Genomic DNA, 141905 nt, shown 5'->3' with positions numbered 1-141905 from the left:
CTTTAATTTTAGTTGTAAATTTATTTGGTTTTTTATTTATTACTAAAATGTAAAATTATTTTTAGTTTTTTTATTACTAAATGAATAAATGACTTGAATAACTAACAGTTTTTTACTTTTACTTTTTTCTTTCTAATTCTATATGATTATTATATTTTCTATGTCAAACTTTTAACTTTGCTGGCTACAAATTTATAAGACTTACTCTAATTTTTAATTTAACAATACATGTTTATTTCTTTTAAAATATTTCTCTAGAAGAATATGTTGTAAAAGAAACCTTAAACGTTAGTTGGGTTCTATCCTCTCTTCTAAATACCAATGAAATCAATATTCAAAGAGGTTAGAAAAACTTTTTGAAGAATAATTATTGGTGATCTTGTTTTGCGTAAACCGATTAATGATTAATAATTTTAGATATACACCCCAAAAAATTTTATATCCAAAACCCGTTTAAACTATACAGGTCTTTTTTTCCAGCTCGGCCGAGGTATATAAATCCTCGGGGACGGCCCTGATTACGATAGTCTCTTTTAATCATTCTTCTAATAAATCAATCACTAATGGCGTATTGTGCTCAACATTAATTGTTTTCGTAGTGTCCTATTTGATTTGATAACTACTGTTAATTATGTTGCCTATCAATTTTCTCCTTATGTCAAAGCATCCTTATGTCGAATCAACCTAATCAAGGCAACATGATCCCTACAAGCGAAGTTTTGATCATAGTTTCTATGACAACATTACTTACTTTCTTTAAAAACCAATTTACACACCTATAGTTTATCTTAATTCGTCACTAACAAGTGAGAAATACCCCTCTTGTTATTAAAACTAAAAAAATCTTGATATCTAGCAAATATAAAAATGAAAAAGAGAAAAAAAAATGTACATTACAATTATTTGAGTTAATTTAGGAATCCAAATATAGAGGGTGACTTAATTTTGTGTCGGGTGTACTTTTAACCAAAACTGGAAAGAGATCATTTGGTAAACAGGTTGTACAAACAGTGGCGGATCCAGGAATTTTTTTCAGGTGGTGCACAACTTTTAGATGATTCAATTTCATAGAATCGGGTATAAAAAATTCCTGGTCGGTTTGAGGTTCGGGTCGGTTAGATGGTTCGGGCAAAGTTCATTACATAATAAAAATACAATAATAAATTCCGGGTCCGTTTGAGGTTCGGGCCGGTTAGAAACCATATTCACACAATTAACCTTACCTCAACAAAAAACATCCACCAACACCACCACTCTTATCTTTCCAACTATTTTAACACCCAACACCAACAACCATGATTTGAAATATATTATTCGTGACCACAAGCCATTAAAACTAAATTTAACAAATAACCTAACAATTAAGTAGTTAGCAATCAAGAACAATTAACAAGTCAAGAACAATTAACATTTAACATTTAACAAATGAATGCAAACTTACATTCAAAGTGGGAGGATTCGAGCAATCGAGCTTCGAGGAAGAGTAGAAGACAGGAGGAGAGGAAGGCAGGAGGTTGGAGAACGGCCGGAAAAGCTGCGGTGGTGGTCGGGGAACGGCCGACGGGGACGAGGGGACAGGGGAGATAGCAGGCACCATTGTGTTTAGTGTCGGTGTGTTTTATTTTTTGACTAATAAAACCCTAAATGGGTTGTGCAGTAGTTAGTAAAAAGGAAGAGTTCAAGAAAAAAAGTTCAAAAATTATGTGGAAATCCGGAATTGAACTTGTGACCTTCAAGTTACAAAACCAACACCTTACCAGCTGGCCAAGCGTTTCAAATGTTTTTAAGGTGGTTCCTTCCTAATTTATAAGGTGGTTCCTCTAATGTTTTATATATACAAATACACTATTATTTCGAAACTCGGGTGGTTCCGGGGAACCACCCATTTCTACTATAGATCCGCCCCTGTATACAAATGAATGCTTGACATACTGCTGATGTATTAACTTCTAGAAATAATACACAAAAGCTTTAAATTATACCAAAAACCAGTTAATAATTTTAATTAGATTGGTAGTGACTTGTGTAATTAATTAATTAATTCTTAATATATACAATTGTGAAAACGTGCAATGTAAAAGGCATAAGTCTCATCCAAATATTTCTTTCCAAATTCGAGTATTTTTTGTACATGAGCTATGTATTAGATAATTCTAATATTTTGTGAAGTTAAAAGCATTTTTTAATGTGAAAATTGTGAGGGATGTCACAGTGGACCGTTGAACGACCATCATATATAATCAAAATAAACAAACAAAGCGGTCGATGTCACAATCGTTTCATGCTTCGAGTGTGTAAAGACGTTTAAAGATCAAGAATCATTAATAGATCATCATTACCATTCACGGTGGTCACTTCCTTAATAGTGAAAAGTTACCATGTTCTATGTGTCGATTTTTAACTTAGTTAATACTTTATACTTGAATTTCAACTATCACAAAGGTTTAACAAGAAACATTTATGAAGAAACACTAAGTGACCCCGGCAGATTAAGGATAATCTTAGGGTTAAGTAGATGTTTCCCACGAAGGTTAGGTCCGGCAAAGATGGTTATTCTTCTGATAACCTGCAAAACAGACACCGTGAGCTCGTCACTGAGAAGGGGGGGTTCCTCCTTGTGACCACCCTCCGGCGTGAGAATCAGACTAGATTGCTCTGAATATAAGTGTATATTAAGAGAAATAGCTAGAGAAGATAAGATGATCATACCGTTCCAAGGTGTTGGAGTATTTATAGCCGAAGGTAGGTTTCCAAGCAGGAACAGCCAGCTGTATAATATTCCTTTTCCACCAACTGTGGGCTACGTGCGTGCCATGCTGGTAGTTGGTGGGTAGGCAGCGGCTGATAGTGACATGGCCGGCTGTGTACTATTCCTTTTCCACCAACTACAGGCTATGTACGTGCCACGATGAGGGTTGGTGGGTAGGCAGCGGCTGATAGTGACATTTCGTACTGGAGCATGCTCCTCCTCGTACTATTGTCAGTGAGCTGTCACCCTGTGATTGGTTCATGGGCTGCTTTGGTCAGATCTTGTCTATTTTGTCCATACCTTGGCAGGTATAGTACAAAAGATCTTCCAGAAGCATACGGACTGGCTCATTTGGGCGGGAGTATTCCCGCCTTGCTCATTCCTTCTTCAGGTGACATTACTGAATTATTAAGAGTTAGTGCCTTGTGCGTGTAGCCTTACTATTCGTGCGGGTAGCCTTCCCTCATGGCTTGTATCCGCAGCTGCGGGAACAGGCGGGTACTTTACCACTGGGAGGCTTTTCCTGCGGGAACAGCTGGCGTACTGCGCGTAAGGTCTTCATCTCTCTGAGCATGGTGGGTCCTGCGGATCCAGTTGGTCTTTGCGTAGACGTCCCTCTTCAAGGTGAGTCTTGCGGGTCCAACTGGGCTCTGCTGGGACCTACCTCTTCAAGTCCCCCCAGTCCATTGTTCTTCTCATGAATTGTTAATAAGTGAGGTGAACTTTTGGACTTAAGCAAGGGGTTTTGAAAAGGGTTTTTAGTTTTAAGGTTTTCCGTGAGGATTCTTCCCGCGGTTTTCCTAATGTCACTCGCAGAAATTCCCGACTTTTCTGCTTGATCTTTGGTTATGATGCGGGTAGGTGTTTAACCCTTTCGCACGTCGGGAGCGTTGATTTTCACTTGCATAGATCCTTCACGAAGTTTTGGTAGTTTTGGACATAGTGATCAGTTATGTTAAACCACCAATTCCGCCTTGAAGTTTCAAACAAGCTAGTTCTCAACGTTCCCGCTATGCGGAGGTGTTATTTCCCTTTCCGCAAGCACGGCCCATAAGATCCTTCTTGGCTTCAATTCCCTGCAAGTGCTAAGTATGTGAAGGGTTTCGCCTTGACACTGTACCCGCACTTGTCTTACGGTTTCATGTTTCCCAAGGTATCTTGTTAGCTTTGATTCCCTGCAAGTGCTAAGTATGTGAAGGGTTTCGCCTTGACACTGTACCCGCACTCTTCTTATGGTTTCTCGCTTTCCAAAGTAAGGGGGTATATTCCCTCTTATTTTTGAATCTTTGAATCTTTTTGAATCTTTTTGAAATTCGAAGAGTTGGTGAAAGGATAAGAACAGTCCAAACTGTTGAAGGGACGTTAGCGTCGTGTCCGACGGTTTCTTCTGACAGTTTCAGGACGTGCAGGAAGTTATGGCGACGTGACAGTATATGGTCATTCCAGACTTTTTTCCAGGCGCGTGGGCGCGAGTTTTCGGGCGCGTGGGCGCGAATTTTACGGCACGCGTCCTTTCAACAGCTGTTGCCAGCTTGCTCTTTCCACGTGTCATAGTTTCATTTCACCTGCGCTCTCTCTCCTCCGCATTAAATTCATCGCATATTTTAGTTTAACTTAGCAATTTCTTGAGTACTTTGGATAAGTTAACCTTTCAACGTGGCAGATAATAGGTTAAAGTTTTGCTTCCTCTTTCGTGATTGTGCGGGTAAGACCGTCACTTTCACTTAGTATGATGGCTAAACTTTACCTATATCTGACCTGCGTGAAGGTTTTCCTCATCTTTTTAGAAATTTCCTAAGTGTTTTGAATAAGTTAACCTTTCGACGCGTGGTTGTCAATAGGTTAATGTTCAGTTTCCTCTATCATGATTGTGCGGGTAGGACCGTCACTTTAATTTAGTGGGATGACCAAACTTCACCTATAACTGACCTGCGTGAAGGTTTTCCTCATCCTTTTCCTTAGAAATTTTTACCGTTTTTTGTGTTTATGCGGGTTTTGCCGCCTTCCACACGCAACGACTTACTTTCCCACTTATTTATGCGGTGAATACCGGCATATCAGTGTGGTCAGATCATAAGTAGATGTAAGACTATCAGCGTCAATGTGATAAAGAGAATCATTTCCATTAGAAGTGGCTCTAGGCCTTTTCTTTACAAGTTTGGAATTGATCTACATGTAACATTTGCGTAATTGAGCTCCATTCCATGTTCTTGGGATGGGGGTGCCATCGAGCCTTTCGAGCCGGTATGCGCCCTTTCCCAAAACTTCTTTGATAATGTATGGTCCTTCCCAGACCGGGGCCAGCTTTCCTAGGCGCTCTTGGTTCGAAGCCTCGTTGTTACGCAATATGTAGTCTCATACATTGAAGTTGCAGAGTTTTACCCGCGTGTTGTAGTATTTTTGCATGTCGCTTGTAATTCTTTTCACGCGCTGCGGCTAAGTCTCTGCGTTCTTCGGTTAGCATAAGGTCTAACCGTCTTTCTGCATCATTGTCTTCTGGCTGAGTCAAGACCCTTGGTGAGGGTAGACCAATTTCGACCGGGACCATGGCTTCAGTGCCATAAGTGAGGCTGAACGGGGTTTCTCCCGTACTTGCCTTTTTCATCGTTCTGTTTGCCCAAAGGACGTGTGGAACTTCGTCCACCCAGCCGGATCTGTGTTCCAAGAGTCTTTTCTTGATGCCGTCGACGATGCTCTTATTTGCTCTTTCCACCTCACCATTACCCTGCGGGTGAGCCACTGAGGTAAAGGTGTGGGTGATTTGAAGTTCTTCCAGCCACTTTTGTAGCTTCTTGTCAGCAAAGTTGGTGCCGTTATCGCTCACCAAATTCTGTGGAAGTCCAAAACGACAAATAATAAATTCCCAAATAAATTTTTTGATATGTTTTGCGGTTGTTTGGGCTAAGGGTTTTGCTTCTATCCACTTGGTGAAGTAGTCGATGGCTACCACTAGAAACTGAACGTTCCCTGCTGCTGTGGGAAATGGGCCTGTCACATCGATGGCCCACTTCTGAAATGGCCATGAAGAGGTGACTGGAACAAGTTCATTCTTCGGGCGATGCGTGTTGGGTGCGTAGAGTTGGCAAGACCTACACTTTCTGATGTATGCCAGCGCATCCGTATGCATCCCCGGTCAAAAGTATCCCGCGTTGTTTAGCTTAGCTACAACAGCGCGTGGACCTGCGTGTACTCCACAGATGCCCTCGTGCACTTCCCTTAGGAGGTAGCCAGCATCTTGGTTGTCCACGCATCTTAGGAGTGGGCCAAGAAAATTACGTCTGTAAAGGATGTCATCGATGAGTTGATAGTTCAGTGCTTTACAGCGTATTTTTCTTGCCTGTGTTTTTGACTCTGGTAGTATACCCGCCGCAATGTAATTTATTATTGGTGTCATCCACGTTTCTGTGCCGGTTTGGATGACACAGATTTCCTTGTGCGGGACTGATGGTGCTCTAAGGAGTTCAATGCGGATGTCTTTTCCCAAGTGGGTGAAGGCTAATGATGCAAGCTTGCTTAACGCATCCGCAGATTTGTTTTCGCTACGCTTGACGTGTATGACTTTACAATAGTTAAAATCGCGCATAAGGGTTTTTTGCTTGTGCGAGGTACAGGGCCATTGTGTCGTTCATGGCCGTGTACGTCCCGTTTATTTGGTTGGCTACTAACATGGAATCCACGTGGGCTTCCAAGTTTTTCACTCCCATCTTACGCGCAATTCTCAGCCCGGCCAAGAATGCTTCATACTCCGCTTCGTTATTCGTACTTGGAAAATCCAGTCGAATAGCGTAAGTGTATTCTTGGACTGCTGGGTTGGTTAGTTTCAACCCTGCGCCTGAACCCTTGTTGTTGGCTGCTCCATCAGTGTAGAGTCGCCAGACATCATCGATGTCCCGTGCTGGAGAGGGTTGAGCCTCCTCCTGGCACTCTTTCTCCCGCGAAGCGGGGACTTCTGCAATAAAGTCGGCCAAGACCTGGCCTTTTATGGCTGGTCTTGGCTTGTACTTTATCGCGTATTCTCCCAATTCTATTGCCCATTTGGCTAGGCGTCCTGACAATTCGAGTTTGCCTAGAACGTTTGCAAGTTTGAAGTTGGTGAGAATGGTGATTGGGTGACCTTGGAAATATCGTCTTAGCCTGCGTGAAGCCTGTACAAGTGCTAAGACTAATTTTTCCAGGGTAGAGTACTGGGTTTCTACGTCTGTTAGGACACGGCTAACATAGTAGATTGGCATCTGGATGCCTTTTCGCTCTACTAGCAGGACTGCCCCGGTTGCTCTATCTGTGGCGGAAAGGTATAGGATTAATTCCTCCCCCGCTTCTGGTGCTATGAGCGTTGGGAGTTCGATCAAGCGTGACCGAATTTCCTGAAAAGCTGCTTCCGCTTCTGGTGTCCAGCGGAAGTGCGTTTTCTTTAAACAGTTTCTCAATGTTGACACGAATGGGAACGACCTATCCGCATGGTTTGCCAAAAAGTGGTTAAGTGCGACTAGTCGTCCATTCAGTGTCTGAGCTTGCTTGATGGTAGTAGGTGGTTCCATTTTGATAATGGCTTCGACCTTTTCAAGGTTCGCTCTAAAGCCATCTTTAGTAACAATGACTCCTAAGAACTTCCCTTCTTCCATCCCAAAGGAACACTTGCTCGGATTGAGCTTCATGTTTATCTTTCTGAGCGTGTTGCAAGTTTCTTCGATGTCTTTCAACATTGCTTCTGGTTTAGGGCTTTTGATGACCAAGTCATCCATGTAGACTTCCAAGTTCCTCCCAATTTGGGCATGAAACTCTTTGTCCATCAGGCGTTGGTATGTGGACCCGGCATTCTTAAGTCCGAATGGCATCATTTGATAACAAAATGTGCCATCGGGCGTTCGAAATGCGGTTTTGTCCTGATCGTCAACGGCCATGTGGATTTGATGGTACCCCTTATACGCATCAAGGAAGCATTTAAGGCGAAACGGTGCTAACGAATCTACCTTAAGGTCAATTTCGGGTAACGGGTAACAATCTTTGGGGCATGCTTTGTTTAAATCTTTGAAATCTATGCACATGCGCCATTGTTTGTTAGATTTCGGTACCATGACGGGATTTGCAACCCATGTTTGATATCTGCTAATGCGTACGATGCCCGCGTCCAGGAGTTCCTTGACTTGGGTTCTACACGCGTTAGCTTGTTCCGCCCGCATTACTCTGCGCTTTTGTATGACTGGCGTAAAAGCCGGGTCACACTTGAGCTTATGCTCTGCCTTACTTCGAGGTACACCAGTCATGTCAGCTGGTGTCCACGCGAAGATGTCAGCGTTTTTCTGTAGTAAGCGTTTGAGTAAGGTGCGCGTAGGATCAGTGAGTGTTGGGCCAATGGTAACAGCCTGGTCAGGGTATTTGCCATTGAAGGCCCATTCTTCTGGTTCGGTGATGGTTGGTTTAGCCATCTTTGGTTTGGGTTCAGATGAGACAGATGCGATGCATACCTGGGGAATACCGGTGATCATCGCTACACCCTCAGCTGTTGGCCATTCCATCATGCCGTGGACTGAAGATGCCACGGCATTGAATCTTGCCATCCCGTCTCTCCCGAAGAGAATGTCGTATGTGTGGTGTGGCTTCCTCATTACGACAAAGTCCACGTCTTCTGTGCGGGAGTGTTTCCAGTCCGTGAGAATGACGGGGAAAGATAGGATACCCAGGGGGTGTTTGTGCTGCCATCGAACCTTTCCATCGAGGCGTAGACCGTTTCCAGGCGTTCCTTGTCTTCGTCGTCTAGCTTGTCGAAGAACTGCCTGTACATAACCGTTGACGAGGCGCCGTTGTCAGCAAGAGTGCGGGAAGTGATGTAGTGCCCCAGCTGGCTTTTGATGAGGATAGGGCCTTCTTTGCTGGGTCCTCCTGGCACTCGCGGGAAGCGCACCTCAGCTTCCTTCCACGCGCATGGTTCTGTCGTTCGTCTTTTTCTTCCTCTGACGTTACTATGAACCATGTAGATGCTGATGTCAATGGGCTTTCGTCCGTTGCCTTTGTATCGGTTATCATTCCTCCCTCCATTCTTGATTGATGCCACAAGGTGTGTAAGTTTTCCATCCTTGACGAATGTTTCAACAATATCCTTCAAGGATGTACACTCCTCAATGGTGTGACCCTTTGTCCCGTGGAAGTCACAGGATTTGCTCTGATCCGCGTTATGTCGCTGTCGGATCATTGGAGCTTTTGGCCATGGGAGTTTCTCGGTGGCAAATATCTCCGTGACGCTTTTGGTGAGTGGCGTCCACCGGGGGTTTCGGCTTGATGGGTGCGTGTTTTCCCTTCCGCCTACTAGAGGGCGGGAGTTGGATGAGGTGTCAAAGTTTACCCTTGACTGCCAAATACCTAGCTTCCTCTTTTTGTTTTGCCGAGCGGTCCGGACGTTGTTTTCTCTAGTCCTCTGCGTGTAGAGGTTTGTACTTTGGGGAAGATTCCTACCCAGTTGCTTCTCCGTTTCGGCAAAGCGCTTGGCCGCCGTCATGATGGCATCCCATGTGGATGGCATGCCGTCTTTACCCGTCAACGTGCGGATAAGCTCTGGGTATTCGGCGCCCTGGATGAAAGCGGCGCGAACAAGATCTTCGCTTATGGTGCCCAGACTCAGCTTCTTCGAGTTGAAGCGAGTGATGAAGTCTAGTAAAGATTCATCCTCCTCTCTAACGCAGTTGAGGATCGTCCACTGCTCTTCAGTATATTTCCTCTGTTGACTGAAGTGCTGGCTGAACTTGTGTTGGAAGTCCGCCCAATCATAGATGTGGTGGACCGGTAAACGATCAAACCACGCCCTGGCCGCTCCAACCAGCGTCATCTGGAACATATAACACCACGTGGGTTCCGTCCAGTTGCTGACGGTTGCCCCCGCTATGAATCTGTTCAAGTGATCGTCTGGGTCGGATATACCATCATAAGTGCCGATGTTGGACATCTGTTTGGCACTCTTCGGAGCGATAGCTTCCGCAATGTCCCTTGCGAACTTGGACGTTCCCGCATTTGCAACAGTTGGTCTAAAGGTTTTGGAGAAGTCACGTGGGTTTCCCCCCGCGTTCCTTGGTTTGAAGGTTTCTCCAAAATTCCTTCTCGGTTGGAAGTCTGTTTCCTTGCGCTTCCCTTTCGCCCTATGACGAGGGTTTGCGTCACTGTCGGACTCCTCCCAATCATCGTCCAAGTACTCGCACTCATTGCTCATGTTGAGCTGTTGTCGAGTGCTTCCGAATTCGTCAGCCTGTTGGAGTGAACGTAAGCGTTCATCCAACTCAGCTTGGAATTCCTTCTGACGTGCTTCCGCCCACGCTTTAACTTGATCAAGTGTTTGGCGGGGGAGCCTCGTCTGTTGTCTCTCCAACTGGGTATCTGTGAATCCCGGTGAAGGATTGTTTACTGCACTTGCCCCGGCTTGGGTAACCGGGGTAGTGTTCGTAAAAATTGTATACTCGCCGGTGTTCCCCCCAGTAGCTGGGGTTGTGGTTACCGGATTTTCTTGGTCACTCGTTGGCCTTGGCATCGGAGTAACCTTAACCATCTTTCCAGAGGTTTTGAAAAAACTGAAAAAGAATTAGTTCTAGCTTTGTCCCACGGATGGCGCCAATGAAGAAACACTATGTGACCCCGTCGGATTATGGATAATCTTAGGGTTAAGTAGATGTTTCCCACGAGGGTTAGGTCATGCAAAGATGGTTATTCTTCTGATGACCTGCAAAACAGACACCGTGAGCTCGTCACTGAGAAGGGGGGGGGGTTCCTCCTTGTGACCACCCTCCGGCGTGAGAATCAGACTAGATTGCTCTGAATATAAGTGTATATTGAGAGAAATAGCTAGGGAAGATAAGATAATATCAGATGATATCCCTTGATACCGTTCCAAGGTGTTGGAGTATTTATAGCCGAAGGTAGGTTTCCAAGCAGGTACAGCCAGCTGTATAATATTCCTTTTCCACCAACTGTGGGCTACGTACGTGCCATGCTGGTGGTTGGTGGGTAGGCAGCGGCTGATAGTGACATGGCCGGCTGTGTACTATTCCTTTTCCACCAACTACAGGCTATGTACGTGCCACGATGAGGGTTGGTGGGTAGGCAGCGGCTGATAGTGACATTTTGTACTGGAGCATGCTCCTCCTCGTACTATTGTCGGTGAGCTGTCACCCTGTGATTGGTTCATGGGCTGCTTTGGTCAGATCTTGTCTATTTTGTCCATACCTTGGCAGGTATAGTACAAAAGATCTTCCAGAAGCATACGGACTGGCTCTTTTGGGCGGGAATATTCCCGCCTTGCTCATTCCTTTTTCAGGTGACATTGCTGAAGTATTAAAAGTTAGTGCCTTATGCGTGTAGCTTTACTGTTAGTGCGGGTAGCCTTCCTTCTCAGCTTGTACCCATAGCTGCGGGAACAGGCAGGGTACTGTACCAAGGGAGGCTTTCCTGCGGGAACAGCTGGCTTACTGCGTGTAAGGTCTTCATCTCTGAGCATGGTGGGTCTTGCGGAACCAGTTGGTCTTTGCGCAGACGTACCCCATCAAGGTGTGTCTTGCGGGTCCAACTGGGCTTTGCGGGGACCTACCTCTTCACTCCTCGATTGTGTTCCTGTGTGAGTCTGGCTTGGAACGTCAAAAACAATATAGACGAATGACATCTTCGATTCTTCTCATAAAGGCTCACTTTGGTATTGGGGTATCTCCAAACGCTATTAAAAAATTACATTATTTTCCCAACATAAGACAATAAAAGCCATATATCACAATTGAAGACAGTAAAATTTTATTGAAGAGTTAAATGTAGATAAAAGAAAATGCTTGAATAACATCTACTTGAATGTAATTTAATTGATATTAACCCTTATTAAAGTTCTTAATATCACCTTAACTTCTTCTCCCAACTTAAAAACTTTATTTTATTACGAATAATTTTATATGGTCATCTCCCCCGTCTAACCCGTTTAAGTCATGTTTCACAATGTAATTAACATGTTTACAACGTGATTACTACCATCCACTGACCCATTTAAGTCATGTTTCACAATGTAATTAACATGTTTACAACGTGATTACTACCATCCAACCAGTCAACCCATTTGACAAGTTGATTAGATAATTGAGTTATTTGAGTCGTGTTCGCATTTAGGGCTGTTCAAAAAGCTCACGAATCGAAGCTCGCTCGAAACTCGCTCAAAAAAAGCTTGGAGAAAGCTCGCTCGAAATCGGCTCGATTGTAAACGAGCTGAGCCTAGCTCGACTCGATTTCTAAACGAGCCGAGCCTGAGCTAGCCCCGGCTCGACTCGAGCTCGCTCGATTGGCTCGAACTGTTTTATTTTAATTTATTATATATATATATACATACATGCATGCATATAATTATCGAGCCCAATTATTTTAACACATGGGCATTCCTTTAATCTAGCCCAATTTCCTTTCTCACTCCATAGTTCATATTCATAATTTCATATACTAAGTAACTGAGAGATGAGACTTCATAGTTCACACACTCAATAATCAGTATACGTTCCATTTTCCACCCTAACCTTAGCCGCTCATATTCACCTCCGCCATCGGCCGTCGCTCATAGATAATACTTCTCTGCTTAATTTTGTATTTGGTTTGGTTTAGACTTGTTGAACATATTTTGTTTTCGATGGTGTTATTAGACGTATTTATTTAGTTTGTATTTGGTTGGTGTTAATCTTAACGTCATATTTATTTAGTTTAGCTTGATGGTTGCATATAATTTTTATTATTACAGGTAAACTCAAGCCAAATCGAGCCGGCTCGATTTAAAACCAAGCTGAGCTTGAGCTCAAATTTTTAGCTCGATTAAGAGCTCGGGCTCGATTAAAACCGAGCCGAGCTTGAGCTCAAATTTTTAGCTCGATTAAGAGCTCGAGCTCGAGCCGAGCCAGCTCGATTGATTATCGAGCCAAGCTTGAGCTTGCCTTGGCTCGGGCTCGGCTCATGAACAGGCCTATTCGCGTTACACAATTAAAGTGTGTTGTCTTGGGATGTTTCGGCTCGTATAAAAATATTTGTCGTGCTCGGGTTAAGCAATTCAACCCGCCAACTCGTCAACCAAACAAGATTGACACCCATAACATAAACTACAACTCTTTCTCAACATGTAATAATATTCGGTATAATTCTTAAAATGGTGTTTATAAGAAAGTTATTACAAAACATATCTCCTTAATATAATATACTCACCTGAAATACACCCTCTAAATCAAGACCAGTCTCCATTCCAGTAGCCTGTTCCGTGCGGGTCCGAACCAGCTCCAAACAGATGTTTGAAACCTATGAAATAATTATCCTTGTAGTTGACGAACTGCCAGTATAAACAGTCGAACAGATCTCGGTTTCTTCAGCCCGTGGGCCTGTTTTCGCGTATATTATCTGACGTAAGGAGGATCGATGAAAGCCCATTCAAAAACTTGTTCATATTGGACTGCAGCATTATCCCATGAGTAATCTCTTTCCATTCCCCTCTTCATTAACCCTTCCCAAGAAGGTTTATGTTTCCTGTAAGTCTCTATAGCTACCCATAATGCCTACAATGTCCAACATTTTAAAGTTTTTTAAATTATTGATCATTTGGTAAAATAAAATACCAAATTGGTCGTCTTGACCAATGAGTTTGACAAAATAGCCTCGACTTTCTAAATTTTCCAATCAATCAGTGTATGACAAATGTCCCTTGACGCAAAAGATTTTCATCCGTCGCATGCGTTAGATGGAAATCTATTGTGCCATGTCAAAATATTGTGGAAGCTTGTGGAAGCTTCTAGTTGGTTGAAACAATTTCTTAACTAAAAACAAGAAAGTCATGATATTTTTGTAAAAGAAAACAGTCAAGGTTATTTTATCAAACTCATTGGTTAAAATGATCATTTTGGTAATTTTCCCTGTTTTTTGTTTCACTCAAAACGGGCTGCGTTAGGTTGACCCGAAAGGCCGAAAACACTTTTCGTCTAATAGTTTTATTTTTTCGAATAATAAACTCTTGCGTCGAAAACAATTAAAAAATTGACATTATTTAAATAACAAAATTGTTTTTTCATATAGCATGATTTAGGAGATTTTATGCTTTTAAAGTATACTTTATGCGACTTTCAAGCCATTTGACATGTTTTATTTTAGCGACTTTCTTTTATTTGTTACCCCGTTAGAGATAGAATTGACCCGTTTGTAACTAAATTGCTCAAAACTGGAGTTGGGATTAACTTACATCCAGCATGCTTTCTCTTGTCAAAGGTTTAAACGCCCACCTGTAAAAAGCAATTAAATTTTTTCAAAATATATGTAAATGAACTTTTACAGTTTCTTGAAACACATTTTGACCAAATACATACCCGGTACCTTCACCTTTTCCTTTATCAGCGAATGGATTAAAAGTCTTCACAGTGTCCTAAATAAAATTAAGCCTATACTTAGTCATGATCTTTTTCAAAACAATATTAAACAACAAAAATTAAACTTTTGATTTTAGGTTTTTAACTCACTCCAAGTCCTCCAGTTGCATGGACTACTGGTACAGTTCCATATCTCATTGCATACAACTGATTTAAACCACATGGCTCGAATCTTGATGGCATTAGTAGAATATCACATCTGCATATTAAGTAATAATGGTGTGTGAGCTTAACTTAATCTCATTTTTTATTATTTATTTATAAAAAAAGAGCATAAATGAGTACAGTTTACCCTGCGGTTATCCGGTGAGATATGGGAACATTGAACCCGACCCATCCACAAAACTTATCTTTAAACGCTGCTTCAGTGGCTCTCATCCAGTCTTCATATTGTTTTTCTCCAGATCCAAGCATTATCTGAAATATATTTAATCTTTATTCATATGAAGGTCACGTGTTTGATTAAATTCCTAAACAAGTGTTACAATTTGAGTTAATTTACTTACAAATTGAACATCATCTTGCAGCAAATCAGGAGCACCCGAGAGAATTATGTCAATACCTTTCTGGTAATCCAACCTCCCAATAAATCCTATCTGTTAAGAGTAATGAGTCATGACTTGGTCAATTGTATTGCATTTTACCATAAAAGAAGAAAAATGACATTGAGTTTTGCAGCATGTTACTAATGGGCAATCGGGCCGAACTGGTAGGCCAAATTCTCTTTGAAGAGCAATCTTGCATTCAATCTGTATAACACAATATGTTTATGAATGGGTTGATTTCGGTTAAGTTAGTTCTCTAATGGGTCAAACAGATATGGTCAAACATGCCACATCATCTATTTCCATGTGGTTAATCAAATTTCAAAGTAGAAAAGATAACAACCTTCCCTGAAAGGTCATCGAAAGAGTAATGAGAAGGGATATGTTCATCCAGAGACGGATTCCATTCTGTTACATCAATGCCATTTGTGATCCCTGCATTGCCATATAACGAGACTACTTGTAAAATGATAAATAAAAAGAGTGATGACACCAATCTAAAGCATCATGATAACTACCAGTGAACTATAATATATTAATATGTTAATATAAACAAGTTAATATAATATATGGACTGAAAAATACATACCGTTAACAACAGTCTTTCGACTACTGAGAAGCTCGTCTAGACCGTTTCCACCTTCTGGGGTTGTAATTTCCCGAGAATAGCCCTGATCACGACAATTAAACACATAAGCAATCCTAAACGTTTATATCTTAGAGGGAAGTTTTGTCTTTTTTATTACCTCGCTAACTGTCAGTATCCGGTCAGCAGTGACAATTGCACCTTTCAGAATATTAACAGCTTCACCAGTGTCAAGGGCATGTGTTCTTGCCCATGTAGGAAATATCCACCCCAACGCTCCATACCACTCGGGTGGCAATCCAAAATTCCTATAAGTTGATGCTGGCTCAACTCCCTACAAAGTAATAATATTAATGCATCACGCTAAATGTACATTTTATAAAATTTGTATACCTGGTGTGCAAGATTATGTATCACAACAATACTCCTAGCATCTTTGTAAACTCCATACGGGCGATACTTTGCTGCTAATAGTCTAGATCATAATACATATGTTAGACTCGGATATTACAAAATGAGCAAAAAACACACATTTTTGGAAGAATTAAGGACATACACTGGGACAAGACCAGCATGCCAATCATTGGCAAGAAATAAACATTTTTCACCATATATATACCCTCCTAAAGGAAGAACTAGAGGAGCTTCACATGCTGCGTGACAAAGTAAGGTGAACCGAAACTGCTCCAAAAACGTAATAATGTTAATTTTTTTTATTGAAAAACATATGGTTAGTAAAGTACATTTTTCTTAATTAGTACCTGGTTATCTCCAAATGCACCATAAGCATCACCGTATGGGTTTCCAGGACGGTGGAAAGAAGGGTGGTCCACAAATACCTGAAAACATCATAATAAGATTAACAGAAACCGAAACTGACCAAGTTTTGACCTTTTAAGACATTATTGCCTCTTCAAACAGAAACTTGATGAATAAGTAACAAGGAATCTAGGATATCATTCTTACCCAATCAACACCTGCTTTGTACTCATGATAGAACACAACCTCCTGGACACCACCAGAACAAGAAACCTTAATCCGACAACCAAGATCAACCGCACTATCAAACTTCCTATCTGCAGGCCCGCCACACAAATATCTAGGTGTAACAACCATCACACGATGCCCACGTGCTGCAAGTGCAATTGGCAAAGAGCCACACACGTCTCCTAAACCTCCAGTTTTTGAGTATGGTGATGCCTCTGAAGTAACAAAAACAATGTTGTGTGCCACTTTTGTAGATATTGTTTCTGCCGACTCATCGTCTACAATCAGTTCTGTTGTATCATCTGAAATGTTATCATCAGTGTTGCTAACTTGTGTGTCACCTGGAAGTTCAAGCATAAGCTAATTGTTATCATGAAGATTTTTACAATGGTCAAATTGGGTACTTTAATCATAACTTATCTCCAGTAAAAGACGTTCCATACTTGCATACAGCCAATGAATATGTAAATACATAAGCTAGTTTACACTACACACAACCATACTTACTCAAAAGGGCCAGTCAGGATATCTACTCACTTTATGCTAGCTATCTTTTTAATTTAGAAAACAATGATGATTAACAGGATTATTTGTTAAGTTCTCGATCATAACACAATCAGACTTAATTACAAAATTTTAGCGAAATTGAATAACTCACCTACCATTTACATATCAGATTTCAAGCACATTTTCTATTAAACAACAAAACTTCTGCGTACCGAAATAAGTCACCAACTGAATACAATTGAATAACCAAAATTACCAAAAACTGGATCTCATAACATACTCAAATCGAAATCGAATGAAATCAAACTGCTAAAAGGAAGGGGTGCTAACAAGACGAGCCGAGCCGAGCCGCTAGCTAGCTACCCGATATCGGATCTATATATATAGTATAAAATGATCCGAGCCTTATTGAGCCTAAATAAAGCTCGTTAATCGAGCCCCTGCTCAACCCTTGTGTGGTAAGATCATTTAGGCCCTTTTAGCCTTGTGTAATTTCTAGTTTTTTATTCTTTTGGACTTTTATAAACTAATTTCACACTGAACTCTTTTAGACTTTTATAAACTAATTTCACGCTGGTCAGTCAAGCTCAAGCCAGGCTTTGGCTCGTTTAAGGTACTACACACAAGCTCACTTAGGCTATTTCTCAACATATAAAATAAATTTAAAATGAATATAAATAATCAATAGATAAGAAACGAGCCACGCTCGAGCTTGAAAAAACGACTCACGGGTTGAGCTCGAGATTTTGAGAAATTAGCTCGAAACGAGCCAATCTTAGACTCTTTCTCAACATATAAAATAATTTTAAAATTTTATATAAATAATCAATAAAAAGTAACGAGCCAAGCTCAAGCTTGAAAAAACGAGTCACAAGTCACGAGCTCGAGATTTTTAGGACGATCTAAGACCCTTTCTCAACATATACATGTAATTTAAAAAAACGTATATAAATAATCAATAAAAAGTAATGAGCCAAGCTCAAGCTTGGAAAAACGAGTCACGAGCTCGAGATTTTAAGAAAATAGCTCGAAACGAGCCGATCTTATACTCTTTCTCAACATATTAAACAATTTTAAAAATGCATATAAATAATCAGTAAATAATAAAACGACTCATGAGTCGAGCTCGAGATTTGAAAAATATAGCTCCAAAAGAGCGAATCTTACACTTTTTCTCAACATATAAAAATAATTTTAAAAATGTATAGAAATAACCAATAAATAACAAAAAGCTCGAGTTTGAAAAAAAGTGTCACGAGTCGAGCTCGAGTTTTTAAAAAAATAACTTGAAACGAGCCGATCTTAGACTCTATCTCAACATATAAAAATAATTTTAAAAAAATGTATATAACAATCAATATAATTAATAAAAGAGCCAAGCTCGAGCTTTAGTAAGCTCAAGATTTTAGTAAAATAACTCAAAACGAGGCGATCATAGGCTCTTTCTCAATATATAAAAACTAATTTAAAAATGTATATAAATAATCAACAAATTAGTAAAATAACTCAAAACGAGGCAATCATACGCTCTTTCTCAATATATAAAAACTAATTTAAAAATGTATATAAATAATCAACAAATTATATACAAGCCAAGCACGAGCTTTAAAAAATATTCAAAAGTCACTACCAGAGCTCAAGCTTAATAAAAGAAATTTTAGCTCGAAACCAGACAAGCTCGAGCTCTAACAAAACGCACCAGATTGAGAAACGAAACGGAATCCAACAACCGCGCCAGACTCATCCACGTCAGCACCTAACAACACCTCACTCTTCTTGTTTACATCTTCAACGTAATACGATCCGTCTTCTGATCTCTTACATACCGCTTGTAATTTCACATTATTATTATTATTATTATTACATCTCTGTTTACTAATCGCAACCGTCCGATCACCAAAACGCGTATTATTAACGCCTAATTTCACCGGCGAATTCGTAACGAAACCTAACTGAGTGTTGATACGTATAATCTCCATTGGTGATTGAATAAACCTAACTGAAGACGTAAAGTATCGTGAATTGAAATTGAATATTTAAACTTGTGGTGTTACTGTGTGACTGAGAAGAGAAGAGAAGAGAAGGTTTTATTAGTTAATTAAAGCGCGAAATACGAAAATACTTTACGGTGTAATTAATCAAAGTGGATTAATACGACGTCGTTTTGTTGCCGACTTGAATAGTTGAATGAAGCTAAGCAAGCTGGCAATGTCACGTGAAAGGTTTTGGTTTCACGTGTGTGAACAAGTCCTCTGACTTTGACGTTATTACAGTTTTTGCTCCTTGTTTCTTTTTCACATGTTCTTGTTGAGTAAACTACAAACTTCGCTTTGTAAGGTTCCGTTTGTTTTGGCTAAAAAGGTCTGTCATGGATTTATGTCTATGGGTGCGTAGACATAAGCCTCTACAGATAGATTTTTTTTTTAATATCTGAAAAGTGTTTTTATAGTCTTGAAAAATAAATTAATATCCAACTTCTTCAATCTCTTTCACACCCTACAAACACACATTGTCCACCATCACCCGACGTCCGTCACCACCATCGTCCACCACCCACCGTCGGCCACCACAACCGTTCACTAGCACCACCACCGCCCATCACCACCTACCACCACCGTCCATTACACACCACCCACTACCAGTGGCGAAGCTTGGACACGAATGTCGGGGGCGGACTCAAACTGTATTTAAAAAGTCATAAACAAGAGGCCAGACTCAAAATTTTTGTCAAAAACGGGTAATATTACACTACATGTAAAAATTTTCGGACGAAAAAACGGCTGCATTTACACTAATGCGCGGAAAATAGGGGTCAGGGCCACCCCTAACCCTCAATATTCTTTGTCACTACCCACTACCACAGTTCGTAGACTGCCACCAATTATTTTAGCAATCTATAGACATTAAAAATTAAACAATCTTCTTTTTGCATACTACAGAGGTTTGGTCCACATCATGGTTTGGTCCACATCATTTTCTGCAGATGTCTACAGACGTGGTCCGCAAACTAAAAACATTTTACCTCTAAAAAACAAACAACATATAAGTTAAGTTGTAAGTTGTCACCCCGCATCCCGCTAGGCGTTTACATGTGGTTAGTAAAGCTTTGGCAACACATCTTGCTTTGTTAGTGTCTAGTGGTAAAACACGGTGCTATAGTAGATGATGTTTTAGCGATTCTTGATGTAAGTGGGCTTATCACAAAAGATAAAATATTTAAACTCATTAAGTTACAACTCTTATAGCTCCTAAACTTAATTGGTCAAATACTCAAAAACATGTATTTGATTAGACGTTAACAGGTGCACCCATAAGGTCTATGCACATCATATATAAAAACCGATGACGATTATAGCACGTGGTTGAATGAAGCAAAAGGAAGTTTATCACTGTATAAGTTACCCCCCCCCCCCCCCCTTCTCTCTCTTCCTACTCTGATTACCCTTCCTTAACAACTAAAGAGCTGTTTATTTACATCTTAATGGAACTATTCAGATGTAAACATCTGATTCATTCAGATTTCAGACTGTTTGGTTCCAAACAGAAAAACATCTGAATGGTTAAAATTATGTCTGAATCATTCAGACTTATTGTTGTTTCTGAATGGGACAAAGGCTCATTCAGATCTGACTCAACCAAACAGCCCCTAACTTATTATCACGCCGGAGGTTGATTGAAGTTTTTTTCATTTGTGCATATACATTCAAGACCTTAAGCTTTAGAGTAGTATGTACCATCTAAGCCATTATTTGTTATAGCAACAAGTATACTTACCACCATTATATATACATGATAATCACATGGATACACATCTTAGAACCTCTCAACCTTATAAGAAAAATAAATTTGTAACTCTGTAAGACTTGACATAAAACATCTTAGAACCTCTCAACCTTATAAGAAAAATGAATTTGTAACTCTGTAAGACTTGACATAAAATAGTTGAAAACTCATATGAAGAAGACAATCATATAAAATGAGTTTTTGGTGGAGTGGTAAAAAAGGGTATTTCATCTTATTCAGGTTCGATTCATACCCCCATCATTTAGTTTAGACGTCACCAATGATGAAAGAAAATTAGGCGAGTATGAGACGTTCACTAGTTGGATCATTGAATTGAACGGGCTTTATCTCACTGCATTGCCGTCCCTACAAACGAGTGTTCACGGGCGTTGGCCTTAGGTGAGGTTTTTCCCCAATCGGAAGACAAGTGTATCCCGATGTGATGAATTTAGCCAGTAACTCATTTGGAGGATTCGTTTACCGTTAAAAAAAACAAACAAAGTTAAATCTAGCTAACTTCTAAGTTAAAGGATGGTAACTTTAGTTCAAATTAAATGGTTTAAAATTTAGAAGAAAAAAATGTTGGTTAAAAAGGATTTCACTTGACAGATGTTATCAGACTTGGTGTCTCAAAGCAATAAATTAAAAGTTATTCGTAAAACTTCATATAACTAGCTAAGACGGCTAGTTGAGTTTATTTGATATACAAATTAAAATACCTAAGAAAAATACGCTCGACACAAGTGATTATAGAGGTGGTCAAAGCTATTGTACTTTTATGGAAGATGAACCATGTAAGATGCGAAACATTAAATGGAATAGATGGTCATTTCAATACCTTTCGATCTATTTAAAAAATTGTAGGTTCGGTGCATTGTATTGTTCGTGCTATAGCTTCTTGCTAGAGTTTGCTTTCACTTTATTTATAAGTTTTTCGCCGTTTAAAAATATATAGTATTAATACTGGTAACGGAATATACCTGAATGTTGGCTTAATTGTTTTGGGTTTCTTACTTAGGTTTCTAAACTTATTTTACATATATTCAAAAAATTTCAGAAAATAGTAAAAAAGATTATAATAGATTGGCTAGGATTGAAGTATAATGAAATGATTAAAGAAAAAAAATAAAGTATTATGGGTTGGTTGAATGAAAAATGTGTTAAAAACAGAAAAGGATGAGTTATTATTAATAAATAATAATATATACACATTTTATCGATCTGTAAAAGTTTTTCTAAAATAATTCTTAATATGTGAAAGGCGGCAGAATCATCAAAGTGGTCCTATGGTCTAGTGGTTAGGACATTGGACTCTGAATCCAGTAACCCGAGTTCAAATCTCGGTATGACCTTCTTTTTGTTCTTTTTTTCTTTAAGCATTACCACCAGAACCGGTCTTCAAACTTATGATAACGACTACTGTTGTTACTATTTTATTGCTAGTTTGCTACTGCATTTATTGGATAAACTAGTTGACATTTCATTATTTTCATGTAACTTTTAAAAAAGTTATATATACGATTGTAACTATTTATTCACATGATACGCTTTTGGTTTCTAAGGTGGGTTTTGCTTTGTTTTGTTTTTATTTTTTCCGTTGATTATTTAATAATAAACTACTTTATGCACTTCTATTATTCTAACTATGAATTCTCCAATCATTGTCATTCATGTTTTCTATTCTATAAAACCAAGTTTGTTAATTGAAAACGAAAGATAAAGAAAAACTTAAAGAGCAACAATTACAATAATAATAATAATAATAAAACAAATGAATAATTAAAAAAAAATATTTGTATCGAAGTAACTAATTGTTTAATTTGTTATTGAGTTAATAAATATAACAGTATACAGGTTACATCGAAAACAACATGATTTTAAGTGAGCCTGAATATCAAGCTTGTAAACAAACGAATGAACACGGATAAAAGCATGTTCGTGTTCGTTCATTCAACTTTAAGTGACACAGACATGATTACACGTATATGAACAGTGCTCATGTCCATTTGTTCAAAAAATAAACATGTTCGTTTACATACGTATGTTTAGAATATACACAAACAGTTCACGAACATAGATCAACATAATTGAACAAAGACGATTGAACATATATGAACAAACATAAATGAACGAACGTTCACGACATAAACGAAGAACGAAACATTTGTTCAAGTTTATTCGTTTAATTAAATATACAAACTTTTTCTGCCGTACGGTTCACAAACAGTTTACTACGTTCAGTTCGTTTACACGATAAACACGATTACACCCCCATTTATCAATAAAAAAATTTGGAAAAATGGAAAAATACACCTCTTAATTTCAATGTTTGTTACATCCTTTACTTCCTCTCTCATATCTGTCGGTTGTAACCTCTCAATTCCATACATTCAACAATCAAATCAAATCAAATCAAATCAAACCGCTATAATAATAATATTAATAATAATAATATTGATTCTTTGTTCTCCGGTGAATATTAAGCTAACCGGCCGTCGGTCCGATCAGTCGGTGTTGTCAATTTGTTATATAACTGCAAATTCGTTATCATGAATCACGAATAGTAAGTCCTCGATATCCGTTTATTATTATTATTATTATTATTATTATTATTACCTAGGGTTAGCGATCATTACTCGTATTGTATATAAATGTTTCACCTGTTAGATCTGATTATGATTATTCTGTAGCGGTTGTTGCTAATCGGATCTATTTGTTTATTTATCTGATTATTTGTAATGTGATTCAATTCAATTCAACAGTTTTCATTAAATTAATTGAAATTAGTCATTTTCATGGTATGTTATACATCTATATTGGCACCTAGAGCGGTATTGCCGGTCCTGATGATTCAAGTGCCCTATACGAGGCGGAAAAAAAGGCCTTAGGCCGTAACGAATTATATAAATTGATTTTTTAAATGACGAGTAACGTTATAGCAACAAAAATAGCAAAGTCATAGTATTAGTTTTGAGTTTTGAGGTTTTAATGATTTATATACAAGGTCCAATTAGTTTTTCGGTTTTATATATATAGTGCCCATGCCGGGAGCCCGGTGTTATTTATTAGGATTTGATGTTCTTTTTGATGAAAGTTTTGTTTGTATTTCTTAGTTTACCGTCTTTGAATTTCTGTAACATAATGCATAAATAGAAAGAAATGACTGATAAACTCGAAAATAAGAAATTTTATTTATAATCACAAGATATGAATTCAATATGCACTCGAAAATAAGAATTTTATTTATAATCACAACTCACAAGATATGAATTTGTCTCTATGAATTGGGATACTTAATAAAATAGACAATCAAGGTACCTTGAATAGTTTATATATACAATATATTGATTACAAAAACTTAACTTGAATGAAGATATCCTTGAAAACTTGTATTTTCGTTGATTTTGTATAATACATTGTTGGGAGTATAAGAATTGCGGAGCGTTAAATGAGATCTTCTTTCCATCATAAGTTAGCTTTTTAGGTAGGCACTAACAACATTAATGCTGAACATGTTAATGATAAACTCGAAAATAACATAATGCATAAATGGAAGTTTTGCTCGTATTTTCTAATTTACCGTCTTTAAATTTCCGTAACATAATGCATAAATGGAAAGAAATGGCTGATAAAGTCGAAAATAAGGAATTTTATTTATAATCACAAGATATGAATTCGGTATGCTATATGCGTGAACCAATTACAAAATTATGTATGAATTGGGAAATTGGGATTGTTAATAGATAGACATCAATGGTACATTGATGGGAGTATAAGAATCGCGGAGCGTTAAATGGGATCTTCTTTCCATCATAAGTTAGCTTTTTAGGTAGGCACTAACAACATTAATGCTGAACATGTTAAACGTAAAATGTCATAACTCTTTGCGTTAAGTGGAAAATGTCTACAAGTTGTTTTCTGTTAATAACCTAGCAGTGGTTTTAAGTATTAACAAAATAATGTAACCTTGATAGCACCACATGACTTCCATGTATTGCATGTTTGGTTTTAAACAACGCCTCGGGCATCAATGAAAGCGACGTGCAATGTTTTCACAAGGCGGACATGTGGTGTTGGTTTTCCCTTTGTCACATACTCACATCACTTGATGCACACATTATGCCGCCTTCTGTTTAGGGCGACTCTATGCGAGAGAGAAGATAAGGAAAAGTTTACACAATCTTAGATTATTAGCCATTTTCTTTGTGTATCCGAGGCGGAAATGACAATAAATGTGTGGTGGTTAGATTAAAGTGTTGCCCATGTGCGGATAAAGTGCAATAATGGAAATATTTGTGAATACCTTGTAGTTTCTTAAGTCATGAACGTTGTAATATCATTGTTGGATTGATTTGTTGTCTCCATGATGACAAAGTGCAACTTTTAGGTGTTATCTTTGATTTAAAAATAGTAGCACATAGGATAGGCCTTTCTGTAAATATTACGATTAAAAATCTTTTCAACTTCGTTCAAGAACTTATTATCTTTTTATCCTGACTATAATTCTTACCTTGTCTATTGCAGTGATTACTTGTTCAAGCTTTTGCTGATTGGCGACTCGGGTGTTGGCAAATCTTGTCTCTTGCTTAGATTTGCTGTAAGAAATTTAGCTTATTAATAATAATATAAAAAATAAAAATAAGAATGACTCATTTCAACCTGAGCCCATATTTTCACCTAAATATGTTGTATTTCTTACGTCTTGTTTTAATTTTTTTAATACAGGATGACTCATATATTGACAGCTACATCAGCACAATTGGTGTGGACTTTGTAAGAACTTGTTATTATTTATTCTCTTATTTGAAAAATAATATCTCAATTAAAGCACATTTAAAGTTTATCATGTTAATGTAGTTTCTTAAATGTTTTATTTTCTCATTAACCCTGCAGAAAATCCGCACCGTTGAACAGGATGGAAAAACTATTAAGCTTCAAATTGTGAGTTTATAAATTTTAAGTAAAAAATTATTTAAATGATTCTTATCAGCTAATTTTCCTTTTTGGACCAATCAGTGGGATACAGCTGGACAAGAAAGGTTCAGGACAATTACCAGCAGTTACTACCGTGGGGCACATGGCATTATCGTATGCTTTCCTAATATAAACTGTATAAACTGATAAAAGATAATCAAAACACGCTGACTTTTTTTTGGTCAACTAAAGTATTTTTACCGCTTGATTTTTGCAGATAGTTTATGATGTGACTGACCTAGAAAGCTTTAACAATGTTAAGCAATGGTTGAGTGAAATTGACCGATATGCTAGTGAAAATGTGAATAAACTTCTTGTTGGAAACAAATGTGATCTTAATGAAAGCAGAGCTGTGTCCTATGACACTGCTAAGGTACACATTTAACCTTCTTTTTTATTTCTGTTTACTTTTAAATGGGTCAATAACTCAATTTGGGTTATGGTTTATCTATAAAAGTGTCAAACGGATTAAATTTATAAGTTATCTTAAAAGGAAACATGTCAAACGATTCGAACAAGTAGAAAGTCTCCCAAAGTATATTATAAGTGCATAAAACTCCCGAATAGGCCTCGAAGCGAACCAAACTTTTAGTGTATCGTTTGGTGGGAAGTTCGTTTATTTAGTAAACGAAAGAAGTTACGAACACGAACAACATTTTTGTTCATTTAGTTAAACGAATAAACATGAACACATGTCCCGTTTGTATATATATGTTTGTGAACATTCGTTCACTTGCGTTTGCTTATGTTCATTCGTTTATATTTGCTACTTTATGTTCACCTTCTTAGCGAATGAACATAAGCAACAAAACCCCGTTCATTTAATTGTTTGTGTTTGATCGTTTGTTCAGTTAAAGTTAGACAAACAAACATGATCATTGTGCTCTTGTTTTATTATTAGGAATTTGCGGATAGTATTGGGATTCCATTTATGGAAACTAGTGCGAAAGATGCTACCAATGTTGAGCAGGCTTTCATGGCCATGTCAGCTGACATCAAAAACAGGTACCCCTTATTTCTAAAGTTAATACATTATAATTTGTTTGTATGATGACGACATCATCATTTGTTGCAGGATGGCGAGTCAACCGGGACCGAACAGCGCGAGGCCGCCTTCAATGCAGCTCAAGGGTCAACCTGTTGGTCAGAAGGGTGGTTGCTGCTCATCTTAGATTACCATTCTTGCAGCTGTTTTGGTTATAAAGAATCACCATGCATCCAACTGTTTTTCAATTTTTTTGGTATTTTATTTCCATATAATTCACCTATAAAAGCTATTATAGTTTTTATTATTTCAAGAGTTTGATTTATTTTTAAATTGGTTGTACAAATTGCAAACATGGTTGCTTTATTTCTGTTTTTGGTTTTAGTTCTAAAGTCACTGCAAGCAGAGTTCATTATGGTTTTTTAAACTTTTTAAGTTGGTTGAACCGACTTAGAACTCATACCATTTGTAACTGATTTGTATGGTTCGGTTATGGTTATGTGTATAAATAGCCATTACACATACAATAAAAGCAACATTTATAGTTTTTGTAAAATAATATGTTATCAGTCGGTAAACGTTGCTATAAATTTTGAAAATAGCATATCACCAATGCCCAAAGTGAACGTTAACCGAATCCACCAAACCATCTTTTATAGCAACTGAATCAATCTAGCCATTTGTAACCGAAGTTCGAAACAATCGGTTAGAAAATCTAAAGAAAGTAGCATGTCACGTAATTATCAGTGTTTGTTCCCCCAACGCTTTGTGGAGCGGTGGCACCTTTCTAGTTGCTATTAAAGTAGTTGAAACAACTTCAAATCCAACTTCAATTGGCTTTATATCTTAAAACTTACTATATAACTATATTTTACATGATCTCACCATTAGAAAATAAACCAAATCTCTTATTTTTGGAAGTAAGAAGTAATAGACATACGTTGAACACAATCAAACATATTTTGAATGTTTCACACCCATTTACCTTTGTTAATCTTTGCCCAACCACTTAACCCATTGACACATTTCAAGGCTAAACCAACACATGAACATCATGCTCATTTCGTGTAAGTAAATGAATCATTATGGGCAGTGTCATATACCTCACCTCTCGCCAGCACATGGCCCCATCACCAAACTGATGAAATGTGAGGGTTGTCATATAAAAAGTCTGTGGAGTTAATTATGTAACTAAATGAAAAATGTGATCTACCACATGTGAAAAGGTGTGTAAGGTGTGTGATATATTGTGTGATTAATTAAAAAGATAAGCATATGCAGCTAGGCGTGTAAGGTTAATTGTGTAATTAATGAAACTTTAGATGTTAATTTTGTAAATTGTTTGACACGGTTTTCAACCCATCACTTTTAAGATATGCATGATATGATATGATATGATATTATTATATATTATATATTGTACTAACATTTATTCCCCGTATTACAGATGTTTTACATTATTTGTTTATAATATTTATATACAGTATTATTTTCAAATTTAATTTTATTTATTGTAAGGAAGTTAATTATATACTTAGGCTTTGATGATGAAAATGTGTCACAAATAAATGAGATGTTATAACACGGGTTAAAAGCTATTTGGATTTGGTGAGTCCATGATCCGCTTGTTTTTTCACTATAAAATTATTTCTTAATTATAAATAACTTTTTTTAAAAAAAAAATCGGGTATTTTTTTAATATATTCCTATTTTATAGGTTATTGGATTTTCATATCAAATATTTGCTGAAATTAGTTTTTAGTTTAATGATATGTTATAACTCATTTAAGGGCTAGATTTGGTGAGACCCATACCCGTGAAATCGGGTCAAATGCATTAGAAGCCTTTATATACAAATAAAACAATTTGGTGACTTGAGATAAGGTGAGGAGCTACCGAAAAACTTTTAAAATTTTCGTTTATATATATTTAAGATAAGATTAAAGCATTCCCATATATTAATTGTGTAATCAATTAAATCTTAAGATAATCATATGCAGGGTTAAATGTATAATTAATGAAACTTCAGATGTAAATTGTGTAAATTGTTTGTCACGATTTTCAACCCACCATTTTAAACCATGTGTGTGATATGATATGATAGTAATAATGATAATGATATGATATATCATATTTGTGTTTATATATATACTCTTTAATAAAAAGTAGATGTTTTGTCACTTATTACTTGCACGTTAATCCTCATGATTTTTCAAAAGAAAAAAAATCAATAAATATAAAGTTAGTAACCGTTGATTTAATATTTTTATATATTTTTAAAAAAACTCTCTAGTTTCTAATTTGGTAAACTAACGGCCCGTTAAATTTAACGACATACAAACATAAAAAAAATCCCATATTAGAAAACAACTACAAACTATCATAAAAATTATATTTTTCATTTTTTATAGCTAAATAATCTAAAAATAATACATATTTTTTATAAACAATTTTCAAAATATTAAAATGTTGGGTCTCCTTATATTTAAATTTTAACAAAGTGTGTTCTAGTAACACCATTTATATGTTTTTTTAAACTTGTGTAATATAAAAAAACCACAACAAATAATGTCAGTTAATCAACTAATTATTATTTTTAAAATTTTGTAAAATGTATTATACTATAGCATTGTATAAATAATGCATAATAGGTATAACATTAAATGGTATTTTAGTTATTTATCAAAAGGTTGAATTCAAGCTAATTACCCATATGGTAAGGTAGTAAGTGTATAAAATAGGAGGCCAGGGGATCAGACCCAAAACCTGTAGAGTGCAACATATTTAGAGTATTTTAACCCAGTCTCTAAATTTATGTGAAATAACCTTGTAAATTATAGGATATGGTTAAGAATGATTGTGAGTGGAAAAGAAATAAAAGTTTGTGATTTTTTGTAAATTTTGGAAAAAAATGTTTGCACATGTTTATTTTTTAATATTTATAGAAAACTAGTTTTTATCCCTCATATCATGGGGTTGTTTTACATTATTCGTTTTTAGTATTTATCTTTTTTTAGGATTTTAATTTTACTTATTGTAAAGTAGTTAACAATATACATAAGATTTGATGTTGAAAGGGTTCACAAATAAATAATGTTATAACCAGTTTAAAGACTATCTGGGTTTGATGAGACCTATGACCCGCTTAATTTTTTTTACTATAGAATTGTTTCTTAATTATAAATATCTTTTTAGAAAAATCGGATATCAAATTTTAATATATTTCCTATTTTATTGAATTTTCATATCAAGTATTTGGTGAGGTTAATTTTAATTATAATGAGATGTTTTAACATGTTTAAAGGCTATACGGGTTTGGTGAAACCAAAACCTGTGAATTCGAGTCAAATGCATTAAAAACCACAATTTACAAATAAAACAATCTGATGACTTGAGAGAATGTAGGGATGTTTTGTTTATAAATATTCAAGATAAGATGATACTGTATTTATTTGAACATGAAAGAAAAATGTAGTGTTTTTTATTGCTCTTAGCCGTTTAAAAAAAAAGTTAATTGCCCATATAAAAACAATATAATAATTAGCATTGAATTCACATACTTTATCACTTTTTGTGTATTTAATGTAAAATATATTTTCAGGTTTAAAAAAATTAACTAAAATAAAACAAACCCTGATATTTTTTTATTATATATACACAGTTCAACAACCCATTGAACTCAGTGCTTATGCAGTCGTAATCACCGTTACGTACACACACATCTCTTTGTTCACATTTCATACTCTTCACTTCGTTCTCTAAACTACATCGAAGAAGAAGAAGAAGAAGAAGAAGAAGAAGAAGAAGATTAGGGCTCTTACTTGTTAACATCGAAGGTAATCAATCACATCTATTATTATTATTATTATTATTATAATTGTCATTGATTTCCGATTGAATTGTTGAATTCGAGGTTCGATTGTTACGTAGTCATTCAGTTTGATTCAATTGTTATCAATTCGGTACGGATTTAGGTATCCGTGAGGTTGATTAACAATGAGATGATATAACTGTTATGAATTGTATGTTTATGCTGTTAATTAATTGTATCTATAACTGTTATTGAGGAATTAGGTTATGTAAGTGATAATAATACTCAGCTTGATTCTGTTTGATTTAATTGTTATCGAATCGCTATGGATTTAGGTATCCACGAGGCTGATTAACGATGAGGTGATATAGCTGTTATGTTGTTTGTGAATTATGTGTTTAATTATGATGTTGATTTGTTGAGGAATTAGGTTATGTTAAAAATTAGCATATATAAATTGTAATGTAAGTAATGATTATCGAATCGGTACGGATTTAGGTATCCGTGAGGCTGATATATATATAATTGTTATGTTGTTCATGAATTATGTGTTTATTATGCTGACGATTTGTTGAGGAATTATGTTATGTTAGCAATTAGCATATAGAAATTGTAATGTAAGTAATGATTATCAGATCGGTATGGATTTAGGTATCTGTGAGGCTGATTAACAATGCGATGATACATATAATTATTATGTTGTTCATGAATTATGTGTTTATTATGCTGTCGATTTGTTGAGGAATTATGTTATGTTAGCAATTAGCATATAGAAATTGTAATGTAAGTAATTATTATCAGATCGGTATGGATTTAGGTATCCGTGAGGCTGATTAACAATGAGATGATATAAATGTTATGAATTATAATATGTTTATACGGTTAATTTGTGGAGGAATTAGGTTGTGTTAGAACTTAGCATCTAGAACTTGTTTTGTTGTTTGTGAATTATGTGTTTATACTGTCGATTTGTTGAGAAATTAGGTTATTTTGCAATTAGTATCTAATGTAAGTGATAAAAATACTCAGCTTGATTCAGTTTGATTCAATGATTATCGATTTGTTGAGGATTTAGGTATCCGCAAGGCTGATTAACGATGAGATGATATAGCTGTTATATTGTTCGTGAATTATATGTTTGTACCGTTGATTTATTGAGGAATTAGGTTATGTTAGCAATTAGCATCTGGAAATGGTAATGTAAGTGTTAATAATACTGTTTGATTCAGTAATTATCAGATCGTTACAAATTTAGGTATACGCGAGGCTGATTAACAATGAGATGATATAACTGTTATGAATTGTATGTTTATACTGTTAATTAATTGTATCTTTAACTGTTATTGAGGAATTAGGTTATGTAGGTGATAATAATACTCAGCTTGATTCAGTTTGATTCAGTTGTTATCGAACTGTTACGGATTTAGGTATCCGTTAGGCTGATTAACAATGAGATGAAATAATTGTTATGTTATAAGTGAATTATATGTTTATACCGTTGATTTGTTGAGGAATTAGGTTATGTTTGCTATTAGCATCTAGAAATTGTAATGTAAGTGATAATAATAATTAATACTCAGCTTGATTCAGTTTAATTTAATGATTATCAATTCGTTATGAATTTAGGTATCCGTGAGGCTGATTAACAATCAGACGATATTTTGTTATGTTTTTTGTGAGTTATGTGTTTATACCGTCGATTTGTGAGGAATTAGGTTATGTTAGCAATTAGCATCTAGAAATAGCAATGTAAGTCATAATAATACTGTTTGATTCAGTAATTATCAGATCGTTATGAAATTAGGTATCCGCGAGGCTGATTAACAATGAGAGGATATAGCTGTTATGTTGTTCGTGATTTATATGTTATACAGACGATTTGTTGAGGAATTAGGTTATGTTAGCAATCAGCATCTAGAAATTGTAATGTATTTAATGATTATCCAATCGTTGAGAATTTAGGTATCTGTGAGGCTGATTAACAATGAGATGAAATAATTGTTATGTAAATGTGTATGTTTTGTTTACAAACTTATAACAAATAAAGATGAAAACGAACTCATATTCCTCATCCCGGTCAAAGAAAGAGTTAGTGAGTTACAATATCCTCTCGAAATCCTCAATATGCATCATGTATCTATCCGCGGTTACAAAAAGCATTTAGTGGGAACTGGGACCTAATAGATTACTAGCACTTGGACTTTAACCTCTTACCAAATTTAACATATGGTGGGGCCTAAGATAACTTAGATGTTCCCTGAGTGTGTAACAAAAACTAAAAACGTCTGGTACAAATGACTCATAATAGATATTAACCACTATACTATATCTCTAGTGCCTTGTCTTCTCATCTGATCATACACAGCTAAATATATTTTGCCTTACACCCAAAAACTTCCCAAGAGGCAGTTCATCACCAACTGGTTTACAAAAATTCCCAGATCGTAGACCCTAAACCCTCAACCATATTTAAGTGCATGGCTTCCACGATGATCTTCATCTCCAAAAACATCACTGAAGTTTCAGGCAATCATATTCTGAAGATTTACAATGAACACAAACACTACTGCCCTTATTACTTGTTCTCCCAAGAAACACCCTATCTACCGCGGTGTGCGGCGCAGAGGAACCAGTGGAAAATGGGTTTCAGAAATCCGTGAGCCAAAATCACCCAACCGGATATGGCTTGGAACATTCCCGACCGCAGAAATGGCGGCTGTGGCTTATGATGTGGCAGCACTGGCACTCAAAGGCGGAGATGCCCACCTTAATTTCCCTGACTCAGCTTCGTCTTTGCCGGTGCCTAGCTCTTCATCGTCTCGTGATATCCAGGCGGCTGCGGCCAGTGCCGCCGCCGCCGCTGGGGCAGCCGTGGATGCCTTCGTAGGCTGTCATGGTGGTAGAGTTACAAGTTCGCCACCGCCAAGTTGGTTTACCGATGAGTTTATGGATGAGGATTTTGTTTTTAATATGCCTAATCTAATAAACAGTATGGCTGAAGGTATGCTACTTAGCCCTCCTCGGCTTGACCTCATAAACGAAGAATTTGATGCCGGTAATGAAGTGGATCCAAACCTGTGGAATTATTATTGAACCGACGATATATTATTTAAAGTTTTGTATTAAGTGCATATGATCGTCGCCAAAAAAAAGTAAAAAAAATAAGTATGTAATTCATAAGAATAATATGGTGATGGTCACCACCAAACCTTTCCATGTATATTATATGTTTTGCGTGTTGTTATATGTGATCATAATTCCTTACAAAGATACCTAATCAACACTTTGAATGATGAAATGGATACTTGATCTTAAAATCGACGGTTTACCAATAAGATAGGTGTGTTTGACCAAAAAGAAATTAACTTTTAGGGTTTTCTTAGTCATTGGATGGGTTCCTCGTAATTTATTAGTGAATTATATGTTTATAGCGTCAGTTTGTTGTGGAGTTGGGTTATGTTTGCAATTAGCGTCTAGATATGGTAACGTAAATGATAATAATACTGTTTGATTCAGTTTGATTTAATAAATATCAAATCGTTACGAATTTAGGTATTTGCAAGGCTGATCAACAATGAGACGATATCACTGTCATGTTATTCGTATTCGAGAGTTATATGTTTGCACCGTCAATTTGTTGAGGAATTAGGTTATGTTTGCAATTAGCATATGGAAATGGTAATGTAAGTCATAATAATACTGTTTGATTTAGTTTGATTCAGTGATTATCAAATCATTTTGAATTTAAGTATCCGCGAGACTGATTAACAGTGAGATGATTTAATGTTATGAATTGTATGTTTATATCGTTAATTTATTGAGGAATTAGGTTATGTTAGTAATTAGCATCTAGAAATGGTAATGTAAGTGATAATAATACTGGATTTGGGACTAATTACTAGGTGTTTATTGCAGGACTTCCCGGAACACAAATGGCTGTCTGAATATTAGCTATGAGTTTGCGATTGGACATTGTTTAAAAGAATGCCAGGCATCAATCTATTTTCTCGCCAAACTATGTATGATTTGTTGTTGTTAGGTGTGGATTACATAATTTATGAATGTTTATAGAATTTAATATTATGCAATTTCACGGAACAGGAATTCTTCCAGAGGCTCTAACTCGTCACGTCAACGAGAACCTCGTGTTCAGTTAACTGAAGAAGAACAAATTGCAGCTGAAGAAAGCCTCACGGTGTACTGCAGGCCTGTGGAATTTTACAACATTCTTCAACGGCGTGCGATAAAAAATGTAATCCACTTAATTTGGCAACGTTTATTTCATTCATTTATTTTTCTACTTACTATCGTTTAGTGTTTGATCAGTAGAATAACTTACTAGAAGTGTTAGGTTTTTTATCAGTCATGTTTTTTCTCGCTGCAAATATTGAATGACATTCCTTATATATGTTGATTTCTAAATTGTATCCTATTCATGAAATCTTAAGTTATGATTTCAGTGACACGTGTGAAGAGTTTAACCTTGTGTTGTTGTGTTTATAACTGATGGTATAATTTCGCGCAGCCGTTGTTTCTGCAAAGATGCTTGAGTTACAAGTTAAAAGCGAAGAAAAGGTAAGAATACTGCTACACAAATTCAAATTGATTTTTGTTTACGATCTTCATTGATTACATTCTCAATATATTGTTAGACCATCACTTAAGCTTTGGATCAAAATATGTTCTAAAGCTTGTGACATTTACTGCTTCTGTTTATTCCAGGATTCAAATGTCAGTATCCATATCAGGAGCCATTAATGATGGATTGCATACTCAGAACCTCTTTCCTTTTTACATAATATTGGCGAGACCACTTTCCAGCACTAACATGGAGGTAGTAGTGTAGTACTATGAATCTATGCTTATTCTACTTTTGTATGAATTATTTTTTTAACTACTTCTCATTTTTATATTGTATTTTATTTTATGCTTGTTAGCGTTCTGCTGCTTATCACTTCAGTAAGGCTAGTAAACTGACAGCTTTCAACGGAGCTGAAACTGCGAGTTCTGCTCAAGCTAAATTTATTCTACCAGATATTGACAATTTATCAGCAGAGATCAAATCTGGCTCTCTTGCCCTGTTGTTGGTGAGCTGTGGTATGACTTTCGGTTGCATATTTAAATTACCTTGTTATATTCTGTCAGTTTCAGTTTGTTAACATAATAACGGGTTCTATCTACTTTACAGTTGATATTACAAGCTGTCAAGAAATTGATCTAACTAACGAAGACATGTTTTCTTCTTTGTGTACGTGTGCTTTTGGATAATATAATATTTTAGATTTTGTTTTGGATCTCTATAAAGATTTGTTTTTGGTATTTATTTTCTTATCTGTACAAATTGACAGCAAATACCGGAAGTTACTGTTTACTGGGTCAGATCCCAATGGATCTGCATTATTTTGAAAGATCTACAAATTTTAGCTTACGTGAGAGGGCCGAGATGATGCCAAATGTTAGCATGCGCTCGTGCTACATGAAGGTAAACTTTCTGTAACAATAAAAAAAAAACTGAAAATTAAATAATCTGCTTAACAATACTATTTTTTGTTGTCTTTTTTTGCAGTTGAGTACTCTGGATGATGAAAAGCGTGTGTCTTTCCAGTTTCCACACAATTCAGAAGCTGTGGTATGTTTTTCTATAAGCTCTCTTATTTTTAATTTTTATGTTTATATTCTTACTGCTCACAAGTTTATTTTATGGTGGCAAAGAGTATATTGCAACAGGTCCCAGTTATTGTTTTTGCAGAGGAGATCAGGGCAAAAGAAGATGCATCTGCTTATGATTTGCCGGATAATTCTTTGCCTCGTAATCAGAGGTAGTTATGCTTTTACAATTATGATATATGAATATAGCATGTTACATTTACGTATCTCATTGTTTCCTTTGGTTGTTTAACATCTTTACTTTTTTATATATGTTTCTATTTATAATAATAGTTATTTCTATTTGAAATCTATCACTACCTTCTGTTGTTTTTGGAATGCAAATTTTAACTTATGCTGTCTTTGCTATTAGGTTGAAAACTGGAAATGTCTTTTTCAACTACAAGTATTACAACAATATGTTGCAGAGGACTGAAGGTAGATGCATTAAATAATAACTTATATCTTATAGTTACTATTCGGCGTCTCTACTTTACCTATTTTACAAAACTAAAAGCATAAAAGTTCTCCAACAATAGACGTGTTTCAAAATGGGGTAGCGGCGCAGCTTGTTGCCCGTTTGCCTGCCACTTTATTGTAAACGTTTTCTAGAAAAAAAATGTCAAGTCGATCATTAGAATGGCAAAAAAAAAAAATTAAATAATATAATTTATTTGCTTCCTTGTGAAAATAATTTTTGCCCGCAAGTGTTTTAAGTATTTAACGTATGCATGAACATATCATTTATGTGTGTGTATGCATATATATGCTTATAATGTGTTATTAGATGCTTTTGGTGTCTTCTTTAACCTAATTAATTGTCCAAATTTGCAGTTACTGAAGACTTTTCGTGTCCATTTTGTTTGGTGAGATGTGCAAGTTATAAGGTAGATATGATTCTGACTTAGTTTCAATATCATTTTGTAGTATGCATATAATTTTTGTGTTATGTGATATTTTCTGGTTATCTTGATGTCTTCAGGGCGTAAAATTTCACTTAACCTCATCTCATGATCTATTTCGCTATGATTGGGTTCGTACCTTACATAAATCTTTTATTATTTTGTTGCCACTTTTAACCAGGATATCTACATCATAATTGTGTTGTCTTGTGTAGGAAGATTACCATGTTGTGAATGTATATGTGAAGACTGATGAATTTAATTCTATGGTAAGATTTGGATTATAACCCTTATGTTGCTTTTGTTGAATAGTAGTTATTACTCAGTTTCTTTTATTAATTACACTAAGTATTTAAGCTGTTTAATTTTTTTGTGGACACCACATGCTCATGTTCCTGTCTATTTGCACTTAGAGATGGTCGTTTTTGTTAATAAAGGTGCTGAAATAAATATCGTTTCAAACATGACTAGAAATTATATTGTTTTAATAATAATCTTTATTATTGTATAACCTGATTTATTGCATGCAACATACACCGTGGGAAACTTTGGACTTGTTCGATTCATTTGACCCATCAGAGATGAAATCATAACTCGAATTAACCGGTTCATTAATATAGGTTGAAATTGCCACTTTTACTTGTTTTATATATCCTTGATTAGGAAATGCTAATTTTTGGCTGCTCATTTTGTTGTGTCTTCAGCATACACTGAATATACTTTATTGTTTCTTTGTAATTAAATTCTGTTTGAATTTGATTAAAATCTTGTATTGCTCTTTTTAACACTTTTTTCTCTTTCATATGCTGCTCAGATTGCGGGTAATGGCATAAATCCCAAAAAAGAGACATTTTCGTTTGGGTAAATTATGAATTCCTTATAGTTTCGACTTTTTATTTAAAGAAAAAAATGTTTACTAATTAGGGTGCAACTCACTTTTATACAGCCATACCCGCTTAAGAATCCAGGACAATAGTCAAACTCAAGATGCAAATGACGTGCACCCGCTTTTGTTGGAGTCAGGTAAATGACTATCATTTTAACTGTAATTCATTTAGGTTAAGAAGGTTTATTTTTAATTAGAATTGTTTAATTGACTACAGATGGTACCAAGTGCAATACCAATAGTCCGATCACATGCACATCGAGTGGTACACTCACTGAACCAGATACTGTGCAATCTGTACCACCTATGCTGCAGTGCACAAAGACAAGAAAGTGCTCCGTTGAAAAATCTGACCCTAAAATGTATGGTTTCTTCCCTTTTTTTTCCTGCTTCAAGCTGTAAATTTATAAATCAGTATGTTGATGACCGTGCGATTTCAATGATTTAGATGCATGTAACAATGATATATATGTGATTACTTCATATTTTTAATTGCAGCCGAGCACTGTTGCAGAAAAGACAGTTTTTTCATTCGCGCATAGCTCAGGTTATCACATAACATCTTATCAGTTCATTATAAATGAGAGTATAATTATAAGGCAATATCCATGTCAGACAAAGTTTTACTTCTACAGCCAGTTAATACACGTACAACTTTTGTGTATCCACTTTATATTTGCAAATCATGAAAATGTCTTTGAATGTACAGATTACCTTTTGAGAAAATCAAGTATATACAGAAACATACACTCAATAAAAAAGGTCGTTTGTAAATAAAAACATTGTATGCTTAAAAAAAACATTGTAAAAAGTGCGTCATGTTGTGCACTTCTAGGCATTTATTATGATATGCGAATATAAAGTATCCAAGTAGGTATGCTAAAATTGATTCTTATCATGATTTTCTCATATTTTGAATTTTGTTTTAAGTTGTGGTAAATGCAACCCGCCGTCAAATATTCGAACTTAAGATTCTGTTTTGATGACTTTTCAGCCAATGGCCCTGGAACAAGTTTTTGCAGAGGATGATAGTGAAGATGAAATTGATCATGATATTGCTGATCTTGAAGATAAAAGGGTATGAGCTAAAAACACAATATATTGCTTTCATTATGTATGTATATGTGTGTACTTGACGTTTATATTACTTTACATTTTTTTCAGATGCTTGACGACTTTTTAGATGTCACCAGTGACGAGAAGCATTTGATGCATCTCTGGAATTCCTTCATCCGAAGGCAACGGTGATTTATATTGTTTCAATAATTTATATTCTCTTTCAATAATAATCTATTCTTCTGAATTTAAGATACATTGAAAATACCTTCGTTATCTAAGTAAATTCAGTTTTAAATTAATATTTACAATAATACCACTTAAAAGTTGTTTTTTTTAATGATGGTGTCAGGGTGCTAGCGGATAGCCATTTGCCATGGGCATGCGAGGCGTTTTCAAAACTGCATGCACAGCTCTTTGTTCAGAACCCAGCACTTCTCTGGTATCCATCTGTATTCCGCTATTTGACTCGTTTATTATTTATTTATATTTTGTTTATTGCTTATATACATATATTCGATTTCATATTTTTTTAATAATTATTTTTTTAAAATATAACATAGTATATATTATTTAATTATTTTTTGTTATCAAAATCGTATAATTATTTTTTTTAAATGAAAATATTATGTTTGTATAAATTATTTCGTCTAGGTTCACGAGTAGCGATGTAAACAAGACTAGCTCGAGCTCGGCTTGTGACTATTTTTCAAGCTCGAGCTCGTCTCGCTTATTATTTATTAGCTAATTAATTTACATTTATAATTAGAATTATAATTTCTATAATAAGATAATCTATATCATCTAGTTATCTTTATCATAAATGTTTTATATAACATAATTACTAAATAAATATTTAATATAATTAAATAAATATAATATAAATAATAGGATCGCTAGACGCTAGCCTACTTGAGCTCGGTAAGTGAAGCTTTGGCTCGTTTATTAATTGGGCCGAGCTTGTTTAAAGTCGGCTTGGTTTAGCTTCAACAAGCCAATCTTAAGTGACTGGCTCGTTTTGACCCTACTCACGAGCCTAATGAAGATCGGTATATGAGATTTTAACAAGGCAATCTTGAATGGTCTCTGAGCGGGTCGGCTCGTTTGGGTTGCTACATGTTTTAGTTATAAGTTGGGAGTTATATTGATTCCGTGTGTGTATGTATGTGGTGTTGGCAGGTGCTGGAGATTATTGATGATTAAACTGTGGAATCACGGTCTTCTTGACCAAAAAGCCATGAACAACTGTAACGTAATACTGGAAAACTACCAGAACATGCATCCTGCTACAACTCAAGTGTAGCGCTCGCTTGTGAGCGATTATATGCAAATGGTTATTACCGCACCCCATATAATAATTAGACTTGCTCAGTTTATTACATTATTACTTTTTATAGACAAATGGTGATTAGTTATTGCTGCACTCTATATGATAAAACTCATTTTTATATCCATCAAAAACAGGTTTCGGTTTTTTGGTTTATCTTATGGTTTGGTTTTCGGTTTTCTGGTTTATCTATATGAATATCTTATGTAAAATAATATTTATAAAACTCTTATTGTTTTATGCTTAAAATTAGATAACGTCCCCCTAACTTGAATATGACTTTGAACATCTTGAATAGTATTGAAAATGAAGACAGAGCCATGAATTATGAAATGGGACCATGGAGAACAACTTGTTTTGCAACTTGATGATTGCTTGTTTATCCATGGCCCATGCTATGCTCTTTTTGTTTCCACGAGAGCGTTAAACAAATAGATATCAATCGTAGTCACGCATCGTGAGGCTCTCCTGGACATTTTTTAAAGCAAAGCTGTTGATTAACTTATCATTATTATTTTTCAAGTATTACATTCTCAATTATGTGATAAATAATTTGAAAATCTTACTGAGTAGATTGTATTTCCAAAGTTCAATACTATGTGATACATAATTTCTAAAGCCCGATATTGAGCGAAGTAAAAATTCCCATTTTGTCCCTTTTGTAGAGAGAGATACAAGAAATTTCTCCAAATAATTTTAACACCCTAAATGTCCCCGAGTATATTCGAAAGCAAAGCAAGTAGATTTAGCAGCCACTTAGGAGAAGACGTGTGGCACCAATCTACTTGTCATACAATTTTGATATCAAAGTTTACCCATTCCTGTTAGATTCCTTACCAATCTACTTGTTTATATGTTTTTGGATGTACCCATTCGTTCCCTCCTATGCATTATTCTCGTCTTCTTGTATGAAACTGCATATCAACTGAGGAAATTGATAATATTGTAGTTTGTTACGGTGGAACTTAGGCCCTGTGCTGTCACCCACTCCGTCAACGAGCCAGCTCTGTCCTTCTTTATGTCTAAGGGGTTTCATCCCTTATTTTTATAACAATTATTTGTTGTATATAGAAATATGATAATTTGTATTAATTAAATAGTAATAAAGAAAATTATGTCAGGCCATTCTGGTATATGTTATCAGGTAATTGGGCTGAGTAATCAGACATATTATAAATCTCATACCCGTTCCAAACCCACGAAAATTTTAAAAGTAATCTCAAATCCGTCCCATACCCTAATGGGCCCGTCCCTAATGTTTTGGGTTTCAGTATTCCCATTGCCACCTCTAGGAATGGACTCGGTAACGGGTCATTCCATTCCATTGACCAACCACAGTTTTTTTCATTATGATAAAAGACAATTCCGAATCCGCTTTGTCTACGAACAAGAAAGTTATAATTAATACAACTATAAATCTCATGGAGAGTACGATCCTGGCTCATGATGAATCTGGCAGCATGCTTAACACATGCAAATCAGACGGGAAGTGGTGTTCCTAGTGGCAGACGGGTGAGTAACGCGTCATGTTGAATCAGCAGGGAGTTTCGAATGAAAGGTTCTCGTAGAGGAAGCTCTGACCAAGGGTAGAGGAGAAGCTCGCTCACACCTTTATTCGATTTGAAGTACCTTCCATGACTAGACCACTTTTAGAATTAAATCCTTTTCGGACAAGCATACCATACAACTAGGATGGAATTGACCACGTGTCATTTCATTCCGCCCTCCATTTCTGCATACCAAACACTACTTATACTGTTGAACAGACATATACTCGACATCAGGAGTATGCAAGAAATCGAAAATATCGAAATGCTATACTGAATTTTTAATTTTTTTTTAATAAGAATTTTAATAAATATGTAACTCGAATATTTTTGAACAAATGTATAATTATCAACTAGTTAACAATTAACAAAATTATTTATACATATATTCATTATTTTTCCACAACTTTTTTATTGGCTTAAAATTTTCAAACTCAAATAAAGAAAACCGAAACCAAACCGAAACTAAACGCTTTCAAAAATTCAAAACTGAAATTTTGATTTCTGATTTGACTTTAGCTAAAATCGCACCACAGACGCCCCCTACTTTAGCTAAAACCGCACAAAATCAAGTGAAGTAACCAGACGAGAAGTTGCTTGTATTGTAACAAAAAGTTAAATGGATAATAATAATAATAATCCAAGTGGCTAATAAAACGACAAACTGATTCACCATGTACGGATCCTTCCTACCTTCATCCCAGAACCTTCAAACCCCCGTAATTCACTTCCTGTATAAATCAACACTCAATTTCCACTTCAATCTTCAACACTCCAATACATCATCAATGGCTTCCGTTAACGAATCATCAGCTCTAGACCTCATCCGTCAACACTTACTCATCGACGACCAATCCTTCCTTCAAACCTATCCTCTTAACCCTAACCCTAACCCTAACAATTCATCTTCATCTTCACTTTCTCTCAACAGAACTCTCTCCGGCGACTCTGTACACAGCAATCGGAACAGCTTGAGCGAACGAAAACCGTCGATTAATATCTCAATTCCACCGAAATCGGCTCCGTCAGTTGAACAGAGGCATTATAGAGGCGTACGGCAACGTCCGTGGGGAAAGTTCGCGGCGGAGATACGAGATCCGAATAAGAAAGGAACTAGGGTTTGGTTAGGTACGTTTGACACGGCGGTGCAGGCGGCACGTGCTTACGACCGTGCGGCCTTTAAGCTTCGTGGTAATAAGGCGATTCTGAACTTTCCGTTGGAGATTGGGAGTACGGCGGAGGTGGCGGTGGTGACGGCGGTGCAGGCGGCACGTGCTTACGACCGTGCGGCCTTTAAGCTTCGTGGTAATAAGGCGATTCTGAACTTTCCGTTGGAGATTGGGAGTAAGGCGGAGGTGGCGGTGGTGACGGCGGTGAAGAGTGGTGGTGGTCGGAAAAGAGGTGCCGGAGAGATTGATAATTAATAATAATAATATTAATAATAATAATAATAATAATGATAAAAACCGGAAGGAAATGAAAGTTGAACCGGAAACGGAAGAGCATGACGTCGTTAAGACGGAGAGTGGTGTGGTGCCGTTAACGCCGTCAAGTTGGACGGCGGTTTGGGATATTGGTGGTGACTGTAACGGAAAGGGGATATTCGAGGTGCCGCCGTTATCACCTTATATCCTGATATAAAGTTAGTTTTCGTCTGACAATGTTGTCGTTGACGAAAACAAAACACAAAAAGAAAGTCGTCGTTCCAAAAAAAATAGGTTTACGAGTAGATTCGGAAAATGTCACGTGCCGGACACGTGTATATATTTAGTATAGAAAATTAGAAATAGCAAGTAGGAAATGTGTTGCTAATATTCATTTTATTTGTTGATTTTTTTTATTTATATGGTTTTGATGTTTACTTTATTCATTTATTTAGTATTTTGATGTAAAATCTTTGAGTAGTCGATGATAAACTTGTTAATAGTTTTCAAGCTTTTCAAAAAATGAGATGATGTAGGTGTATGTGACACCGAAAAGCAAGTGCATGTACGTGCTTTTTAGCTTTTAACATGTATTTCTACCGGGAGTACATTGTGTTGCGACGAAAAACGTTAAATGCATTGCATGTTTGAACAGAGTTGTCTCTGGGAATTGTTAAGTATTTTTCAGCCGAATGCGAAAAAAAATTGTGCTTTAAGTTATAAGATTTTATTTATTGGATTTAAAAAATAATTTTTTAAATAAATTTAATGGGTTGTGCAAAAACTTTTATAAAAATGGATTTAAGTAATTTTGTTTTAATATTACAAATGTATTTTTTTGTTAAAAAAAGAACTATTCAATTAAAAAAAATTCAGGCCTATTGAGTGATTGGGTCGATGGCACCCCCCCCCCCCCCAAGCCGACAATGTGTTAAAAAGTTGTCGCACGTTCCAACAGAGACATGAGAGAATTTGGTTGATATCAATTCGATTTATTACGGTAAAAGTGTTGTGTTCAAAGTTGAAATTCTAAAAGTTTTTAAAATTGTGACAAAAGTTGAAAGTTTGAAAGTTTTATTTTGTAAACATCAAAATTTTATGACCAAAGTGTATGTCACAAAGGTTGAGGGGCTAATAGGTCAATGTGTTAGGTTTTGGTGTACAAAGAAAACTTAAATTTGAGAAGCCAACATATGCAAAGTCTTGAAACGTTGGTGGCCAAAATCCAATGAGCACAGCTTATTAATATATACAATTTTTATGGTTAAGCTATGTGAGTGTTCCTTGCCAAAATCTAATGAACGAAGCTTTTATTAATATATACAATTTTTTTTAACGACCGTGAGATATATTATTATAAATTGGACAAGGCTTCTAGCCAGAAGCAACCAACAAAAACATGTTTAGTGATTCATTCGAGCCATGATTCATGATGTCTTCAATTAGCTTGAAGGTGGATGCATTTTGGTTGTTGAATTTCATTTTTTTTACGTGCCTGCCAAATACACCAACACATAGTTGTAAACATCGCTTGTATTAATGTCTTTTTGTAGGACGATTCGTCAACTCAAGTAACCCTCGAACCAAACATGTGTTAAATCGACATGCCTAAACATGTGTTAAAATCGACAATTTGCATGAGAGACGTATTTGAATCCGTACCAATTATGCAACATTAATAGCATACATAATCATTTAAAACAAGTTGACTCGAGTTAATACAAACCAAGTGACGAGCTCTGCTTGTAATGTTACTAACTCGAGTTCAAGTTATCGTTAACACGTACATAATTATATTATTTTTGCTTAGCGAGCCGACACTAAGCGACAGGCGGAGCAGCAGCCGGAGTAGTTGTAAAGGACCACATGGGTTGTATCTATATCAAATCCAGTTAACACACGAATGGACAAAGATGATAATGACATGGGGCCATTTCATAATAATATTGTATAAGAAAGATTTAAGTATTACACTATATATATAACTTTATTTAAATATTTATGCATGTTAGTACATGAAGAGGTAGGTCTCAGCAGAGCCCAGTTGGACCTGCAAGACTCACCTTGAAAAGGGACGTCTGCGCAGAGACCAACTGGTTCCGCAGGACCCACCATGTTCAGAGAGATGAAGACCTTACGCGCAGTACGACCAGCTGTTCCCGCAGGAAAAGCCTCCCAATGGTGAAGTAGCCCGCCTGTTCCCGCAGCTGCGGATACAAGCCATCAGGGAAGGCTACCCGCACTAACAGCAAGGCTACACGCACAAGGCACTAACTCTCAAATAATTCAGTAATGTCACCTAAAGAAGGAATGAGCAAAGCCGGGAATACTCCCGCCCAAAGCCGGGAATACTCCCGCCCAAATGAGCCAGTCCGTACGCTACTGGAGGACCTTTTGTACTGTACCTGCCAAGGTATGGACAAAAGATCTGACCAAAGCAGCGACAGCTCACTGACAAACAGTACGAGGAGCACGCTCTAGTACTTAATGTCACTATCAGCCGCTGCCTACTCACCAACCCCTGCTGTGGCACGTGCGTAGCCTGCAGTTGGTGGAACAGGAACAGTGCACAGCCGGCCATGTCACTATCAGCCGCTGCCTACCCACCAACTACCAGCATGGCACGTGCGTAGCCCACTGTTGGTAGAACATGAATACTATACAGCCGGCTGTACCTGCTTGGAAACCTACCTTCGGCTATAAATACTCCAACACCTTGGAACAGTATCATTATCTTATCACATCTTATATCTCCATATATTATCTGATATCTGCTCTAGTCATTCTCTTAATATACACTTATATTCAAGAGCAATCTAGTCTGATTCTCACGCCGGAGGGTGGTCACAAGGAGGTACCCCCCCTTCTCAGTGACGAGCTCACGGTGTCTGTTTTGCAGGTCATCAGAAGAACAACCATCTTTGCCGGACCTAACCCTCGTGGGAAACATCTATTTAACCCCCAGATTATCCGTAATCTGCCCGGGGTCACTTAGTGTTTCTTCATTGGCGCCATCCGTGCATAAAAGCTAGAACTTATTCTCAGTTTTTTCAAAACTTCTGGAAAGATGGTTAAGCTTACTCCGGTGCCAAGGCCAGCGAGTGACCAAGAAACCCCGGTAACCACAACCCCAGCTACTGGGGGGAACACCGGTGAGTACACACATTTTACGAACACTACCCCGGTTACCCAAGCCGGGGCAAGTGCAGTAAATTTTACGAACACTACCCCGGTTACCCGAGCCGGGGCAAGTGCAGTAAACAATCTTTCACTGGAATTCACCGATACCCAGTTGGAGAGACAACAGACGAGGCTCCCACGCCAAACACTCGATCAAGTTAAAGCGTGGGCCGAAGCACGTAAGAAGGAATTCCAAGCTGAGTTGGATGAACGCTTGCGTTCACTCCAACAGGCTGACGAATTCGGAAGCACTCGACAACAGCTCAACATGAGCAGTGAGTGCGAGTACTCGGACGATGATCGGGAGGAATCCGACACAGACGCAAACCCTCGCCATAGGGCGAAAGGGAAGCGTAAGGAAACGAACTTCCAACCGAGAAGGAATTTTGGAGAAACCTTTAAACCAAAAAACGCGGGTGGAAACCCACGTGACTTCTCTAAAACCTTCAGACCAACTGCTGCAAATGCGGGAACGTCCAAGTTTGCAAGGGACATTGCGGAAGCAATCGCCCCGAGAAGTGCCAAACAGATGTCCAACATCGGCACTTATGATGGTATATCTGACCCAGACGATCATTTGAACAGATTCATAGCGGGGGCAACCGTCAGCAACTGGACGGAACCCACGTGGTGTTATATGTTCCAGATGACGCTGGTTGGAGCGGCTAGAGCGTGGTTTGACCGTCTACCGGTCCACCACATCTACGATTGGGCAGACTTCCAACAGAAGTTCAGCCAACACTTCAGTCAACAAAGAAAGTACACTGAAGAGCAATGGACGATCCTCAACTGCATCCGAGAGGAAGATGAATCTTTGCTAGACTTCATCACTCGCTTCAATTTAAAGAAGCTAAGTCTGGGCACTATTAGCGAAGATCTTGTTCGCGCCGCCTTCATCCAGGGCGCCGAATACCCAGAGCTTATCCGCACATTGACGGGTAAAGACGGCATGCCATCCACATGGGATGCCATCATGACAGCAGCTAAACGTTTCGCGGAAACGGAAAAGCAACTGGGTAGAGATCTTCCCCAGAGCACAAACCTCTACACTCAGAAAACAAGAGAAAACAACGTCCTTACCGCCCGACTAAACAAAAAGAGGAAGCTAGGTATTTGGCAGTCAAGGGTAAACTTTGACACCTCATCCGGCTCACACCCTCGGTTAGGCGGAAAGGATAACATGCAGTCGTCGAACCGGAACTCCAGATGGACGCCACTCACCAAAAGCGTCACCGAGATATTCGACACCGAGAGGCTTCCATGGCCAAATACTCCAATTATTCGACAGCGTCCAAACGCTGATCAAAGCAAATTCTGTGACTTCCACAGGACAAAAGGCCACACCACCGACGAATGCATAGACTTGAAGGACATCATCGAGACATTAGTCAGAGATGGAGAACTCGCACACCTCGTGGCGTAAAGGATGCTGAGCAGCCCAACGCGTGTAGAACCCCAGTTGGGGAAAACACGGATAAAACTGCAGCTTCAATGTTGGAGACTACATACTGCGTAAACAACGAGATTCCGAACCAGGTGAATATCGGCTCGAAAGGCTCGATGACACCCCCATCCCAAGAACATGGGAGTTCAATTACACAGTGTAACATCCCGAAATTCAAGATAATATTGATTATATTACTTAATAATAGAGGGAAAGTTTACTCGGGTTATTAGGAAATAAATAAAAGAGTAGGAGTTGGTATGGGTCGGGCTAGTGTCGGGTAATGGACGTTGGTTATGGATTTGGATTAATTAAGATGGGTTAAATGAATGGGCCTCGGGTCCGTGGGCTTAGAGGGATATAAATATCCCATCCCAAACCCAATATTTCATTTCCACCTTCTTTCTTCACACACTCAAAACACACACATTCTAACCGATCAAGATCCGAAGCCGAGACCCGAGATTTTGTTGATAGATCTGAGTTGGTAAGGTAAGAACAAATCCAACAAAGCTAATATTACTGAAAATGGTTAGGATTGGATGGGTTAACCGGACCCGAAACCCAAACTGCCCAAATCGGACCCCTAAAACGTCGATTTTAGGCCGATTTGATGGTTGGGATTTGTAGGCGCCGATCATACGATTCCGTGGGTACCAAAATCGAGTTATTTGGCTAAGAAACGAAGGATTTATGGGCAAACAGATCTGCAGCGCGATAACTTCGCCTGCAAGATTAAGTTCGCCTGATGAACTTCGCCTTCAAGCGTAACTTCGCCTTCAAGCGTAACTTCGCCTGAAGCCAAGTTCGCCTAAGGATAACTTCGCCTGAAGCCAAGTTCGCCTAAGGATAACTTCGCCTGAAGCCAAGTTCGCCTAAGGATAACTTCGCCTGAAGCCAAGTTCGCCTAAGGTTTAACTTCGCCTGAAGCCAAGTTCGCCTGAGGTTTAACTTCGCCTAAAGCCAAGTTCGCCTGAGGTTTAACTTCGCCTAGAGCTAAGTTCGCCCGATGGTTAACTTCGCCTAAAGCCAAGTTTGATTAGAAAATAAATTATAAAGCGATAAGTTAAAGTAAGCTAATACTAGGCCACCAGATTAGATCAGACGAGTATTGATACGTGTAACTTGTACAGTCAGCCGAGCTCAGTTAGAGAAGGGATTTACAGCTATCAGAAAAAGAAGCAGAATTCAGGTGAGTTTCTAGCCCCATTTATGTGTTATGTTTTCGGGGCTGTGTGCATACTCAATATGTTTGTTAATACACTTATCCTAAGAGATAAGTGTATGCCTTATGTGGATAATGTGAAATGTATGAATGATTGCTTGATGGTACGTGAACGATCTTCGGATATTGCACGTACTGTCAGGTTGTAACGCTATGTATAAGGTAAGTATGTTATGTATGTTTATGTGTATGAACATGATAGAGATAATAGAAGAAAGAAATGATAATATATGGTTGTATGGTTACGAAAAGGGTACCGAGCCCTAATAATACTCGAGGTATGATGTATGGTTGTATGGTAACGAAGAGGGAATCGAACCCTACTAATATTCGAGAACTAGGGAACCGAACCCTGCTAATATTCGAGGAAGAAGGGTACCGAGCCCTAATAATACTCGAGGAAAGAGGGTACCGAGCCCTAATAATACTCGAGGAAAGAGGGTACCGAGCCCTAATAATACTCGAGGAAAGAGGGTACCGAGCCCTAATAACACTCGAGGAAAGAGGGTACCGAGCCCTAATAATACTCGAGGAAAGAGGGTACCGAGCCCTAATAATACTCGAGGAATGTAGGGCGTAATGCTCTTTATAACATAAGATATGAAAGTATAAAAGTATGAATGAAAGAGTATAATGTTATGTGAATGGTATGATTATGTGATTATCTAGAACTCACTCAGCGTAGCTGACTTTTAGTATGCACGCAGGTGAGTAGGATGAGGCAGCTCGCTTGAGGAGACACATGGCACTGAACAAGAGTCTGGCATCTGAAGACCTATGATGTGTTAATTTTAATGCTTTAAGGTAAAAGACAATAAATGTTTTGAGACAAGTTATGAATTATGTAAAGTTTTATGAAAGTTTTATATTCCGCGTAAATGTTTTAATTAACTTGATATTTAGAACTGTGTTTATGAGTAAATCCAACACGTAAGTAGGGTTACCGGTAACGGGGCCTTACAAGTTGGTATCAGAGCAAAGTTCGAGAGATTTAAGCATCCTACATGCTTAGACTTGAACAGAGAATGGGATTTAAGTAAGAAAAGAAAGAAGATGCCAGCTCAAGAATGCCATGTGTCGCTCAAGCAAGATCAGTAAAGGTAAATTGTATGATTAAATGATATATGTTAATGAGAAAGAAAATATATGTGAGCGATAGGGATAGGAATAATTGATTGTTTGATTTGACTAACTGCTTAAGTAGAGCCAGCACAAATAGACTCATAAAGGGAAGTGTATAGGACACGGAAAGCAACGTGATCAGCTAGTCACAGCTGGCCACTGTTATTACCTGTTAGCCTTGCTATCCTTATACTAAATAGTTCCTTGAGTGAGGATGTTTGTGTTTTCCCTTTTAGAATACTAATGGCTGGAGCAAAAAGGTTTGTTGGTAAGGGAGGTCACACTGGACGTCCTCTTGGAATACGCGTTGTCCGAGAACCTTCTGAAGAACTAGTTACTACCACGAAAAAGGATAAAAGTGGAACTTTGCAAGGACCAAGCAGCAATGAAGGGTATCAGCTGGATCCTGTTACTCAATTTGCCATTTCTTACGCTGTAGCTGCTGCAGAGAAGAAATTTCGTACTGACAAGTCTGCCGAAAACCATGCGAGGGCCACTGAGAAGGCAGGAGGAGACGGGAAGAAGGGTGATGATGATAAGGGAGGAGCGGAAGGAACCAAAGGATCTGTAGATGTCGTGGAGTATGCGGGGAAGAAGATACCAAAGGTCGCGGGAAGGGAAACATGCAAAGTGTGCGGGAAGATGCACCTAGGAGAATGCAAGGCTGGTCCAAATCAGTGCTACCGATGTGGGAAGAAGGGACACATAACTCGTGATTGCACCGAGGACCAGAAATGTTATAAGTGTGGTAAGTCGGGTCACTTAGCTAGGGATTGTGGGGGAGCAAGAACGGTGGGGGAAAAGAAGAAAAAGAACCCAACTCCAGAACCAGAGGAAGCCGATGAGGTGGATCCACGCAAAAAGAAGGCAAGGCAAGAGGGGTTCACTGCTTGTGAAAAATGTGGGAAGAGACACCCCGGAGAGTGCAGAGAGGGATTAGGTGTTTGCTACAGGTGTGGAAGAGCAGGACATTTCTCTTGGGAATGTGATGATTACCATAGGTGTCACAACTGTGGAGGACGTGGGCACCTAGCAAGGGATTGCAAGAAGCCAAAGGAAGGACATGAAGGAGAAAAGAAGGAGAAGAAATGGGCTACCTCTGCTAAGCGGTCTGGCGAGATGGTGACAGCAACTGATGAGAGGAAGGCCAAGGTTGGGAACAAGGATGCGTGTAAGACATGTGGGCGAGTGCACCAGGGAGAATGTAAGACTGGGACAGACAGGTGCTATCGGTGTGGAAAGAGTGGGCATTATTCTCGAGAATGCCCTGATCGTCCAAAGTGCTTCAAATGCGGAAAAGCTGACCACATGGCTAGGGATTGCAAGGAATCAGGGGTGGAAGGTGCGAAAAGATGAAGACTTGGGGAAACTGCAGAGAGGAACGCTTGATGAAGGAATAATTGCTCATGCAATGGTTTTATTAAGTTGCTTTTGCTTAAGGACTTGTTGTGTGTTAAGGTTTAAAACTTATGGTTATCAGTGACGTGTAATATATATATTGAGTTTGGTTATGAATGATTATTATGTTGTGATGAAAGGTTGTTTTAGACAATAGTGTTAAAAGTACTAATCAAAGCCCTTGGAGGTATGAGATGAGTTGTGGTACATCGAGGGTCTCATGGACAAGCTACCTTAAATAGCTAAAACACATGACCACCATTCGATGACTGCAAAGTCGGAAGTAAGAAGGATAACTCAGAAAGCGAAGGCGATTCAATAAAGCGTGTAAATATAAGAAGTTTTCCTTTTATAGGGAATAGGTTAGGTTTCGGGGACGAAACCTCTTTAAGGAGGGAAGACTTGTAACATCCCGAAATTTCAAGATAATATTGATTATATTACTTAATAATAGAGGGAAAGTTTACTCGGGTTATTAGGAAATAAATAAAAGAGTAGGAGTTGGTATGGGTCGGGCTAGTGTCGGGTAATGGACGTTGGTTATGGATTTGGATTAATTAAGATGGGTTAAATGAATGGGCCTCGGGTCCGTGGGCTTAGAGGGATATAAATATCCCATCCCAAACCCAATCTTTCATTTCCACCTTCTTTCTTCACACACTCAAAACACACACATTCTAACCGATCAAGATCCGAAGCCGAGACCCGAGATTTTGTTGATAGATCTGAGTTGGTAAGGTAAGAACAAATCCAACAAAGCTAATATTACTGAAAATGGTTAGGATTGGATGGGTTAACCGGACCCGAAACCCAAACTGCCCAAATCGGACCCCTAAAACGTCGATTTTAGGCCGATTTGATGGTTGGGATTTGTAGGCGCCGATCATACGATTCCGTGGGTACCAAAATCGAGTTATTTGGCTAAGAAACGAAGGATTTATGGGCAAACAGATCTGCAGCGCGATAACTTCGCCTGCAAGATTAAGTTCGCCTGATGAACTTCGCCTTCAAGCGTAACTTCGCCTTCAAGCGTAACTTCGCCTGAAGCCAAGTTCGCCTAAGGATAACTTCGCCTGAAGCCAAGTTCGCCTAAGGATAACTTCGCCTGAAGCCAAGTTCGCCTAAGGATAACTTCGCCTGAAGCCAAGTTCGCCTAAGGATAACTTCGCCTGAAGCCAAGTTCGCCTAAGGTTTAACTTCGCCTGAAGCCAAGTTCGCCTGAGGTTTAACTTCGCCTAAAGCCAAGTTCGCCTGAGGTTTAACTTCGCCTAGAGCTAAGTTCGCCCGATGGTTAACTTCGCCTAAAGCCAAGTTTGATTAGAAAATAAATTATAAAGCGATAAGTTAAAGTAAGCTAATACTAGGCCACCAGATTAGATCAGACGAGTATTGATACGTGTAACTTGTACAGTCAGCCGAGCTCAGTTAGAGAAGGGATTTACAGCTATCAGAAAAAGAAGCAGAATTCAGGTGAGTTTCTAGCCCCATTTATGTGTTATGTTTTCGGGGCTGTGTGCATACTCAATATGTTTGTTAATACACTTATCCTAAGAGATAAGTGTATGCCTTATGTGGATAATGTGAAATGTATGAATGATTGCTTGATGGTACGTGAACGATCTTCGGATATTGCACGTACTGTCAGGTTGTAACGCTATGTATAAGGTAAGTATGTTATGTATGTTTATGTGTATGAACATGATAGAGATAATAGAAGAAAGAAATGATAATATATGGTTGTATGGTTACGAAAAGGGTACCGAGCCCTAATAATACTCGAGGTATGATGTATGGTTGTATGGTAACGAAGAGGGAATCGAACCCTACTAATATTCGAGAACTAGGGAACCGAACCCTGCTAATATTCGAGGAAGAAGGGTACCGAGCCCTAATAATACTCGAGGAAAGAGGGTACCGAGCCCTAATAATACTCGAGGAAAGAGGGTACCGAGCCCTAATAATACTCGAGGAAAGAGGGTACCGAGCCCTAATAATACTCGAGGAATGTAGGGCGTAATGCTCTTTATAACATAAGATATGAAAGTATAAAAGTATGAATGAAAGAGTATAATGTTATGTGAATGGTATGATTATGTGATTATCTAGAACTCACTCAGCGTAGCTGACTTTTAGTATGCACGCAGGTGAGTAGGATGAGGCAGCTCGCTTGAGGAGACACATGGCACTGAACAAGAGTCTGGCATCTGAAGACCTATGATGTGTTAATTTTAATGCTTTACGGTGAAAGACAATAAATGTTTTGAGACAAGTTATGAATTATGTAAAGTTTTATGAAAGTTTTATATTCCGCGTAAATGTTTTAATTAACTCTGATATTTAGAACTGTGTTTATGAGTAAATCCAACACGTAAGTAGGGTTACCGGTAACGGGGCCTTACACACAGGTTGCATGTAGATCAATTCCAAACTTGTAAAGAAAAGGCCCAGAGCCACTTCTAATGGAAATGATTCTCCTTATCACATTGACGCTGATGGTCTTACATTTATACTTATGAACTGTCCACGCTGATATGCCGGTATTCACCGCATAAATAAGTGTGAAAAGAAGTCGTTGCGTGTGGAAGGCGGCAAAACCCGCATAAACACAAAAAACGGCAAAAATTTCTAAGAGATGAGGACAACCTTCACGCATGTCAGTTATAGGTAAAGTTTAGTCATCCCACTAAATGAAAGTGACGGTCCTACCCGCACAATCATGATAGAGGAAACTAAACATTAACCTATTGACAACCGCGCGTCGAAAGGTTTAACTTATTCAAAACACTGATATGCCGGTATTCACCGCATAAATAAGTGTGAAAAGAAGTCGTTGCGTGTGGAAGGCGGCAAAACCCGCATAAACACAACACGACAAAAATTTCTAAGGAAAACCTTCACGCAGGTCAGTTATAGTTGAAGTTTGGTCATCCCACTAAATGAAAGTGACGGTCCTACCCGCACAATCATGATAGAGGAAACTGAACATTAACCTATTGACAACCGGGCGTCGAAAAGTTAACTTATCCAAAACACATAGAAAATCTCTAAGGAAAAGATGAGGAAAACCGCCACGCAGGTAAGATGTAGGTAAAGTTTAGCCATCCTACTAAGTGAAAGTGACGGTCTTACCCGCACAATCACGAAAGAGGAAGCAAAACTTTAATCTATTATCCGCCACGTTGAAAGGTTAACTTATCCAAAGTACTTAAGAAATTGCTAAGTTAAACTAAAGTATGCATGAGCGAATCATATATTGTTTATGAGGCAAAACAAGTGCCAAATTAAACTATAATGTGCATGAGCAAGTCATATAACGTTTATATAGCAAGAGTGACGGTCCTACCCGCACAAAAGATTTATATTCCACAAAAACTCAAGTATTACAAGAATGGCTGGGCACATACCCGCATACAAGAATATAAATCTATACAAAAAAAAATATATCCTAAAGGTGGGAAGGGATCTCAAGGTTCAAACTTCAGGACCACTCCCTCCAAACCCGCTCGTACCCGCACCATCAGTTGGCTGTGGCGGTTCAAGGAAAGTCTTGAGGATAGTTAGCCCATCATCAGCGGCAGCAACTTCGTTCACCTTCTCCACCACTGGATGCGGGAAGGCAGCATACTGGTTCACTGCTTGGTCATAAGCAGCTTCAGTATCTACATCGTACAGAGGGAAGTTGGAAGGCGGGATGCCTTGTTCAACAAACCCTAGACCAAGCAGGAAGCCAGCCTTTTCCCCATCCTCATGAGAAGCGTTGAGGGCTGCGCTCATAGCATCGTCATATGATGTGTCCATGAAGACCCGATGCACAACCTACAAAACAAAAATACCAAGTATCAAAACCTTTTCTAAGTACAAAGAAAAGCGTAAAGACGTTATGAAGCTAAGCTTACCTGCGACAACGCTTCTCGTAGAAGCCATTCCTTGGTAACCAGAGCCTCCTGGAAGGCAGCTTGAGCTTGGTTACGGGCGCGTTCGGCTTCACTTTTGTTAAGGTTGGCAAGCAACACTTCCTTAGCAGCAGCCTCTTCAACGCCCTTTAGCTTACGCTCAGTATGGTCAAGCATACCCCTCTGGTCCAAGATCTCTTGAAGCTTCTTGGCGTCTTCCATGGCCAAGGCGTCATGAGCCTGCTGGAGCCTCTCTAGTTTGGCTTTGAGCTCCTCATTCTCGGCGCGCAGAGGCTTCGCAACAGCTTCAGCCTTGGTGGCCCTCTCGGTTGAGTTCCGCGCAGTTTCCTTAGCCAACCGAAGCTGTTCGTTAACAGCTTGGGTAGCCTTGGAATGGGCCTCGAGACGGGCCTGAACTTCAACCTCAAGGGCCTTGAAGGCCTTCTCCTTCTCCGCAGCAACGGCGGAGAGTCTCCTGTTCTCCTCCCGGATAGCCCGCGCCTGAGCTACTTCTTGGATACGAGCCGCCTTTAACTTGTCGTTTTCACGACAAAGCAGCTCGACGCGCGGCTGCATCCGGGCAAGGAGAATCCGGAGCTCGTTTGTCAGCCTACCCTCCTGGTAGCTTGACATAGCTTCCCCCAGCGCCCCACTTGGGGCGGCGTGGCGCGCCCACTCGACGCAGTCCACAGCCGTCCGAAGGGTTGTTCCTCGGCGGATGTTCCAACGTGGAACATACACTTCATTGGAATCCGACACTGTAAAAACAAAAAACAGTTAGGAAAAGATGATAAAAAAAATAAAAAAAATAAATAAAAAAGATAATAGGCCAAAATAACCCTACGCACCGGTAGCCGCCAAACCCATCACCCGAACCTAACGGATATCCATCCAAGAGGTCAGGCAGATGGGAAGGAGGCAGAGATTGGCTAAAAGCCCCAAACATACCTGTTGAACCGGCCGGGGGCGAGGTAGTCGCTGGTGCCGGAGGCACGGTTGAAGCCGCCGCGGTAGAGACCATCGGTGGTGAACTCACTGGAGGTGAACTCACAACCGTGGTCGCCGCTGCGGAGGAACCCGCAGAAAAACTCACCGCCGGCTCAGTGAAAGATTCTGTGAAAATGGCACTGACAGCCGGCGGAGAGGATGCTACAGTTGGAACAGTTGCCTCAACGGGATGAGCAACTGAACCAATGCTGCAAACAGGCGCAGCCGCCTGGGTCATCGCCTCGGGTAGGTTGACCAAACCTACCGTCATGGGTCCAGAGAAGCTCCTTCCCGCTCTACTCTGGAATGCGGTAGCATCCACGCCTGCATGAAGACAAGATATATAAGTATAATGGCGGAAAGATATACAGTTAAAGCAAATAAAGTTTATACTTACGAGTCCTCTTGAGCTTGAAGGTGCGAACAGGCGGGGACGAACCCGATAAAGCAAATCAAGTGGTAACATGTTTGTAGCCCATTTAGCATGTTTACCACTTGATTATTTTCTATAACTTTAAGGTTGTGCGGTTTAGAGTTATATTTCACATAATGGGTTCAGACCAAAACAGAATCGGGCCAAAACGAGCCGATGAAAAAAAGAATAAATAACCAAAATCATCAAAGTTATAATAAGAAACTTTAAAGAAATCCATTTGGCTTCTGAAAACTGCTACAAAATGAATCAAAACATTTCACAGTTTTTAGTGAAACTTGTCTTCAAAGATAACTTGTATTGAATGATCATCAAGTGCTTGTTACGTTTCCCTGCAAAGGCGCGCCGCTTTCAACATAACATTTGATTTGATTGACGCGCAGAGTCTCTGAGCGTAGAAATGAATGATCGAGGGTGAACTGCAATGATTTAAAACATCTAGTCTTCATGTTGTAGATAGGTACCCTGATCACACTCCTAGACAACTTGATACAGGAAAAGATAATCTCATCCATATTAACAGGATCCAACTCAAAAGGGCCATATGTATATCCGTCCAAGACGCGGGAAATGGAACGATTTCTCTGACCCAAACACTACTTTCATAGTCTTGTAACATCCAAATACGCATTTCGTTTCGTTCCACTTCATGACCACGACAAACAACTCCTACACGGCCATTGATTTTCACAAGGGGAGGGTATGCTAAATTGGGTTCGACATCCGCAGGAATGCTAATTATTGAAAACTTCTCTGTTCTCAAGTCAAAGGCTAAAATGTGTAACGGAAATAGAAACATGTTAAATTGGTTTCCATTTTTTCTTGAGAACAATAAACAGGGGAGCGTAGCTAAATAGGGTTTTTCTAATACCCGGGCCGGGTTCGGCCGTTCGTTCGGGTATAGGTATTGTCTCAAAAAACATACCATATTTGCCAGGTTTGGGTTGAGTGCAGATAAGATATTTGAATACGCTATTTTCAGGTAGGGATGAACTTGGGACAATACTTGTATCCGTACCCGATTGTACTCGTACCAAAAATCAATAAAAACACGTACCAATACTCGTACCAGATTTTTCGGTATGGTACGGGTATTTCGGTACAATACCCGTTTTTGTACCATTTTGTTTTTCTTTTCAAATCTTCAACGATCTTGAAACCGGTACCGGTACGGGTACGAGTAACAAACAACCTGAATTAGTTCGGGTATCGATACTTGACAGATACGTGAAGGGTACCAAATTAGTACAGGTGCCAAATTGGCCGTCGATTTAATAATAATATAGTATTGAAAAACCCTAATGGTCGCCGAGTTTAAGTGATTTGTTTGTTGGTTCGAGTCTTGGATGTTATATTATTTAATTTTGAAGAAACGTTTGGTTTTTGTTCAATAAAATGGTTCGAGAATTTATTTTATATATTAAATATGAAGAATCCCAATTAAACTCTTATATACTCCAAAAAGGTACAAAATACCAAATGCACTGTACCGTACCCGTACCTGTACCCAATTGTACTTGTACCAATATTCAACAAAATTGAGTACCAATACCCGTATCGAATAGGCTAAATCGGTACGGGTATTTGAGACAAAATGTTTATCCCTATTTTCTGGTATTTGAAAAAAACCATATTTTTGGGTTTTTTTGGTTTAGGGTTTTTAAAAGGTTGCACTTTTTTTATAGTATTTTTAAGGTATTTTTTGAGTAATCTTGTGTATAGATTGGGTATTTGAAAAACCCGGTTCTAGATATGAAACCAGTTTTGGTTTTTAGGTATCACCGGTATAAATCAGGTTTGGCTTCAGATACGGGCTTGGGTAGTAAAAACCCGGTTCTCGTTTTTCCCGAGTCGAGTTTCATGTTCAGGTTTTTTGTGCAACTTCGGGGGGGGGGGGGGATTGTTTATCTAATAAACTCCAATTAAAATGCATAACCCGAGTCTATCTTCATAAGCCTTCAAATGCATTATCGCTTATTCAAATGACATCGTTTCAACATTTACACTTTGTTTAATCGATGCTACCATATTGATAAACCTTTTCGGGACCACGTCAAATAACTTACAAGCCAATTCTGCATCGTCCAACCTTGCCCCTACACTATTGTATTTTGAGACCATAACTTACGAGCCAATAGCGACAAAGGAGTAAAATTTCCATTCAACGCCATTTTGAAGATTAATGGGTAAGAGGTTTACTAACCGATTCAGAGAGGTCATTTTTATGAACCAAACACATTATTGATTCAGCTGTAGGTTATTAATGGAATCATTAAGAGGAAACCAAACAACCCGTTATTTAACTCCAAAAGTACTTATTGACTTATGACTTTTCCAATATGAGTTTTAAAAATATTTTTGGATTAGCTATTCTTGTGGAAAAACCAATAAGTTAATAAGTTATTTTTTAAAAACTATTAGCCTAGCTTATTCACGTAAAATGATCAAAAAACGGACATTCTTGTATGTATAAAACAAGCTACTACTTTTACTCAAAGTTGCTATCGTTGCCCGAATCTGGACCAGAGATCAGAGGAGTTACCGGTGTCGGAGGAGAAGATCGCATGTAGTGGGCCGCCGGTGTGGAAGAAAACAAGCCCAAGTGGGGATATTGTGAACAACGTAAACATTGTGAGGAGGTAAACGGTTAGGGTAGATTGATAATTTTATATTTAAAAGTCGAAAGTTATTTAAAAATCAAGATATTTATGACTTTTGAAAAACAACTTTCTAACCATTTTCAAAAAGACTAAATAAAAAACACTTTTATCAACGCTGAACACTTTTTTTAATTTGTTGGCTTCTTGAAAAAACTAATATATTAATAAATTATTTCCAAATTCAATCCCAACACCCTCTCGTATAATGATTCTGTTTTCTTGCTCGTTGGTCTCAAAACTTAAAAAAACAAAGAATTTGTTGGTCTCAAAACTTTTTTTTAAAAAAACAAAGATTTCATATAAGGGTAAAGTTAAAATACAAAGGGAGACAAAAATGAGAAGTGTGAGAAGAATTTATGACAAAAAAAACCTCTTAAAAATAAATTAGAAAACAGTAATAAAAAAAAATCATAACTCAAAATATAAATAAAAAAACAAAAAACTTTTAAAAAGCTAAAATGTTTCCGCCATCATTCCCGTTCAAAAAAAAATTGACGAAAAGACACAATGCCGAGATCAAAGACACAATGACGAAAATGAACGAAAGACACAATTATAACTAAAAAAAGACACAACAGATCGCAAAATATAACATAATGCCGAACAAAATATAGCACAGTGTTGAGTTATATAACACAATATAAAGAAAAAAGACATAATGTCAAGGAAAAAGACACAATCATGACGAAAATAAACACAAAACACAATGATAAACAAAAAGATACGACAACATTTTTCACTTACTGTTTTGTTTTTTTTATGAGAATGAGAAAGCCAGTGTAAACATTTTTGTGTTATACCTTTTTCGTTTTTTATTGAATTTTTAGTTATGCTTTTTTATTTATTTTTATTAAGGTTTTTTTGTATGACTACAAATTCTCATCATTCTCAACTTTTTCCCTTTATAGAATAACTTGTCATATAATATAAGTTACAATTTAAATTAGGGGACTTTAAGTCAAATACGCGTGCAAATATTTTAATAACATAAGTACGTGTCTAAATGGATATTATTGGGTAGCATTTTCATGTGATCGTCTATTTCCTTGCTTAACAAGCAATTAATCTCCTGATTATATAAACTATTAATAACTTTTGTTTCGTCATTAATTTCAAACTTCTAATTCACTAAGAATTTTGTTTCATTCAAATGGATTTCTTCAAAACATTTATATTATTATGCATAATAATCCCACTAGCTTTCGGCGAAAGGCTGTTGATGATCGAGCTTCCCGAAAACTTGGAACCACGAAGCGATGGTTCGATAGACGAAGTTCGGCTAAGGTGTTCGAGTTGGAGAGTTGTGGTTGAGGCTAACAAGTTAAGTCCATGGAAAACGGTTCCATTGGATTGTGTTGATTACGTAAAGGAGTATATGTCGGGTCAAAATTATGAGAATGATCTTGAAATCGTGTCGAATGAAGCGGAGGAGTTTGCGAAGAGTGTTGAGTTGAAAGGTGATGGAATGGATGCTTGGGTATTTGATGTTGATGAAACTTTGCTTTCGAATTTGGATTATTATTCGCAGCATGGCTACGGGTATGATTTCTGTTTTAATTAACTCGTTTAATAAATAGGTCATGCTCGGGTCAACATGTTTAACTAGTATAATTAAACAAGTTGACCCGTAGCATGTTTTGTAACCCATTCAACCCATTGTTTAGTTGTTTACATTTTTCTAATTTGGTTATTATTTGTCAACCCATTTGACTCGTTTGGATAAATAGGTGAACGGGCTATGTTCGGTAGTGGCGGAGCCATATAGTCAACCGGGTTCGGCCGAACCCGGTCTTTTTCGGTTTTATATATAACTTATAGTATCAAATTAACAAGCGAACCTGCTCTTTTTTTGACGAGTGAACCTGGTATCTTTTCAAAAATATATTTTGAACCCATTGATTGTTATAAATTTAGTTAAAAAAAAATTATAGTAATAAATGTTTCTTTTATAAAATATAAAAAACTTTTAAAAAAACTATAAAAATTGCTATCATTATAAACGTGCCAATAACACGTATATAGATTATAAAAAAAGCCCAAACTTATTCATAGAACGAGTCAATAGCCCAACCCAATTAAGGTTCTTAAAGATAATACATGACTAAGTTTTTAAAAAAATACAAAAACAACGGATCGGTTTATGTATCTATCGAACAGAAGAGTACGACCCTTGCCTCATCTCATTGCCTTTGCCGGTTCGCCTAAAGGCTTCAACAAACGCCTCACGGCCTCAACCCTCACCTGTCGGACTCCAACCAAACAACGGTCGGCCGACTCTTTCTTTTTTATTTAATGACTATGTATTTTTATTAAATGTTAACGATGTACTTTTGTTATAATAATGGTATTGCATTTTATTTATCTTACTGAATGAGCGACCTGACCCGATCTATTTGGGCCCAAAAACTTTTGGACACCGGAAAAATATCGAGCACCAAAAAATCCCTAACGCATAGCAAAAGGTTCCTGGCTCCGCCACTAATGTTCGGGTTACGTAATTTTAAGTGTGTACAGTTTAGAGTTATATTTTATTTGAATTTTTCATGAATGGATATATAGGCTGTGTTTGAGTTATATTGTTTCTTTAATGTTCTATTTCAGGTCAGAAATATTTGATCATATTCAATTTGACAATTGGGTCCTTGAAGGAATGGCACAAGCAATAAAACCTAGTTTGAAGCTTTACAAAGAGGTTAAGAAGTTAGGGTTTAAGATGTTTTTGCTAACCGGTCGAGCCGAGAACAAGAGGACTATCACCATAAACAATTTGACAAAGGAGGGATTCGAGAGTTGGGATCGACTTATTTTGAGGTAAGCGTTTAAAACAATACATTTATTTATTTTTTCGTTATAGGAACTAATATACAAATTTTTTATAGAGGTGACGAAGATGATGGAAAGACCGCATTGGTGTTTAAATCAGACAAAAGAAAAGAGATTGTAGAAGAGGGATTTCGGATTATCGGAAACTCGGGTGATCAGTGGAGTGATTTAATAGGCTCATATGTATCTATAAGATCATTCAAGCTTTCAAATCCTATGTATTTTATAGCTTGAGTGTTGGATTGGTTTTTAACAATTACAATTGTGTATGTTTTAGGGTTAATTGTGATATTATTATATGAGTGTCAAGGTTGAGATCTCATTTTAAAGTGTAAAATTGATGTGAATGAGTGAATCACATTCTGTTATATAAATAATACAATACATTTGTGTTCTAGATTATCCAACTTTGTATGTTTGAGATTGAGTTGTAAACAAATGATCTTTAGTTTAACTAACATCGGAGGGGAAGTGAAGATTTGGACCGGAGATCGTAGAGTTTCAAGTTCGAATCCGATCTCAACCATGTATTACCGATCTAGGCATTAAGGCAACATGTTTTCCCAGAAACAAGAGATTGTGGACTTGGGTTACCTAATGTTGTCTACGATCACGGGCGAATAAGACTTTTTGCCATTATGTTACCCCAAATAACCTGGATTTTTTAGTTGTTCGTTGATAGAAAAAATAGTAACATATATAAATTTAAAATAAGAAAAATAGAGTTTTTTTTAATACTATGCTAAAATGAAAAGGTGACCACAGTGAAGATAAGAATCCAATAGAAAGATTCATTAAGTTTTAAATTAATGAAATAATTAGTCTCATTGTTTCAATCGTGTCAGGTTTACGAGTTAAAATGTGCAACCTTAACCTGGCTCATATTATTATACGCGCCAAAGATTTCAAGCCAAACCTGTACACATAAACACAACCCATATATTAAAAAAAAATACGTAATTGATATAACTTAAAGTCGGGCAAGAGTAATATGAATGTTTTTTTTTCTTATGAAGATCACCTATAGTTTCCGACTCTAAGCTTAATTTTCCGACTTACCATTTACCGTAAATAATTTCGTCAAAGCCGAGAGTAATAATTTGTTAAAGCTTTTGTGTATTTCCAGTCTTGCAATTTGTAGGGGGGGTTTTGTGGAGGTAACCCTAACTGGGCTAGGCCCATTAGGGTACCATGATGGTGGCCATGAGACTCTATATAAGGAGGTCATCATGGGGGATGCTCAATAAGAGCCACCACCACCTTTTTGTGTCTGTAAACAAGAAATCCTCAGGATATCTTAGCAGTCGCCTCCACACCCCCGAAACCATTGCAGGTCTCAACATTGCAGGTCACCGGCGCTGCCGCAGAAGAAGAAGATCAAGACGTGGTTCGTTCATCTCGAAAATCCGTGGAAACATCGTCATGGATCAGGTAAGATTCATTTCGTGCTTCGACATTGGCGCCATCCGTGGGACGGCAACGAACTGCCCTTCGATCTTCATCTCGGCTGTCAGATCTCTCACAAGAAAAACACAGATCTAGAAGTTTACAGAAAAAGGCTTCAAAGCTTGTTCTATTAAAGCTCAAAAAGATCCATAGATCTAAAAAGAGGCTTCCAGATCTGGGCAAGAAGGAAAATCCGTGATTCGAATGATCAGATCTCCGAATCTGTGATGGTTTTAAATCTGCTCCGGGCTTCAGATCTGTCCAGATCTGATTTACAGATCTAGGTCTAGATTACAGACCTGGATTTTAGGTCTAAAGTTGCAGATCTGACTCTTAAATTGCAGATCCAGAAATTACCAGACTTCCGCCGCCATGTACGCACGCCCGTGGGTTCTCACTCCGCAGCCGTGCATGTGCCGCCGCGGAAACCACCATCTGGGTTTTGCGCAAGAGACCTCCGCGCACGCGCACTCGCGAGTCACCACTCTATCGCCGTGCATGCGCGCATCAGGCTACGCGCCAAACTTCAAGGTTGGGAATCCTCCTAATATCCCATATGGCTACGTGCCAAACTTCAAGGTTGGGAATCCTCATAATATCCCATATGGCTACGCGCCAAGGTTGGGAATCCTCCTAATATCCCATATGGCTACGCGCCAAACTTCAAGGTTGGGAATCCTCCTAATATCCCATATGGCTACGCGCCAAACTGCAAGGTTGGGAATCCTCCTAATATCCCATATGGCTACGCGCCAAGGTTGGGAATCCTCCTAATATCCCATATGGCTACGCGCCAAACTTCAAGGTTGGGAATCCTCATAATATCCCATATGGCTACGCGCCAAGGTTGGGAATCCTCATAATATCCCATATGGCTACGCGCCAAGGATGGGAATCCTCATAATATCCCATATGGCTACGCGCCAAACTTCAAGGTTGGGAATCCTCATAATATCCCATATGGCTACGCGCCAAACTTAGGGGTTGGGAATCCTCATACCATATGCTCACGCATCACATATGCTCACGCATATTACACATGCTTACGCATCACATGCTTACGCATCACATGCTCACACATGTCACAGTCTACACGCACGCGCACGCAACATCTGCGCGTGGCGCATAACACAAAACCAAAGTCTACGCGCACGCGCATGCAACATCTGCACGTGGCGCGTGACATAAAGTAGCTCGTAAGCCGCCTCACGCGCAAGCTTCATTATTATTCACAGCTCATAAGACGCCTCGCGCGCAAGCTGTTATTATTCTTACAGCCCGTAAGTCGCCTCACTCGCAGGCTTTATTATTCACAGCTCATAAGACGCCTCGCGCGCAAGCTGTTATTATTCTTACAGCCCGTAAGTCGCCTCACGCGCAGGCTTTATTATTCACAGCTCATAAGACGCCTTGCGCGCAAGCTGTTATTATTCTTACAACCCGTAAGTCGCCTCACGCGCAGGCTTTATTATTCTTACAGCCCGTAAGTCGCCTCACGCGCAGGCTTTATTATTCACAGCTCATAAGACGCCTCGCGCGCAAGCTGTTATTATTCTTACAGCCCGTAAGTCGCCTCACGCGCAAGCTTTATTATTCACAGCTCATAAGACACCTCTCGCGCAAGATGTTATTATTCTTACAGCCCGTAAGTCGCCTCACGCGCAGGCTTTTTTATTCTCAGCTCGTAAGTCGCCCCGCGCGCCAGCTTAATTATTATTCTCAAAGCTCATAAGACGCCTCTCGCGCGCAGGCTTTATTATTCTTAGCTCGTAAGACGCCTCACGCGCAGGCTTTATTATGCTACAGCTCGTAAGACGCCCCTCGCGCGCAGGCTTTTTTATTCTCAGCTCGTAAGTCGCCCCGCGCGCCAGCTTAATTATTATTCTCAAAGCTCATAAGACGCCTCTCGCGCGCAGGCTTTACTATTCTCATAGCTCGTAAGGCGCCTCACGCGCAGGCTATATCATTCTAAGCTCATAAGACGCCTCTCGCGCGCAGGCTTTATTATTCTTAGCTCGTAAGACGCCTCACGCGCAGGCTTTATTATGCTACAACTCGTAAGACGCCCCTCGCGCGCAGGCTTTTTTATTCTCAGCTCGTAAGTCGCCCCGCGCGCCAGCTTAATTATTATTCTCAAAGCTCATAAGACGCCTCTCGCGCGCAGGCTTTATTATTCTTAGCTCGTAAGACGCCTCACGCGCAGGCTTTATTATGCTACAGCTCGTAAGACGCCCCTCGCGCGCAGGCTTTTTTATTCTCAGCTCGTAAGTCGCCCCGCGCGCCAGCTTAATTATTATTCTCAAAGCTCATAAGACGCCTCTCGCGCGCAGGCTTTACTATTCTCATAGCTCGTAAGGCGCCTCACGCGCAGGCTATATCATTCTCAGCTCGTAAGACGCCTCTCGCGCACAGGCTTTATTATTCTTAGCTCGTAAGTCGCCTCTCGCGCGCAGGCATTATTATTCTCATAGCTCGCAAGTCGCCTCTCGCGCAGGCTCTATTATTATAGCTTGTAAGCCGCCTCACGCGCAGGCTTCATTATTTTTACAGCTTGTCACCATCATGGGGAAAACCTCCCAAAACTCAGACAATAAAGACAAGGCCAAAGAAAAGGGAAAAAACCGTCTCACACCTTATAAAGTCCAGCGCTCCACCTAGACGCTTGCGCGCCCAGGAGCAACACTGGACTTGGGGGGGCTTGTAGGGGGGGTTTTGTGGAGGTAACCCTAACTGGGCTAGGCCCATTAGGGTACCATGATGGTGGCCATGAGACTCTATATAAGGAGGTCTCCACCTCCTTATCATGGGGGATGCTCAATAAGAGCCACCACCACCTTTTTGTGTCTGTAAACAAGAAATCCTCAGGATATCTTAGCAGTCGCCTCCACACCCCCGAAACCATTGCAGGTCTCAACATTGCAGGTCACCGGCGCTGCCGCAGAAGAAGAAGATCAAGACGTGGTTCGTTCATCTCGAAAATCCGTGGAAACATCATCATGGATCAGGTAAGATTCATTTCGTGCTTCGACACAATTGATGGTGTAATTTACCTTACATGAAAATATGATTAACAAACATGGCAGGTATGATTAGATGGATACTAATGAGTAACATTATTTTGGCATGTGATATCCTTATCGACTTTAAGCTTCTTTTAACTTTTAATCATACCAAATTACCAACAGGTCAAATATAATTCATACAAAATTACCAACCGGTTTCTTGTTTCATTTGTTTATTTATGGTTGCGAGCTTGGAATTCTGGTCACAACGTTCTTCATCTCTAGAGGTTCCATAGACGAGTAGCCCATATCGTTTTGGACAAAGGGTGTTCAAGATAGGATGGCCTTGGACCAATTTTTTTATAAACGTATCTGTCAGTTTTATTGTCTTACATGTCTATTTACAAGAACATATTCAATGATACTTTATCATTTTATGATTTTTATTTTTCGTTTATACATGTTTACGAGTAAAGATGTAGGGCATCTTTTGTCTAATAAGATAACACATAGGTTTTTTGTTGAATCACATATATGTTATATGTATATAATCACATGAAATTTTGTTCTTGATCCACTACCGTTAAGGTTACAAATGTACAATTTTTCGATAACTTGCTTCTTCTATTTTTCTCTATATTTCTTTAGTTTAAACTATTTTCTCTTAATGTGACCTAATCTAAATATAATTATATAATCATATCTATTTCTTTATACAAATATCCAAGGATTTTATAACAAAAATTTAATTGATCATTTTATACTTTTCATGGTCTATTTTTAAAATTCTGTGCATCAATTTTCTATTATATTTATTCTTTATCATACCTAGGGAAACAATATAATGATGGTATGGGTCCAATTGCATTGGTTGTTATGTCTCTTTATTATCCGCCAACCCCATAAATCTATATATTAATTTTAACCTTGCAACAACCAATACTAGACCAAATAATTTTTCCTTAATATTTAAGTACAATTTAGGTCTATGAATACTATATTTTTTAAGTTGATAAAACACATCTAACACTTGGTTAAAGATGGCAATCTCTTATACAAACTGGAACACAATCCTAAAATATTTATGATTGAGTTTTCAAATATAACGCGTTAATGAAAACATGTGTTGCGTTTGTGTTGACATGTATAACCAACCCTCTTGCTTTTATAGTTGATGTTCTTGTTGACGTATTTAACTTGTTTAATTATACATGTCAATTTGTCAACATGTTATGACTCTTTTAACTCATGTTTAAAACACTTACAACTTGATTACAACCAATTATAAATTACTAGCTCGTCTAAATTGTTAATATTAAACGAACTAAACAATTTGTGTTCCAAGTACACAATATTTAATCCGCCCACTTTAAGGTTGAGTTTAACATGAATAGCTATATGTGTAATATATGTGTCATGTTTAAATATACAATTTAACACGACAACCCAATACGATTATACCTAGACAATCCTAAACTTGGCCGTTCAAATTAAAAAAAAAAAAAAACTATGAGTCTTAGAGAGAGTGGGCCCTGTCATGGGCCAGCCCACCACAAGCAAATAAAAGACAATTGGTTAAGAGTATTTCACCTTGGTTACTTATATTGTTTTCATTATGTTTCAATTATTATGTTTTTCTCTTTTCAAACACCAACCACATTGGCTACTAATTCTATCAATCTCTTAAAACACCTTTTTATATCATCAAGAATATTTTACTTAACCACACATGGAAGATACACACAAGATCATGCTAATGGTTGCATTAACATCAACTTCTTTAGCATTATTATTATTAATCACTACCACCTTGATATGTATATGCAAAAGAAACCATTCAAGAAATGAATCATGGGATAATAAAGAATCAAGTTTTGAAGTTGAAAAAACGACGATAATGGAGGAAATGATCAAGTTTGAAGGTGGCGAAGATCTCACTTGTTTTAATGTGTTGGATGCTCCTGGTGAAGTGATTGGTAAATCAAGTTTTGGGACTTTGTATAAGGCTAATTTGGTGACAAGTAATACAATTGTGGTGTTGAGATTCTTGAGACCAGCTTGTACTAGGAGAGTACAAGATGTTATGCATGCGGTACGAGTTCTCGGGTCGGTTAGGCATCCTAACTTGGTTCCTCTTTGTGGGTTTTATGTTGGTCCGAGAGGTGAAAAGCTTATGGTTCATCCTTTCTATAGGAGAGGGAATCTTGCAGAGTTCATTAGAGGTGATTCCGTATCTTCTCTTGCTAGTCTGGTTGACGGGTTGTACTTGTTAACCTGAATATGATCCATATATCATTCGTGTCAAATACATTAACCATATTTCAATCAGTCTTATCTAAATGAGTTGAATAGGTTGGCGGGTTATAACCAGGTTTTAAACCGGTCAAATGAGTCATAATCAGGTTGTTGGTTGTAAATTACACTTTTTTGTCTTTTTGGTATCAAATTTTCAGGTTATGTTTTATAAACAAAGGTAATTTACAAAAGTCTTTTATTTGAAAAAGTTGTAAATTTTATTAAAAACTTTTACAAATATTTTCTTTTACACCTAATGAATAAAATTTCACAATACTTTACTATCTATTTTTCTTTCTTTTTTTAACTTATATATTATTTAACCGAGTCAAACGGATTACAAGTTGTACAAATATTATGAATGGGTCACAAATGGGTTGGGATTGCAAATGAGTTAAACTAGTTATCTGGTTGACATGTTGACCTTATAAGTATTCTTTTACCTTTTTATTTAAATTTTAAAATGGGCGATCGTCGACTCGTCCACCTAAACGATTTGAACATACCAATCGGAACATGACATTTTTATTAAACGAGTTAGAAATAACAACTCAAAACCTTATTATATTTCCGTCGTGAAAGAAATGGTACATAAACCTCTAGCAATGTAATACTTAATAAATATATTGTTTTACATGTAATATAATAAAGGTAATTACTTTGAATTGGGCAGATGGAAATGGTGAGGCTCAGAAATGGAGTGTGATTTACAGAATATCAAGTGGCATTGCTAGAGGATTAAACCATCTCCATACAAGCCTTCAAAAGCCAATCATCCATGGAAATCTAAAATCGAAAAACATACTATTAGGCCGAAATCAGACACCATTTGTATCTGATTTCGGCCTACATATGCTCTTAAATCCATCCACAATTCAAGAAATGGTCGAAGATGCCGCGGTTGAAGGTTACAAACCACCCGAGTTGATTAAAATAAATGATACGAGTGTTGAAACCGATATCTTCAACTTTGGAGTGATCTTACGGGTAAAGAACCGAATGAGAAACCAAACCCTAATCAAGATTTTAATTCTGACTCAATGTTGGATCATCGTATATTCAGTCCAGTTGACGAAGAAGACATTTTGAAATTATATCGTCTTGCAATGGCTTGTTGTTCGCCATTGCCTTCTTTTAGGCCCGATGTAAAGTACATTTGCAAGAAGCTACAAGAAATCGAACCATGATGACCAAAATCTTGATCATGGTTGTGTTACATGTTAAGATGATTCTTCCAAAAAATATAGGAGTAAATGCCTTACACTAGCATGTTTTTGAGATGACGGTTTAGGATCGTTTATTACGATTTAAAGTTATTAAACTTATATTATTTTAGCTGGTATATAAAATAATAGAGATTACTATACACCAGGTAAACATTGTTATCAGAATCAGATTGGTCGTATTGGGAGCCGGTTAGATAACCAGTCCGATTAGCCTATTTGAACCGTTGCCATTTGAGCCAGTCAGGCTGGTTGAACCGACAAATTGAGTTACAGCACAGAATCAAAACAGTAAACTATGGCTATCACGTAATCAAAAACAGAACAAACTGAACTATCATCAACTATTAACTATGAACAACTTTACAAGTTACAGCTTAACAATGAACAACTTACAAAAGTAATAAGCAGCTTACAAAACAATAAAACCAAGTGGCAATAAATTTCCATTATTAACTGGAAAAAAAAAAAAGAAAAAACTTACCGTCGAGTATCGAGCAGTCAATATATAACCTTAAATGAAAGTCCACCTAAGAGACTTGCAAACAGCAAAAGTCGTAGTCTATGGCATTCGTAGTGATGAACATAAATCGAATAAAACTAAAACTGTTTCCAGCCACTTTTGTTGCTCCCTTTTGATCAAGTCTGTAATACAGCAATTAGGTGTGTAAACGAACCGAACAAACACGAATGGGGGCATGTTCGTGAATTTAACTTTAAACCGAACACGAACATATAATCGAACAAACGCTTGTGTTCATGTTCGCTAAATAAGAAAACGGGCATGTTCGTGTTCGTTCGTGTTAGTTCATTTAAAACCCAAACGAACAATTTAGTAGTTCACGAACGTAAACGGACAAAAACAAACACGAACGGGGGCATGTTCGTGAATGTAACTTTAACCGAACACGAATATATAATCGAACAAAGTTTTGTGTTCATGTTCGTTCATTAGAAAATGGGTTGTTCGTTTAAAGCCTAAACGAACACGAGCATAAATGAATACAAACGAACAAACTTAAACGAAAATAGTAGATCATTTGCTAAATGAAGACAAAAATTTGTTCGATTATTTGCTCCCTTCTGTTCAAGTCTGTAGTACAATGATTAGGCATGTAAACGAACCGAACAAACACGAACGAGGGCATGTTCGTAATTCAACTGAACACGAACGTATAATCGAACAAAGTTTTGTGTTGACATTCTACATTAAGAAAACCGGCATGTTCGTGTTAATTCATATTCGTTCGTTTAAAACCTAAACAAACACGAGCGTAAACGAACACAAACAAACAACAACGAAACTTAAACGAAAATAACAGAACATAAGCTAACGCAAATGAACATAATTGACCAAACATAACCAAGTATATATGTATGTATATATACATACAATTTAAACAAGCATAAACGAACGTATATAAATGAACATAAGTTAACCAACATAAACGAACGAACAAAACGTTTGTTCGTTTAATTAAATAAACATTTTTTTCATGTTTGTTCGTTTATTAAATAAACGAGAACATAAATGAACTTCCTGCCAAACATTTCATGAACGTTTGGTTCGTTTACAGGCCCAACAGTATCAAGGCAGCATTTGTGCAGCTATATGGTCAAACAAAACAGTATATATTTGATTAGCATCAACAAAGAAACTGATCTAAAGTAGCAAACCGGAATCAAACAGAAGTAGTTTGATAAGATTTCAGCAATAGTTCAAGATTATTCACACTCTGATCAATTATTCAATATCACAGCAGCGTTTCTACTACGAAGATAAAGTTCTAATCAGCAGCAAATGGAACAGATTGATAAATTGCATTACACATCAAAGATTTTCAGCAAAAGAGCAAGAAATGAGTAATTATGTCAAATAAGATTTCATAACTTACACTCTCAACAAACATATTAAACTCTCAAAAGACTACAAAACAAACTAAACAGTTCATCAAACATTGAGTCATTACATCAAACAGCTAAGTAGCTAACATGCATATATCAGAACTTATTAAAGCTAAACACAAAACACACTCTGTAACCGGTCAGAATGAAGCTAAACACTGGATATACGGATGGATTACCCTGCGCCCAAGTCTTCCAAGCTCAAAGTCGGTGGTCGTAATAGTTAACCACTTAAAACTCTTATCTCGAACATTGTACCTTAGGATCTTCGTAAAATATTTCAACAGCAGGAATGTATCGTCGTCTTCTATACCTCTAACAACATCAATAAGGCTATGCGGGTAGTACCGGATTATATCAGGGAAGCAACCCAGAAAATCATCACCGACTTCAAACTTCGCAAACCACCCGGAATGATCCCCTAACATCTCATACACAATTAAACGGAAACAGGTGCCATGACATGTGGTATCCACCATATGCAGATGCCCTCGAGACTCCCCAAAGTATATAGGGGGATGAGCATCCCCTTCCAAAGATGCCATCCTCGCCTGCACCGGCAACGGTAATGGCAAAGTTCGCAACTCTTCTGAGTTGAGATCGAAATATAACGGATTGCGACGAAATGGATCCCAGTGAATCGCTCCATTCCAGTAAACTCCACTTCCGAAACACGCATAAGGATTCTCAGAGAAATAGTTGTTTACAGTCTTCCATTCCCCTGTCTCGGAATAATATATTTAAATACCAAATATACCTGCACTACCAAGAAAACAAAAAACGTTGTAATGGGGACAAGTTGTTTGATGAAACGCGACCCCATGAAAAGAATCGATTTACAAGCATCATCATCTCCAGGGACCGAAGGGATGATCGCAAACTGCTTGGTGGTGGGATTGAACACATAGTACTTAAAATCACGTATATGACCTCGATCACTACAACAAAGAAGTAAACCGTTACAAGATTGAATGATTTTGATACCATTTAGATCAGGGCAGAAATCGAGACTGCAGATTGGAGGAGGGCTCCGGTCTTCAACGTCATACGGGACATACTTGTTGTGGACAAAAAGACCAGGAGAGATCAGGAATTTGTCATACCGGAGGGTGAAACTCCGGTGACTTAAAAGCCACCACCAGTGTTCAGATACAGATTTGAACTGCATGATGGAGGTGACAGGGAGCCGAAGAAGGATCTCGGTTAAAAGGTCATCGTTGGAACCGATCCGTTCTGCAGACGAAGTCAATTGATGATCGGAATCTGTTGTGGTTTCCTTCGGGTGGTAGTTTTTTAGGGCGTTACGGGTTTTCCTGATTTTGGCTCTGATTTTGGCTATGGTACTTACCATTGTAGAGTTGGTGGATACCGGAAGAAAATGATGTGAATTTTAATGAGGCACGACCGCGATGAAAGCTGATGAAAACGGGCTTTCGATTAAGAATCATTTGATGTGAAAACTCATTTATAAGTCGCAAGAGGAAAGAAATCTCGTGATCGTGGTCTGTTATAATATTATGTGTATTGAATAATGAGATTCAGATATTGTGAAAGAACCAAAACAGACTTTAATAGTTGGTGGTTCAATGGCGGAGACAAAGTCTTTTAAACACCTAAAGGTCCTGGGTTCATGTCCCATGAAGTAAAAGTAATTTGCCTTTCAAAAAAAATATTTATTGCTATCATATAAATCCATAATATGACAATTTACTTTCCATTAACTATACTGTTCATCATTTAATTTTAATAAATTCATCCATAGTTCAGTATATACATATACATACACACACACACACACACACATATATATATATATTTGACTACATGTTTGACTGTTTAAATCCCCAGACTTTGCAAAACTATCAAAACAAAACTTTTTTATAAATTTTGGAGACTTGCATGAATCACATATAAGAACCCTTTTGCTATTTTTATAAAAGTTGAAGGATTTAGAATTCCAAGAGGCAAAGACTTTTGAGAATTGAAACAAACAAAATCCGAGGACTTCATCCTTAAGTTTCTTAAAGTTAAGGGATCTAATCATGCAAAAACAAAGTATGGATAGGCTTGTAAACGATCCAAAATTTTGGTGACCTATTCGGCAGGAAGTTCGTTTATGTTCGTTAATTTGATAAACGAACAAACATGAACAAGAAGTTTGTGTTCATATAATTAAATGGACGAACATGAACACATGTTTCGTTTGTTCATTTATGTTCGTGAACATCTGGTTATGTTTGCAACCCAAGATTCTACTTTATCATCGATACAGCCCCGTTCATGTTTTTCTTTTTCTTATCATTGAATAGATCTCTTTACTTGTATGACTTAGATGTCTCGTATTTCTCGAAAAAGTGATTCGCTTGATGGGATTTGGTATGATACTTATGAGATCGTTGATACCGATGAGATTGATATTCAAATTCCAAACATGTTCGTTCACATATTAATAGAAAATGTTTATATATTACTTGTATTTTACAAATTATACCATCTTAATATGTTTTATATTTGTTCATTTGTGTTCAATTATGTTTGTATTCGTCACGTAAGTTCATATACGTTCATTTATGTTCGTGAACTATTAGTTTAGATTTTATATGAAAGATTATACACGAACACAAACGTGTTCATTTTTAAACGAACGAACATGAACACAAATATTTGTCCTATTAAGTGTTCGTTTCGTTTAAAGTTAAATGAGCGAACACAAACATGCCTAAGTACGGATACTTGTATACAAATTTAGCAAAAGCTTACCAATATTGGGGACTTGCAATTTATCTAGTGATAAACTCAAGAGAGGTGACTCATCCTCACCAAAAGGCTATGGTTCAGTCATAGTTGCAGTTCGATCAGGGTCCTCTATGTCATTATGGGTATCAATGGTTTGACCATCATCCAGTTTTTATTTTTACACTGGCTTGAGAAAACAGAGGAGTAACGTTTTCCCAACGATTCTTAACAGATAGCAAAAACCTAATCAAGATTAACATAACCGGATGATATACTATACTTTGGAAAAACTTTACTCCTCTCTATTCTCAAGCAAATGTAAAAACCGGATTGACATCCAGTTTTTACAAATACTCGCTACACGGATTAACAAAAGCCTAAACAGAATTAGCATGTATTTGTAAATCATGAATTATTAACCATACCAGAAGATTCTTGGGCCTTTGTTAGAACCGATGAATCATGCATCATATGGCTTTTTTCCAATGGATTCTATTCTAGAGGTAATGTTTCAAAAATGTCACTGTTCTCTGCATCATTTGCAAGACGAGATAAAGCCCTGACTGAAAACGTATGCATCACCGAACCTTAATGCAATCAATCACCTCATCCCACAACTCATTGCTGATCGTCTAGCAATCGTATTATGATCTAACAGTAAAATGAAAAATGGTTAAACAATGAAACAGAACCACCTGAGAAAGTACTGATGGAAAAAAACAAACCTTGGTTTATGAATTATGAGTTTATGACCATAATAATTATAGGCTTTAAGAGTAGTTTGTTTATCAAGTACAACATTCCAGGTAAGAATTACATTATGTTACAAGATAATTTAGTACAAATAAAGTTTTTCAGATACACCATTGAAAAAAGTTATGTTCCAATCGGTTTTCTCGGCAACTAGTCACTAGTCGGTGATGCCATTATTGATTTTTAGGTAATTGGTCTAATTAGTCACTAATCTGTGTATATATAACTGAAATTACATATAAAAATGTGTGTGTGTGTATACATATAATTTTAAAACTGAAAATTACATATAAAAATTCATTCGAATCCGACTAATTGTTAGCTGAATAGCGCCTAGCAAGTACTACAAGAGTGACAAGCAAGCAGTAATCATTAGCTTAAAATCTCCTCCATGTGAGATTAAAAGTTTCCCTAGATATTCAATTGAATGAACATGTAATCATAATAGCAATCTATATATATATATATATATATATATATATATATATATATATATATATATAAATAAATTCCAATAATAATAATAATAATAAGCACATCATCCTAGCAAGCAAAGCAAGGTACTAGTTTCATTCAATCTCAAACCATATGGAAACAAATACTATAAATAACAATAATAATTAATAAGAGCAGCTAAACATACATAATAATAAACAAATACCTCCAAAATAATAATAATAATAATAATAGTAATAATAATCTGAGAAGCGGCGGTGGTTCTATTCTATTTGATGGTTGAAAACCCTAGGTAGCTATATATCTTCTTCTGCATCCATGGCTGAAATGAGCTTCAAAAGACGGGTCGCCCGAATACTTAAGTCGGTATGGGTTATGTACTAATGTTTATTACGTACCCCGAAATAAATCCAAAATATAATTTTTTTTTACGCGAATTCGGTTAATATCGATTAGACGGCCCATGATACCGGAACTAAACCAGATAAAACATACTTTGAACAAATATATGGGGTTAAATAAGTTGATTAATTGGGTATAACATTAAAAACACATATATTTTCTTTCATAAAAATATAAAAATAACATTTTTATAAAATAAAATCCGGGCCTACCGAGGTGATTGGGCTGGGACTGTCGACCACCCTCGCCTCTTTCAAAGCCGACCATGCTTAGTGCATTTACATTCCATTTTTCATCTTTGTCTATATATTTTAACTAAAAACATCATTTTTCTTTAAATTTTGCTTCTATTTTAAAAACATCTTACCATTTATTCCTATTTATATTTTACTCACAAACATTTACTATTTAGTTATTATTATTTTATTATATTTTACTTCCTTACGTACACACATAATTATATAGAATGATGAGTAGTGATATAGAAATATAGAGATACCATTACTATCTACTATATATTTTCGAGTATAAATAAGAGATATGGAAGCTAAATAAGTAAAAAACTATGTCCTCGGTCGCTACAACAAAGAAGTAAACCATCACAGGATTGCACGATTTTGATACCCTTAAGTTCATGGCAAAAAACCGAGATCACGGAAAGGAGGAGGGTTTTGTTGTGCATCGTACTTTGGGTTTTCAACAAAGTAATCATTCATGAGAACTTGATGTGCCGATTCATAATCATAGATGTATTTGTGTCTTCAAGTTTGATATAAGCGGTGGACGCATTGGATATAAACTGCATACCGGTAGATTCAGATGAGTCGGAAAGTAGTGACATGCCGTCGGAATCGGGAAAGCCGGGAGGGAACCCAAGACCATTCGAAACGGAATGAGACATTTTAATTTGAATACATATGAGGTTGAATAATTTGGTTGTATGAAAAAGTGAATATCGAGCATAAGGTTTTGTATAAAATGTAGAGATTGGTTAATTTATATTGGAAAAAAAACTTAATGTTTTAAATTGTCAAAAAGATGGTCACAACCAGCGGGTTCGTGAACCCGGATTTCTCCGGGTTAGGTGTCTCGCCTACCCTAAGTCATTCACCGGTGAGCATAGGTAGTCTTATTTGTAAAAAAAGATTTGAACATAGCGTATTTGCTCCTTTTTTTTCATCGACTAATATCTCATGAACTTATTAGTCTTACAAATTTTCATTACAAATATTAGACTCGATTGATTGATAATTGAAGAATACCAATTCGAGTGTGTTTCGGTAATTCTCTTCGTTCCATGATCACATCCTTTAAAGTAGTTATACAAAATTTAGCAACTCTGTTCGCATTCATGAATGCGTCTACTAACTCAATTCACTTTCTAAACAAATAACCTTTCAAGATGAGGTATTACCAATCTAATCTAAGTTAACTGATTTTTTATTTTTATTTTTTTAAATGGGTATTATGCTTGCAATGTAGTGAGCTAAGCACAAAGAGTTTTCTCCCACATAACCATATCATACGCGTGCCAAGAATGGTTAGTACAAGGTTAAACTGATTGCAAATTCGTTTGGCGATGGGTTTTGAATTGTTATATCTGATAGCGTATGTGCAGCATTGTTAGTGGGAATCTTGAATTTCAAAGCCATTGTGATGGGTTTTGTGTTGTCTTCTCACCTGATAAAGCTTAAAACGTTAAGTGGTGTGTGTGTGAATCGAAACTAAACGCCAAATGAGTTGACGATGAGTTCTGTTTTGCAGTGTGAAAACAATCTGTACCGATCATTATTAACACACGTGTGACAGGGATCCTAGATGTAAAATAGCTTCAACAATATACCGCTTTATGATTAACTCTAGTTCTGTGTACCCTCCCTAACATCACAAATGTCATTTCCATCAAACTGACACAACAAAAAGTGTGGTGTCAACTGTTTCACATATTTAAACATCACCTGCAGCCTTACTAAACTAAAAATTCACCTCCAAAACAATCACATATGGAAGACGAAAAAAGAAAAAAAAAAGATAGATCAACTGGCAACAGGATGCAATTTCACTAGCATAGAGAGAGAAGAATGACCAAAATATTTAACGAGCGATACAGAATGAAAAACCAGTCATATTTCCAACAGTATGGCGGAGAGACTGAAACAAAGCCGGCCCATATACTATTATTCTAGCAACAATTGAAAATGTACCCACCCAGGAAATGTCAAATAAGATATAAAGTAATAATCTCAACAAAAGCATATATAATTCCCAACGACATGAAATACTATAAAGCAAGTTTAAACATTTAATCAAAAAGAAATCCTAAGTCATTGCGGGCATTATATACTTCACCTGCAATCTTCTTACAGCTAAAAACTCAACTCCAAATCAAATAGGGAACGAGATGCAATTTTACCACAGATGCTGACATTCAGAAATTTTATAACTGGAATGTCGTTTAGAACGAAGTCAAAGATTGGATATAGTGATGAGCGTCATCATATATCTTATCAAGGCTCCTGTCAGTCATATCGAATAAGGTCTTGAAACTGTTATCCCGAAGATTGTACCTTATGATGCTACGCCAAATTTTCAACACCATGAATGCATCTTCTTCTTTTTCACCTCTAACAACATCAAGTACTTCAAATGCGCAATTAGTGGATCGCCAGTAGGTCTTAATCATAAAAGGATGAAAGAAAGGGAGATCATATTTATGAAGCTCCACTGTGTACTTGACAAACCACCCCGAATGGTCTGCCAACATCTCATACACTGTCAGGTATGTATCGGATCCATTACCGGCGGTATCCACCAGATGCAGATGGCCTCGCGATTCCCCAAAGTAAATTGGGGAATAAGTCGTCCGCATAGACAGCGGTAAAGTCAGATCTTTCAAACGTTCTTCGTTAAGATCAAAGTACCATGAATTAAAATTACAAGCCCAGTAAATTGCTCCATTCCAATAGACTCCATTTCTGAAATCCGGAGTCAGAGAAGTACAGTAACTATTTTTTGTCTTCCACTCCCTTGTTTCTGAATAATAGACATGAAAAAGCATCAAATACTTAACGGATAAGGATACGTCTATAATTGCACGAAGAATACAAACAACTTTGTAATGCGGGCAAGTAGTCTGATGAAATGCGAGCCCCATGAAACCGATCGTCGTACGAGTGTCGTTACATCCGGGGACTGGTGGGATGATCGCAAACTGTTTGGTGGTGGGATTGAACACGTAGTACTTACGATCGCGTATGCGTTCGCAATCGCTACAACAAAGAAGTAAACCGTTACAGGATTGAACGATTTTGATACTGTTAAGATCAGGGCAGAAATCGAGTCTACGGAACGGAGGAGGGCTACAGTCTTCAACATCAAACGGGATGTAATTATTGCGGACAAAAAGACCAGGAGAGATCTGACGTTTGTCATGACGGAGTGTGAAATGCCGTTGACTTAAAAGCCACTCCCAGTGTTTGGATACAGATCTGAATTGAAGGATGGAGGTAACAGGGAGCCGAAGAAGGATCTCGGTTAAAATGTCGTCGTTGGAACCGATCCTTTCTGCAGACAAAGTCAATTGATGATCGGAATCTGTTGGGGAGGCCTGCAGGAAGCAGGGCTTGAAAGCGTTTCGGGTTTTCCTGATTTTGGATCTGGTACTTGCCATTTTTAAGCGGCGGAGGAGACAGAAGAGGTGTGGGTTTTAAAGGCGGAAGATCGCCTTATAAGCTGATGAAAACAAGCTTGCAATGTAAGCTATCGATTAAAAATCATTAGATGTGAAACCTCATTTGTAAGTCAAAGGCGAAATCGGTCATTGAGGAAAGAAATCTCGTGATCGTGGTATGTTACAAGATTATGTAATATTGCATAATCAGATACAGATATTGTGAATGAACCAAAATGGACATTCATATTTATTGCTAGTACTCCGGGGGTTGGTGTCCCAGTGGCAGAGGGTCTCTTAAACGCCCAAAGGTCCTGGGTTCATGTCCCGGGAAGTAAAAAAAATTTGCCTTTCAAAAAAAATAATTATTTTTGTAGCATATAAATTCATAATATAACAATTTATTTTCCATTACCTAAAATACATTTTCTAAAATACATTTTTTTATTAAACTGTTCATTATTTAATTTTAAAAAATTCACCTATATTACAATATATTAGATTTTTTTATAATATTAACTTTTAACAAAAAGAAATGTATATCAATAGAGTTGAAGAAATACCAATTAGACTTCTTGAGGAATTCACCAATAAGTCCTTTGACTACAAGTTTGACTGATTAAGTCCTCAATGCAATCAGTCACCTCATCCCACAACTAATTGCTGACTTGTGCATCGTCTGTTATGATCTAACAGTAAAATAAAAAATGGTTAGTCTGGGACGAAAATTAGAACAAAAGCATTTGAAAATGTACCAATGGAGTAATAAACTGCCTTTTAGGCATGAGCATAGTTTCTATATTAAGCAGAACATTCCGGGTAAGAATTTATTATGCTATAAGATAATTTAGTACAAAGAAATCTAAGCTGTTTAGATACACCACAGAAGTATGTTGACAATACACTTTAGTTGCAGGTTTGATATTTTTTAAATAAAACTAAATTAGACGTACAGCTCCCTATCAAACAATGATATTACAACCAGCCAGTAATCACTAACTTAAGCTATAATTTAAAGTTTCCCTATACTTATCCTGACTGCCGAACTGTTTATATTGAATGAATATGGGATGGTAACAATCTCAAAGCATATGACAACAAAACTTTTAATAATTAAAAAAATATAAGCAGAACATAAAAAAATACCTCCGAAATACCCTGACAAGCAGCGGTTCTGTGGGCCGCAGCGATGAGAGACTGAAGAAGCTGTTGAAAAAACACATCGCAGTCCTCGGATTTTTTGGGATCGCCTTTGCAGGCGAAAATAGCAACGACCTGAACGGTGCGTTCGACATAAGCGATACGTCACTCGATAATGAAGAAGGGTTACTCTTGAAATAACCATCATAAACACTTGTAGCTGATGTTTTATGAAATGTTGTTGCTGATATGGTACAAAGTTAATGTTATAGACCACACGAAACTGATGCATTCTATTATAACAATGCTGAATTTGAAATTTAGAAAGCAGTTGCAGTTATTGAATTTATTGTAATAATACAGTTTCTGTTATCAAAATTAAATCATCTGGTATGAATGTATATACATTCAAAGAAGGCCCAAAAAATGTTTGCAGGTCAACCCAACTTATTCGGACCATATCCATTTTGACGAATTGGTAAACAACATGACACACTCATCTTTTCACTTCTGGGTTTACTTCCCGAAAGAACCTGGCTCGTTTTGTCCAGTACTAAATAGTCTGTTTGAAGCATAACCTCAGAAAATACAGATAAAAGTATCAATTTTGGAAGCATAAAGTATTGCTAAACAGCTTGACCCATAAAACGGATGTCGTCACCTCCGGTAACTGATGGGAAAATCGCAAACTGCTTGGTAGTGGGATTCAACACATAGTACCTACGTTCGCAACAACACAGCAGTAAACCGTTACTGGATTGCACGATTTTGATACCGTTATGATCATGGAAGAAATTGAAGCTACGAAAAGGAAGAGGGCTTTGGTTTTCAACATAAAACGGGATGTACTTGTTGCAAACAAAAAGACCAGGAGAGGTCAAAAGCTTGTCATACCGGCGGGTGAAATGCCGGTCACTTATAAGCCTCTGCCAGTGTTTGGATACAGATTTGAACCCAAGGATGGAGAAAACTGGGATCCGAACAAGGATTTCAGTCAAAAGGTCATCGTTTGAACTGATCATATCTGCAGACAGAGTTTTATAGTGTTTTCTCACCGGATAATGCAGGTAATGTTTCAAAACTGTCACTATTCTCTGCATCAATTGCAAAACGAGTAAAAACCCTGACTGGAGCCCGCGCCTTAATGCAACCAATCACCTCATCCCACGACTCAGTGCTGACGTGTGCATCGTCTGGCAATCGCATCATGATCTAACAGTAAAAATGGAAATGGTAAAAATTAGAACAGAAGAATTTACAAAGGTGCTAACAGAGAAACAAATTGCCTCTTATGAACAAATTGCTTTATGAACAGAATTATTATAAGCACTGCATTGTTTCTCTACTGCCTTTGATTACCATATTTTAGTGATTATTAGTTATTAACCTTGAATCTCGTGTGAATATGTAATCAAACGAATCAATTGTTTCTCATGATTTAATGTGTTCATGTTGTACAGATAACAGTTATTAGGCATGTAAACAAACACGAGCCATTAAACAAACAGATATTCTATAACAAGCACCACAATACAGGTAAGAACTTATTTTCTAATATTATGTTTTAAGATATTGCAGTACAATCAACTCTAATCTGTTTAGATACACCACTGCAGAATGTTAACAATACAGTTTAGTTGCAGGTTTGATATTGTTAAAATGAAATTAAATTAGACATATAGATATTACAACCAGCAGTCTTGGAAAAATCAGTTTAAATTGGTGACTAGTCACTAGTTGGTAAAGCACTGATTAATTTTTTGGTAATCATCTAATAGGACCTAATCGCTAAGCTGTTTTGATACACCGCTGCAGAATGTTGACAATACAGTTTAGTTGCAGACTTGATGTTGTTATATGAAACTAAATTAGACATAGGTTCCCTATCAAACAATGACATTACAACCAGCCAGTAATCACTAACTTAAGGTGAGATTAATAGTTTCCCTAAATATTACAACCTAACCATTTAAATTGAATCAACGCGTAACAGAGTAACAATGTAATATTCCAAAACATAAGCACATCCTGGCAAGCTACTTTTATTCAATCTCAAAGCATCAGCAACAAAAAGTATAAATCATTCATAAAAATATAAGCAGAACATAAACAAACACCTCTGAAATAATCTGTGTTTCTATTCACAAATGCAGGAGAAAATAGCACCGAATTGTACGAAATTAAATCAGGCGTATCGGTTCCCTATCACTAACTTATTCAAAAATTACAACCTAACTGTTTAAATTGAACATTAAGTTAGTAACAAAAAATATAAATAATAATTAAGCAATAGAAGCAGAACATTAACAAATACCTCCGAAGTAATCTGTGCGGTTCTATTCGCATATGCAGGCGAAAATAGCAACAAGTTGAACGAAACTACAAAATTGAATTAGACGCATCAGTTCACTAACTATTACAGCCTAACTGTTTAAACTGAATGAACACGTAACGATAACAGTCTATTATGAGCACATCCTAACAATCTCAAAGCATATGGCAACTAAAACTATAAATAAATAAATAATAATTAAAAATAATAATAGGAGCAGAGAATAAACAGCTACCTCCGAGATAATCTGCCACGTGGCGGAAGTGTAGTGACCGGCGATGAGAAACCGAAGAAGTTGTACGGCGGTTGGTGGTGAAGAGAGTAGAGTTATTAGTTAGGGTTTTAGAGAAGAATTGAACGGAGAGTAAGTAGAGAGAATATTGTTGAGCATGTGAATAATCAATGTGAGATCGTTTAGCTTCCTTCAAAACCCTAGCTATCTGTCAAAAGCTTCTCTTCAACGTCCATGGCGGACGCATGATTTTGCCACGGGTCCAAAATAATTTGTCGGAAGTCAAAATAATCTCGTCGGCTTCTAAAGACCCGATGGTTTAAGTTACATGGCGAAATCTGGTTAGTTAGAATTATCGTTGAAGATTATTGATTGTCTATTTTTACTCTTATTTTTCACAAAAGATTTATACCAACCTTGAACACGTTTAACCAATGCCGGACGTGTTACTAATGATGGACTCGTTAACCGGTTTCGGACACATTTATTGGCTTTGAATGCGTTAACCGGCGTTATAGACATAGAGGACGTCTTACGAGTTTTATAGTGCTCTCCGTTACGGGAAATCGTTGGCCAAATGGACCCTAAATTAGTTGTATCTATATATAAAAAAATCCTTGCAAAGACTTGAAGCTTCGAAATTTACAAAAACATAAAACCAAACACTCGATTTTCGTTTCGGTTCACTTTTTTAGCTGTTTCGGTTTTGGATCCTTTTTTAAAAAAAAAAACTAAACCATTGCCTGACATTATGCATAGACTCCTTGTTTGTGTATCATATGATTTGACTCTTTATTTCAATATCATGACTTATGACAAAACAACCAATCTAGCCAACTAATTAATCATTTTACAAAGGTTCACGTGTGACATAGGTGGTCAATATTTGATTATGTTTATTTACTTATGAGCTGCATAATGAGTGCTTGAACTGATAATAACTAAATAAATTTAACGAATGCGATTGAAGTTTGCAAATGGCTCGGTGGCTTGTTGAGCCGCCTTAGAGCTCGCAAAAACATTCCACAACATCAAGGTCTCGTCCACGCCTCCTGCTGCAGTTGCAACCGTGCCTCCTTCGGGACTCTGCAGGTCTGCAACAATATATTCATTACAGTTACAAACCACTTTCAAATCAACATATTCATCGTGTTCCAGAATTTTATAAAATTATCACCGCCAGCAACAGGCACCAAGCGAGTGCTTTAACTGCTGCAGTGTGGTCCTCAAGTCTATGAAGCCGCCGAGCCTGTCACAGCCACCACTAGCTAACTGCTGATCCGAACCAGACTTCTAGGTCATGGCACGTATCTTTCAGCCCGCAAACTTCTAGGTCATGGCACGTATCTTTCAACCGATCAACTACGAGTAGGCGTTGCACAGTTCGCTTTGGGTTGGGATTTTCGCTTAAACCGAACCAAAAAACAAAACTCCGGTTTTTGAATGGTTTTTTGGGTATGCCATTTGAGGTTGAAAATTTTAAGCCGAAAAAATAATTAGGCCTGATTATACACGTCGGTTTCTCATAAACACAAATAACAACGACTGGATTTAATCGATTACCTAGTTTAGCATTCTGGACCAAATCATAATCGTTCAGATTCGTGTCTGGTATAGCGGGCTTGTTCGGATCATTAACTAACTAACCAACCACTAGTACTTGATTAACAAAAAAAATATACTTGTAATAACTTGTAATCTATTTAACTTATCATAGATGTAATGGATCAAAACATACATTCTTTATGCAGATAACATGTTTATACATTCTTTGTACATCAAACCATCTAAATATATAATGGATCAACCAGCAATTTCTCCTAACAGCAAAATAAGTCAAATACAAAGTCAATCAACGAATCCGGTTCACGTTAGCAAACGGCACCGCAGCGGCTTTCGGGGCAGCTTTAGCCGCCACTGTCGGGCTCCCAAAAACATTCCAAAACCTCAATGTTTCATCCCCAGCAGCGGAGGCGACTGTACATCCATCCGGGCTCTGGGCCATAAACAAAACCCTCGATGTATGGCCCGTAAGCTCAGCCATTTTGACCATTGACGGGTACTTCCATAAAGTCAACTGGTTTTGACTAAACCCGTGTGAGCTCAGCAGCTCGCGCTCATTATTATTCCATAAAAGCGCGCACACCTGGGACCCGGTGTCCACTGAGTTAAGACACGCACCTGTGTGCGTGTTCCAAAACTTTATACACTTGTCACCACCACCGCCTCCCGAGGCGAGAAGATTACCCTGGAACGGACACCAAGCAAGTGCTTTGACCGCAGCCGTGTGGTCCTCGAGTCTATGAAGCCATTGAGTCAGAGAATTAACCGAAGCCAATGACCTGTCCCATATGTGAAGAAGATTGTCGTTCCCCCCGCTCGCTAACTGTTGACCCGAAGCTGACCATTTCAACCCGCAAACCTCTTGGCTGTGGCCCGCGTATGTTTCAACTATATGTGACCTTATTCTAACATCATTGTTCACTATCCGACCGTCCATTCCGCCAGTTGTCAAAATATGATTGTTCCAGTCCATCGACCCGACCCGAGACACATGGCATCCTTTCATTGTTCTCAACTGTTTCATTTCAAACAAATAATATTTTGAGTGAACTGCGGTTTTCTTTCATGTGTTCAAATAATATAAATATAACAAATTAGTACCAATTTGTTAGCAGTGGAGTCCCAAAGCTGGACATCAGAGTTGTTTAACCCGACCGAGATGTGGCGCCCGTCCGGGGCCCACTTCACACTTGTCACCGGGCCGGTTTCATCATCGACTGTAACGAGCTCGGAGGTGTTACCATCGGTCGCGTCCCATAAATATACCGCGCTTCCTAGCGCAATCGCGAGAACATTGCCTCTTCCCCAATCCAATAGATTCAAATAATAATCATCTACGAGATCCGGTGCATCCAGTGTCCTCTCAGAAGTCTGTATAACGTGTCGGAAAAACAATGGTTTAAACTTTAATCAATCATGTGGCTTTTTATTAGGTGTGCTGCGGTTTGGGCTAAAACCAAACCAAAAACCAGAACTTCGGTTTTTGGAATTTTGAAAATGTTTGGTTTCGGTTTTTGCCATTTGGGCTTGAAAAGTTTTAGGCCGAAAATAATGATTTAGGTTTAAATAATTTATTAAATTCTTATAAATTATTTAAAATAGCAAACAAAAAAATAAAATTTTATAAATTCGGTTCGGCTTTTTCGGTTTTATTACATGTAAAACCAAAACCGAACCGTTAATTTGGTTTTTACAAGAACATATAACCAAATCGTCGGTATTTGTTAAATTCTTATAAATTCTTTAAAATAAAAAAACTAGAAATTCGATTCGTTTTTTTCGGTTTCTATTACATGTAAAACCAAAACCGAACCGTTAGTTCAGTTTTTACAAAAACATAAAACCAAACCGTTGGTTTTTGTTTCGGTTCAGTTTTGGTTCGGTTTTTCCGGTTTCTTGCACACGATCAAGTTCAAAATATTAAAATTAAAATGACATACCTGAGGAATGTATCTACGGGCCTTTACGGGTATCGCTGGCTGGACCGAAGCAAAATCATTCAAAACCGATTCAGCTGGCGTCGGCGGCTTGTTCTTGAAAGCTAAAATCCGGGTCCGGTTCATGTTAAACGTCTCCGCCAACCGCTTCTGGTACGCTTCACTAGACGGTGAGTTCACACTCGGATTCTCCTTACCTTTTCTCGGGTCTGCAGTTGTTAACATGTAATGTGCATAATCGAAATCCATCGCTGACCTATTCGGTATAAACCGATCCAACTGCACATAATCAATTGTATCAAGAATTAGACACTAATTCGGTAACCGATTTATGAAAGGGGTTTTGGGTTTAGGGTTTACATTTTCTCCGGAGGGTTTTCGGTGAAGGATCGGGTTTTGAATTGGGCGTCGGGATTGCGAATCGGTGGTTGAAGAGATTACTGATCCTGCATCCATAATGTTAGTGGTAACAGAGAGTAATAATAACAATAATAATAATGATAATGATAATGATATTAATGTGAATAATAAGCCTGCAAAACCGAGGTTAGTCGACAAGTAATGAATGTAAATCGGGTTAAAAACGGTGAAATTGAAGAGCGCAGTGAGATCGTTGATGATTAGAAGGTGATTAAGAGAGATTATGTTATTATTAGAGAGTGATTTGTTGGGTTTTATATATGCAAAATATTAGGGTTTTGATGGGGTTTTGTAACGGCTAGTAAGATTTGATTATTTGAATATAGTCGTTGTAATTGTTGTTGACGAATATACCCTTTGTGGGTTTTGGCTGGTGGGCCCGTTACAACTTAAATCTGCTCAATGAAATTAGAAAATAATAAGTAATATTAAAAAAAGGTACGGTACTTGTTTTTTTACTTTTAATTCTGGTACCCTAACGAACGTAAAAAAAACAGATCAAATGTCAATTTTGTTTTTGTTTCGGTATCATAACAAACATGACTGAATCCAACCAAATTCGTGTGGACCCATCGTGTTTTGTTTTAATTCTAGTATCGTAACGAACATAAAAAAAACCGTCTAAATGCCAATTTTGTTTTTGTTTCAGGTACGGCATTGTAATGAACGTGATGAAAACCAACAAAATTCACGTCGACTTACCATCTTAACACATGGGTCCAACAACGCCTAGGTTTTGTTACCGCGCGTCTCGGTTTTACCAACCTGCCCTAGGGGAACGCGTCGGGTAATACCACTAGTTTCATCTATTAATCCCCCAATTGTGACACTTTGGGCGGATATTGCCAATGAATGTTTTGAGCTAGGCCTTGCGGGGTTGTTAGTTCGATTCCCGAGCCCTGCTGGGTTTTAGTCTCACCGTGTGTTACGTCAAAGAGTCCTGCTTGTCAAGCGGCAGCCGGGGGTATGATTTCCCAGGGGAATGCCCAAACAAAACTTTAAGGCCAGCGTGGGCCCGGTTAAAACAACATAGTTTGGCCAATGTTGGCAACGGGGTTCTCAGAATTGGAAAATACGATAGCCTTAGTTCTAAAAAAATATATTTTTATAATTTTTCACCTCGGTATAGTACAATTTTACTGACACTCCAAGTCTAGAAATACTTTTGAAAATGACAACTTTATTTATTATCATCATAGTGTCAACGACCATTTATTTTCTCTTGACACAGATGTCAGGACCGGTAGGTTTTAGTTTCTTTCATCCAAATTGTTTCTTGTTATATTTTTAGATTTTGAAATTGGTCACAAATAACAAAATTTTAGTTATATTTATGCACATGGTTTTTGTGTTTTCGGATGTGAGAAAAGTAGCAAGAATTATAATAGTATATAATTATTTTATATATTTCTACAAAATTGTAAAATAATTATGGATGTGTAGAACAAGGTTCAGTGCACTGTTGTAATAAACTACACGAATCGCTATACGTGCGCATCATATTTTTTGACAATGATCGAAGCAACCCTAAGATATTGGATGCACTGTTATAATGGTTAGTACCGTAGTACGCATGGATATATGATAAATATGTTAAATATGTTCAAGCGTAAGCGTTTTACACACTCACCATTATGTGAGCTCAATGGTATTGTTGTATGCTTTATATAGTCTATTCGATAACATTAAACCAAATCGATTCTTGAAAATAAAGCAGATTAATATTCGTTTTTATTAAATACGTATCGTCCAGTTTACGGTCTTTACACTCTGGTCTTGTTCATTAAACATTGATGATACAAACTCCACTATCTAATTCCTTAGGTTAATATATACCTTAAAGATTCATAATTCTTGACCATGAGAAGTCAAACCCAACAAAATCTTGACCAGGTCAAACTTCCTTCATATTATGACCAATCTTGACCAAGTTGAAAGCAATCATTTTGACCATAAAAGTCAAACTATACATCCAGTTTGACTTCTGTCTTCAAAGGTCAAACTCCCGAGTTGACCATTTTAACGTTTGACCGCCTCCCGCCTCACAAACTTTCTCATCTTTGACCTCATTTTTATACCTCCAAATCTTTTCATTTTCTCCAACTTCTCTTTTCTCCCATCGATATCCGCTTGAATTGCTTTATCTCGTTTCTCATCCGACATCAAAGCCAACCGAGCAAACTTCTTGGGCCTGACAATCCCAAGCCTCTCGGTGATATCTTGAAAAGCGGGAACAATCCCACATCTTATATAACACCCTTCAACCACCTCCATCGAGTTTGCTTCCGGAAGATGAACACTATTCTTTAGTTCAAGATCCAAACAAAAAGGCGAGTCTTTTAACCACATTCTTAACGAATGAGCCTTTGCAATAAGTAACCCGCTTCTCGTTTTACATGGTAAAAATGGCGAACCCATCTCCCATAAGTAAGCTTTTATCGTACTGTTTAATGAAACATTGTTGTATTCTGAAACACCGGTTATTAAAACAACCGATTTAGGAGATAATGGTGAGCCTTCTAAAGATGCATCTTGCATGTGGTCAAGCCATAGTGTAAGACCGACTAGAGCCGCACCAGCCGATAGCTTTCTAAAATCGGCTCCCCAATCTTTTTCGGCTACTCTGCGTTAATAAAAAAGTGTCTTTTTAGGTTGTGGTTAACTTTTATAACATTTGATTAATATGTAATTTATTTATGTGTTTTTATAAACAAGAATACTGCAAGGTTTGTGCTTTGGAACAAATTATATGTTTGTTTATTTAATAAACAAACAAACATTAACAAAAAAAAATTGTTCATTTAGTGAACCGAACAAACATGAACACGTCTCATTTGTTCATTTATGTCCGTGAACGTACATTTACATTCAATCATTAAAATTCGTTTATTTTTTTTACGTTCATTTGTGTTTGTTAGTTTAAGTTTGTTCGTTTACCTTCATAAATATATCCATTTAATTTTTTTAGGTCCATTACTATTTAGTCTAGTTTTAATAACTTTTTAGACCTGACATGTTCAAAGTTACATTTAATTGGTTTTAGCTCAGCCATGTTCGTTCATCTATGTACAGTTACGTTAATGAAGCGTTCGTTTATACTGTTAACAAACAAACACACTCATTTTCTTAACGAACGAACACGAACAAAAAAATCAGTTTTACTAAAATTAATTATCCGATGCTGATTATTTAATATCATGTAACAAGTTTTAATTACAATACGGTTACCTGAAAACATCATGGCGATATATATCTTTTTTAACTGCCAATTGAAACACCCATGAAGCAGTGGCCCGAAGTTCAAAGGCCCATAAAAGATCTTCAACAGCATTAACAAAGTTAAGTGCTGCGTTGTCTTCCAAGGGTTTCAGTTCTTCCAAAACGCGGTCTATTTCCATAACCATTGATTCTGAGTTTGTTAAAAGCCTGCAAAACACAGTTGGTAGATATAAAGTTCAAAACTTTATGAACTTAAATAAAAATAAACATGCACTGGACAAAAGTTAATGAGTTTGACCCGTTTGCTTCTAACGGGTCAAATTGGTTAAACTGAAAGATTTAACTAGAAAAAAAACGGATCAAATGGGTTGAAAGTCATTCGAAATGTTTCAAGTGCATAAAACATCTTTATTAAATATAAAATAAAAAAAATAAATTAAATAAAAATATAGATGAGGTGGCTTGCCATGTCATATTTCTTGCCGCCGACCCGTTCACTAAATTCATACCCCTAAGTGTAATTACCAAAATACACCTTTGACAATTGACATAGAATAAAGCTCATGAAAACAAGTATAAAAGTTTATGTGGGTCAGCCCAACCCGACCCGTTTTGACTTCTAACCCAACCCACCCGCCCATTTAGCCAACCCTAACAAAAATAGTAAAGATTGTTACTTGATTGGAAGATCAAAGCCTGCGTCTTTAACAGCATTCAAGATCATCATTGCTTCATTTAAAGTCTTGCACAAACTAGCAGCCCTAATAAAGATAGTCCATATCCTATGATCCGGTTCTAACCCTTCATTTCTCATCTCAACAAACTTTTGAATCCCAATATCATAATCCCGGTTCTTGAAATACGAATCCAAAACCGAACCATACGTTAATGTACTCAACTCCTCGCCTTTCGACTTCAAATTATTAAGCACTTTTTCAGCTTCCAACGGATTCCCTAAACTCCCATAAGAAATCATAAGCAAATGCATTGTCGCAACATTCGGTTCGATTCCATCTTCTTTCATTAATTTAAGTAAATCTTCACATTTAGAATGATGACCCGTCGTTCTATACGTCTTCATCATCAAATGATAAAATGAACGGTCAAGATTATACCCTTCACGTCTCATCTTCTCAAAAATCTCCTCGCATTTTTCCACCATTTGTTTCTTACCGAACGCGGCGATTAAACTTTTGTAAGTGGTCAACTTTGCATCTAGGCCTTCTTTGACCATTTCTTGAAGTAATAACATCCCATCTTCCGGTTTATGGTCTCTACAATACATAACTATTAAAATGTTATACGTATCTTCATCCGGTTTAAATCCATTTTCTTTAATCTTGTGGTACACTTCAACCGTTTTCCTATAATCTTCGATCTTTGAATATAATTTAAGCAAGGAATTATATATAAAAAGATCCGGTTTGAATCCAACTTCCATCATTTCATCGACCATTGCTTTAACATCGCGCACGTGTTTCACTTTACAAAGTAAACTGATTATTGTTCTATAAAGATGCATAGTAGGAAAATAACCCGAAGCCTTCATTCCATTGTAAATCTTTTTTACCTCAAAAACATCACCGTTTTGCGCAAATGCATCAAGCATTAAAACAATGGAACTTTTACTGATTTTAAAGCCCATATCTTGAAGTTCTTGAACCACAACGTATAGCTCATTTAATCTCCCATCGTTAGTTAATGCTTGCATAAGCCCGTTAACGGATTCAACAGTAGGAGTAGGCCCGTCTCGCATCATGGTATTAAACACAGCCCGTGCTTTCTCGTATTGACCTTTTGAAGCATATGTTTGTATTAACGTGTTCCATGCTTTACGGTCAACGACTGGGTACCTTGACCGAAGACCCCCCACTACACTTTCCGCCTTTTCTAGTAAGTTTGACTTTCCGTATGACTCGATAAGGTCAACATAAACTGAAACCTCGTCAATCGATAACCCGTTTAACTCAGCCTGGTTGATTAACTTATGGCCCGTTTCTGGAAAGCCCGTTTTACAGTACATGGAAGCAACATTTATATAAACTGATTTAGATATTTGGACTCCATTAAACATCATATCCGAGACCACTTGAAAAGCTTCATGAAAAAGTCCGAATTCTTCACATTTCTTAATAAGAGATTCATACATCAAAGAGCTCCCATTAAACAAACTTACATCCCTAATCTTTCTGTATTCATCTAAAGCAGCATCTAAATTGTTTGACTCACAAAGAATCATAATTAGAGCTTCGGTTACAAACTGGTGGGACCCGCATGAATGTTCTTTTAAAAAATCAAGTAAATCCAATGCTTCCGAATGCCTTCCTGATGAACTATATGAGCTCAAAATAGATAATAAATTTTCATGATCCAAATCATAACCCTCTAAAATACCAAGTTTGACCATTTTGACTGCATGATCATAGCACTTGCATGTAACTAAACTACAAGAAATCACTCGTGGGTCCAAATCACATAACTTTTGCATATCATTAACTACTTTTTCAATCTCATCATCCTTGTTTTCATTATTAAGAGCTTGGATCAGCATCTCATAAAGAGATAAATCCGGTGTGAGCCCGTCACGAACCATATTATTATACAAAGTCATAGCTTTATGAGCATCAAACCTCAAATATATATCTAACATAACCGAATACGCAAGAAAATCAGGTTTAATACCAGATTTCACCATGCAATTGAACGTTTCTTCAGCCTCGAGTCTCTTCCCGGCTTTCCCATATCCACAAATCAAAGCACTATAAGTTCTTAAACTCGGTTTAATCCCGGCATCCATCATTTCTGACATCACATTTGCAGCTTCTGAAATCTTGTTAGCTTTACCTAACGAATCAACAAGAACCGTGTATGTAACAACGTCAGGATCACAACCACGCGATTTCATTTCTTTATAAAGTTTTAACGCCAAATCATGTTGACCTAACTTCCCATACATATGAATAACAGTATTGTAAGTCATTTCATCCTCACCAAACCCTAAATTCACCATCTCATCACAAAGCTTCTCAACTTTATCTACATAACCTTCTTTAGCATACGCGTATAACAAAGAATTATACGTTACCGCATCCGGGTCAAACCCTTTTGACTTTATGTCAAAAAACAGTGATTCAGCTTCATTAACCATCCCACATCGACCATAAACCGATAACATCGCGTTATAAGTCCACAAATCAGGTTGACATTTATTATCCTCCATGTCTTTATAAATCTTAACCGCCTGTTGTAAATTTGAATCACGCGAACACGCACTCAAAAGTGTGTTGTAAGTGATAATATCGGGCTGAATCCCGGCCCGTTTCACTTCATTTAGCAGATCAAATGCCATATTTGGCTCCATTTTACTGGACCGAAAACGGGCGTTTATCAATGTATTGAAACTAACAAGATCGGGCTCGCATCCCCTGTCTCGCATTAAATCAAGAATTTCTTGAACTTTAACAAACCGACCCGTTCTAGCATACACTCCCATCATTGCATTATAGACTTGTACAGTACTATCAATCCCTTCTTCCGACCTTTCAAATATCTCTACAGCTAAAGATTCTTGATTCGCTTTACCAAGAACAGATAATATAGTTGCAAGCATTCGCGCATTAGGCGAGTACCAATTTCTAAGATTCAACCACTCATAAACCTCTAATGCCCTTTGCCAGTTTGACTTTCCAACTTCTTTGACCAAGAAACAGAAATCAGTTGGTGTCATTTGAACCTTTCTATCATCCAACACATCAGCCACAAATTCATTAGCTTTCAACCCTAGAATCCTATCAGTTAAAAACTGAACCCTTTCCCTCCAATCCTTAGCTCTTTTCAAGGCTAATTTAGTCATTTTCTTGGCCACTCGACGACCGGGCCGACCCAAAGATTCAAGGGTTTCATCTATATCCTTATCTTTCAACTCAAAGTTCACAACTTTATCTTCTAAAACATTATTCTTAGCCGCTTGACCACCGGGCCGATCCAAAGATTCTAGGGTTTCATCAATTTCCTTATCTTTTAACTCAAAGTTCACAACTTTATCTTCTAAAACATCATTCTTAGTCACTGTCTTCGCCACCCGGCCACCGGGCCGACCCAAAGATTCTAGGGTTTCATCAATTTCCTTATCTTTTGACTCAAAGTTCAAAACTTTATCATCTAAAACATCAATTTTCTTAACTTTTGGGTTAAAGTTCAAAACTTTATCATCTAAAACATCAAATTTAGGGTTTTGGGGTGAAATTGGGAACTGGGTCTGTACTGGTTTATTATTATTTGTGGGTTCTTTAAGATTAGGATATCTAATTGATGGGTTTGCTCTGCTGTAAGTAAATTTCTTGGAAACTGGTTCTTGTTGTTCAGTGGTGGTAATGTTACTGGTGGAAGTTGAGCATGATACATGACAAGAATTGGTGAGTTTGCATACCTTTGATGTGTCTTTAATGGCTGTTATTGGTGCTGTGAAGGTTAAGATATTAGCCATCATCTGGTCTTGGGGTTTACAAGATTGTAAAGAAATGAAGGGTTATTATTATGACTGGGTGTGAAAGAAATTATAATCATGGTTTTGGTGGGTTGTGAGAAGGTTTTGTAGATGATGTTACAAAGATCCCAAATATTTTATATAAATTCTTTTTTTAAAAAAATAAAAATTCGGGCCCATCGGGTGTCGTGTCGGAGTCTATCGACCTCCTGGCCCTGCCTCATAGCCGACTATGCTTACGTTCTAAGCATACAGGTTGTATGAAAGTAAAAAGATGTCATATGACATGATGTACGGACACATCACACGGGTTATAGTATTTATACGGGTCTTGTGAAGTGGTGTTTGTTTAGATTATGTGTGTTGTATAATGTGTTAAGAGTAACATATAATTGAGTAATGTGACGGCGTAAACTATTTATAAAGTCACATGACCCATATGACCATTTTTCGTCTATCATACAACTTATATGATGACGTCATATGATGTATGCATATAAGGTAAAACTGTTTTTGGGGTTATTTATTCGGATTTTGGTTAAAGATGACAGCCTCGGTACAAATCCTATCATAATTAATTTTAACAAAAATTATAAATTTTGATTCGTCAACGCGCTAATTATCATTGGAAAGTTATAAATATATTTTCTTATTTTTTATATGTGAAAAGGCATTCAGTTGTGTAAAATCTTTATCTTATTACACTGACTATTGTATTTCTATCGCTTCGGTTGAATTACTAATTTCTTTTTTATAACCATGAGAACCTGTTAGTGAAAACTTACGTCCAGAGTGAAATAAACCCAACTCATGCTGAACATGTAGCCCTTCAAAAAGTGGTTAGGTTAAGACCTAAGTGCCATGTTTTTACCATTGCATCACCTTGAAACCTTGAAGATTTGAAATTTTAATTAACCAATTTTGTGATGAGGTTCTAAATATGGTTTTAGTTGTACAAAACTACCACCAAGTATGAACCTTTACATGATTTTCATGCATATCAATACCAAGTTTCCTTCTTTTTTTTGTTAAAATCTCTATAGAAGACAAACATGCTATGCTAATGTTGAATCCCGAAAAAGATACCGAATTCGTTCAACTTCAACCCACTCCGCTTTTCCACAATACATAGATTTAGAAGTATGAATTTAAACACCCAAACAGCAGTGATTCTTTTTTACATTATGCCAAAAGTAGTACTGCTACTACTACACAGGGTGCCATGCACAACACAGCTATCCAAGGCTCATGTGTTCTCATTCATATACATTTTAAAAAAAGTTGGGTTATTAATCAACATGGTTAATCAGAAAGATGAGGTGCTAGCCGCCTTCATGTCTTTTAGGGTGCCGGCTAGCCAGTCTAACCCCTCGTACAGCCCGTCTCCCCTGAGTGCACAGGTTCCTTGTATGTGCCATTTTCGGTTCTTCAGTTCAAACAGTCCGAGACCTTCGCATACTTCCATTGGTGTCATGGCTCCTTTCTGTATATGTTAATTATAAATCAAAGGCCTATACAGATATTGGATTCGGAACATTTATAGATGTAAATATCAAAATCATGTGTTTTCGACAAAAATAATAGATAACCGAACAAGAAGAAGCAGGTAATTATTGTAATAATATTCTAAGCAATATAAGCAATCCCAGTTCCTAAACACCATTTAAAGAGTCTTTTCAGCTTCTAGATGAATTAACTTTTTTCCTAGCTTCTAGATGGTTTCAAAGGTGCACTTGTATTGACTGGAAATCAATTTCTTTTTCTAAACCAGATGCTGACTCATTACACAACTCGTGAAGGAGAAATACGACAGCCTTCAAGAATATCCCGAAAGCAAAAAAAAAAAAAAGAACATGTTTTTTTATGATAACTTATGACATATTTTAGTGAGAAAAGTTACAACTCAAGTAAAATAATGATACAACTTCTTATAGGAAATCAAGAAGAGACGAAATATATTGGCTTCAAATGGGTTGAAAAAACTAAGTTGGATTTGAATAGTAAGATAAAAAGATAAAAGAACGCTTTTGTAATGAAGATTACTCTCATAAGAAAGGAATTAAACATATATATATATATATAAAATAATCTTCTATTCCTAATGAAGAATCTTGAAGAATAGTTATGGCCTCGGCAGCTCATTTTGACATCAAAATCGGAAAAAAAAAACAGCATTCCAAAATATTGACAAGAATATGACACACAACTGAAAAGACTTTCAAGTTGAAGCCAAGAAACACCTAGTTTAAAAAAACCGTATCCGCATGTCTTAAATTATATGATGTAAAGATAGCCTACCATTATAATTGAAACTTTAATGAGTTAGCGTTGATGAATGAGAGCAAACATGTGTACTTTATTGTTAACATTTTTAAGCAAGCAATGACCTACATATGTTGTATGAGAGACCAAAAGTTTCTTTTAGGAATAATATAAACTCGTAAGTCTCATGGTTATCATATCCTTATATCAAGATATTTTTTGATAGTCTAAAACACAATAACTTTAGTTTTCCATCAAAGAAATATATGCAAACTTCACCTAAACACATTATAATATGTAACCATAACTGTTAGTAACGAAATGCATAAAGACCTTATCCTATTGAAATGATGTTACAACAATTTGATGCACACAAAAATATTATCAAAAGTGTAAGCATACCATGTCCTGTTTGTTTGCAAACACCAAGATGACACAGTTAAGCATGAAAGGATCATTGATAATAGTCTGCAAATAAAATGAAAATTAGTGAAGTCGAGATTAAAATATCTAAGCAAAAATATTTCACTAAATTAATCATTTAGCATACAAAAAGGTGAAATACAATAATAAAATACCTGAAACTCTGCCTTTGCTTTGCTTATTCTCTCTCGGTCCAAAGAGTCAACAACATAAATCTGGACATAATACCGTCAACATAGCACATAACAATTATACATCAAAGGAATATATCCAAAACAACATATAACATGTTAAAACAAAACAAAAACGGTGTGTATAGTATACTTACCAGCCCATTTGTGTCATTAAAGTAATGCCTCCACAAGGGCCTCAACTTCTCTTGACCGCCAACATCCCAAACCGTGAATATCACATTCTTATACTGAACCTTTTCCACATTAAAACCTGCCTCAAAATAAATAATAATCTCAAATCATGACTATTTCTTTATTCTGAGAAGAGCCCATAATATAAAAAAAATAATAAATATTAATACCAATAGTAGGAACAGTTGATAAAACTTCTCCAATGTGCAGCTTGTAAAGTATGGTTGTTTTCCCTGCTGCATCTAGCCCCAGCATGACAACCTAATTTTGTAAAATAACACAAATTAAAAAAACTTAAATTCACAAAATACATGTTCGTTAATGTCTGTTTGTTTATGTTTGTTCAATAAAGTTTTTTATTATTTTCAAACTACTTTTCTAAACTTATCATATAGATATCAGCAAAACTATTAACTATAAAACAAATAAACATATATGAGTAGCAAGTGATTAATTTACATGTAAAATTAACATATGTATATGAATGTTAAAAATAAAACACCAACACAAACTACGTAGCCAGACGAGACAGTTGACACAGACCATTCTCGGTTAACCAAATCAAATAAAATATAGTTTGTGTTCATTTGTGTCCATTCGTTTATGTTTGTGAACCGTTCACAAACAAGAAATTTCATTCGGTACGGTGTTCTTGAAACCGTTCGTTCGTCTGATAAAAACTTATCGCGCGAACATGAACAAGGTCTTGTTCGGTTCGGTTACAGCACTAGTCTCACATATGTAAAATACCCTTTTAATTAATATAATATTAGAAACCAAAACATCAAAATAACCAGTATGAGAAAGAGTTGCATACAAGTCAAAATTACTCATTCCAATGAAATAACTTACAAGAAATGAATCAATTAGGGTTTGTTTTCAAACTTTGACAGCTGAATCAAGAATTAATAAAATATCATAATTAAAGCTAACCAACCAAGTTCAAGTTTCTATCAACAATTTCAAAACATGAATAATTTACAATTAGGGTTTGTTTTGAAACTTGACAGGTGAATCAAAGATAGCAAGAATCATAATTAAAGCTAACCAAGTTGAAATTTTTATCAAGAATTAAAACAAAACACATAATAAAGTTCAACACCATAAATTCAGAAGATGAATAAAAATGACAAAAATACCCTCATCTCGCTGTTGCCAAAGAATGTATCAAAGAGCTTGCGGAAAACTTGACCCATGGCTGCTATCAAGATTCAATTTCAATTTCAGCTTCTGATTATGGAATTGAAAGAAACCCTAATTATCTAATCTTGCGTTGATTGAAGAAAACAGAAAGAGCTGTGACTGCTAATTAATGAGTGGATCCAGAGAATACAAAAGATGGGTGTTTTGGGGATGTAATAATAATCAATAGAATGAATATTATTATTAATATTATTATTATTATTATTATTATTATTATTATTATTATTATTGTAGCGTTGCTTCAGAGAAGATGCTTATACTGAATTTCATCATAATTACCAATTTTTTATTTTTCTTTTTAAAAAATTTGGTTTTGATGAGAGAATTGGATTATTATTCTTTTGATGATAAAAAAATAAATAAATATTGGGTCTTTTTTGACTCCTCTAAAACCTAATATATTTGTCTAATGTGTATACAACTTGGTCATATTTTGTGGGATAAGAAAACGAAATTTGATATCAATAGAGATTAGGGCTGTAAACTAATCAAATGTTTGGTTGTTCGTTCAGTGGAAAGTTTGATGATGTTCGTCCGTTTTGTAACATTTCAGATTTTCGTTTTTGTGTATTTTGTAATCGTTACCCGGCCCGGTTCATATTCGGGTAATTCAAATAATAAAATCTCACATCTATCGGTACATTTTAACTCAATTAATTCTATAATTTTATTATTAATTTGAGTATTATATGATAATTGGTGAATTCTTAGAAGACATGGTTGAGAGGTTAGAAAAACTTTGAGAAGTAGAATTAAAGTTAAGAATTTTTATGGAGAAATTAACACTTTAGGGCGTTAATTTACTTTTTTCTGGTCACACACAATAATGATATTTTCTTCCCATATATTATTATTATTATTATTATTTAATGTTGAACTTTGATTTCCTTATATTGCCTCATACATATGTATTCTAGAGCTGAGGGTCTCTCTGGAAGTCACATCTTTATCCCTTTGGATAGAGGTACGGTGTGCCTACATCCCACCCTCCCCAGACCCTACTTATAGCTTTGCTGTTGGTGAGACTTCACTGGGTTTGATTGATTGATATATGATAATTGGTGAATAACTATGAGTTATGTGTAAAATACACCCCTTAACTAACAATTTACCTATGCTTTCACCCACACCTAAAGACCAAGGACCTTGTTGCAAAATAAACAAAAAAAATTTCCCTCATTTCCTCTTCTTCCCCCCGTCGGCAATCCCCCCCCCCCCCCCCCCCGCATTTTCTTGCACCATAATTCAAAGGCTAAATCACATAATTGTCGTAACCAGATCATTATCATACCTTAAACGCATTCCACCGACGTTCTAATTGTAGAAAATACTAACGTTATGACAGCTAATTTGAACCATAACAAACATCGGCTTAACCAACCCTAAAACACTATGATAAACACAATCAAAATGCAATTAAATGATACCAACATTTTTTTCGGTTTCTTATCATGCCCGACCCAAAGGAGAAGGCTAGGAGCTCGACGAACCTAGACCCACTCTTTTGAGATGCCAATAATTGTTAATATATATATATATATATATATATTATGATTTTGTTTATGAAACAAAAGCCTATGAGATAACTTTTTGGTTGAATGGAAAGAGTGTTGAAGTCGAGTTCTCACATGTGGAACTCTATTTTTTATAATGTTTTATATGAGTTATTTTAGTATCTTGTTTATTATTCTTTTTTTTTGGACTTTGAAAGGCAACCATAATGGTAAAGCTGTCAAATTATCTATCACATAATTGAGAACACGATTTTAAAGGCCCGTTTTTTAACTCGTCTCAAACCCAAAAGTTAAAGAGAATCTCGAAGACACCCATGTTTATTATAATTTATAACATTTGCACACAAATTACATGTCCCTAACCATATGTATATACCAATTAACTTCAAAAGCATACGATAACTCAAGCTCTTATTTTCTAGATTTTTAAACTACTAATAAGATAAACATGCAATTAAACAAACTGGTAATTATAAACACTCAAATTAACAAAACTTTTTCACTTTGCCCCTCCAAGAGTTTTCTTGAAATGTGTTCAGGATTAACTTTCAATAGTTTACCCACTTAAAAAACAAAAATATTGTAATTTTTAAAGTATAATGTGTTAATTCTTGAGAATAAGATAGGTGTGTTTGTAAAAGGATATCAAGTCCAAACCTCGATTGTATTATTAATTGTTATTATGATTAACTTGATTACATATAACCCATATTTATAACCCATTAATCCTTAATCTAGAGGTGGACAACAAAACCGGTTCCTGGAACCGGTTCGGTGGAACCGAACCGGAACCGAACCGGTTCCTACCCGTTTTTCGTAGGAACCGGTTCGGTTCCGTTTCAACCCGACGATCCGGGACCGGTTTGACATGTTTGGAGGTGGACCGGGTAGGAACCGGAACCGGTTCTGGAACCGGTTCGACCGGAACCGGTTCGGAACCGGTTATAGCCGTTGGAGTGGTTCTAGCCGTTGGGAAACGGTTTTATGGCCGTTTTTTGACCGTTGGGGTCAAAAATGGCCGTTTTTTGCTCCCCAAACACCCCACTACTAGTATAAATAGGTATTTGGTGTAATGGGTTCATCACAACACTCAAAACGCAAACCCGAACGCAAAAAAATACAAAAAAACGCTATTACAACGTTCTGAGTTCTCTAATCTCTTGTTTTCTCTTCTTCTATATTCATATTTGTTGTTATGGCTGCCTCACAATCATCGGTTGGTCAAGGTTCCACCGCCGGACCAAGTTTCGTTCGTATTGTACCACATAATCGTAATCAAGAGATTTGGTGCAATTGGGATTTGGTTGAATTGAGTGACCATTCATTGAAGGCTCGGTGCAAGTTTTGTGGGATTTATTTAAACCCACTTTCAAATTCAAATTTGAAGAAACACATCGAAAGACCGTATTGCAGGGCGTTGAAACAGAACGTCGAGTCGCAACAAACGCAAATGGATAGTGAAGGCGGAATATTTACATACCAAATTGATCGAGTTCAAGATCGTATGGCGAAGTTTGTGATTCAAGAAGCTTTGCCGTTTAGCCACTTCGACAACCCTCGCTTAACCGCCATGATTCGAGATACGCTTCAACCACAATACACTCACGTAAGTCGTCATACTCTTAAACGTTATTGTTTAAAATTGTGGAAGAAGGCCAAAGAGGTACTAATTTCATATTTTGAAAATATAAATACGGGAATAAACTTAACTACTGATGTTTGGTCGGCTCCACATGGTCTACCCGAATCTTATCTTTGTGTCACCGCTCATTGGGTAGACCCGTCATCGTGGGAAATGATGAAACGCACCATTGCTTTCGAACTCTTTGAGTATCCACATACGGGAGATAATTTGTTTGAAATTTTAGATTATGTTATAAAAACTTATAAACTAGAAAATAAAATATTTTCAATTGCATTTGATAACGCGTCGAATAATACATCGGCGGTTGATAAATTAAAATTAAAATATACGCCGATTTGCAATGGTGTATTTTTTCACTCAAGGTGTGTTGCACATATCATTAATTTAATCGTGCAAGACGGACTTGCTTCGGATGAGGTTACATCGGTTATAAACGATTTTAGAGTAATGCTACATGAAGTTTTTAAGAAAAGTAAAAAAAGACAAATGGATTATAGAAAATTTTGTAAAGATACGGGAAGAAAAGCTTTGGGAGCTAATTGGGATGTACCTCATCGATGGAATTCCACTTGCATAATGTTTCAAAGTGCTTTGAAACAAAGAGACACTTTACAAATGTTTCATTCTAGTCTTGCCGAGAATGATTTGGCAATCCCCTTTTCAAATGAGAAATGGGAAATTATCAATGACTTATCGACTTTTCTTGAAATTTTTAAAACATCAACTACGAAACTATCGGGAACGTATTATCCGACAAGTCCCTTGGTGCTTTCGGAGTTATTTTTAATCGTTAACAATCTTAAAGAATTTGAAAATAAAAGTCCAATGTTTTCAAACATCATATTACCAATGAAGTTTAAATTAAAAAAATACTTTCTTGAATTGCCACCGATTTTTACTTGCGCCGCCGCTTTAAATCTAATGTTAAATGTTACGGGGGTTGAATGTGTGATAGACGAAATTTTTTCAGCCTTAGATATGCATGAAGTTGACCCAAACTTTTCAACAGAGGCACAAAATGATTTTAACTTGAATTTTAAATTTATGTATGACTTTTATATAAATAAATATGGGTCAAACATACACATGCCTACGCCGGGGGGGTCTTCATCAAGTTCAAGTGCTCCTAGAGTACGAGACCCCATGATTAGCCTTATGAACACCGTTCGCAACGTAACGGCTAAAAAACAAAGGGGTAACACCCCTTCAAGCGAACTAGGAAGGTATAGTGCATATGATTTCTTTACCGGTTTATCCGAAGAGGAATATGGCACTTTTGATGTTTTGGCTTGGTGGAAGGTAAAGGAAACCGAGTTTCCGATTCTTGCCACCATGGCCCGTGATTTACTAACCGCCCAAGCTTCTACGGTAGCTTCGGAATCTGCTTTTTCTCTTAGTGGCAGGGTAATATCGGTGAGAAGAACAAGACTGAATTCGGAGTCGGTGGAGATGTGCATTTGCTTGAAGGATCACTTGGACTCAATCGATCGTGTTCAACACGTAACCACTCTGGAAGACGAAACACCACTTGATGTTCGAGTGCACGACGAACAAGAAGGCGTTTCTACAAGTAATTCTGATGAATAAGTCGCCACTCAATAATTACGACGAACAAGAAGGCTTTTCTAGAAATAATATGTCACAACTTTATATTTATAAGTTTAATGTTTTGTTAGTTTGTTTTTGAATATTTTAAAACATGTAACCTTTTTTTTTGAACTTCTTAAAGTAAATAAAATGAATTTTATGTTAATTGTTTTTTTTATTTAACATGTTATACAAATACGAATCGTATAACACCGCTCTTGATTATAATTCAGCATTTGACTTGCGTAAGCCAAAAGACTATAATACATAGCAAACTCAACAAATGTAACACGATACAGATTTAAGTTCACCATTACACGATACACGATACAGACTAATCAATTCAAACACGCTGACACTCATAGCATTAAGTTCAATATGTTGTTTACCATTGCTCTGTGGGTGAACAACAAAAGTAGCATGAGCCTCTTCAGAAATCAGAAGAACACAAATCATCACCTACACAAGCAGCGGAAACGAAAAACGAAAAAAAAATAATATTTTACACTGTAACCGGTTGGAACCGGTTACAGTGTAAGAACCGGTTTAGGAACCGGTCAGAACCGGTTCCACCGGTTCCGGGTCCGAGGGTTGGGGAACCGGTTCGGTTCCCTAACCGGTTCGACCATGGAACCGGTTTTAAACAGTGATGTTGACTAATGGAACCGGTTCTGAACCGGTTCCGGTTCCTTTTACCAACCCGATTTGATCATCTATACCTTAATCCATAACATTTCTTGTTAGACTCAAAATAGAAGAAGAATTAACTCAAAGAAACTATGGGTTTGTAAGTAAAACATTTAACCCTTAACCCGGTACAACTAACAATTTGTTATGTATTTGAACACGTTAAAAGAGAGCACAATTTTAAATGTATAAACAGTTAAAAACAATTCTTACAAAAACGCCTTGTATTTTAAACTATTGTGTAAAAATCTTTCGTTAATTGCAAAATGAAATATAAAATCAAGAATGACCAAAAATACGAAAAGCCCAAACACAACAATTAGGCAACCTAATTTTACTTCTCTATTTTATAACTTAATATTATAATGGCTTTCTTGTACATTTTGTCATCTTCTTCTGTCTAGCTCCTTTTGAGCATTCTAAATTTACATACACTAATTCAATTGCCTAAGTACTTTAACTAACATTCAATACCTTTACTTCAAACCCATTAAACACCTAAACTTAGGTAGTTAAAGCATACCAAACTCAATAGGAAACACACACAACAAAACCAAGAAACAATGCTTCCATCAAAATACTAGTCAGTCATTCACCAATGAGTTTAAAAATGATTCCCATACATTACAAGTATTTGAAAACACAACCCACAAACATGAGTCTCACTCATCAACTACAATGTCTTCCAACACCCCCTATATGTTCCTACATAACCAACCAACCAACAATCAACTACCACCGTCAATACTATTACTGTTACTATTACTGTTCCGCACCACCACGCCCCATAAAAGATGCCCCAAACACCCTTTTTTTACCCTCTTCCACAAACCACTAACAAAGCTCACAATTAGAGAAAAATTGGGCTAAAGTTTTAACCAACATGGATCTCCACAAATGTATAATAAGTAACAAAAAAGATACCAATGAAACTTAGCTACACCCCCTTGATATGTAATAATATCATTAACCTTTTTATGAGTCAACCATTTCATCTTGAATTTCATTGGGTGCGATAAGACCAGGAATGCTAAGCATTCTTTGTCTTTCGATCTCTTTTTGGGCAGCCGCTTCTTCTGCGTATAAATCCTTGTTATCCTGCACAAAAACAAGTCAAAATTAGTCTTTAATTTTCACTAATGCACCGAGAAATATGCTCGGACAAGGGTATTTGGTTGTTTCTTTCAAGTGATTATTCGTTAATGATCAATGAAAAACAGATTAGTATTTGGTTGTTTCTTTCAAGCAAAATTTGACCACAATGTCCAAAATCGATCATTTTGAAAGCAAGTAAAAGACGGTTTGTAAATAAAAATAAAAGTCAACTAGACATTTACACAGGATGCTCCTGGGGCTTGTTCAAATTGCACATTTTAGTCCCCCACTTTTCTAAAATCACACTGGCAATTTTAAAAGTTATTGCTGTTACGTTTGAATGTACGTAACAACGTTAGACACTACAAGTGTAATTTTGAAAAAGACGGGCAAAATATGCAATAAGGGTAAACTATAGAGGAACATCGATGTAATTAAAAAACGGTGTCAATACCAAGAAAAGATATTATGGCACTTACCTGAGCTGAAAATTCTTTTGACTGCACAAGAAAGTCCCTAATGTGGTTCTTAAATGTTGAAAGATCTGCTCTTGATTCAAAAAGCCCGTTCACAAATTTTGTGACCTAAACAGACGGTGTTCGTTAGACAAATGTCAAAAAGTGCAAACAAAGACAAAAAGGTTAATTTAATCACAAACCTCAGATGCAGGGATGTTAGGGAACGAAGCACCCAAAAGCTTAATAGTATACTCTCGAACAAACATCCCATTGTTTGGATACGGATAAGAAACAGTGGCTGCGTCCCATAAAGGCTCGGTTAGCGAACCTGATTCCACCTGAAATTTTCAACATAACAGTAAGTGTGACAATATCAACTGATTTACTTATACAGAGCAAACTACACAAAACAGAAACAACCTTAACATCTTTTTTCCTGATTTTAGACCAAATTAACTTTTACGCTGATTTTAGCATGTTCCTTTTACGCTGGTTTATCAAAACTTGCTGATGTGGCGTCTTAAGCATTCACAGGAATCCCACATAACATATGATGTGGCAATGACCAACTATTCTTAAAAACAATCATATATAACTTAAAAGTAGTTAATGAATGTCACATCATATGCCATACAAAATACATGTAAACACTATAAAATGCCACATCAGCAAATTGTAATAAACCAGCATAAACAGAACCTGCTACCAGTGACAAGTAACATCATACAAGCATATTAGCATGGGGTTGCGTAAGAAACAACAATGACACTAAGGTGTATTTCAGGTCAAATTAAAATGAAGCTAATTGCTACAATCAGAAATACATTATTAGCCCTTTCGAGTTTACCCATAAATTTGATTGCTAAAATTAGAGAAAAAGAACAGCAAGTGTTTCTATTTCATGTTATTGCCCTTAAAAATAAAGACTGGCCGGTTCAGAATATTACTCTACTCACCCGTCTATTCACATTTAAACAAGACACTTGATTAGAGAGAAAACATACCAGGCAGAATAAATGTTGTAACACTAAAACATGCAACTTGAATCCCGGTTTATGAAACGTGTCAGTCAACACAGCAAATATTTCTTGCACAATCAGCACAAAATAAGATCGATAGAATTGGTTGCAAAACTCAGAGTTCTGCAAAAAAAATATATATATATCAAATTTAGTTGGATGCACATAATTAAAACATAACAACTAATACAAAAACAAAGTGTCTAAAAAACATATACCTGAAAGTTCTTAAGCATCTCCAACAAAAGATTAAGCCCGGTTTCAGCAATGTTTCTCTCAGTGTGCCGAAATGCCCACATCACAGAATCCATTACAAGTTTTAATTGCTAATGTAAAAAAAGTATATGTGTATTAGACATGTAAAATTAGAATGACTGAAACGGATAAAAAATTAATATAAAAACATACCTCGGGTGACAACAATATTAAAGCTTGGAAACAATATGTCGCGATAGCTCGAAGTAATGAAAAAAACTTGAGACGATGCTCTGGGTAATCTTCAAAATTCTTGGTTATCATCTGTCAAAAATAATAAATACAAAATGATGTTAAAACTGCTTTTTAATTAACATGCATTTAAAAAAAGCACTTAATTAAAAGATTATTACCTCAAGAGTGCACTGGAAAACAGCCTCAAATATACGAGGAACATCATCTATCATTGCAGCCTTATACCTATATTTTATAAAGTTCAAAAAAACAAATCAGGTCGTTGAAAAGACATGTTTGCAAATGATATTCATAAAACAATGAGACAGTTCTACTCATTTACTTATAAACAAGTCAAAATCAAGTCAAACAGACCAAAAATTATTCGTTATAAATATAATTTTTGCAGTAACTTGTCACGCTCTGTATAAAAAACACAAAGCAAATGTTCCAAGTCAACCCAAAATGACCAATTTGACTCGTCACCCAAGCTGACTTATCTACATTTGTTACCAACAAATAACATACTTATTTATAATGGTGGCAAACAGAGACAAAACTTCTGATTCTCTAGCATCAGGCAAGTTTCTAGCATAATCTCCAAGCACGGGGTCCATCATTGGAGGCACAAACTCTTTTCCAATTTGTGGTTGATCTTCAGCTTTATCCAGAAAAGTCTCAATGAGCTTAAGTGTTTCCCTCTTCACAGATCTGTAAAAGATACACATATAAGTAAAATAGTTTAACACTTTAACCTAACTTTAAATGCATCATAAGTTATCACCTTAGAAGTTTCACATAGGAAGTCCTAGAAGCATAAGGTCCCCCTTCAGCAATGCTAGATGAAATAAGCTCGCTGTACATTCTGTTCAATGCAACATATTCTTATCATATTATTCGAAGAAAAAAAGTGAAGATACAAACCAAAAAATGAGCCAAAAAGAAGGTAACTTACTTATAAACATTAAGCATGTCCAAAAAGATTAGAGTTATCTGTGGTAAGAAATATGTTCCAAGTGCACTGGCAGCACTCGTATTCGTCTGAAAACAATGAAAAATGCACAAATAAATTCAAATAAGTGAAACAAAATGAAAATTCGATCAAAAATGATATTAAGTGTTAAACACAAACCTGCAATATGTTAAGCACAGTCCTAATAACATCTTGATCCTTCAAAAAATCCACATTACCACGTGCATGCCCAATAATCTCAGCCCATTTCTGTAAATATTAACAATCGTAAGACAAAACAATCCAGCATTTAAATATAAAAATATAATTTCTTATGACAAAAACATGCCTGATTAGGAAGACTCATCAGCCTCTGCAAATACTCTTCCCGTTTTGAGATCTCAGATTCTGCTTGAATCATATGACCAACCTAGCATCATGTTTGCGGTCAAATAGTCAATAATGTCCAGTAAACACAAGTTATTGTAACAAAAACATGAAACTTTCCAATTGAGAATCTTGAACTTACAGATTCATAGAATGAATGTATCTGGTGAGGCTCAAGGTCTGCAATAGTGGTTGGTAGAGTTGTAAGAAGCTCTGAAACAAACGCCTCATTTTCTCCAACCTGCTACCAAAATAGGTTGAACTATCTATAATAATAAGTAAATAATTAATCATACAAAAATACATTTAGAAGATAGTATGCATTGCCTGCACAATAACAAACTTGCGCTTGCACTTTTGGACAATCTTCAAAAACGTGTCGCATGCCATATCCTGAAATCCAAAGTCAAACCTCCAATTAATAGCTGCACTAAATGTACATAAGATAACACCATTAATAAAATAAAATAAAAATGAAAATGACAGTAATATATAACCTGAACTCCTGGATGTGTTTCATGCATGAACTCAAACAGCTTGTTTATAACAGTTTTAAGAAACTTCCAGTGGGCCCGCAAAAATCTTGGATATTGTCCAACAACATACATTATGTTACTTGCGATGACAGCTTTGTTGTCTTTTCCTTTTGTTATTTCACAAAGATTCAACAGATCGCGAATAACCATGACAAGAAACCTGTTTTCCTGTTGAACAGAAAAACAAGATTAAAAACAACTGCAAGATAAATATAGATGGAATTTATAGGTTGGAAAAAAAAGGAAACAATAAAGTTGTTACCTGATCCTCCATCATGGAACCAGAAATAGATCCTATGGCCCAACATAGTGTGTTCAGGTTATTCCAAGTCCAATCCTCACCATTCAGTTGTTTACTCAACTTCTTCAGCATCTGTGACACCCAAATATGAAGAAAATGTCATGACATTGTGGATTGAAAGCCAGATACTAAACAGAAAATAAACATATATCAAAACTATACCTGCTTTTCAGTATCATCATGATCAAGATGTGACAAATAGATAAGTGTTTCCCTCATAATCTGCAAAGTGCAAACATTTAGTTTCTTAAGCAATAGACAAAAAATAAGAATAATGGTAACATCAGCATCAGATTCACAGTTTGAATGATTTTCATTTAGTTGTGAACATTTGGTCGATTCACCTTATACTGAACAAGAACATCATTATCTTTCAAGGTTTCACGAACAATATTCCCGTTTTCGTCTTCCACGATCAAAACCTCTTCGGGTTTTGCCATACGAGATATCATAAGTGTTCTTAGTTTTGACATGGGTCCCGCATAAAGTTGTCGTCTTTGCATCAATTGTGAAGCAAGACCATCACCCATACCAGGAAGCAGTGGCATCTAAAACAAAAAAAAAATGTTTTCAGTTTCTTTAGCACATCAACAAAAGCAAGGAGAAATATTTAGATAACTTAAACGGTTAATTGACTAAATGTACATTAAGTATTAAAAAACATCATAACATACCTGCAATCCCATCATGTTTGCATTTGCTGCAGGGTTTTCAAGATTGTGGCTTGCCTCAAAAAGCTCTAATACTAAAGAATTCCAGTAGTCTAAGCAGACCTGTTGACCATAAACAAGAAATTAAACAAATTGCATCTTACATGAATAAAAAAAGAAATAACACACCTTGAAAACCTCGGTATCATCAACATATGAGATGTTGATGAGATACTCAAGACCAATCAGAAGGGAATTGATGTTTTCTTGTGAAGACTCCAGTACACGAATATGATGCTGCATGCAAAATAAAACAATATCAGATGCTTAACTTATTGAAAGCAATAAACCTATTACACCAAAAGTAGCATTAAAAAGAAACATGCCTTGTAAAATGAAGTGAAAAACAATGCCAGATTTTGGATAAACGCCTGAAATTAAATATAAGATGAGTTATATCTAGATCAGACACATCAAGTATAAACGTAATAAAAACTCTGAAATACGGTGTACCTGTTCCTCACTAGATCCATTTGCATACGCGTTGGGTATATTTGTATTTGTTGGAAGAACAGTCTAAAACAAAATAGAAAGACCATTAACTAATTGAACTCCAAAAACCTAAATGTTAAATCAAACTATTATTTGAAATTCCATTGACCTGGAGTTGGGCCATTAATATGTTGTACATGTTGACATATTGTCCATTGTAGAAATCCCCAAAATTAAGAGCTGCAACCTGTCACCGTGATTACCATTTGCAACCATTATCAGAAAAATAGCAACTTCAAAAAATGCAAATATATATATATATATATATATTAAAAAATTACCTCTGTTAAGCACTGAATAGTCAGATTACGGTATGAAGGCACAGGGAAAAACTTAAGAAGTGTTTCCAGCTGCCACGCATAATAGCATCAGTTTTAATTTCATGAAAAGTAAACCATAATACTTATATCAATAATAAAAAAATATACACACCAGTGGAGATTCAAAAATATATCCCAAAGGAATCCATGAAAGATAAGCATGCAATGTTGCCAAAGTAGCCCTGATAAGCTCGGTTCTTTGAGATGCTGACAGTACATACAAGCATAACTCATGAATGAGCTGAAACTCGCTGTTCCCACCAAAAAAAAAACTTTAGTACGATTAAAGATATGATCAATAACAAATTGAAGAGTTAAAATATTGCCTGTTCAAAGATTGTTTGAGCTCTTTTATTTTCTGTTGCGTCATTTCACCCCTTGAGAAATCAAACACTTCCTCACTTAAAAGCTGAAAAAACAAAAATCAATACTTAACAGTAAACACCGTTTAACTAATAATACGTTAAATAACTATAATCTAAACAAACAGGATATGATATTTCAAACATACTTTCAGTATAACCATGCAGTTCTCACAGATTGTTTCACTTGTTTTTGCAGCTGTAACCAGATCAGGAATAAAACTGCGCCACCTGGCAGGCCACTCGTGCTTCAAAACCTGTAAATTTATACATTCACAATTCATTAAGACAACCATTAAAGTCAAGTGAAATATATAAAAGTACCGCATATAATTACAAAACAAAACCTGACCTGGACTAGTGTGATGTTGAGTTTGTTGACATACAACCTTTCTTGTCGAAAAGAACCCTCGTTGCTTGAGAGCTAAAAACATAAATTAATACTTTAAAAAAGTGACCATAAAAAATGAAAATAGCATCAAAAAGAGTAACTACAGCGTGCACACCTTCACAATAACATCAGATATATAATTTTTCATTCCATCACGTTGATCGACAGGTAAAACATTCCACCTGTACTTGACTACACCTTCAAGAACCTGTAAAAAACAACATTGTCGTATTTTAACTGCCAGCAAACCATATTTTGTTCATCCTATTTAAAACCACATTAAACATGCCAGAGTCTGTTTGAAAACTACAATAAACTTGAAAGCTAAGAAACCAATCTAGGCCATTAAATTTAAAAAAGAACAGTCCAAATCAGTTTCCTCGTTCTCAAGTTTTGTGTGGCGTATTCAGAATATATAAAATAGAGTGCAATAAGTAATGCATTTATAGAAAGGATAAAAGTAATGACCTGTAAAGCAAAGAATTTGGTATTCAAGTTCTGTGTGTTTGAAAGAATGTGAACCACTTGGAGCCACATATCCGGATTATTTTGCAATTCCCGCAAAATATGTTCAGCAGCAGCCCTCTGCAGTGTCAAATAGCATGCTAAGCAACAACACTTTACATTACAAAGTAAAGCAAAAAAAAATACGGTGCAAATTTGGGATAATTAGGGCTGTAAATGAACCGAACGTTCAGCGAACTATTCAGCGAAAAGTTCGCTTATGTTCGTTCGATTAATAATTGACCAGACATGAACAAAGAATTCCGTTCGATTATCTATATAAAATGAACATGAACAGAAGCCATGTTCATTCAATTGTGTTGGCGAACTCTTGATAAAGTGTTCGTTTACGCACATATTTTTCGTTAGTGTTTTTTAATTTATGTTAACATACTTTAACAAGTTTTCTAATCTTCATATAAACTTAGAGAAACATATTAACTAAAAAATAAAAATATATACAAGTACTATGTTATCAATGTATATGTAAACTAACATATAAATATGAACCTTAAAAAAACACCAACACAAACATTGTATGTGATTCACTTGCGTAGGTCCATTTGTATTCATAAACCACAAACAAGTTCATCTCCTTAATAAACAAACACAAACAAAAAATCCGTTCTGTTAGATGCCTCTTGTGCACCATTCGCCGTGGACGGCACGCTTTTGCAATACAAGCCTAACAGACGAACACAAACAGAGTCTCGTTCAATTACAGCCCTGGAAACAACTACTAATCACTTAAACCCTAATCAACAAAAACTAAAGCCCTAATCAGTCTAATTAGCAAAAATTAAAGCCTTAATCCTAAACAAAAACAATAAACATCAACTAAGTCGTATAGATTTAGGACATTTGTTACAAACACACATAAACACAAAATTAGGGCAAATTAAGGCTCAAATGAAGAGTACAAATACATATACAGATACATATACAAAAATTAAAGCCCTAATTCACAACAAAAACAATCAACATGAACTAATTCCTATAGATTGACAACATTTGTAATAAAGTAAAAAATTAGGGCTAAAATGAGTGAGTTAAACCTCATCTTTAGATCCAGTGCCGTAAAAGGCAGCAACAGTAGCGTCAAGCACACCGACGTCAATCGGCTTACTTAAATCCCTAAGCTTCTCCGCCGCCATAGCTCAGTGTTATCGATTGATTGTTATAAACCAAAACCCTAGGGTTTTATTACTTATATAAGCGAACGAAACCCTAGCTTTGTGGAATAATAATAATAATACGCAAACTGAATACAGATAGCTTGAGATTGAAGCACAAAGAAGAACGAGTGTGTGTAGAGAGAGAGTGTGTGTGTGTGTGAGGGTTTGAAATTGATATTGATTTGTATTTGTATTTGTATTTGTATTTGTATTTGTATTTGTATTTGTATTTGTATTTGTATTTCCCTCTGTGTGTGTGTGATATATATATATAGTGTTGTTACTTGTTGGGTTTTGAGGGTTTTGAATATCAAAAGAAAGGTCTCGAGTAAGTTTTCACGATATCACGCTCTCTCTTTTGTTAATTTACAATTTTCTCTAAAACTCGCGACGTTCGGTCGGTATCAGTTAGTATTGGCTCGATTTGTTACAGTGCTGATACGATTTGTTTAATGTTTATATGGATAAGCGCTTGTTAATTGGATTAATAAGTAATAGGATTACGTGTTGATTATGTTATTGGATTTGGTTTGTATTATGTGTAGCGTGTTAAGGATGCAAATTTGGAACGTGTTTGTGTATGATTGTATAATGATTGTATGTGTATCCATATATATAATAGAAACAAAACCATATTTTTCGAAGTTAGATTAGGATATTGTTTGATATGTCATTGATATTGTTATAAATAAATGCTTTTGTTGTCGTATGTTATCAAAAGGCAATATAACCTAAGGTGAGATTCATGGACGAAGAGAGTCATGTAGTTTGTAGGATACGAGTTATATTTACTGGGAATATGCTTCATACCTAACGTTACGGGCTATCATTAATTGAGAGGAAAATCAAAACTTCATTGGTAAAACAACTATATAGCATATATAGATTGATCATCGAGCACTAAGCTTGTTAAAGCCATATGAAATATAATATTTACAAAGTTTATCTGGCATAAACTGTTAAATAAATACATGAGATAATATTATACGATATATATGTCACCATGATGTGTATTCAAAGAAAATATATATTAACACTCGTAACAATACAATTATACAATGTCATTTAACTATATGTACTGACATAAAACAACATGGTGTTTGTGAGTAAAGAGTTCAGATTCATTAAATTAGAAAGAAATATGGAAATCGACATTTGCACAACTACAAAAAATTCTGTATGTTTTCGCATGGTAATCCAGCTAGTATATGTGAAATTAAAATGATATTAGTGTTTCTTGACATTATCTAGTAATTATACAATTTTTTTTTGGGGGGGGGGGGGGGGGTTTCTTCCCTTTGATAAAGGATTTCATAACTTATACTTTGAAGTTTTCAGAGATTTAAGGAGGGGGTGGCATGTGGTAGAATTTTGTTCTTGAAGTTAGACGCGACATTTTAGTTTAATGAATTACACATGTAAAATACAAACATGTCATTCAAGAAAAAATGCATGAATGAGGACAAGTTTATTGACATACTGAATATTTATTATTATTATTTTTTTTCGTGTTGATTTCTCTTTTACTTCAAAATTAACTTACATATCCTATGTGTCATTCAAGAAGTGTTTTACTTACAAACAAGTATATTAAGCGTAGTCACTAAATTTAGACATAACTTATTCACCATACGTTTTTACTTCTTATATATATGTTTATAAGCTTTGTAGTAGTTTGTTTTCTTCTTTAAGTAATTAAGAACACATCTTAACAATCGTAGTTTAGCCTTGAATTTGATATACCATTATGTATAGTAACAAGTATGGTTCGATGCGAATTTGATATACCATTATGTATAGTAGGTATGACTCGTTCAAGTGACCATTCGTACGGTCAATACACAACTTGATTATGTATTGATTGTCCAACTTTAGTCCATGTTTTTTTATATTCATAGATGTTTATCTTTTTTCATTAATTTCATGGAGCGCGTGCTATAAATATTTGACTCGTTCAGTTTTCCAAAACCGGTAGAGTCCATACATTATTTGAGCGTTCTTTAACCGCCGTATTTTTATCTTCCTTTGTTTACATCTTTCATTTGTCTATGCACATGCTTTTGCCAGAATTATGAAGATGCATTTTACAATTAGTGTGCATAAAATGATCCATTTTTACACCACCAACCTAGTTATTACGAGCATCCTTAGTATAGGGTTCGATCATACTTGTAATGGCATACTCAAAGTTTTATAGAATATCGTATCTTAATAGTTATGAGAATAAAACTAATAAAAGGATAATTCCCAAAATGATCCAAAACAAGAGAGAGAAAAAAATAATCCTAAATGGGTCCACATTCCCAAACTAACTCATGAAATATGTACTGAGCAGACGCTTTGGGAAAATATAAACGACTGGATTTTTAATCCAATCAAAATGTGACATGTGTAAAGGATCTGATACACCAGACGAGATTTTTAAAAATCCCGTCTGTTCCGACCATATTTTAAAGTTAACTCACTTTTTAAAAAACAGTCTATCCAGACTGGTTTTTTATGTTTCTTGTCTGGTCCGTTCAAATTATTATTAATCCTAACTTCTTCTTCATGTTCTTCATGTTTCATCTTCATCTTCATCTTCTTCTTCATCTTCATCTTCATCTTCTCCTGTACCCTCAACCTCACCACCGTCTGACACCACCTCACCGCCACCCGACACCACATCACCGCCACCCGCTGCCGCCGCATCACCACCGCCAACCACCAATTCCCCACCTTCGGCAGCCACTTCTCCACCACCAACCACCAATTCCCCTGTAAAATGGCTAAGCCCAAAACATAATAAACCTGACCTGACCTGACCTTATGAGTTAGGATTCGTTACCCACTATATTAGATTGCGTGACACCTTTTAACCATTTTTATTATTATTGTTATTATGGTGTTTGTTTCAGGTAGGATATCTTTTTAAGTTTTTTGGTTGGCAGTTGGCGGTGGTGATGCGGTGAGGTGGTGTTAGAAGGCGTGGAACTGGTGGTTGGCGGTGGTGATGCGGCGGCGGCGGGTGGCGGTGAGGTGGTGTTAGACGGTGATGACGTTGTAGGGTGCCGGAGAAGATGAAGATGATGATGATGAAGATGAAGATGAAGAACATGAAGAAGATAAAGAAGATGAAAATAATAATAATTTGAACGGACCAGACAAGAAACATAAAAAAAACCGTCTGGATAGACTGTTTTTTGAAAAGTGAGTTAACTTTAAAATATGGTCGGTACAGATGGGATTTTTAAAAATCTCGTCAGGTGTGTCAGATCCTTTACACATGTCACATTTTGATTGGATTAAAAACCCAGTCGTTTATTTTCCCAAAGCGTCTGGTCAGTACATATTTTTGGGAATGTGGACCCATTTAGGATCATTTTTTTTTTCTCTCTCTTGTCTTGGATCATTTTGGGAATTATCCCAACTAATAAAACATGCACATAGTTAATTGTAATATTAATACAATACAAATATAACTTAAATTTTAAAAATCGTTAATATCATTATGTTTATGTTCATCACTTATCGAACATGTATTATACGCACAACTTCATTTAAGATGAAATTGGCACCGAAACATGTATAAAAAGGAACATATCACAATGATATATTTGGAATTTGCAAAACATCATAATTGAAAAAATAAGTCATGTGTCAAAAGATGGTTGGAAAGGAAAAACAATAGTAAACTTATATTTAATCTTAAAGAGTTATTGTAAATTATTTAGGGACTATATAGTAAATTATAGAATTTGTGTATGGATAGGCTTGTAAATTATTTTATAATTTCTAATAAAATATTATGAATATTAAACTTTATTTTATTTCTATATATAAATTTTAGAATGACACATTAATTAATCTTTAAGTCTTTTCCTGTTTTTCATTAAACATTAATTAAATATAAAATATTTTTGAAGACTTTTCTTTATTTTATTGATGTTAGTCAAACTTACTTATTTACAACTAGCCACACCTAACCAGCACCACCCTTATTAGGTATGCTTAAGGGGTCTTAAGACTGACTATAGTTGCATCAGGAGGCGAAGGACACATTGGCTACCGTTCAAATAGTGAGTCGGGTATGGTGTATGTGCAATGACCAACTTCAAAATAATTGTTACGGGTTAAGAGACGAGCAACACCAACTATACACAGAGGATGAAAGCTTGAAAAGAAAATGAAAGTTGATAAAAGCTATGAAAAACCCAAAATATTTTAACATGATGGAAGTTGATATAAGCTATGAAGAACCCGAAATCTTTTAGCATTCAATAATGGTTACTCGTGGTTGACCATGATATGTTTATTGCAACGACTACTAGTTACACTAACAAATTTAAAAAAGAGCGAAACCATTCATACAACATTAAGTACAAAACTTGCTTTAAATGCATTAACAAAATTTATTCAAATATTAAAATTTGAGAAATTTCAATTTAGATGATACAAATTCACATCTTATACAAAACATCAAAAATTGTTTTAGATCGACTCACTACATGCTTCAAGCTCATCCTTTACTTGAGACTTACCCCAATAAAAGCTAAACTTGAGAGTCAAGTTTGAATTGCTTGCTCGACTCATTTGCAGGCATACCTAATGGTTTTAACGAGCTAATCTACTAACGAACAACTCGTCAAAACTAAAATTAAGCCAAGCTTAAACGGACTCGAGTTTGAAAAACTACTCACAATCTGAGCTCAAGCCACCTCAAGTTTGAAAAGACACTCACAATTAAAGATCGAGTATACAAATAAAGCTTGAAACAATTTGTGCTCGGCTCGTTTACACCGGTAGGCGCATTGATAAAGTTTTTAGAGTCAAGTACACTTTCAATCACTATGGTTTGACCAAATACCTATTTTAGTATAAAACTTTTTTTTTGTCTTTTCAAAAGAAAACAACCGAAAAAGAAAGTGATGTTATGGATGTCGGACCAAAAGTAAGATGAAAATCAAACTATCGAACCAAAAAAAGCTAAAAGTAAACTTATAACTAGTATTTTCACCCGACACGTTGCTCCAAAGCAGGTCAGGTTAACCTGTGCGGTGGTAAAACTCAAGCATTATCGGTATCGGGCGTTATGGTATCATAACTAAAACAAAAAACAAAACAAAAAAATTTGAGGTAGACCAATGGGGTGGCGATGAATGGTAAAACTCGGGCATTGGTAAACATGACCATTGTCATTCCTGGGTGTTGAGTGTTTGCAAATTTAGTCGGTCTCCGTCACGTTTGTTATAGTACCAGAATTAAAACACAACAAAACAAAAAAAAACAAAAACAAATTTGGCATTTGGTCGGTTTTCGATACATTTGTTACGACATCTGAACTACTAAAACAAAGTGTGGTGTCTCAGCACGAAATAAGTCGTTTTTCGTCACATACCTAACCAGACTGACTAAAACCGTATCTTATCTAACTCAAGTTTTGACATAAATGAATGTTTGAAAAGTTAAAGGTGCACTCACATGAAACAATTTTAAAACTCAAAGGGTTAAAAATTACATTTCACAAATTAATTTGTATCATCATAATATTCCAATCAGATCGAACATTACAATTACAAACCCTAACCCTTGATCTTCACTTCATTTCTGAATTCAATTCAATTCAATTCAATGGCGGCAAATCGATTGGCTTCAAATCTTATAAAAGCCCTAAAATCATCATCACCTTCAACGTCGATTAGAGCCTTTAGCGGCCTCGTTAACAGCGAAGTCACCAGCTCACACACAGCCAAATGGATGCAGGTTTGTTTGTTAATTGAACTTGTTTTAATTAATAATGTTGTTTTTGGTTTCATAGAAGTTAGGGTTTATGCGTGTTTTGCCCTAATTTGATAGTTATTAGACATTTTGTAATTTGGGGGTTTTTATTTACTGACTTATTATTCGATGTAAGATTACATATTTTCGGTGTTGTTGAAAGCCGTAGGTGCTAGTCGGGCGGTGAGGTATCGACTAGCAGTTAATCGGGATTAATCGGATTGGAATATTATATGTGATTTTTCAAAGTTATATATTTACACACACACACACATTTATATATATATAATTTTTAAAAAATGTTTAATTTTTACACACACACACACACTGACACATACACACAGGCGCGCACACACACATATATAATTTAAGAAAAAATGTATAATTTTTAAAATACTTGAAAAGATTTTGACAAAATTTTGATTGATTCTGGCTTTTTAGGCTCGATTAGGTGAAATCGGTAGCCTAATTGCGATTTGTTAAGGCTTCATGTTTACCGTATTGTTTTCCATCTCTTGAACGCTTTTGTTAGTTGCATGTTTTACTTGTTGATTGCCAATCTGATGTTGGGAATCAAAGGCGTGTGTTGCATATCTATTTTGAACACTCTATGTTGTGTTCTTTAACTCTTTATTAATAAGTATGTTACAAGATGAATTGACATGGCTGATTTTCAAAATTAAAGAAGAAAACAGAGAATGTTTGGATCGATTTTCTAATATCCTGTTCATCTTTTTACAAAACAAGGACATACGACTGCGTTCTAAAATCTTTAACTTAGTACTCAAAATACTTTGCCCATTCATTGAGAACTATCCACTATTGGACAACTACTATTAATTGCAAAACTAAATTAAATGGAACGTCGATGTCTTATGCCTCCCATGATTTCCGTCGCATGAGGCCTACGTGGGTGACATAACATGAAGCATGCTTCCGTTTAGTTTTATTTTGTGTTTACTAATGTTTGTTAGATAGCGGGGAGTTGTTGAGTAATGGGTTTAGTATTTTCAGTGATGGGTTGCAAGTTATAGAAAAACATCGCATGTCTTTGTTATATAGAGTGGTGAAATATCAGAAAATTGATTCAAAGATGGTCTCTGTTCTCTTCTCTAATTTTTGGTTGATTAGCCATCTCGAATCGGCTTGTAGCAAATGGTACTTTTATTCCCGAACCAAATGCTTCCAACCAAAGAAAAACTTACACTCGAAGAAATTGATTAAAGTAAGTTGCCATAATTAAGTAGTTGGATTTGCTTATTCTGAATCTATAAGCAGGTGAGCAGTTTTAACTGTTAGTATATAATTCTCTCAACAGTCGAGTAACCTGGTCTTTATTATTTTAAGTTTGCTTCCCGGAATCATACATGAACACCTTTTTTATGACATTTTTTTCTAGTTATCACTCCAGTTTACAAATATTTAATTTATGGCAGGACACAACTAAGAAATCTCCAATGGAATTAATTAATGAAGTCCCGCCCATTAAAGTTGAGGGAAGGATTGCAGCTTGTGAAGGAGGCCTCTCTCTCTCTCCTCGTTTTATCAATAATTTTTACAAACAGTTGATCCTTTTAAGAGGTTTATTGCGCCAATATGTAACAATTTTTCACCAAATTATCATTGTCTGTAATGAACTATGGTTTATATTTAATGTAGCAAACTTTAGTTCCATTCATTTAGTCCTTTGCTGACGTGTCAGCTTATATGGCTGCCATGTTAAAGTTTGTTACACCAAAAGGTAATAATCATAGTTTTTTACATACAATGACAGCTTAGCGAAAAATCAACGACATTTCAGCATAAATTCGTCCACTACTAAAGTGGATTCTCGGCTTGTTTGCTTGTTTGTTTGTTAATTTGATGTTTTGAATGATTGCAGACACCAATCCTGCGCTTGGCCATCCTATCGAATTCATATGTCTTGACAAACCCGAGCCGGCTGTTTGCAAGTACTGCGGTTTACGATACGTTCAAGACCATCATCACTAAATTCATCTTAAAACTCCAGTGCTGACATGGCATGTATTCAGCTTATTACTTTGCAAAACCAGCCTTTTGTGTTTCAATTTCAATGCTGCAAAAACTTGTTCTACTAAACCTGTGTAATGTTTCTTGACATGCTTGCAAATAATAAGAATACAGTTGGTGTAATATTTTGATATCAATTTGCCAATCTGTTGCCCAAAATGGATGATTGATGTATTGCATGATTGTAATTTCTGCTTTTAAGTATTATAGCAACTTCAAAGTTTTTTTGTGAGTGTAAATCTTTATCTAATAGCAACTTTTACTAAAAACTTAAAACAACTGTTGCAAGTGACCTAGATTATAGCAAGTTTTGCATCGATTATTAAACGTGCGAATTTTTTGTCGGTTTCAAGTCTAACTGGCATAAAAGTCAGCACACAAGTGACTAAGTTGTGGTTCAAAACTTCAAATGGCCTACTAATCTAGTAAGTAAAAAGATTTCATAATTTGTCAAAACATTTGAATTGTTAGAGCACTTCCAACTGGTTATGCTGCGCAAGGCCGTTGGTGGACAAAATACCATTTTGGAGTCGGTTCGGATATGAAGTTTGGATTTGCGGACTTGGAGCGGACCTAGGGTATAAAACCTCTACAATATCAACAGCTGTCACATCATCATTAATCTGAATATTTTTATCAAGTAAAAATGTTTTTTTGATCAATTTTTGCCAGGCTACATCAGTTATGTCAGTTAAAAAGCAAATAAAAAAAACACCCATCTCATCTTATTGCAACAAATTATTTCTTTCCTCAACATAACATCAGTTATTCAACTAATAATAATAATAATATTACTAACCAATAAATTATGCTTCCTGTTTGTATATCAAATCATCAAATATCAGTAACTTCATCCTAGTTTGACCAAATGGGTTGACCACCAAACGCCCCAAAACGCCACCCAAACACCAACTAATTACCATCATCACCCGCCAACATCCGCCTCTGCTGATGCTCAGCAACTTTATAATCAATCACCTCACGAAACAAAACCGGATCAAGAACACAATCTTCGCTCCCGTAAACTGCAGCCTGTACACTCGCCATAAGTTTAGCAATCTCTCTCCCCGAAAACCCATCGGTTTTCGCAGCGCCTTCTTTGATCATATCATTAGTCAAACCCTTAACCTCTATTTGCTGCTGTTGTTTCTCAAATAACTTGGAAAACAAACCCGGTTTTCTTGCACCTGCTTTAGTAATGTATTTATCTAAATATAGTTTCAAAAGCTTAAACCTTTCTTCTTCACCGGGTAACGGGAATTCTAACACTTCATCGATACGGTCTGCAACGGCTGAGTCGAGATCACCGGGCCGGTTAGTAGCTAAAGCCAGAACTATGTCTTTCGACTGGTCACCGGTTCGGAACAGGAGCGCGTTTAAAGCGCTCCTTTGAGCTTCACTCATATAAGTCTTGTTACGCCTTTAAAATAAAATATAAATAAGTCGAATTACTTTTTGTAGTTGTAAGTTGTAATATATATTAGCTGTGCACTGAATAAGCAAGCAATCTTCATTTTTTAAATTTGATTTGATAAACATTATTAAGCTTTATAATTATCGTTCTTGATTTTTATATTTAACGTAAAATTGTTTAATATAACTTACCTGAATTTAACCATGAAAACAGAATAAATTAGTTGAAACAAATTAATGTGTAAATCAACAGCTTCCAAGTAAAAAAGAAACTTTATGTAAAAAATTGGTGTAAGCATATTCCATAAAGAATACTAATTCTAACACCAAAATGCTGTGAAATTTTGTGTATAATAAAGGTGTGCGTCAAAACCGAAAAACCGACACGTAACCGAAAATACCAAAAAACAAAGCCGAAATACCAGAACCCAAACAAAAAACAACGGTTGGTTTCGGTTTTGTATATAATTAAAACCAAAAAAATAAAACAGAACCGAACCGAACCGAATAGAAGGTATAAATTTTATTTTATTTTTATTCTGAATGCTAACTAATTTATAAGAAGTTAATAAATAGTGTAACCCAAATATGTTAGCCCAAGTAAATAATATTCATTAATCATATTAAATAACAAGTTAGACCCAAATTCATTATTTCAGGCCGATCTTTTTTCAGCCCAAAAAAAATCAAGCACAACTGATAAAGCCAAAAAAACTGACTTTTCGGTTTTCGTTTAGTTTTTGGCCCATCAATAGAACTTCTTAACACATGTCAGAAATTTAATAGAAGGAATTACTTACTCGCATAAAAACGCATCTGCTTCATCAATAAAAAGCAACAGGCCTCTGTTGGACTTTTTGCCCCAATCAAACAACTGATGTATTTTTGTAACGGCTTGCGAACCTAACGGTGCCACATCACCACCAGTCATTAATGCATAATCAAGCCCCTGAAAGATTACAAACGGTATAAGATTTAAAAAAGCCATGGCCCAAGTTGGGAAACAGGTTAAAATTCATACAGATTTTTTTGCTAATTCTCGAGCCGCCATTGTTTTCCCGGTTCCAGGCGGACCATAAAAGAGCATATTCCTGAACGGTGCTTGATGCAGCTTTGTATTGGCGGTTGCACCAGCTAACTGATGAATTCTCTTCTGTAAAGACGGGTTAAGAATCACATCACCGAATGCTTTCCCCTTTTGAGCATTTGCCCCCTTTTGACCAAGAGTGGTCAACCCACGTGAGAAAAAGCCCGACCATGGAAATCTTCCTCTAGAAGATTCTCTGATTAGTGATGGTTGTCCCAATATTCTGTCTACGTAGCTCCAAACAACCCGAGCACCTTCTCTGTTTTGTAAAAAGATAATATTTTATATATATGAAATAGATTTGAACCAAGAATAATTATATATACAAGTGTATGTATGTTAGTATGTATGTATGTATACCTTGTTGTGTAGATACCCGCAGCAAGAGCCGTGACACCACCAACCGCTACTATCAGCTTGTTTTGATCGGTTAATATTGTACGCAACCCCCCTAAAAAAGAAATTATTTACTCACGTCGTTAATCTAAAGCATATAATAATAAATTAATATTGAACAAGAGGCTGTGCAGCTTATGACATGTCAAAAACATAGGCTTGTAAATGAATCGAACAAACACAAATGGAGCATTTCGTGTTCACTCGCCCAAGTTTAACTAAACAAACGATCAGACATGAAAATTTAAACGAACGAGGTTTTATTGTTCAAGTCCGTTTGCTAAGAAAATGAACATGTTCATGTTCGTTCGTTAACAGTATAAACATGAACATAACTGAAGATTGTTGAACGAACATAACTGAGTTAAATTAGTTAAATCCAAAAGAACAATGTGTTGAGCCTATAAGTTATTAAAACTAGACCAAGCTTATGAGCCAAAAAGTTTTTAATGAAAATATTTACGAACGCAAACTACCAAACTTAAACAAACATAAACTAGACATGTGTTCATGTTCGTTCGTTTAACTAAATGCACAACGAACGTCCCGCTGAATTGTTCACTAACTACTGACTAAACAATCATTCATATGAAAATAGGTTTAAAATGTCACCATCTTACCCTTTTTAAATCTTTTTAAGGCATCAATATTCAATACATGAAGCCAGTTTCTTTAAAAAAAAATTAGTTACCTCCAATGTGTTCAAATGTAGTGTTAATCGCAGAAACCCATTTCTCTCGTTCTGCATTTGCACGTTCCACCAACATCCGTCTATTCACATCTTCTGCTAATCTAGCTTCATGGGCGTTTCCTTCTGCTATAGCCATCCTCTTAATCCGATATGTTTCTCTATCAATTTCACCTTTTTCTCTTATGGTTTCCCTCTTTTGTGCTTGAATATGTTCTTCTGTTGCACGTCTCGCTTGCTCTTGCCTAACAGATGATTCTTCTTGCATTTTCACTAGCTCTTGGTTTCTTACTCTGTGATGCTCATTTTCTGTCTGCAAATTAATTGTCATTTAATTTGAAAAAAAGTAGTTAAAAATGTGAGTAAGTTGGTTGATAAATAAACCAAAACGTCACAAAGGCGACGTGCCTGCATTCTTTTCCGTGACAGTTCATCCTCATACCGAGCCATCTGTGATTTATTTTGTGCCTGTTGCTGAGCTAGCTTCTTCTGTTCTTCGTATATTACCTTTTGCCTCTCCTAGTAAACATAATGGACAAAAATATTCAAAATAATGCAAAACAAAGTGTTTACATGAAAATTTATGTGTTTTGTTATAAAGATGAAAATATAGAAAATGATCAACTTTTAAGTGGATTCTTATATTAGATTAAAGAAGTTAAAAAACTATTGAGCAATTTGAATTAACGATACATAAAGCATAATCCGTCAAAACAAAAATATAGCAAAATCAATAAAACAGTGACTTGAATGCTTGATTTAGCATTCAAATTTTCAAGAACTACAAAATTGTATTAGCTATTAGAATCAAATACTGTATATTTCACATCCATGAAAATATGTATTATCATATATAAAATCATCTTGAAACCAGGGCCAAAACTTACAGTTTCTGCCTGAGCTTGCATTGCTTTAAACTCAGCAGTTTTTGTTGCCAACTCTGCCTGTCTAGTCTCTTCCTGCTTCCTCATCAATTCAAAAACCTAAAAGCACACCATCAACCACACATTATTATGACCAAATCTGTCAAAATTGCATAGAAAATATGCAAATAATGTACAACATAGGGGTGCACATGAAATCGAAAAGACCGAAATAACCAAACCGAAACAAAATCCGACGGTTTGGTTTTATGTTTTTTGTAAAGCCGAGATTACGATTCGGTTTTGGTTCTGCATGTAATAAAAACCAAGAAAACCAAACCGAATTTGTAGATTTTCATTTTTAATCTTAAGTAATTTATAACAATTTAATAATTAATAAGTCAATCACTTTATAATAATTTAATTAGTCAATCCTTTCCAGCCTAGATGTAAAATAATCAATTATTAGCTATTAAATAACATAACAATTTAGCCCCAAATTCATTATTCTGAGCCAATTTCCCTTTCCAGCACAAAATTTTCAAAACCGAAAAACCATCAAAACCGAATGTGGTCAAAATTTCAAAACTTTAGTCCAAATGTTGAATAATCAATTTATTATTAATTAACAAAATAATTTACCCCCCAAATTCATTATTTTCCCAACTTTGCAAGCTAGAATAGCAAAACCCAAAAAACTGAAACTTGGGTAAAGTTTCGGTTTTAGCCCAAAATGAAAAACAACATATCAAAACACATAATAATAATAATAATAACAACAATAATTAAGGTAAAAGATTAAACCTTTTTGGCATCTTTAGATGCAGCAATCTTCTTAGCAGCAGCAGCACCTCTCTCCAACGCCTCCGGATCAAAACCCGCCGAGGTTGTTCTGGGGTTGTCGTTACGAACACGCGCCGCCGCCGCCGGTGGTTGTTCAGTCTGCGGTGGTTTAGGATCGATGACGTCACCGACAGCCGGTGATGGTGAATGGGTGGTGAATGAAGGGAAGTTAAAGAAGCCTGAAGCTGAAGCCTTGGCCATTGCTGTAATGGGTTTCAATTGAAATGTGTGTTTGATTTGATTTGATTGGAATTAAAAGAATTTAATGGTGAATTGAAGCTTGAAGAAGAAGAAAAGAAATTAATCAAATCGAATAATTCGGTTGCTGTATTTGGTTTTTTTAAGGGTTTATGTAGGGTTTTGGTTTTGGGGCTGTTGCTGCCTTGTATTACAAACTTAATAATTATTTAATAAAAATTTATACTAAAAAATAAGAATTACTCTATTGATATTCAATAAAATATTAGCCAAGTTTTGAATCTTTTTCAATCAGATTATTTATAAAATAATAGTTTTTATCCCTCGTATTACGGGGTTGTTTTATATTGTTTGTTCTAGTATTTATTTTTTTAATTTTTTTTATTGTATGAAAGTTAATAATATACTTATGGTTTGATGATAAATTGTTTCACAAATAAATGAGGTGTTATAATCCGGTTTAAAAGCTATATGGTTTTGATGAGACCCAAGACCCGTTTATTTTTTTTACTATGAAATTGGTTTTTTAATTATAAATAATATTTATGAAAGTTAATAATATACTTATGGTTTGATGAGACCCAAGACCCGTTTATTTTTTACTATCAAATTGGTTTTTTAATTTAAATTATATATATATATATATATATATATATATTAAATAAGATATTATTTTTTATTATATCCTATTTTATAGGATTTTTACATAAATAATTTGGTGAGAATAATTTTTAATTTAATGAGATGTTATAACCCGTTTAAGGAATATCTGGGTTTGGTAAGACCCATACCCATGAATTCGGGTCAAATGCATGAGAAGCCTCCATTTAAAAATCAAGCAAATCTGTTGACTCCAAAAAATGGGGAGCGACCACATCGCGACACGTAGGATTTTTATGTCTTCGTTTATATATATTATAGATAGATTTTATTCCAACCAGGTTGCTAATGTTTTTTTATGCTCTAACCCTAAATATTTTACCTGAATAACAGGTTTTATAGGTCTTTTTTATTTTAAAATAATTTTATATTACAAATTATTTTTTAAAAAAATTGACAAAAATTAGTAAAAATTGAGAAAATAAAATTTTAAATTGCGAAAAAATGCAAAAAAAAAAACATGGAAATTGCAAATATATATATATATATATAAATAAAAATTCAAAATTCTCTTTGCAATTTTTCAAGAAAAAATTATTTTTAAATTTTTTTTTTGCAACTTGTCATATGTTTTTTATTTTTATTATTTTTTTGCAATTTTCTAGATTTATTTTTACATTTTCACAAAATTAAAAATTATTTTTCTCAATTTTTTTAGAAGTATTATGTAATGTCAAATTATTTATAAATTAAAAAAAGACATACATAACCTGCTGTCCAGGTAAAATATATAGAATTAGAACACAAAGAAAAATTTAGTGACCTGATTGGAACTAAATATTTTATAAGTGAACTGATTGTAAAAGTTTCAAAACTTGTTACTATTATATTGAGTAATCCCTTTAAAATATTATATTAAACACATAGACACCGTACCATGGTTGTAAAAATATCGCTTGGACATCGATTAATCGTTATTTGGTCAAAATCTGTCGAAAGATATGTATATTTGAAAAATTACATATAACTTCAAACAGGGGCGAATCTTCATTGGGGCCAGGGGTGGCCCCGGCCCCCTGTTTTTTGCGCAGTAGTGTAAATTTACTCGTTTTCGCCCGAAAAATTTTATACGTAGTGTAAGTTTAGTCTTTTTTGGCCGAAAATTTGAGTCTGCGCCCCCTCGTTTATGAAATTTTGTATACATTTTGAGCTCGCCCCCCCCCCCCCCCCCGTGCCTCAGTCCAAGCTTCGCCACTGAATTCAAATATAACTAATCCTAATTAATCCCTAGTCCTTACTATGCCGCTCGACTAGAACATAGCAACTTCTACAACACTTGATTATACAATGTAAATTAGTGACGATACGTTTTTATACAGTAATTTAAGGTTAAGCCATATGATTAAGTCCAATTTCATGGGTTAAATATACATCAATATTTGAGTTTGAAACTCGGGTTAAAGTTTGGGAACTCGGGGATGCTAAATGCAGACTAACTCGACAATATTTATGTTGTAAATAATATGCATTCGCTAATATTTTTTTTACCATGATAACAAGGTTAGGGAGGTTGCTTGTTATATGCTCAAAGCTAGTTCGACTTACAATTTAAAATATTTTATATTTGTTATGAAACAACTTATAATTACTCTCTACTTGTATCTATAAGTACTCTATTTGATTTTCACGTTTAGCACAGTCAGTTAAACATCATGTTAAGTGATAGAAAACTAAACATCATCTACAAATCATTCTGTCTTTGAGATTTTGCAAGTTGTATTTTACCTTTAAAAAAAATTACTATAAAAAGAACCTCTTTTGAGTTGTCAAAAAGTCCAAACTACAAAACGATGATAGTAACAGTAATAACAATACAAGTAAAGAAAAAATTAATCATGTAATAATATGAATCAACAAATCTTCAAGGGAACTGAAATGACCCCCCAATCTGGTTCTGCCCTTGGGGAGGATTAATAGCAACCCACAACAGCGAAATCGTGATCGCAATAAGCCCGGACCACACAAACACAATCGTCGGCGTCCTCCCTCTTCGTCCCATCAGCCCTTTCGCAAACGGATACAAATGAGCCAACACCCAAAAACTAAAAAACACCCCACCAAGTAACCGGCTCCATTGCGGTATAGTACTATATATAGTCCTACTAAACCCGACCGCTATTGCTATTAAGTTCAACATCATTATAGTTAATGGCGGGATCATTAACGACGTCCATTTCACTACGTAGAGATCCGCAAACTCGTCATCTTCATCTTCACCTGCGGATTTTGACGTTAAAGTAAACGAAATTTCAATACCGGCCACCACTTTTAGTAAACCTTGTAACACTGCTGCTAAGTGAGCACTTGTTCCTCCTATTAACCAAAACTGTTCATTCCTCCACCATTCTTCTAACTCGATACCCGACCATTTTACTTCAAGAACTGCCAGCATGACAATGGTGAGAGTCATGATTAGTAAGTAAACCAAGAAAGTGACATTTAGCGTTTGCACGATGAACTGTCCGGAGAACAGAGACAATGCAGGGAGGAAACAGTAGACGATTAAGAAGATCGATGTAAACGGGTATATCCCGACGTTAAGATATGCAATACGCTGCAAAAGTTTCATTCTTGAGCTTGCGATGAGCGCGTTGTTCCTCGAAAAGAAGATTTCGACTGATCCGGTAGCCCACCGAAGGACTTGGTGGAGTCGATCTGTTAAGTTGATCGGGGCTGTCCCGCGGAAGGCGTCTCGTTTCGTTACGCAGTAAACAGATTTCCATCCACGGTTGTGCATTCGATAACCCGTGACCACGTCTTCGGTGACTGACCCGTAAATCCACCCGACACGTTGGCCCCACTCGGTTTTGTCCTCGTACCAGCACGAGATTACGCTTATGGCTTCCGCTACGGTGGATGCGTCTAAGAGCTCGCGAGGAATGGTTAGAGCACCCGGGGGCCGCCCGTTTTTGACAGCTGGATGGTCGGCGAGCGGGCGTCCTTGGAACTCGGCTATTGGGATGGAATCGATCAAAAGAGTCGAGTTTCCGAATTTTTTAGGAGCTAGGGAAAGATTCATGTCTTCGTCATCAGAATCACCCATTCTCAAAGCCCGGTTTTCTTCAGGCTGGCTAAATTTGTTTTTTCGGCTCGTAAAGCAGCAGCCGCACAAGCTCGCTTGTCGTTCTTTTGATCTTGGCGGGTCGAACCCGTAAAGTGCAATTCGTCTAAACAAACAACCTGTTCCGACATAAACGGGCCCTTGGAGCCCGTCAAGAGCTCGCATGTTCCCGTCGAAGAAAACCGTGTTGTGGTTTGCGTACCGGTCAGACGGGTCAATGCCCTCGAACCGTTGAGGGAACTGGACATAACAGATTCGGTCACCGCCTCGGTCCATCATGAAACACATTCCTTCTCTCATGGCTTGTGAATTGTAGATGTAATGGTCGCAGTCGAGATTGAGGATAAACGGGCCGTTTGACATGATTGCAGAGGCCCGAACCAGTGCGTTCATGGCTCCTGCTTTTTTGTTGTGGTCGTAACCAGGTCGTTTTTCACGGGATACGTATACGAGCATCGGGAGACGGATGTCGACGTCGGTGAAATCAAGCATTCCAGAATCGTCTTCGGTTCCGTGTAACGGGTCTTCACTTGGAGGTTTCAACATCACCTGTATTAGTCATGAATACATGATTAAGAAATCTTTTAAAGTTTATTGATTAAAAAAAATATTTAGGGGTGATACATTAAACTATCATAATTAAAGTATTAGATCATCAACAAGACATAAAAACTGATTATTTAACCTCTAATTAATCACTAGTTATCAAATAATAAGATTCAAGATATCTGTATCCAAATGAAGGTTGATTATAAACCGTTGAAATGACTGAAGCGTTTAAACCAAAGCAATTTGGCTGGTTCGTCCGCTTCAAGATGCATACTACATAGAAAAGTTTGAAAAACAAGATTTAACAGTTCAGTTCACGGTTTGACATCATACCATATAGACCAAAACCATTTCCTTTATTTTCTCCTTTTCAAAATATGCAGCTATATATATATATGATATACATGACCATTTTATAGATTTCAAAATACAAACTAAAGACATTGTAACCCAAATATTTTAGCCCAAACGTGAAATAAAAATTAATCATTAATTAACAAAAAAATTTGGGCCGAAATTCATTATTTTGATCAGAATTTTTAGACCCATAAATTTTAAACCCAAATGACAAAAATAAAAATATCAAAACTGAACCGGAAAAACCTAGTATTCACCTGAATAATTCCAGAATGGTCTCCTTTTGAGTGTTCAGGTGCAGGAGTTAACCAAGTTCCAGGCCAATGAGTTCCATCAGCCATCCAAGTGGCTTTTTGAACCTTAATACTCTCTATAGGTTCATCATCTCTCTTTTGTCTCTGTTGTTTCATAGCCTTAATTTCCTCACGTGCATGATACGCATCAGACCGTCTACGTATCGAATCCGGAAGCCCGTTAATCCTAACCTTAAACTCATCAAATTCCCGTTTTACCCTTCTCCGATCCTTCACAAAGTCAGACTTCACCTTGTTCTTATAAGGATCTCTTTTCAAATTAAAGTAAGATTCCGGATTCCTCGGTTCGATGTTATGTTTTCTACAAAATGGGACCCACATGTTGGCAAAACTTGCAGCTTCTGCCATTGCTTCAAACGTTAAAAGTGCACCACCATCATCAGAAACATAACATGCTAACTTTTCAACAGGATAATCAGCAGCTAAAATAGATAAAATGGTGTTCGCAGTGACAAGTGGCGGCTCCTTTTCTGGATCAGCGGTTGAAACGAAAATGTCGATTCCTGGTAAGTCAGATTTACCAGTCGGGTTGTTTAACGTTGGTAGCTCGAATTTTTCTTTTAAGACGTTGAGATCGGTGGCTCGGTTGACTGGGTTGATTTTTGGTAGTTGGTCAAGGATCCATGAAAAGGCGAACCATATTTCACAGACGATGGACATTCCCCATAGCCAGATTGCATCATTGTTTGGATGGTTTATTCTCCATACCAAGAATAATACAAGAACCACCATTCGAATGAGAATGAGAAGCCTGCGTATCAAATAACCGAAAATTATATGATTAATTAATGTGCATGAAAACATGGATATTGTGAAATAGAGGTATAAATAAGGCAAGATAGGAACTAAAATATAAGAGTGTTTTCATGTTTGTTTTGAAGGAAATATGTGACATTGTATGATGAAAATAAGATATTGAGTTATAAAATATACATACTGTGTCGTGTAGTATTTATGAATATTATATGTCTTGTGTCGTGTAGCATACAATGACCAAAAAGTACATTCCTAATTTCCTAGGACAAGATGAAAGTAAAAAAGCCCCATAAGTTTTCTTTAAAGGAAGTGATAATTAACTCTATTTTACTCTTTGATAATCAGTTTATTCGCACTTAGCACATAACTAATGGCCCAAAACTAACTAATTGACCAGGTCCAATGTGCTTATACAAACACTAAAAACTGATTATTTAACCTCTGCATCAAATCATTCTCATCAAGATCTGAAGAATGTTAGAATTTATAACAAGATGCCAGATTCTTTCAAATTACATCAAAATCTTCTAATTAGCATATGATTTACCACCAAATAGTCATGAATCTTGAACAATGGACAATAAAGAAACATGAAAACAAAGACAAAAAGAAATAGATGTACCTATACGGGCTGATAACAGCAGCTGGGATCTTTAACTTCCGAGTCAACGGTCTCCAAGGTTTATTCATCAACTCCAAAGATTCAACATGATCATTATCTTTACCATTCTCCGCCACTCCCTCTTTTGGCCAAATAGCATTACCATAACCATAAGTCCCACTGGTTTCAAACAACCATCTGTTATGATCAAAGTCACCTGTTTGACTTCTCATAAGCGCTGACTTTGTCGACTTCATCAACGACAACCTCCTCTCCATTTTCGACATCCCCACCGGTGGCGGCAGTGGAAGCGGCCGCCCACCACCACCACCGCCGCCATTCTCCAACTCATCGATATCAGTCGTCTTATATGGCTCCTTACAACCCGGACAAATACCATCACCCGTCTTAATCGCATCCAAGTAACAATCCCTACATATCTTAAAATCACATTCACAAGGCAGAATATCCACCCCCCTCTCATCACTCATCACTTTAGCATCACATCCAGGAACCGAACACGACGATCCTTTCGCTCCCGCCATTTGCGGATGATTAATCTCCGAATCAATCACCTTATCCATAAGATGAGCTCGAGTAACCGCATTAAATCCACCAGTAAACAACGAACTCGAAACATACTGCTCTTCAACCTTCTGGGAGATCGCATCCATCGGCTGGTTATCCGGAGTCGGCGGCAGGATCACCGTGTAATTCATGAAATCCTGACTTCCGATTTCGCTATCCAGATCATCTCGCGAGTAATTCACGTATCTACCGGACGACGTCCGTCTGGCAAACGTCACCTGCGGCGGCAATGGCGGTTTGCTGTGCTGCACATCCGTCGCATCGGAGCTTATTGATAGGTTAGATCGACTCGCTTTAAACGACTTATTATTCGACGCCATAATTCACAAGTTTCACTAGATCTGTAACACAATTGGACAGTAATCAGAGTGTAGAACAATAATTTGAGTATGAACTCGTTCAAATTAAATTTGAAATTAACAGTAAACAAACGTATTGAGTACGGATTTGAGTGCGAATTTACTCATTAAATTTGAAATTAACAGTAAACAGACGGATTTGAGTAGTAATTTGATCAACTAAAGTAAAAATTAACAGTAAACAGATTGATATGAGTAGGATTTAGTTTAATTAAACAAACGTATTTGATTACGAATTTGTTGAATTAAAATTGAAATTAAGAATAAACAGAGGTATATGAGTACAGATTTAAGTAGGAATTTGTTCGATTATAGTTTAAACTTACGATAAACAGACGGATTTGTTGAATTAAACTTAAAATTAAGAGTAAACAGACGGATTTGAGTAGGAATGTATTCAATTGAAGTTGAAATTAACAGTAAACATACGGAAATAAGTACGGATTGGTTTCAGTTGATGATGATGATGATACCTGTTAGAATGACATGAGGCAATGCGGATGAATGAGAATATTTATTGAATAGCGAGGAGTTAGGGTTTTGATTAATGGAATGGAATGAAATGAAAGTGGGGGGTAATTATAGAAGTGGATCTAATGAGGTCGTGAGATCAAAGCTGGCATATATATGGATTCAGACATGACATGTGAACGTGAACCCATGTAGCATTGCATTGCATTGCATTGCATTGCATTGCATACTACTATTATACTTTATAACATTTTATTCATTTTATTATATTTTCCTTTGAAGACCATTATCTTTCATCCCACGATCACCGCCATCTTTCTTTATTCAAATTGGACAAACAATATTATATTAACATCAATCACTTTTTATTTTTTATTTATATAAAAATAAACATATGTGGTATTTATTAGGGTGATATCCGATATCTTTTGTTTTAATTGCGATATATGAGACGGTTATATAATCCCATCTTCAATAAAAATGGAAAGATTTATTTCTTTCTACAAACTTATTTTTAGCTTTTAAACATCAGATACAAAGGCCGACTTTGAGGGAGGCAGGGAGGACGGCCATCCCTAGCTCGATCACTCCGATAGGCCCGCTTTCCTTATTTATTTTTAAATTACTCAATTCAGTTAAACATATTTTAATTATTTTAATAATAATATTTCTTCATGCCTCAAATCATATAAGCCAAATTTTAAAACGATTAATATTAGAAAGCTATGCTCCATCATTCCTCATCAGTACATAAAACAAATAAAAAAAAGTTACAAACATGAGATATAAAGAAAATAAAACACGTTGTTTTCATGTTTGATACGTATGTTAATCGGATTATCTATTACTTATTTAACACGGTTATATACCTGTAACATATATTGATTGTTACGTGTACTAAAATGACTATGATTCTTTACATTTTTAGAAATTAGTAGATAACTTGTAAAGTCTTTTACAATACTTGCTAGTAATATTTTAGTAAAGTTTGGAATTTGGTTTGAATTCAGTTTTTTAGGGGCATCAAATAAATTTTGTTTATTTCGAAATGCTAAAATCAATTGTTAATCATTAAAGGGAATTACATCCAAACAATATTTATCCTATATTTTATTAACAGAAAAGATCTTGTAAAATAAAATCTTAGAATAACAATAATATAATTTAATAAAAAAGAAGTATGAAAGTAATGTTTTCAATCATGGAATGCATATGCCTTGCACGTCCCCATGATGCTTCATCACACCCCTCTTTGTTATTATATATTTATATCATATGATTCCCATTTACCACACATTCATCATCATCATCATCATCATCATCATCATCATTTACATGATTCTTGAAACCTCAAACTCTTCTAATTACAATATTGGAAACAAACAAACAAACAAAATCTTGTACAGGGTTACAGACACATCTATATGATTTTAAATTAATAATAATTAAACTGGAAAACTAATGTTTTGCTGTTTAGAAATTGAACAACATTGTGAAGGGTTTCTAGACAACCTCATTAGGGATTCAATGGGAGAGTGATGTTGGGACGCCTGCAGTCGCACGTGCAGATGCTTCTTGATCCGTTCACGACACGTTGTGATCTTCGTGTGTGAAGTTTGATGTTTATTAATTTGCCCGCCATCTGTTAACACACCAAAACAAAAACAAAAAAGTTAAATTTTGACTTGCTTCCATTTACCCGGGAAGGTGATTTGTACGCCTTCAAAATTACTTCATATATCAACATGTCTTGTTGTAGTATTTGGTGGTGTACAAATCGACTAGCACCACACCAAAAGAGTACACACAATTGTGCCTGTCACACCGTACATATCATATGATTTTCCCTTCATAGGACCCGCGACCAATATGGCCATTTTTCACCCCTCATACGACCCACATGACAATATGGCCAATTTTCAGCTTTTGCCAGTCATACGACCCCGTATGACCATTTCTCCCTTTCATACGTGCGTATGACATGTCAGTGGTGGCTGCCTAGAGTGTCAGTATGTCAGTGGTGTTCCTTTAGATGAAGCGTTCCTATTTAGTTATTAACTTTGTGCTTTTTCTCAAAAAGATAACCCAAACTGTACTATTTGTGGCATAAAGCCTCTCAAAACCATTTTATGTTCCACTCAGAAAATTGAACAAAACATTAATTGACGTGATCATATTTGACAGACTAGTTATTCATAAAAAATCTAAACTTTTTGGAAAAAAATGTTTCGGGTAAACACAAACTAACCCAGCCCGTTTTAAGTTGCTACACACCAGTTTGACCCACCCATTTTGCCACCACTAATTATAAAATTCAGATCTAATCCCACAGAGAGAGAGAGAGAGAGGCACACCATTCTCCAAACTAAGTCTTCTGGCCCCAACGGTTGAGCAGGATGGGAATACAAGAAATGTCGCACGTACTGTCACATTTACAGAAATATCAAGATTCAAAAACAGGGGAATATAAATACTGCTAATACATTTTGTTTTAACTAACAGGAAATGACATACAAACCTTGGATAAATTATCTTGCATCTCTCTTATTTGAGTAGACTTAATACTTCTCAGGTATGCCAAAAGCCAGCCTGGCTGAACAGCATCACTTGAAGAAACAAATAAAGCAATCTGCAACACGTGATGATGTTCGAGTGAGTCAATTTCAAATACAGATAAAATGAATATATTTTAGCATGTAAACGCATAATGTTATTGCAGTTAATTTACATTAATCTTGAAATCTATGTTACCTTACGATAATCAAGTATTCCTTCAAAAGGAAGCTCAAGTTCATCACTAACTATAACGGGTATGCAACCACTCACAATGGCATCAAACAGTCTAGCAGATGATGGTGTATCGCCAGCTGGACTCAAGCAAAACACAGACCTGCTTGTTAAGAAAAAACAAACTTAAAAAAAAATAAAGAGACTACCCATGTAAAATTAAGGGGTTTGGAAGTGCAATTTAAAAGTGATTTGTGTAATTTTGAATAGTCAATATCAGATAAAACGATCCGCTTGAAGCTGTAATAGATAGTCACAATAATCAGATTATCATTTTCAAAGCACGAATCCAAACACCATGTAAATGATTCAGAAACAGAAATTTACTTGCGCATGCCAGCTTGCGCTGCTATTTTCCCTGCTTCACCAGCACTTCCCTCTTCAATGATGACATCATCAGCATTACCAAGTTCAGCACCAAGTTTAGAACGTATTTTTCCTCCCTAAAATTAAGATATTATAGTTGCATATTTTATACAAATCCCTTTCAATGAAAAAGTCAATTTCATGCATTACCCTTTTCAAAACACTAGAACTATCATATTCACGCATTCCATAATAATAAAATAATATTAATTACTTGTAACAGAGTGCTTTCACTAAATAAATGAAATCAACATTATTCACTAAGAAGATTTGTTGTAATAACATTGTTTTCATATCCATTTATTAACTGAAACAACAAATTGTTATTTGTAAATGCTTTTACTTCATTTCGCAAGTGAAAGAAAATGTTATAACTAGTGTTTTGAATAGGAAAACATATATTGTAAAATTTCGATGGGGAGTTATGCGATTTTTAAGTTTTTAAAAGGGCTTATATGAACTAATAATAATAGAAAAAAATCAGCTTTCAAAATTTGGTTAAAAATCATACAGCATTTCTTTTAAGCCTCCCACGAAAGTATAGCAGAGTAGTTCTTCTTGACGCGCTTTCTGATAAACATTTGGCATCACATAAATCAAGATTTGGAACATAAGGAAGTATCAAATCTTTTTCAAGTGAAACTTGGCCTGGCTTGTACCTGAAATTATTAAAATATCATTATAAATAATAAAACATCAAGTCACAAGTTATATGACACTTTGCCCTTACAATATTAAGATTAATAAAGATACCAGTTTCCTGTAGAGTCCATATCTGGTAACAACCATATCGCATTTTTAACAAACTTGCGAACTGATTTAAAAGACCATGGATGATGAATTGGAAATATATGATCTCTTCCTTCAGACCGCTTCCACGCGGGTTGATCAGTAACCCACTTTAATGCTTCCTAAAATCACACAAAAAAAGTGGAAGCAAGTCACATTTTGGTGTAATAAATCGAAATGTTTTGCATGCTAACAAGAAAGTTAATAGCAAGTAAACATTGGTATCCACTCACACCCTGTAAAGTGCCTTGCATTGTTGTTTTTCCAACAAGAAGAAACTAATAGTTGTGAAAAATGGAACATAAAATAAGTCAGCATCTTCTTGTCGGTCCACGCGCACAACACTTTTGATAAGTCTTTCTGATTCTGGTGCAATTAAATCCGCCCACAGCCAGTAGTCAATTGAATGCTGCAAACAAAATAAGAAATTAATTTGTAAGATAACATACAAAAGTGCCAATTACATATGAAAAAGGTGTTTGGATGTGTTTCTGTATGATGCTATAATAATTACAAATTCAACTGTTTTCACTGTTTGGCATGAGTAAAATGAACCCTAAATAAGGTTGTAAACAAACCAAACGTTCGACGGGAAGTTCGTTTATGTTCCTTTGTTTAATAAATGAACGATCCTGAACAAGGAAGTTCGTTCGATTAACTAAATGAACCAACACGAACAGAGGCTGCGTTCGTTTAATTGTGCTCATTGACATTCGATAACGTGTCCGTTTACCCTTGTTTATGTTCGTTAATGCTTGTTTGATAAATGATTTTTATCATATAGACTAAAAGAACACTATCACCTATAAAACAAAAATATCACATGACTAATACATATGTAAAAATAATATGAATCCGCTCGTGTAAAGCCAAATAAAACAGAACAACGCTCGTGCTCATTTGTTTGTGCGGTTAGCTTAACGAACAAACATGAACACGAACAATGCCTTGTGCGGATCGGTTACATCCCTAACCCTAAATACTCAAGCTAATCAGGATCAGTTAATCTAATTGTTTGAACCCTAACTAATCACATCATTATAATTGCTAAGCATCAGATAACCAACCTGTTCGATAAGGCGGTGGACGGGGCTGCCGTTAGAGGTGAGATTCACCGTCTGCTTATACGTGTTCCGGAACAACCAAAGCATGTCATAAGTAAACTTATCCGGCATATTATACACATAAACCCTAACCGGCAAACTAACTTCATAAACGCTACCACTCTCTCGTCTCCAAATCAAATCGTCTAATATCTTCACTTCATTCTGATTCTCAGTTGCCGTGTCATCGTGAAACTGACGAGATCTCGGAGTGTTTAAAAACAGTTCGAGTGAATTGACGAATGAGTATTGGACGTTAGGGTTAGGGTTAGGGTTAGGGTTTGGAATTGATTTGTGATTGAGATTGAAGGTGTAGAAGAGGATGATGATGCAGGCGAATGAGATGATGAGTAGAATGAATGGAGATCTGGATATTAATTTGAAATTAGGGTTCATTGAGGAAGATGAGTATTGTCTAGCTACAGATGTTTTGCCCATCAATGAAGATGGATCTTCAAGTTGGTCAGAACCTGTCTTCACTTGATACTCACTGATGGTCCTAGTGTATAAGCACAACAACAAGGATGACAATGGGTCTGGTTCAATTCATACACGATTATTAAAAAGCCCATTTTAACCCGTCGGGTTTTAATCAAGTGAAAAAAAATATTATTATTTATAATTAATAAACAATTTTATAGTATTAAAATAAGCGGGTCATGGTTCTCACCAACCTCATATAGCTTGTAAACCGTGTTATCAGATCTCATTTGTTTGTGAAACTATTTTATCATCAAACAAACTCTAATAATATTATTAACTTTATTACAAAAAATGGTATTGAAATATATATATATATATATTACATTATCTATATCTAACAAGGAGTGTTGATCAAAGTTAGAACTAATTAAATGAGTACAAGAAAATGAAATAAAACACTAAATGGGGATGAGGATTATTGTTCAACATGGTCACTTAAAATAGACTGCGGGTCTCCCAAGAGAATCCGTATGTTTCCAAGGTACAACAATCGAAGCAGTTTGCTTGTCGAGGAGGACCGAACACCCGACTTGGAACTTGAAACTTCAAATATAGAATTAGAAACAGAAGCGTGACAAGCTTTACAAGTGTTTGTATTTTGTTGTAAGTTGATGATCTTGGAAGCATCCTTCTAAACATGACTTCTATTGTTTATATAGTGGATGAGAGGCTTTTGAGTTGGATATAAGAACTAAGGACGAAATAAATAGTCATTAAACGTCTTTAGTGTAATTATTAGTTTAATCAATTCTAATCACAACTCCTGACTTTTCATATGCTGCATTTAGTGAAACTATTATTATATTAATAATTAATATTAATAATAATATATAATATTAATATAGATAAAGGATATGTAAGCCACAAAGGATACAAGAGTAAATACACAAAACATGACGCTTCATAAACTTGTACGATATGCTTAAAGAATGAATCGATGGATTGACAAATTACTTTTTCTGTCCAATTATGAAATGACGTTTATATCCTCATGCTCTAATTATGAAATTACTCCATTGCCCATCACTCTTCATTTATATTCATAAACTTGTACGATACGCTTAAAGAA

General features: G+C 36.3%; 13 protein-coding genes, 1 non-coding gene and 4 pseudogenes across 18 annotated transcripts; 8 read left to right on the top strand and 10 right to left on the bottom strand.

The window, feature by feature from the left end:
* Positions 1 to 12735: 12735 nt before the first annotated feature.
* LOC143628326 (soluble starch synthase 1, chloroplastic/amyloplastic-like) lies at positions 12736 to 18793 on the bottom strand. The gene is made up of 15 exons (XM_077097949.1): positions 18476 to 18793; positions 16249 to 16610; positions 16044 to 16121; positions 15839 to 15963; positions 15676 to 15757; positions 15443 to 15616; positions 15286 to 15367; positions 15040 to 15131; positions 14838 to 14900; positions 14658 to 14747; positions 14444 to 14568; positions 14242 to 14350; positions 14092 to 14147; positions 13968 to 14007; positions 12736 to 13290 (listed from the first exon to the last, which is right to left on the bottom strand). The coding sequence occupies exons 1-15, from the start codon at positions 18753 to 18755 to the stop codon at positions 13132 to 13134; spliced, it is 1917 nt and encodes a 638-aa protein (XP_076954064.1). The 5' UTR covers positions 18756 to 18793; the 3' UTR covers positions 12736 to 13131.
* A 3046-nt stretch (positions 18794 to 21839) lies between these two features.
* On the top strand, positions 21840 to 21911 carry TRNAQ-CUG (transfer RNA glutamine (anticodon CUG)). The gene has a single exon. It is a non-coding gene; the product is annotated as a tRNA-Gln (tRNA).
* Positions 21912 to 22959: 1048 nt separating this feature from the next.
* On the top strand, positions 22960 to 26821 carry LOC143628296 (ras-related protein RABD2a-like). The gene is made up of 8 exons (XM_077097930.1): positions 22960 to 23122; positions 25084 to 25156; positions 25285 to 25332; positions 25453 to 25500; positions 25576 to 25647; positions 25751 to 25906; positions 26435 to 26538; positions 26609 to 26821. The coding sequence occupies exons 1-8, from the start codon at positions 23109 to 23111 to the stop codon at positions 26703 to 26705; spliced, it is 612 nt and encodes a 203-aa protein (XP_076954045.1). The 5' UTR covers positions 22960 to 23108; the 3' UTR covers positions 26706 to 26821.
* A 5228-nt stretch (positions 26822 to 32049) lies between these two features.
* On the top strand, positions 32050 to 33496 carry LOC143628307 (ethylene-responsive transcription factor ERF024 pseudogene; annotated as a pseudogene).
* A 756-nt stretch (positions 33497 to 34252) lies between these two features.
* Positions 34253 to 40220, top strand: LOC143628316 (polycomb group protein EMBRYONIC FLOWER 2-like). The gene is made up of 21 exons (XM_077097944.1): positions 34253 to 34348; positions 34431 to 34581; positions 34855 to 34904; positions 35052 to 35163; positions 35267 to 35426; positions 35518 to 35577; positions 35678 to 35811; positions 35896 to 35958; positions 36042 to 36148; positions 36349 to 36413; positions 36810 to 36862; positions 36958 to 37008; positions 37093 to 37146; positions 37692 to 37738; positions 37854 to 37900; positions 37981 to 38125; positions 38262 to 38310; positions 38758 to 38841; positions 38928 to 39007; positions 39172 to 39261; positions 39999 to 40220. The coding sequence occupies exons 1-21, from the start codon at positions 34314 to 34316 to the stop codon at positions 40120 to 40122; spliced, it is 1761 nt and encodes a 586-aa protein (XP_076954059.1). The 5' UTR covers positions 34253 to 34313; the 3' UTR covers positions 40123 to 40220.
* Positions 40221 to 42479: 2259 nt separating this feature from the next.
* On the top strand, positions 42480 to 43344 carry LOC143626781 (ethylene-responsive transcription factor ERF105-like; annotated as a pseudogene). Its single transcript, XR_013152485.1, has 2 exons — positions 42480 to 42934; positions 43043 to 43344. The product of XR_013152485.1 is annotated as an ethylene-responsive transcription factor ERF105-like (transcript).
* A 17251-nt stretch (positions 43345 to 60595) lies between these two features.
* Positions 60596 to 62542, top strand: LOC143626769 (acid phosphatase 1-like). The gene is made up of 3 exons (XM_077096749.1): positions 60596 to 60998; positions 62061 to 62270; positions 62339 to 62542. The coding sequence occupies exons 1-3, from the start codon at positions 60610 to 60612 to the stop codon at positions 62514 to 62516; spliced, it is 777 nt and encodes a 258-aa protein (XP_076952864.1). The 5' UTR covers positions 60596 to 60609; the 3' UTR covers positions 62517 to 62542.
* A 5822-nt stretch (positions 62543 to 68364) lies between these two features.
* LOC143626763 (putative kinase-like protein TMKL1) lies at positions 68365 to 70331 on the top strand (annotated as a pseudogene). The gene is made up of 2 exons (XR_013152481.1): positions 68365 to 68952; positions 69699 to 70331. The product of XR_013152481.1 is annotated as a putative kinase-like protein TMKL1 (transcript).
* Positions 70332 to 71659: 1328 nt separating this feature from the next.
* Positions 71660 to 73535, bottom strand: LOC143626760 (F-box protein At5g07610-like; annotated as a pseudogene). Its single transcript, XR_013152480.1, has 2 exons — positions 72180 to 73535; positions 71660 to 72144 (listed from the first exon to the last, which is right to left on the bottom strand). The product of XR_013152480.1 is annotated as an F-box protein At5g07610-like (transcript).
* A 4758-nt stretch (positions 73536 to 78293) lies between these two features.
* LOC143626749 (F-box protein At5g07610-like) lies at positions 78294 to 80556 on the bottom strand. Its single transcript, XM_077096737.1, has one exon. It carries the CDS (start codon positions 80168 to 80170, stop codon positions 78956 to 78958), a length of 1215 nt encoding a protein of 404 aa, XP_076952852.1. The 5' UTR covers positions 80171 to 80556; the 3' UTR covers positions 78294 to 78955.
* Positions 80557 to 85601: 5045 nt separating this feature from the next.
* Positions 85602 to 88028, bottom strand: LOC143628285 (cell division cycle 20.2, cofactor of APC complex-like). Its single transcript, XM_077097919.1, has 4 exons — positions 87735 to 88028; positions 87378 to 87653; positions 86539 to 86808; positions 85602 to 86452 (listed from the first exon to the last, which is right to left on the bottom strand). The coding sequence occupies exons 1-4, from the start codon at positions 87828 to 87830 to the stop codon at positions 85727 to 85729; spliced, it is 1368 nt and encodes a 455-aa protein (XP_076954034.1). The 5' UTR covers positions 87831 to 88028; the 3' UTR covers positions 85602 to 85726.
* A 1534-nt stretch (positions 88029 to 89562) lies between these two features.
* Positions 89563 to 95559, bottom strand: LOC143628278 (pentatricopeptide repeat-containing protein At3g18110, chloroplastic-like). The gene is made up of 3 exons (XM_077097912.1): positions 91691 to 95559; positions 91023 to 91220; positions 89563 to 90417 (listed from the first exon to the last, which is right to left on the bottom strand). Exons 1-3 carry the CDS (start codon positions 95500 to 95502, stop codon positions 89814 to 89816), a joined length of 4614 nt encoding a protein of 1537 aa, XP_076954027.1. The 5' UTR covers positions 95503 to 95559; the 3' UTR covers positions 89563 to 89813.
* A 1030-nt stretch (positions 95560 to 96589) lies between these two features.
* Positions 96590 to 99976, bottom strand: LOC143626738 (uncharacterized). Its single transcript, XM_077096728.1, has 6 exons — positions 99689 to 99976; positions 98720 to 98810; positions 98513 to 98628; positions 98340 to 98399; positions 98164 to 98229; positions 96590 to 96982 (listed from the first exon to the last, which is right to left on the bottom strand). The coding sequence occupies exons 1-6, from the start codon at positions 99743 to 99745 to the stop codon at positions 96806 to 96808; spliced, it is 567 nt and encodes a 188-aa protein (XP_076952843.1). The 5' UTR covers positions 99746 to 99976; the 3' UTR covers positions 96590 to 96805.
* A 5801-nt stretch (positions 99977 to 105777) lies between these two features.
* On the bottom strand, positions 105778 to 114461 carry LOC143628271 (protein EXPORTIN 1A-like). The gene is made up of 31 exons (XM_077097908.1): positions 114197 to 114461; positions 113106 to 113222; positions 112753 to 112845; positions 112599 to 112670; positions 112396 to 112503; positions 112211 to 112293; positions 111997 to 112135; positions 111846 to 111914; positions 111674 to 111751; positions 111526 to 111588; positions 111399 to 111443; positions 111202 to 111309; positions 111037 to 111135; positions 110707 to 110910; positions 110525 to 110584; positions 110324 to 110434; positions 110023 to 110229; positions 109853 to 109918; positions 109668 to 109766; positions 109488 to 109568; positions 109319 to 109408; positions 109142 to 109227; positions 108971 to 109051; positions 108715 to 108897; positions 108366 to 108432; positions 108166 to 108276; positions 107976 to 108083; positions 107743 to 107880; positions 106939 to 107076; positions 106760 to 106864; positions 105778 to 106283 (listed from the first exon to the last, which is right to left on the bottom strand). The coding sequence occupies exons 1-31, from the start codon at positions 114293 to 114295 to the stop codon at positions 106161 to 106163; spliced, it is 3231 nt and encodes a 1076-aa protein (XP_076954023.1). The 5' UTR covers positions 114296 to 114461; the 3' UTR covers positions 105778 to 106160.
* A 5406-nt stretch (positions 114462 to 119867) lies between these two features.
* On the top strand, positions 119868 to 122312 carry LOC143626729 (NADH dehydrogenase [ubiquinone] iron-sulfur protein 6, mitochondrial-like). Its single transcript, XM_077096721.1, has 3 exons — positions 119868 to 120058; positions 121510 to 121596; positions 121958 to 122312. Exons 1-3 carry the CDS (start codon positions 119927 to 119929, stop codon positions 122063 to 122065), a joined length of 327 nt encoding a protein of 108 aa, XP_076952836.1. The 5' UTR covers positions 119868 to 119926; the 3' UTR covers positions 122066 to 122312.
* A 464-nt stretch (positions 122313 to 122776) lies between these two features.
* Positions 122777 to 127683, bottom strand: LOC143628257 (uncharacterized). The gene is made up of 8 exons (XM_077097897.1): positions 127356 to 127683; positions 126576 to 126671; positions 126093 to 126207; positions 125692 to 125997; positions 124965 to 125055; positions 124539 to 124863; positions 124318 to 124466; positions 122777 to 123524 (listed from the first exon to the last, which is right to left on the bottom strand). Exons 1-8 carry the CDS (start codon positions 127593 to 127595, stop codon positions 123017 to 123019), a joined length of 1830 nt encoding a protein of 609 aa, XP_076954012.1. The 5' UTR covers positions 127596 to 127683; the 3' UTR covers positions 122777 to 123016.
* A 2307-nt stretch (positions 127684 to 129990) lies between these two features.
* LOC143628243 (cellulose synthase-like protein D3) lies at positions 129991 to 135383 on the bottom strand. 2 transcript variants are annotated; one of them, XM_077097889.1, is made up of 4 exons: positions 135311 to 135383; positions 133912 to 134819; positions 132477 to 133284; positions 129991 to 131862 (listed from the first exon to the last, which is right to left on the bottom strand). In XM_077097889.1, exons 2-4 carry the CDS (start codon positions 134796 to 134798, stop codon positions 130114 to 130116), a joined length of 3444 nt encoding a protein of 1147 aa, XP_076954004.1. In that variant the 5' UTR covers positions 134799 to 134819; positions 135311 to 135383; the 3' UTR covers positions 129991 to 130113. The 2 variants fall into 2 exon arrangements, with proteins under 2 accessions (XP_076954004.1, XP_076954001.1); XM_077097886.1 differs by lacking the exon at positions 135311 to 135383 and having other exon boundaries at positions 133912 to 134965.
* Positions 135384 to 136529: 1146 nt separating this feature from the next.
* Positions 136530 to 140806, bottom strand: LOC143628266 (putative arabinosyltransferase ARAD1). The gene is made up of 10 exons (XM_077097902.1): positions 140318 to 140806; positions 139486 to 139659; positions 139215 to 139372; positions 138973 to 139120; positions 138423 to 138538; positions 138060 to 138198; positions 137827 to 137937; positions 137663 to 137731; positions 136604 to 136950; positions 136530 to 136558 (listed from the first exon to the last, which is right to left on the bottom strand). The coding sequence occupies exons 1-9, from the start codon at positions 140789 to 140791 to the stop codon at positions 136825 to 136827; spliced, it is 1515 nt and encodes a 504-aa protein (XP_076954017.1). The 5' UTR covers positions 140792 to 140806; the 3' UTR covers positions 136530 to 136558; positions 136604 to 136824.
* Between the last annotated feature and the right edge of the window lie 1099 nt (positions 140807 to 141905).

The sequence above is a fragment of the Bidens hawaiensis genome, unplaced genomic scaffold (genome assembly GCF_021521415.1).
Source record: "Bidens hawaiensis isolate Kalapana, Puna unplaced genomic scaffold, B.hawaiensis_p1.1 tig00000458_1, whole genome shotgun sequence".
In the NCBI taxonomy this organism is placed as follows: Eukaryota; Viridiplantae; Streptophyta; class Magnoliopsida; order Asterales; family Asteraceae; genus Bidens; species Bidens hawaiensis.
This window is presented reverse-complemented; position numbering and strand designations above follow the sequence as displayed.

Coding starts and splice junctions, on each gene's coding strand:
- LOC143628326 (XM_077097949.1), bottom strand. CDS start 18,755: ATGGAGATTATACGTATCAACACTCAGTTAGGTTTCGTTACGAATTCG. Junction 14,748..14,837: donor TTCGGCCCGATTGCCCATTA/GTAACATGCTGC, acceptor TACTCTTAACAG/ATAGGATTTATTGGGAGGTT. Junction 14,351..14,443: donor TCTCACCGGATAACCGCAGG/GTAAACTGTACT, acceptor CTTAATATGCAG/ATGTGATATTCTACTAATGC.
- LOC143628296 (XM_077097930.1), top strand. Junction 25,333..25,452: donor GCACAATTGGTGTGGACTTT/GTAAGAACTTGT, acceptor TTAACCCTGCAG/AAAATCCGCACCGTTGAACA. Junction 26,539..26,608: donor TCAGCTGACATCAAAAACAG/GTACCCCTTATT, acceptor CATTTGTTGCAG/GATGGCGAGTCAACCGGGAC.
- LOC143628316 (XM_077097944.1), top strand. CDS start 34,314: ATGCCAGGCATCAATCTATTTTCTCGCCAAACTAT. Junction 37,739..37,853: donor AAAGAGACATTTTCGTTTGG/GTAAATTATGAA, acceptor CCAGGACAATAG/TCAAACTCAAGATGCAAATG. Junction 39,008..39,171: donor TCCTTCATCCGAAGGCAACG/GTGATTTATATT, acceptor TGATGGTGTCAG/GGTGCTAGCGGATAGCCATT.
- LOC143626769 (XM_077096749.1), top strand. CDS start 60,610: ATGGATTTCTTCAAAACATTTATATTATTATGCATAATAATCCCACTA. Junction 60,999..62,060: donor TATTCGCAGCATGGCTACGG/GTATGATTTCTG, acceptor GTTCTATTTCAG/GTCAGAAATATTTGATCATA. Junction 62,271..62,338: donor TGGGATCGACTTATTTTGAG/GTAAGCGTTTAA, acceptor AATTTTTTATAG/AGGTGACGAAGATGATGGAA.
- LOC143626749 (XM_077096737.1), bottom strand. CDS start 80,170: ATGGCAAGTACCAGATCCAAAATCAGGAAAACCCGAAACGCTTTCAAG.
- LOC143628285 (XM_077097919.1), bottom strand. CDS start 87,830: ATGGATGCAGGATCAGTAATCTCTTCAACCACCGATTCGCAATCCCGA. Junction 86,809..87,377: donor CCCGTAGATACATTCCTCAG/GTATGTCATTTT, acceptor CACGTTATACAG/ACTTCTGAGAGGACACTGGA. Junction 86,453..86,538: donor ACTCCACTGCTAACAAATTG/GTACTAATTTGT, acceptor GAAATGAAACAG/TTGAGAACAATGAAAGGATG.
- LOC143628278 (XM_077097912.1), bottom strand. CDS start 95,502: ATGATGGCTAATATCTTAACCTTCACAGCACCAATAACAGCCATTAAA. Junction 91,221..91,690: donor GGCTTTGATCTTCCAATCAA/GTAACAATCTTT, acceptor TGTGTTTTGCAG/GCTTTTAACAAACTCAGAAT. Junction 90,418..91,022: donor TATCGCCATGATGTTTTCAG/GTAACCGTATTG, acceptor TTATTAACGCAG/AGTAGCCGAAAAAGATTGGG.
- LOC143626738 (XM_077096728.1), bottom strand. CDS start 99,745: ATGGGTCAAGTTTTCCGCAAGCTCTTTGATACATTCTTTGGCAACAGC. Junction 98,230..98,339: donor AAGCAAAGGCAGAGTTTCAG/GTATTTTATTAT, acceptor TTTTATTTGCAG/ACTATTATCAATGATCCTTT. Junction 96,983..98,163: donor TTGCAAACAAACAGGACATG/GTATGCTTACAC, acceptor TAACATATACAG/AAAGGAGCCATGACACCAAT.
- LOC143628271 (XM_077097908.1), bottom strand. CDS start 114,295: ATGGCGGCGGAGAAGCTTAGGGATTTAAGTAAGCCGATTGACGTCGGT. Junction 109,052..109,141: donor GACATGCTTAATGTTTATAA/GTAAGTTACCTT, acceptor TGCATTGAACAG/AATGTACAGCGAGCTTATTT. Junction 108,084..108,165: donor TAATATTGTTGTCACCCGAG/GTATGTTTTTAT, acceptor TTTTTACATTAG/CAATTAAAACTTGTAATGGA.
- LOC143626729 (XM_077096721.1), top strand. CDS start 119,927: ATGGCGGCAAATCGATTGGCTTCAAATCTTATAAAAGCCCTAAAATCA. Junction 120,059..121,509: donor ACACAGCCAAATGGATGCAG/GTTTGTTTGTTA, acceptor AATTTATGGCAG/GACACAACTAAGAAATCTCC. Junction 121,597..121,957: donor TTGCAGCTTGTGAAGGAGGC/CTCTCTCTCTCT, acceptor ATGATTGCAGAC/ACCAATCCTGCGCTTGGCCA.
- LOC143628257 (XM_077097897.1), bottom strand. CDS start 127,595: ATGGCCAAGGCTTCAGCTTCAGGCTTCTTTAACTTCCCTTCATTCACC. Junction 126,672..127,355: donor CATCTAAAGATGCCAAAAAG/GTTTAATCTTTT, acceptor GTGTGCTTTTAG/GTTTTTGAATTGATGAGGAA. Junction 125,998..126,092: donor ACGGAAAAGAATGCAGGCAC/GTCGCCTTTGTG, acceptor ATTTGCAGACAG/AAAATGAGCATCACAGAGTA.
- LOC143628243 (XM_077097889.1), bottom strand. CDS start 134,798: ATGGCGTCGAATAATAAGTCGTTTAAAGCGAGTCGATCTAACCTATCA. Junction 133,285..133,911: donor GCTGTTATCAGCCCGTATAG/GTACATCTATTT, acceptor TTTGATACGCAG/GCTTCTCATTCTCATTCGAA. Junction 131,863..132,476: donor ACCATTCTGGAATTATTCAG/GTGAATACTAGG, acceptor TGACTAATACAG/GTGATGTTGAAACCTCCAAG.
- LOC143628266 (XM_077097902.1), bottom strand. CDS start 140,791: ATGGGCAAAACATCTGTAGCTAGACAATACTCATCTTCCTCAATGAAC. Junction 137,732..137,826: donor TGCAAGATAATTTATCCAAG/GTTTGTATGTCA, acceptor TAAATGTGACAG/TACGTGCGACATTTCTTGTA. Junction 136,951..137,662: donor AAGACTTAGTTTGGAGAATG/GTGTGCCTCTCT, acceptor GTGTGTTAACAG/ATGGCGGGCAAATTAATAAA.